Here is a 140,606-nt window from a genome sequence, read left to right as displayed (position 1 = left end):
ATACAAATATTAATGTCAAGAATTTCAATAACGGCCGGGAAACAGACTACATCAGCTACGACATGTCCACGATGGTTCCACGATGGGTACACGACATAAAACAAAAATGTAATTGTACTGTTTTGGGTTTGTCGCAAGTCGGTCGTGCGACAGTTGTACGACAATCGTGAGTTGTTTTGGAAAAAAGTAAAATCACAAAAATACTGAACTCCGACGATAATTCAATCGCAAAATCCCTAATCACATGGCAAAATCAAATGACAAAACACATCAAAAACGAATGGAAAACAACTGTCATATTCCTGACTTGGTACAGGCATTTTTAAATGTGGAAAATGGTGGATTGAACCTGGTTTTATAGCACTAAACCTCTCACTTTTATGACAGTCACATTAAATCCGAACTACTACTATATAAAGAAGGCCTGATGGTTGTGACTTAACATTTTTCAACATATTACCTGGTCGAAATTTGCACTTTTTTTTATAATGACCCACATACCATATGAGACAATATCTAAAAATGTCTAATTTTTGGTATAGGAAAAACAAATATCTTTCGAACCGGTATTTTAATAGCTCAAATTGAAGAACACACACTGAGGATATAGGAACTGTTGTCTATGAGTCAAACAATTGTTAAACGTGGTAATAATTGCAATTTAAAAAATGGTACAAACAAATTCCAGTTCTTTCCTGTTACCAAAGTGAATCAATTTTAAAAAGTTTCTAATGGGAATAAGGAATAAGATAAAGAGGCTATTTTTGGTTTACTTTTACTAGTATATCCTGCATTTAGTTCATTAAATACAAATTATTTATTTTAGCATTTTTAATACAAAAGGTTAAGAAATATACTTAAAAATAGTCCGATATGTCGGTAACATGAAAGAATCTTGAGTAACAAGACAAGTAATAGGACAGTGTTAGTAACAGGAAGGAATTATTTTTTAAAAAAGTGCTTTATTTCATAGTTTAAGAAAAATACATCATTTCAAATTGGTCACAATTGGAGGTTAACAGCAAACAATGCCATTTATCTTTTGAAACTGTATTTGCAAGATAGAAAATCTGCCTAGGTAATGAAAAATTCTAAAATAAATTTCTTTCTGATACCATCTACTACACAAACATTGCACAATGTTATCTATCTGCTGTTATCAAAAGTAAAAAGCCTGTCTTTTCATTCAATATACTTTATATTATGTTGAGCTTTATTTAATATGATATTCATAACTTAAATGAATGAAATGGTTGGCATATAGAAGATTAACTTTTTGATTCATCAGTGAAATTGTCTTTAACATCCTTCCTGTTACTGATTATGGCTTTGCTGTTACTTTTTATTTGGTAAAATGACAGAACGTAACAGAAAGGAATTACACAGTGCGTTTTGTCCTTTTATTCGTAATGTGTGGAAGTTTACTTCCATCTACATATCAATTTAATAAGATACTATAAAAACACATGTACTGTTATACTGACAACGAAATATTCTCAGAAAGTACACAAAAAGGCGATAACAGGAGAGAAAAACAAAATTATTCTTCTCGAATTTCTGATCTTTGGGGCGTTCGGATTTCTCAAACTGGCTGCCAATCGCCTTTACATGTGGAGTCATACATTCAGTAATTGATGCTCTTCTCATTCCATTAATAGAAGTGAAATCTTTGTATTCAAACATTTCCACTGGTGAAAAAAATCAGTGGTAAGAGGAGAGAAATTATCCCTAGCTTGGGACAAAATTTATACGCTCCTTAAAAATGCATAATTTTATCATATACTTAGTTATGATAAAATCAGACCAGTAAGGGACAAGTTTTCTATATGAACTATCATATAATGTGAAAATCGGAAGCCTGTTTACTTAATTTGGTTTTCAGAAAACAAAACAGGACAACATAATTTTTGGGGGTTGAACATTAAAATAATAAAATTTTATTGGAAGAAATATAAGAAAGAGTGTTAAAATGGCAATAGTTGGTGCATTATATACTCTAGTTAATACTGAAACTTAAAATTTTCCAAAAAGATGGTTGAATAAAAAATAATTGCTGGTGAAATAGGGAGCATGGAAATTAGAATTTTTCAGATATTGTCTCATATATAGTAATTTAAAATAATTCACACTAAAGCTGCTTTTTATTTTGCATTTAACCTTTTGTTCAGATACGGTGACACAATGCTTTTCCTCCCTTTTTTTTATTAATTATTTTTTTTTATCATTATCCACATGTTTGTCCAAAGGGTTCCTGTGATCGAGTGAGTTAACCAATCCTAAGGAATGTTTACCACAACTGATATTTTGCGAGTGGAAAAATTTGCCTATGGAATTTCAAAAATATACGCCGTTATCATAGGAACAAAAATAAATGTGAAAAAAAATCTTTTGGGGTTCGATGAATTCTTTGAGAATGCCCAGACTTCAAATCCTGTATACAATGTAGATGCATTTAAAATATTAGTTAAATGATTTTGACAATGTTTGGTATTTCGAATTTCGAATTTCTATATTGCCATGGAAATAACAGCAAAATAGACATGTTGACTGGCATGTGTAGAAGTGGCATTTGACTTTGGAATTTCCAAAATGGCTGCAATAAACATTGGAACAGTAATTTTGTCTCGATCTGTCTTAACATATTCTTGACATTCTAATAATGTCTGAACAGGTCTAGACATATTTTTGACATTCTAAATAATGTTTGAATATGTCTCGACACATTCTTGGCAGTCTTGACACTATCTCAACAGTATAAATTTTGCCTGAAATGTGTGCAGACTTATTCTGCACTGTTTATGACATTCTATTACTGTTATATTTACTGTTTGCAAAACTATGTATTATTCTTGATAATAATGATGTTTTTGTCCCAGGCGCATAACCCTGGCCTCACAACTTTTTAAAACTTTTGGTCCTCGGCGATCTTCAACTTGGTAGTTGTTATGGCTTTCAAACTTTTTACATCTGAGCATAGTTTTGTGTGGACGTAACGCGCGTCTGGTATATAAAAATATTTTTTAAACTGTTGCCTTTGGACGGCTATTATTCGTTTGTTTCTCTGTCCTATATTTTCTACCATTTATCTGTTTATTTATTGTAACCCTGTCGTGTAATGTTGTCATTTTAATGTTATAATTAACACTGCCATTAAAGCGGGAGGTTTGGCATGCCACAAAACCAGGTTCAACCCACTATTTTTTCATAAAATGCCCTGTACCAAGTCAGGAAAAATGGCCATTGTAACACATTGTTACATTATAGTTCGTTTCTGAGTGTTACGTTTCGGTTTTGTGTCTCTGTTGTGTCGTAGTTCTCTTATATTTGATACGTTTCCCTCAGGTTTAGTTTGTAACCCGGATTTTTATTTTCTCTATCGATTTATGAATTTATGAATTTTGAACAGTGATATACTACTGTTGCCTTTATTCATATACTCCTTTTTATTGTGGCTTAATAACTAAATTTTGAAGAATAAAGGATTAATTTGGTATAGTAAGATACCCTTTTGGTGCAACTACGTTGGAATACCCTGAATAATCCCCCATGTAGTTTAATTTTGATTTATTTTTATTAAATGTTTAATTAATTGTTTTCACTTGGAATATAAGTCAAAGTAACTGACAAACATCATTTAGATTTTTCAAATTCATGTATTTGGTTTTGATGTTATATTTGTTATTCTCGTGGGATTTTGTCTGATGCTTTGTCCGTTTCTGTGTGTGTTACATTGTAGTGTTGTGTCGTTGTTCTCCTCTTATGTTTGGTGCGTTTCCCTCAGTTTGAGTTTGTTACCCTGATTTTGTTTTTTTATCCATGGATTTATGAGTTTGAACAGCGGTATACTACTGTTGCCTTTATTTGCCATTCGAAAAACTGCCAGTCAAAGGAGTAGGTCCAGTAAGACCCCTTTTTGGCCCCAAAATATAGCAGTTTTACAAAATTGTTAAAATGTAAACTTTTAGTTATTTACTAATAATAATAATGCTTCTGCTACATAAATATGGGCTGTTTTTGACAATACAATGCACATATATCGGGTAGTAGCACCATTAAGTCATGCTAAATTACTGAAATCTCCACAATTCTAGCATTTTAGTTAAATTTTAGACGGTTTCCGTGTAAAACGAAAGTGGCCGCATTCGTGTTCATCCTTAATATTGAAATGTAAGTTGTATTTGATGATAATACATAACATACTAGTATATAAAGGTTGTGGATGAACACGGATGCGGTCACTTTCATTTTTGACAAAAACCATCTGAAAAGTGACATTTTTGGACATATTTGGTAGATTTTTCATATTTGAGCTTGAATCGGATCGTTTTAATGACTAAATCAGTTTAAATCTGTCACATAAACTAATTCAATTAATTGAAATAGACACTTAAGTGTTTAAAAAGTGGTCAAAATCTTTCGTCAGATGAACCTGAAATTTGAGGCCAAAATCAGTCCTTACCTTTAAAAAAAATCTTTTGAGGTTTGATGATTTGAGAATGCACAGACTTAAAATTCTTTTATTGTATACCATAATGATGCATTAAAACATTTGTTGGAAGATTTTGTCAAAATTTGGATTTTCTATGTTGCCATGGAAACGACAGCAAAATAGTCAAAATTATAAAATGCTCCAAAAGTAATGAAACTTCATAGATATGTTGACTGGCATATGAAGATATATCATATGACTTTTGAATTTCCAAAATGGCTGCTGTTACCATGGAAACAATGCAAAAAAAAATGTAAAAATGCTCCTAAAACCTTAACTACCTTTTAAAATAGTTATCAAAGGTAACAGGATTATGATTTAATACGCCAGACGCGCGTTTCATCTACATAAGACTCATCAGTGACGTTCATTATAGGATTAAACACATTTTTTCTAGAGGTTATTGATGTGTAAACCGGGGCGGTTAACTCACAAACTGAATAAAAGTCCGAAGGACTTTTATGTCAAGTTTGTGAGTTAGAGACCCGGTTTACACATCAATAACCTCTAGAAAAAATGTGTTTAATCCTTATAATTCTTCGGCCAAACATACGCGATTATTAATTTACATTATTACTTTGATGGCTACTACATGTACCATCAGAAGCACAATGGCGTGTCGTAACTAATGAGTACGCCGCCATCTTGACTTTCTATAAAAACTTAAATGTTAGATAAATGCAACAGAATCTAAAATGAACTAGCACCTACCTCAAAAACTTCATTTTAATTAGAAACTATCCGAATTTGAAGCGTACAGGTAACGAAATAATCTTCCGTCTGAAAGTTTTCAATCGTATGACGTCGTGTTTTGCCATGACGTGAGTTCGTCAAATCATTCGTGAAATTTCCCGGAATTTTATTTAAATTTTATTTTTATTCATTTTCGAAGCTTTAGTGCATTTATTTAATTTCTTTTCTTTTGGTTATATATGCATTAGAATATAAACAACTGTTATGCAATTTTTTTATAATCTCAACTTGCAGAGAATCCAAGTATCCCTGCAAGAATGTGTATCGCGCATGAATAGATTACAAAAGTAGTTTCGGAAACATGGTTTATCGAAGTGTAAACCAAGAGAAAAACTCTACTAGACCAATCCAATTCAAGTATTTATAGATATGCAAATGATATAAGAATTATATCAAAATATTTATAAAGCCAAATAAGTACAAAGTTGAAGAGCATTGAGGATCCAAAATTCCAAAAAGTTGTGCCAAGTCCGGCTAAGGTAATCTATGCCTGGGATAAGAAAATCCTTAGTTTTTCGAAATATTCAAAGTTTTGTAAACAGGAAATTTATAAAAATGACTAAGAAGGATTTCCTCAGTTAAAATGGTAGTTTTAGGGCATGTTCTCTATCGTCTAAGGAAATTGAAGAGCATTATATGTTCGCTATCATGCATGTATGTGCATTCACTGTTTAAAACTTCCAACATGGCTGCCGCTTAGTGGCAATGTGGGAAGGGTGGCAATCGCTATTCTTGTTTATACTTCATTTATAATCTATTGTGTAGAGCTCAGAACTGTATACGTGTGCATGTTTGTGTTTCACAATTTTGGGTACTTAATACTCTTCAACTTCCTAATTTATTTCTCCTTTCTAACCATTTGTATTCATGAAACTCGTGTCGGACTTGTACAATTTTGAAGCCGCTTTCCATGATGCATTTATTTGTATGATCTTGTATCAAGTTTTCAATCGAAACCCATCGGACAAAGAACAAGCATTCTGAGAGTATTGCATGGCAATACATAGTCCCCTACCAGTTAATAATTCATTACATTGGAACAAAATGCAAACTTGATCTATAACTTGTCATGGTGTAAAAGAGGGACGAAAGATACCAGAGGGACATCCAAACTCATAAATCGAAAATGAACTGACAACGCCATGGCTAAAATGAAAAAAGACAAACAGAAAACAACTGTTACAGTATACACAGGACACAACATAGAAAACTAAAGATTAAGCAACACGAACCCCATCAAAAACTGGGGGTGATCTCAAGTGCTCCGGCAGGTAAACTATATTAACAAATACCCAGTCAATTTATTCAAGCATGATGAATGTGTGGAAAACTGATTATTTGAGTGAATTTTCTAAGACCAAGGACCATAACTCTGCACAAAATCATCAGACCAGAACAAAATTCAAACTTGATCTGTAACTTGTAATGATAAAACTATATATCAATTATTAAATCAATATATTCAAGCATGACAAAAAAAAGTGTGAACTAATTATTTTAGTGAATAAATGATAAAACTATAATATACCAAATTAAAAATCAATACCTTCAAGTACAGTCAGGATTCTACTTCGTCAAAATTATCTCCCCTTTACCTACCTACCTAAGTCTACCTAAGTGTTTCCAAACGCAGGAGATCAGTTTGCTCCTCTATATTTGGCTCTGGTTCATCGTCACTAACTATACTTGTGATACTTCCGGTGTTAAAGGTGTATTCAGTGTCAAAGTTCTAAATTATTGGGTGTTCTTTTCAATTAATGCTTGTCTAGGCGATTTCCAAAAATCTTTACATTCTTTGCGGTCACTACGATGTCTGGTAGGCTGTTTCATACTTCCACTACTCTGTTAGTAAAGTAGTATTTTCTAATGTCTAGTCTGCTTCTATATTTTACCAATTTCATAGAGATGCCTCTTGTTGTTGAGCTGGTATTACGAGTAAATAGACCTTCTGTCACTTTTGAGTCATAAACACCTGTTGTTATCTTGTATGCTTCTATCATGTCGCCTCTTAACCTTCTAAATTTTAAAGTTGGAATTTTCAGAATTTTTAAGCGCTCTTCCTATGACAAATCTTTAAGGTTTGGTAACATTTTTGTTGCTCTACGTTGGACATTTTCAATTGTTTCGATATCTTTCTTTTTGTGGGGGTTCAATACACTACTAGCATATATTCAAGATGAGGACGTGCTAATGCCTTAAATATAGTAGGCAGACGCTTTTATAATCTAAATATTTAAAAGTTCTTCTAATAATCCCAACTAGTTGGTTTGCTTTGTTGACTTGTGTCTGTATATGTTTATCAAATTTTAGCTTAGAATCTATAGTTACTCCTACATCTTTCTCTGATTGAACTGTTTATAATGTGTGGTTTCGGATCAATCGTATGTCGACTTTTTAGAAGTGCTATCTTGCCCATAATTGGATTTGGTAGAAATTGGAAGTACTTTACATTTGTCCGGATGAAAACGTAATAGCCATTTTTCGCTCCACTTAAACATGGACGTCGCGTACGGTGTTGGTGTTAGTTTTGGTAACGTTATTTTGACGTTATTTTTCATGCATTGTATAAATAACGTCGTACTTTTTTTTTATTTCGTGCAGCTCAATTATACAGCATAATTTATATGAGCGGTTTGCTTGACTTGCTACACATAGAACCGAAATGCAAAAGCGGCACATATTTTTTTTTAAGTACAGTTAAAATAAAACGGAAAAATAATATTCATTTACATTACTATCCCATTGGAGCAAAGATATTTTCTCTTTCTTTTGATTGAAACAGGATATTTAAAAAAAAAGTTTAAACCACTGTCTTTTCTGCTGCTTTTTCTATTAGTTTAAACATATTTATTTATAGTGGATTGGGAAACAAGTTATTACAACTTATATTAATCCGTTTCCACTTTGAGGGTGCGAATGCTTCCTTGTAGCCTTAGCCTGCTCTTTTCGAAATCTAAAAGGGTGACTTTTATGTGCAAGAGATATTGCTCTCTCTTAATAAAACACGGGTCAGTCATTTATCGCCCCCTTCCGACGGACTATCATTGTTTCACAAGACCATCATACTCACAAATGGTGCATGTCAAGGGCTTATTCTTTTATCCGCTTTTGATAATTTCCGAAAATAAAATTTTTATTAGTTGAATCGTTTGTTTCATCGCCTGTATTAAATGGTAAAAGAATCAACAGTTGAAAGCAAATTCAAATTAACCACAATAAAATTAATTTAATAAAATTTGCCAATTTCATATACAAAAAGAAATTTAATCTCAACTATGAACAAGAAAACAGATGGGCGCAGATAATTTTAGCGCAAAACTACTAGGGGACATTTTAGCGCAGACATACGAGCCCATTTTAGCGCAGGATTAATCCGTTCAGCTGTATTTTCGATAGCCCATTTTAGCGAAAACTTTCCTAGTTGAATAATACTAAAACCACGAGCATTAGTTTAATATTAAAGTTGTATGTATATATATGTTCACTTTGGTTCATCATGGAAATAAAAGTAGTTCTATAGTTGTCACTCAGCTATTTACGTTTTTCTTGATACTATCATCAAATTGCAAACAACAACATATATAAAAATACAATGTATAGGCGAATGTGCACCACAATCTAGACAAGATAAAGAGAAAACTCAGTTCCTACTGCAACTTTATCAACAGTATTGTACTGATTGTGCATGGGTTTTCTCTTCCAGATCTCGCGCATGGGTCTTTGTTTTTTTAATGAAAAGTGTGCAAACAAAATAAGTATTGAAACAAATATATAAAGAAAAATGCAAGGATGAACTTGAGGATGTTTTATTAATCCTTGTATGTGCCCATCGAAATTGATAAAGAAGCATGCCAGCATTTTTTTATCCTTTCATGTTCCTATGTCCCTAGAAACACACTATCCATTCTTTCTGATTTGAAAATGTGCAATATAAATTGATCCTTTTTCTATTTTAATCGTTCGTTCTAAGACACCAGGTCCCATGTACTGAATAGAGAACATTCAAACTAGTCCCCCAAACTGCCTCAAATAATAGATAAAAAGGGAGGGAGAGGATTTCAGAAACATTAAACCTGTTAAGAAAGTTTTGAATAAGCATTCAATGACATATTTGTCGCTGGACGTCAGATAAACAATGAATCAATACTAAAAAAAAATGCGCCAATTCGGGTTACGCAATGTTTCAACCAATCTCATTATTATAATTAAATCATACTATTGGTAGAGAAATTCACAATTTGTTAAATCAAATTGACAATTTGTTATTTCTAATTGATAATTTGTTATATCAAATTGATAATCTGTTATCTCAAATTGATAATTTGTTATACCAAATTGATAATCTGTTATATCAAATTCATAATTTTTTTTATCAAATTCATAATCTGTTATATCAAATTCATAATTCGTTATATCAAATTGGAAAAAATTAATTAGCATGGCACGTAAAGGCTTCCGCAATTTTCGACGTTAGGCACTACATGTCAAGTTTTACAGAACGTAACGTCAAAACAAGTAAAAAAGCATGGTGTGACATTATGACTAGACAAAAGTAGTCGCTGACTGTGTCGTTAATACTTCCGACATGTGATCGAAAATGGGTTCAAAAAATCCCTGAACAGTAGATTTTAATGTTATATAGTATTTTTTGTGCTATTATAATTTCAAATTTTCCTCCCTCCAAAACTGTATAACATGACTTATCATACTTGTAACAAAAATGTAAAAAACGGCGTTTTGTGACATTTTGACTAGACAAAAACAAAAAGATCGCGTTTATTTTTTTTTCAATATTTTCTCTTCAAAACTTCGACACAATTTTTTTTCATACACTTAAAAAAAAAGTTTTCACGTTTGAATAAACTGTGTAGAACGCCACATGCGGGGTGTCGGCTATGTTTGACATGGGGTGGCAATTTTGAAGCGACGAAAAAGTAACAAGGTAAGTTCAAGCATCAAAATTTCTTATTTTTAGAAATCTCAGTACCATATAATGTATTGCACGGAAGGAACCGCAACATAATCTATTTCCTGAAAGCAGAATCAGTCGTTTTCAGTGCTCAGTTTTCTCAAACACCTCGTCCTAGTTTTCCGTGTTGCAGATTTTGAGCCTTTATATGCAAATTTCGGTATAAAAAACTACTTTACACAGCTACCCTCCGTATCATTTATATAGAATTATATTCCTCTCATTGACTTATACCAAATACCAGTTTCTTAGTTAAAATTAATTGGTTTTAAAACTGTTATTCATCAAAATATAAAGTGTCGCTCGGGGTGTCAGATTTTGCGTCGCAAGGGGTAGAGTCTTGTCATAAAAAAATACATATTTGCATGTAAATTAGTCTTCATATGATACATTTTATTTCAAACAAATCTACTTTACAATGACAAACCAAGGATTTTTTTATTTGCCTGTTTTTGGTCTTATAATATATGCTTTTGATTTCATTCACATCTACTTTACCATGACAAAATAAGTTTTTTTTTCATTTTGCCTTTTTTTGGTCAATAAATTTATTTGGAATATTTTGAAACAACTTGGCTATTTCTTATCAAAACACCTGCCTTGAGTAAATATTTATTATACACTGGGATACTGTTAGCAATATTTATAATGTCTAACTTTAGCAAACTGTTTTATTGTTCTGCTTTATTGTATTTGTAAATTGTAACTTTATATTGTCATATATGTATATGCACTATGCCCCTTGAGGGTACCTCTTATGGAAATAAAAGATATTCTATTCTATTCTATTCTAAACCATGTGCTTTTGATTTCATTCATAGTAAAAAAAAAATGGCTGAAAATATTTAGTTTTTAAGCTGGTAAACGATTTCTTTTCCTTTTCAGTCACTATATATATCATGGTAAAAAAAAGTCAAGGCTATGGCTCAATAAACCAAAACATGGTGGAAAATCACAAAATACGTTTATGCATTTACATAATGTCTAAACAAACATTAAGGTTTATGTACCCTTCTGTAGCCATTTTTGTACGAATTTTTCAAACCTCAATTGTATCAAAACTAAAGATATAATAAATAATAGAGATAGGCCATTTAGTACATGTTCCAAGGGGAAACTTGATGCAAAGCATTATTTTTTACTGTTTCATTGCATTTGATAGAAAAAGAGGACTTTGTGGCAAATAAATCAAGATTTTTATAGAAAATCCACAGCCTTTAATACAGAAATTTTTGTTATGAAATTTGAAACATAAATTACTCACTTGACTTTCTATGATGTGCTAGTGTTTATTTTTTACAAAAGTTCTAAGTAACCTGTAAATTCCAAAACACCTCGTGCTGAGTCACTAAAGTCGAGCGCACCCTAAAAGGTGTACTTGATTTTGGCAATATTTATACTTGTCTTAACCAATAACTACATTTATAAACTTATTTTAAGGAAATCAATGCTAGCACTTCATGCAATAATCCTATATCTATCAGTCATCAAATTGCAAAATATGCGAGTACAAGGATAAAGGCTGTGGATTTTCTATAAAAATTTTGATTTATTTGCCACAAAGTCCTCTTTTTCTATTAAATGCAATGGAAAAGTAAAAAATAATGCTTTGCATCAAGTTTCCCCTTGGAATATGTACAAAATGGCCTATCTCTATTATTCATTATATCTGTAGTTTTGATACAATTGAAGTTTGAAAAGTTCGTACAAATTTGGCTACAGAAGGGTACATAAACCTTAATCTATTTGGGCGTCGATCAGTTTGTGAAAATAAACTGACACAGTTACTAATAAAAATTATATAAAATCATTTACGATCTTGAATATACATTTGCATGCATTTACGAAATTGAAAAAAAATATCATGGAAAGATTAAAGATTTATATGTTCATAGCATTTAATTAAGTGTATTCCTATTCAACTCAATTTAAATCATTAATGATTTGATCATTAATCGGGTACACCCTTCTTCATTCATACGTATAATTTTCATATTCTTACGTCCATTTGTCAATATTTATGTATTTCAAAGGTATAATATAAAACAAACAACATTACACTTCTATTCATATCCAATTATTTTTCTACTTTGAGGCTTTATTTGCTATGTTTATCATTAAAAATGCACATTATTTAAAAGACTAAAATATGGACCAAGTGACATACCTTGAATTTGTCATCATTACAGTGTAGGTGTGTTTGAATTAAAAAGATATTTTCAGATAGAGATCAATTTATAAGAAAATGTATTCTTTTTTATGACAAGCCTCTACCCCTTGCGACGCAAAATCTGACACCCCGAGCGACACTTTATATTTTGATGAATAACAGTTTTAAAACCAATTAATTTTAACTAAGAAACTGGTAATTGGTATAAGTCAATGAGATGAATACAATTCTATATAAATGATACGGAGGGTAGCAGTGTAAAGTAGTTTTTTATACCGAAATTTGCATATAAAGGCTCAAAATCTGCAACACGGAAAACTAGGGCGAGGTGTTTGAGAAAACTGAGCACTGAAAACGACTGCTTCTGCTTTCAGGAAATAGATAATGTTGCGGTTCCTTCCGTGCAGTACATTATATGGTACTGAGAGATCTAAAAATAAGAAATTTTGATGCTTGAACTTACCTTGTTACTTTTTCGTCGCTTCAAAATTGCCACCCCATGTCAAACATAGCCGACACCCCGCATGTGGCGTTCTACACGGTGAAAATTTCATATCGTAGAAAAGACTGCAACTACCTATTACTTTTCATAAGGTAGCAATAAACAGTTAGGAAAAAATACAAAAATTTGCCCTTATGAATTTTACCATTCCCTTTTCATTGCTTTCTTGCAATATCAAGCTTACTGTTTGTGTCATATATGGGCATATGTATGTAATCAGAATCTTCCATAGATTTTATTTCCAGTATATAAAATGGTAAAATATAATTTCTTTTTGGTGTAACCGTGGCAACAATCTGCATTTATTTGTTATAAAATATTGCAAAAAGGGGGGGAAAGATGTCACATATTTCCCAAAAATTTGACTAAAAGTAGAATTTCAATTGCTTGAAGTAATACCTTTTCTGAAACTGTGTACATATATCATTCAGCAAATCCAATGAAAATCATGTGTCTTTCATCTCATTTTTTTGTAAAATTGCGTCAAAAACTTCGTGTAGAAAAAGAGTGTTTGTAAACAGTACATTAATTTCTGGACCGATGGCCGGTCTAGCTATGAAAATACGGACTGTCAAACAGAAAACAGCCCATAAAACATGTAAAAAATAATCTTGATGCTCTTATAAACCACCTTTGAAGGCTAAATTAGCACTCATCTGTCTAAAAATGAATTTTATTACACAATAACTTTCCTATTTGAAAAATCCACAGGGGCCATAATGCGAAACTAAACTCCTAACTGTGTATTGCTACCTAAGACACTTTACAAATACGCCAAAACGTCAGAAAACTGCGAGTGTGACATTTCAACGGATTTAATAAAATGAACAATTTAGGACATAATTTAAACAATACTTACTAATTGAAGACATAAAAAGTTGTATATTTATTGTATAATTTTGACACAGGAAGGGTGGATATGTAAATTGTGGTTTGGATCTGCAGCATTCGTTCGAATTTTGAAGAGCTCCAAAAAATATGCGAGATTTGGGTTTTGTGACAGAAATACAAATTTCAAAAAATCATTAATTCTGCCACGATCTTTTGAAATGTTGTAACACAACTTTTTTTATTTTTTTTTTTTTATTATATACGGAATAAAAAGATATATCATTTTCGGAATAATCTATTTGAATTACCTTTAAAAATCACTCTTAACTTCGCCCCTATCCATATGTTTTTCCAATTTTCGGCTTGACCACAAAACGAAGTGAAGTTTTCGTCCTGGTCAGACGCGTCCAGTTAACGATGACGTCATAAATAAAACATACACCATTAACACCAAAGACTACTCTTGCTAGGAGTACAACTTTTTTTTAATAAGTTTAAAAATTGACAAGAATAACTTCAAAGCAACGCTGATCATATGTCGCGGTGTTACTTGTCTACACGCTCAAAATCAGTGTTATTAGGGATCATTCGAGTAACAAAATTAATAAAAGTATTGATTTTAAGGCATATTCCATTTCTACTTTTAATTACGCACATTTTGATATATACATTTATATAGTTATCAATTCCGAAACTTCTAACAAATGCAATAAAGGCGAACTGGAAAGCAAAACCCGTATTATCACCAACACCGTACGCGACGTCACTGTATACTATTTATGTCGTTTTGCATTATGGTGTTGTCAATTTCGTTGTTTATAGCTCTATATAGTTTACTATCATCGGCAAACATATACATCAGACTCTGCACATGACGGCAAATCGTTGATAAAGATAACAAATAGAATTGGGCCCAAAACGGATCCTTACGGAATACCACTAGTTACATCATGCCATTTTGAAAAAAAATCCATTAATTTGTACTCTTTGTTGGCGGTCATAAAGAAAGTTCTTGATCCAATTAAATGTTTGTAAGCTCATGCCATATGATCTAAGTTTGTTGATAAGTCGTCTATGCGGGACTTTGTCAAACGCCTTCATAAAATCGGTATAAACTGCATCTATTGACCCACCACTATCTAAAATACTGGTCCAGTGATCTAGGACTTTTAATAGTTATAATGAGGTTGATCTTCCTCCAATAAAACCAAATTGTCTTTCACTAAAAAGGTTATAACGGTTCATATGGTCTACGATTTTCTTTCTTATAAGTTTCTCCATCAGCTTGCATATAATAATACTAGTCAGGCTTAAGGGTCTGTAGTTTGAAGATAGTTTTTTGTCACCTTTCTTAAAGAGAGCTGTAATTTGGCCAATTTTCCAATCTTTAGGTACCGTACCGGTTATGAATGAGCTATTGAAAATCATGGTTAGTGAGGTATCTATAATTATATCAGCCAGTTTAGATAATACTTTTGGATGTAACTGATCTGGTCCTGGTGATTTTGAAGTATTTAAATGTTTAAGAAGTTTGTTGATTTCTTTGGTTTTAATGTTTTCATTGCTAGATTCTTCAATATATGGTATATTTTCAATAAATGTAACATCATTATCGTCCTCTACAGTAAAAACACTAGTGAAAAATTCAGCCAGTACTACCTCATCCTTTTCTGTATCTGTACTTGCAATAAAGATTTTACCATCTCTTTTTACATGAAGTTCTGATACGCCACTTTTAGATTTCGCTTTGCGTTAACATAAAACCAAAAATTTTTACAGTTTGTTTTTGCAGACTCTGCTATAGACTTCTCCCGATTTTTCCTTCTTTAGCAACTATTGTTTTTGCTCTATTTCGAGCTTTTGTATACCCCCTGTAGCTTTCGTTATCTATATTTACGCTAGTTCATTTTCACAATCGTAGAAATGGAAGCCATTGTAGGGATGACTCGCTGCCAATTTTGCTCTTGAAAACCAATAAATCTATCCACATAGCAGAGACAAAGACAAATGTATCTTCTAGCTAATGAGCATCAGTTAATGATCTTGTCTGCATTGATTCAACTTAAAAATATTGTCTGATCGGATGACAGGTGGAATTTTCGAAAATACTTAAACATTTAAAAAAAAATCTAATTAAATATTTCCTGGAAGGGCAGACTAAAAATTTTCAATGGTTGAAGATTATAAATATTATCACACACAAAAAATTATATTTTTTCAAAGATTTGCATTTTCATCGTCCAACTTAAAAGACTGTCGTCAAGTACTTTTAGTAAAAAAAAATAGCTATTCGAACACACCTACTCTTGTTTTGTGATTCATTAGATAGGTATTTCACTTGACCCATAAATTTCATCTTTTCGTACTGTGATTTTTTTACGTTATAAAGTCAACCTGTAGCTTTGATATATAAAAATGATAGAATCTGAAGCGAGATAACATATATCAAATACTCTTGCTTTGTACGTTTTAAAGATAAAATATACAACTCAAAAACGCCCTAACATAAAAAGGTGCACTCGATTTTCTCTTTTCGATACAAATGTTACCCATTTTTTGAAATTTTTTCTTGTCACATAATGGTAGGGAAGACACGAAAATTACTGAACTAATCGATTGATATGTTCTCCATCCATGGTAATTTAAAAAAAAAATTGGAGGTTATGCATTTTCTACAGACAGACAGAATGCAAACCTAAAGCCCCTTATGACTTAAACAGATAACACCTACTTGGCCAAACTGAAAGAAAGAAAATTCAACGATATAAACAAAGACCATTACAAAGAAAACTGAAAAGAGTTTTCAACAAGTAATGTGATTTATATTTAAGATGTATTTCTTTTGATCGAACACAAGAACTTATTTATTCAATTAAGTATGTATTTATACTACTAGTAGGAACAAATTAAGAAGTCTCACATAGTAATGTACTTATAAGTCTTATAACACGTAGGAGATGTAAAAATAAAATGTGAAATGACATAAAACCGAGAAAAGTGAGCAAATGACTAAGTGACATGACCACTAGTTGTGAAATTCTTACTGTTTTCATAGTCCTTATTTGGTGATCCTGAAAATCTAACGGTTTGAATTGTAGCATTAAAATATACAAATGCTGATATCAAAATGTAAGTGTGCAGGTGCTTTCCTCTTTCCTAGTCAATTCAATGCCCAGTAAAATGCGTGTCAACCCCAAGGGTTTGACATCTTTGCTAGCCAAGGGTTACGATCCACTGAAGGGGAAAGTATTGTAACCCTTGGCTAGTGAATATGAAGGTTTGACTGAATCATAGAAATATGAACATTCATTACACTTCTTAACGACTGGCAGTTAAGCCTTTGCTGAAATAGTGCGTCTGTTTCAAAAGAAAATTGCCAGAGACATATAATACAAGACGTGCCTATATAGATAAGACACAGTCATCAAAACTTGAAACTTGGGACATATACACAAAGCCTCTTGTAGAGAGTTATGTGCTATCTGTGAATGGTAAAGGATATGTAGATCTAGATGAATGTGTACTAGGCATGCCAAATTATAAAACTGGTATCTTGGATGGATTTTTACCTCCTATGAAATAAAATGCATGCAAGAAAATGTTATGAAGTTAATTTGCTCTTGAGATATGAACTTGGACTAAAAAAAATGTAGTTGAGAAACATTTTAGACTTCTAAATCAATTTCAATCAGATTTATGCACATGTTTAAATCAAGTGATACTGCTTGTGAACGTGTTCGAAAATGTGTAACTTGAATATGTTTAGTTGTTGTATAGCATCAAAATATTAAAATGACCTTTTGATGCAGTCCAAGTTCCAGCTACTTTTGAATTAAATAAATCTAAGTTCTAGAAATATAAATTATAACCCGAATATATATTGTTTACTATCATGGTAGACCTATTGTGACATTAAAATTTATCATTTGTTGTATATTTTTAGGGAATTGTGTCTATTTAGCCATGAAGGTGGTTATTATATTTTGAAAATTTGTTTGTACCTTGCATAGAAAAGAGGGATGAATGATACCAAAGGGACAGTCAAACTCATAAATCTAAAACAAACTGAAAACGCCATGGCTAAAAATGAAAAAGACAAACAAACAACAGCACACACGACACAACATAGAAAACTAAAGAATAAACATGAACCCCATCAAAAAACTAGGGGTGATCTCAGGTGCTCCAAAAGGGTAAGCAGATCCTGCTCCACATGATATGATTTTGGGTCTGATAACCTTGAATGAATAGACAACTTTCGAGTTTGATGCATTTCCGTCAAAAACTTTGGTTTTAGTGAACATCATTTATACTTTTAGGGGCATCGTCACTTTTGTTCATATGTTGAGAGAGTGGTTGGAAAACTATGATGCTATATTGCACAAATTATTTGGCAAATTGAATTTTTATAATTGACAATCAGCACGGCTGTCATTAAGAAATTGTAATGAAGTACCTACAAAATAAACATTATTTCTAGTTTATCCTCCTCAAAGATGATCACTAAGACGTTTGATGAACGTTAATAGGGCAGGGATATAGAAGATCCCCTCTTTCTGTTAAATGACGTCATAAAGGCACCATAATTGACAAGTTTTTTACGGTGAAGGACAAACTGAAAAGTGGTCTATTAAGAAAGAACTATTGAAAATTGAATGCAAAGATATCCTAGTTTTTACACTATTTCTGTGGCACAAATAAAATAACACAACTTTTAATATTGTATCAAAATGTTTTTGTATAAAAATAACAATACAAAATCTAAGCAAAAAAACATCAACAAGATGACATAAGTTATACAATTCAATAAGTGACTAGAGAAAAAGATTTCATTCATAAAGAATAAGTTTCTGTAAGGCCACACAAAATAAATATCAAGCTCTTTGTAGAATTTCTAAAATAGGACTATATTTTCCATACGAAATTTAAGTTAAAATTTCATTAAAAAAAATTATGTGATAATTCTTAATATGATAATGAGATTTTTTTAAACAATACATTATTACAAGAACTTATTTTTAAACAGAGGAGTGAATGAGAATTTAAAACAATTTTGTTTTTGCTAGAAGATAAAAATTTGATATGTGCAATTTAGAATAAACATGTTTAAATTTATTTGTATCAATAAATCAAAATTACCTTATCAATTTTATATTGAACATAAAAATTATCTAAAGTGTATGAATACAGTAATAATACATTATGCATAAATGGCTGTAATGGGAAGCACTACAAAATCGCAAACATTTAGGAAAGTAATTTTAGAGCTTTACATTATCGTATTTTATCAGGTCGAACTCACGAGTATCTACTGTCAGAATATATTGAGTTTCATTTGCAACAAAAATTTGTTTTAAACAGCTGGAAAAATGTAAGTTTATATAATCAAGATTTGGTAGGTAATTGGCAATAATAACTTTGACAAAATATTTTGTAGCATCTATATTTTTTCTCTGCAATGAATATTGAGACCTATTCCATTTAAAAGCACCAACCACCATACATGGTAAACAAATCTATCAAAATGAAAACAAAACTGCTGATATTTTGTAATCATTATTCTATTTGGATATGTTTTTTTTTTCTCCAAATATTCTGACTTTATATAAATCAAAGCAGATTTTTATAATTTTCAAGTAGTAAATAAGTAAAGAGATGTTTCCAGGCTTCACTAAAATGTGCAATGCTTGCATGCATATTTTCGTTAAAATTGGGAAAATTTGCATTAAATTTTTACAATCAGTGATTACTTTTAAAATATATTGTTTTTTATTTCATTAAGCAAAAAAACTATAAGAGTAACAATTGAAAGAATAAAATAAATATGCCGTCACTGATTAAAAGTCCAAATCTTTATGGTCATTAACAATACTTTGTGGTCAATATTTTTTTAAGGTATTTTAGTGGAAATTTTATGCGATTACACAAAAATTAAATGTTCTAACCATTATTTTAGACTGATGATGAAATATACACAAATAGTGTAACACAGCCTACCAATGATTACCTAGGGCAATTCAAGGGGGGACTTACAGTTTACCTTCACTCGTGATTAACACTGTCAAAATTGAAATAGGCAGGATGAAAAGGTCTGTAGAACATTGGTCATTAATATGGAGTAAACATTTACAATATTTTATATGAATTAGGATTATTACATTTGTTAGGAAGTCAAATACAAATTTAAAGCCAAATATTTAAATTATTTCACAATAATAACAAATCTTCAATTTTCAAGCCACTGCAAAAAGTTTTTTGTAAATCTTGGTTTCCTTATTTCATTTGTGTACACATTTTAACTACAAACCATTCTCTTTCCAATCTATACTTCCATATTTAATTTATTCATGTAAATTTTTTTAAATCATAGCAAAATTTTAAATCATAGCCAACCAAATAAGTATCAGTTTAGCTGCTGATACTTGTAAAAATAGTTTCAGGAATTAAATTATAAAAAAAAATGATTTGCAAACCACCATTCTGTAAATGAAGAAAGAAAAAATCATTTAATTTACTGAAAATGAAATATAGATTCTTACACTGCAACAAGTGTATTACGATATTTCTCCACTCAAGACAGTTAAATTTTATTATTTAAAGCGCGAGGCTTGCCGAGCCCTTTAAATAATAAAATTTAACTGTCGAGAGTGGAGAAATATGATCGTAATACACGAGTTATAGTGTCGGAATCTGTTTCTCTAATGCTTTTTATCGTTCTTTTTCAAAGATTTTCAGAAAATTGTGCTCTTTATATGCGACGTCATCAGGCAAGGTCACCTTTTTTCATGACGTCACAATAGGAAAATTGAGAAGAAAACAAAACATTTTGACGTCATAATCAAATTTCGACTAATCATTTGCCGAGAACAGATTTTTCACTAGTGAGGAGAAATATTTTTCTCACACCGGTCAGGAAATGTGAAAATAGCACAAAAATTAGAGAATTAACTATTTATGCTTTGTTTAGAAAAAATGCCAATATCTGAAAACATCATCAAAATTAAAAGAATTTTGTCCAAAGAGAAAGTTTTATAGAACTCATACATGTATGCATACAAAAGACAAAACTATTTGTACAAAGATAAAAGATAATAAAGCATTTATTTATTCTACAACCCCTTTAAAATGATATGATCATCATATTTTGCACACATTAATAACTAACTTAATGTATCCATGCATAACACACATTATACGACTTAAAATGTATATACATACAAGTGCATAATAATAAAAATCTATATATATTTATACAAAAATATAACAGATATATCTGGATTTCTGATTTTCCAAGATTTTCTTGTAGCATTTTTACCCACATCCAACAGAGAAGTTTCCCTTTGTTCAGGAACATTTTATTGTTTAATTAACTCCCCTTTCAAGGCAAGACAAATTATCTCCCCTTTCAATGCAAGACATTACAACATTTAAAAGATTTGTTCTTAAGCAGAAAAAAAAAATTGTGATTGATTAATTATTGTTTGTCTAATGTTATAAATGTCTACAAAAAGAATTCAAATCTGAAATAAGACATAAACATTTAACATTGCAACCAACAAAATTTCATAATTTCAATGTGTGTATTTACACTTTTACAGCATGTTAAAATAAATATACTCCAAACAGTTTACATAAAATTTCACAAAGTCTAACAGGTGTATTTACAGAATACTAAATTGAATATACCATGAACAGTTGACAAATATTGAAGAATAAAAACATGATCTATTAACATAATCTCAAAGTTTGCTTTGCCAAATAACTGCATAAGTATTATGCATTTCCACTGTTGATCAAACGACAGTGGCTGAATTACAATTTTATTTTTTCTTAATTCACACACTATTTTACATATTAATGAATAAAAAATGTACAAATATTAGCCATGCAATTTATACGTTTATAGTAACCATGATAACAACATGCGTCAACACTTTTTATTATTTCCTATGAATACTATGTGTATAACCACAAATTGATCTCACTGAACATCTAAACTGGAAGCATGCCAGGCAAATAGTTTAATACTGCTTAAGAAATTAATGTTCATACATCATTTATACATTTTACATTAGTCAACAAGCATCACTATATGTATGTATGTACTGAGTGAGAATTTGTGCCAATAAAACACTATACACCATTGACACAATCAGTGGACACAATCAAAGAACTTGAAATATTGGTCAAAAACTTAATGCAGCATATATTTTCAAAAAATCACATCATAATGAACATGCCCACTGAACTTCTTACTTCTATTGATGTGACAAAAGCTTCATAGTTTTTAACTTCTTTAAACTAAACTTGTATGTTGCATTTAATGAAAGATTATGTATTATATATTTATATTTTGTATTCATCCAGAAAATTTAGGATTTTAGAGCTCAACAAAAATATGTTAATGAGAGAAATGAAAATAAATTTATGAAATCAATGTCCTACACAGATAACTTATACCTTCCATAGAAGACAAATTTTTTATATCAATCTATATATATATGTACATTTGTGGACCTAACTACCGAGTACAATCACACTCAAAATCATACCGACCTCATCCAATCAAAATACAATATAAGAGGATGGATCTTTAAACTGTTCCCTCTTTACCATCAGTCTAACATTACAAGACAGGTAACAGGTACCCAGTCTAACATTACAAGACAGGTACCCATTCTAACATTACAAGACAGGTACCCAGTCTAACATTAAAAGACAGGTACATGATTCTACATAAACTAGTACAAACACTGGGGTCACTAGGAAGACGACCTTCACTGAAGGTCATAGCACCATCATATCATTAGCACAAAGGTAAGATGATCACTTCCGCACTTTCTTAGCTGCACTGGGCTGTGACAACGTAACCTGCTGACCTTGTTGTGAATCTGCTGATCCTAACTGTACAAGCTGTAAATGATCAATGACATAATTTAGTATTAATTATCTTCTAAAGATTTTTTAACAGGATAACTCTATCAAGTAAATTGGCACCAACTTTTGTCAACTTTGAAAAAATAATGAACATAAAGCAGGGTATACAACTATTTATGAATAACATAATAACAAAATTATTCTTTTATTGCTGTTGTGATACAATGTTAACAAATTCACCAGCAGAAAAATCTCATATTAAATTAATACAGAAATTGTAGGCGTTTTTATTTTATGGATGGTTTTCTGCAAGAAATCGAAATGTTAATTAAAATACTATAAAGCATTACTTTCTTGAACATTGTTATATAATGGTTAAAAATTTCTTTTCCCGTTTGTGAAGACTTGTTGAAGACTGTATTTATTGGCAATCAAACAAAATCTTTTAATTTTAATAAGAGAAATAAGAATGTGTCCCAAGTACATGTTCAAGGATGTCTGTCCCATCCACACTATCATTTCCTATATTCAGTGGACCGTGAAAATGGGATAAAATCCCTAATTTGGCATTAAAATTAGAAAGATCATATCATAGGAAACATGTTTACTAAGTTTCAAGTTGATTGGACTTCAACTTCATCAAAAACTACCTTGACCAAAAACTTTTAACCTGAAGCGGGACAGACGGACGAACGAACTGACGGACGAACAGACCAGACATAATGCCAATCAATGGAGCATAAAATTATAAGAACATACCTGTGTGGTGCCATTCATTGACACAGGCACCGGTATCGTTATATACTGCTGGCCCCCTGAAATTTATAAAATATTATCAAGGAAGGTCATTACAAAGTTAATATAACAACATTAAATAGTATTAAAATGTTCTTCTTTTAATAAATATGAAGTCAGTTTATAATAAAATTGAACAATATATCAAAACTTTTCAAGTTAATATTTATATTAAGTGTAATAATAAAAGCATACATAAATGATTGAATAAATATATGATCTTTCTTTATTTGTTGTGTCTGAAAAGAGACAGAAATCAAGTATTCATTGACTGTAAATGGTATTTAATCATACATCTTTCTATAAAAGAAAGAATTTTTCTTCATAATTTACTTTAATACAGATTTTAGAGATGTTCGTATGATCATACACATTTGGCTTGATTATTAGACCATGGTAAAGAGAGACAACTCAATGAAGCATCAATGAGTTCATAAAACTCAATTTCATCAAACCTTTTCAAGCATCGCTAAAAAATTAAAAATACTCTACAAATAATTGAGATATTATTTCCGAATTGAATGCATCTTATTGTAATTTTATTGGAGTAAACAGTATTGCTTGATGCACTTTTTGTGTGCAGCGCAGAATTGCTTCATATTAAAAATGTGAGCATGATAAACACTTTTTTACCTTATAAAATTACAAAATGAAGAATTAAATTCTTATTATTTCATTTTGTGCTACAACAAAGAATTTATGAGTTTTTTGGTTTTCCTATGTCCAATCAATACCCACTTATTTACCTTCATTTTGTGATAATGACAATGGCTGAGCAGGCTGTTGGAAGTTAAACACTTGTCGATCTTGTAATGTTGCTGTTGTAGGGGCATAAACTATTCCTTGTGGTGTCTGATACATTACAACACCAGGTGTCATGGCCGTAGCTGAAGGTGTACCTGAAATAATTACAAATACATTGAACATAACTTGTACAATTAAAGCAAGATATGGTTAGATAAAACTCTGATCTATGGATTCATTTATTTCAATGGATTGAGGAAAAATAGTTTTTTTGTTTATATATATATATATAATTTAATTTTGGATGTAACACATCTTCTGATTGGCTGACGTTATTTTGTTATCAGCCCACAGACATAATTTAGTCATGTGACCCTGACGTCATCAATGTTTTTTCATGGTTTTCAACGGTTTAAAATGGAATTTAGAATTAAATTATAAGAAATTACTGTAATATTTTTTGTCTATTCGAAATAACATAAAAAATGTGGTGCACACTGTTAAATAACGCGCTACGCACATTATTCAGTGTGTACCAAATTTTTTATGTTATTTCTTGCAGACGGAAAAAATATTACAGTCATTCCTTAATTGATTTTGTCGATTTGTCAAAGTCTGTATACAAGCCTATAGATAATGTATATTTTGTTGAACAATTAAATTTATGAATGACCTAAACCAACAAATTATGCTTCAAACTTTGTTCACCATATTCACTGTATTTCCTTCAAATTGGTAATGAAGCAATGAGTAATCTATTTTCTTACACTTCTTTCATCTTGAATTTCCACTTTATTGACCATACCACAACTTCACAACCCTTATCAACACAGTGCTAAAATATATAACTTACTCAATGTCTGTAATACATTAGATGACGAAGGTGCTGTTGATGATGAGGATGCTGTTGTAATAGAATGGGATGTGTCCGCAAATGTCTGTTGATGTAAGCTGGTCCCTACATCTGTAAATAAATAAATACACAAATGAACTCAGATGTAAATCAATATCAACAAGGCAGTAAGCTTAATGACAACTTGTACAGTCTTTAAAAAGCAACAGATTTCAGACCCTTACAAGTTACATGTAATTACATGAAAATATATTCCTCATGAAAGCAGTATTAGGAAACTTCTATTACATCATCTTCTGTTTGTTTTTACCTAATATAGAAAAACTCCAATGCATCGTTGTAGTACCATCGTTACAGTATTTGTTATGATCAAGGTAACCCGTTTAATTTCTGTCATACATGTATACATGTTCCTTGTCTTAATATAAACACTTACTTGGTATAGAAACAATCTGATTGGAGTTCGGTAATCTGTATAATGTCTGTCCCTGTTGTTGTAACCCTGTGTGACCATTTTGTTGTTGAATTGGAATCAGAGGTGTCCCTACGAAAAAAAATACAAAATATTATTATAATGGTTTATCAATGCATAAACATCTTGCAAAAGCAAGTGGCAGGTATATACCAAGTATGTGCCATGGTACCTGTACTTTAACACTCAATTTTTATGACATGTATCAAATATAAATATTTTGTTCATAATTATAGTATTTTTCGTCCATGTCTGCATCAGTTTTTTTTCTTCAAAACCTAGCACAAATGAAAGCAGAAAATAACACAAATGAACCAAACATACAATCTAGTTTGACTAAATGTACATTTTCTTTACATCAAAATTGCCTTGTTCAATAGTTGTATCTACCAAACTATCCCACTATTACAGAATGTAATTTTCAAACAAATTATAATCACTCAATTTTATATGGAACTTTATTAAAATTCTGATTACATTGAACATTGTTGAAAAAAAATTTCTGAAATATATTTCGTTTAAAAAAAGGGAGATGTTGTTGTGATGATTGCCAATGAATAAACTATCCACCAAATCTGTGTGTTTTTTATTTGTATGTCGAACAGCCAAAACCCTAACAGCAAGTGAAAGCAAAATATACACAACTTTGGCCTATGGAAAGAGATAAGGGAGATAACTACCTGGCGGAACTAAAACTGTTCCTGGAGGTAAACCAGGAATCTGTACGGCCACATTTGATGGTTTTTGTGAGACCTGTTGAGAAAGTCCTGTGGATGCGACAGTTACTGGGGCGGGTGAGCTAGATGACGTCTGGATTGTCTGAATCACTTCCTGTGCGATGGATTGATGCAAGGGGGACGATTCTGGCTGACTGGAAGTCGTGTACACAGGTTTGTTGTTGTTCTCATTCTAAAAAAATACACAAAAAAAATAAATTAAAATATCTATGATAGATGCTCACACTACTTCAGAATCATAGGGAGAAGTCTTTTACTGGTCTCCCTAGCTTTCAACAAGATTGTTGAAATGTTCAGGCGAGTGAAACCTATATGCAAATAAACATGTATCTATTTAGATTTTAATATTTCTAGAAATATGGAAGTATTTGATAGAAGAAAGCCAAAATAGCCTCTTCATGTACAGGCAATTTCTTTTTATTGTATTACAATAATGTTTTATATGTTCCCTATTGGAATTTTTGAAACAAGCATTCTGGTTTAGTTAAATTACAATTTCTTTTATTGTTTCTTTTTTACATGTCTGAAAAGGCAAAGCAAGACAGTGCCTGTGTGTAAAATCAACTTCTGAGATGTAATTCAATACATTGGTTTAAGTTCTCTCATTCTTTGATTTTCAAATGACAATCTGTTCACAATACCCAAAAAGTGTCAGTTTAAAAAACATGTCTAAAAATTACTGGAGTAAACACAATTAACAAAAGCCTTAACATTCATATTATAAATTATGGATATTGAAACTATAAAATTAAAGAAAAAATAATTTTTAATCACTTGAATAAATGATCATGAAAAAATATATTGATTTTTTTTGTTTCTATGAATATCAACCATCCAACACACTGTGAAGAAGTTGAAGATTTCAGTTAGAGTTGTCTCCCATACACCTTCAAGTATTAAAGGCAGTTGGCCTTTTAAGCAGCTTAAATTGCAATCACAACTAATCTGGTTTTTTTCTGTTTTAATAATTAATTAAATGTATTAAAAATGCAGCTTTGAGATTTAATAAACATGTTAAAGGATTTATAAAAGCTGTATATCCTCAAATATAAACTTTAACCAATAAAATCTATATATATTTTTGTGCATTTGTTTACCCTTATTGGTACCTCCATTTAGCTGAGAATGGTGCCTTATATTCTACATTCCAAGATCTTAACAAAATATGTTTATTTGCAAAGCAGTTACCTTATTTTTTTCCTTACCAATTTGATAAAATTTGCACAAATTTAGTGGGAATAAACTTCAAATGAGTACTTGGTCATAAATTCATTAAACCTACTTAAACAGTAGGCATCCAAATCAAGATTAACATGGCTAAAAGGATGAAATTGTCTATTAGGATGATTGGAATTGATTAGAAACAGATGTTGAGAAAGATAAGGTCTGTATGTAAGAAAATTTGCTATGAATCATTTTCACCTATATATAAACACAGATAAATATTTTGGCAGCTGATGTTTCTATACCATTTCAGATATATTTACAACACATGGTCAAAATATGCCTAAGGCAATCAGCCAAACTTGTAGGGTGTACAGCACACTTATATCTCTAAACTTCTGTCTGTCAAATCAAGTGGAATAATTCCTGCAGTGCTTCTACTACACAAATCACTTAATCTTTTAGTTTTCTCAGGAAAATAGTTTTTACAAAGGTTAACTTCTCATTCATGCAATCATGTTTATGTATATTTTAGAAGAACTTTTAAGCGATAATGTAAAAAGATAATACCATTATGATTTTTTTTATTCTTATTCCATGTAAAACAACATTTCGAAAAAAAATTCTGAATCAATTTTCACAAAAGGAACACAGATACTAATTTGAATTATTTGGTAACAAACCTTTATGAAAGTTGGAAATCAGATGTTTGTGATGTTGTAATTATTTACTAGAAATGCAAAAACTTATTTTGGAACAATTATCAGAAAGTACATTTTGCTCTTTTTTATGGATTGCCATACAAAAAAAAAATGGTTTATTTTGGAGAAATTTTAGATTTTACAATTTTTGAGCTCTTGCTCGAATTGTTCACATTTTACCGAAAATGAGTCTTTAAAATAAATATGCATGGATCATATTTGTCACAATTACAATACAGTCAAACCCGTTCTTCTTGGCAGAGTACTGGGAGGGAATATTGTAAGACATGTGGCTTTTGAATAGCCTGAAATGCAAGCTGAACAAGAAGACGGTTGCCTGACATGAAAGGTTTCTGCCTCGAAGGGGTGACCTCTTATAGCTAGTTTGACTAAAACTAAAAGCTACATAGGTAAATTGAACTGACTGGCATGCTAAAAATGTTGGTTTATATTGGTGAAAAAGGTTGATTTAGGTAAGGATTTCTTTTGCCAGACATATACAAATCCTTCATTTTAGGGAAACGGCATGGGACAACAAAAAAAGAATCAAAAAAATATATCGAATCTATAGTCTTCCTAAATTTTTTTTTAAATTTAACAATTTTAATTTTGCAATTATTTTTAATTTGTAAAGTTAACTATCTAAACATAACTATTTACTTGTTATCCTTTTCAAAACTTTTATCAGTTGTTTCCCTTCTTTAATGCTGATTAAGACGCATTATTCTAGGTTAATAAGGAAAACATATTGATATTACAAATTTTGGAGCATCCTGGCACTTTCTATTTCTGGGAGGAGAGATTCTATGAGTTTCAAGTCAAATATATAGGAATTCTAAATATTTAACTCCAATTAAAATCAAAATGGTAAAAAGATATCACAATGATGATGAAAATAACATACAAAACAGAGCAGTTGACGTCATAGATATTTGTTTATAAAACATAAAGTTAAACTCAAATTTTGACATTCAATAAAATAATAAGACCAAATGATGTAAAAGGTTAATAGCAACTAAAGGTCACAGTAGGATCTTCAAAAATAAGCAAAACCCATTCCACATAGCAAGCTGCATGTATAATAGGCCTAGAAATGAAAAATGTACAATTTGATAAAAAATCTGATATGTACACATAACAATAACCCCCCCCCCCCCCCCCCCAAAAAAAAAAAAAAAAAAACATTACATTTTTTTCCTATTTTGTTGACAACAGAATCATCATAATATATATTCAAATTGTGGTTAATTGAATAACACGCATTTGGCAGATGATGTGATAATTGAAAAAGAAACAAACAAAAAAACATTTCCATAAAATAAATATAAAACATCAAACTTCTTATATGTATCATTTATTAATTCCTGTTTATTCCCCCAGTACTGAAGTTAATTAACTTCTAGAATTTATATGTGTATAAATAAACCCAGAAATCTATTTGGTAAAGCAAGCGCCCCTGCTGTGTAAATGGAATGAGTGAAAGGAAATTTTATCTATAAGTGTCAGAATTGTGTATAATGGCAGTGATTATATCCTGGTAAAAACATCTGGTACCCTGCCAACAGTAGCAGATAAGGAGGGCTCCAGTTACAGCCTGCACCTAATAAGTACATCACTGCCATAAGAGAGCTCCTACTGGGTGATTGATCACACATGTGCCTCTGTATATACATCTGTTTTACTATATCAGAAGCCTTTCTTCTTTGTTCTTTGGCATTTATTTGGAACTGTTATAATCTTTTGAGAATTGGAGGGAAAATTGGGTAAAAAAAAATTTACGCACATGAATTCACAACTGGACAATTAACCTGTTTTTAAATAAAAAAAAAAATATTTTTGTTTTTTTCTCACTTTTTGTCTTTTATTTTTTCAAACATGTACAATGTACATATATCAGATTGTTTTTAGCTGTTTTCATCACACTTCGGCTTGTTAAGAAGTAGTATACTTTTGGACAATATTAGAGATTTTTTTTTTCTTTATTCTACAAAAATGACTTTAGAGTAAAAGTATTTTACACATGTATGAATTAATCTACAAATACACATGTATGAATTATTATAATTAATACCCTGTTCGAGTCAAAATAAATTAGCAATAATCAAACTTTGGAATTATGTACTTATTTCGTAGAGCATTGCTATCTATATATATATGCACATACGTCATGTATGTTGTAACACCTACATTGTACGTTAACGTTTGGCATTTTTTTTGGTTTTTGGTCAGATTTCTGCTAATACGTTATGAAAAGAATCTGACTACAGTGGCGGATTCAGAACTTTTCCCAAGGGGGGCCCACTGACTGACCTAAGGGCGGGGGGGGGGGGGGGGGCTGCTCCAGTCATGCTTCAATGATTCCCTATATAATCAACCAAATTTTTCCCACAAAAAGGGGGGGGCCACCCTGGATCCGCCTATGGACTATAAATTAGCAGTTCTGCCTATATTTCATTTTATGAAGTAAATGCATCAGACTTGGCCAAAATTGTAAAAATCAAAGGAAAAAAAACAAATTAATACATTGTACATGTAGAGATGAAAGGAAAATGTCCCCAACAAAGCATGAAACCCTGTATTGGTCAAATATTGGATAATATTTAAATTAAAAAAAAAACCTAATAAAATTTCCTTTTAACTTTTTTTTATATAGATTTATAGAACTCAATAGATTTCAATAATTATGACAGAAAAACTTTGAAAGAACATAAAAAAAATTAATTGTAATCTGAGACATTGGGCATTACTGGTTGAATTTGATGTATAAAAAGTTCCTTATAAATAAATATCTGAAAGTTGGTTTTACTTTTTGTAACAACACCAAAATTGAAACAAAACAAAAAATGTGTAAAATCTATAAATTTCATAATAAATAGAAAAAAAAAACATGATGTCAAACAAATTTTTTTTTTACTTTTTGCAACTATACAAATATTTACACGATTAATTTTTTTTATGAAAACTAACACAAAAAAAAAGCAAATATGATAAACAAAACTTGATAATTTATATTGATTTCCTGTAGTCATATTTATATTTTTAATACTTCCTAAATATGGTGTGAACATCCTTATACAGTCTGAGTCAACAATTAACACATGTCTATTATCAACTCTCCTTTTGAATCATCCATTGAAAACATATTTTGTTATTTATAATTATTCAAACATTATGATAAATAATATAAGGATATATGACTCAAAAAATTAAATTTTTTAAAGATTAAATAAATTTCCCTTGACATAATGTGTATTTACATTTATTTATCATCTTGTACTGATCAAATGAAAATAAATATTATTTTGATCCAGGAGCGGATCCAGCCATTTGAAAAAGGGGGGGGGGGGGAGTATTGATTGTCAAAAAAGGGGGGTTCCAATCCACGGAACCCTTTTTTTGGACAATCAATGCATTTAAATTGGGAAATATAGATGGAACCCATTGTGATCATATTGTTATTTCAAATATGATCTGGTATTGAGGTAAAAAACTCAAATGGATTAATTTGGCTGAAATTAATATGTAATGGAATCACTGCTATTAGTTTTTTTTTTTAATAACCTCAACCATTGAGAAATTCATTTTTGATATTCTCCTGATGAAATTTCCAACATGTTGTCCATAAGGCCAAACAAATAATATATGTTTCATATTCTTTGAAATAAATAGGGCAGGTATTTAGGGATTTTTTTTTTTTTTTTACATTGACTCTTTGGAAGGGACATTTGGACTTTAACAGCACTTAATGAAAACTGACAAAAAACTTTAGGGTAGTCTATTTTTATGCTTAAAAAATAGGCAGTGTAGTGAAATAGGATAAATCAATAATTTAGCCTAAAGAAGGAGAATGTCCTTGTGTATATGACTATAATAACAGCCTTTTTTATGACTCTTCTTGAGTAATCTACATATTTTTTTTTAATTTTTTTTTTCAGTTAATTTCAAACATGTGTCATTATGAGTTTTTAAATTTTCCAAGAAAAAAATGATCTCTTATAAAAAAAAATTAAAAAATTAAAGCTTGAAAAAAAAATATTTATCAATGTTTATATGGAAAATATTTGGATTTTCTCCAAAGTTGAGATGCATTATGTGTCTCTCAATAATATATATATGTAAAAATAAATGTAAGAGCCCGGTGAGAAAGGTTGGTAGGACAGTGTGAATAATCGTAATTTTGTAATGTTTAATTTTTAATTAAGGGCCCTGTGATTAGAAAAATGAAGAATCCCAATTTAAATTTGAATTGATAGATTGTTACATTATATGTAATGCCTTGTTAGTACATTTGTAAATACATTTCTGATTTTAAATTTTAAGTTCCAACTTTTTTTCCAAACTCCATTTCCAGGTATATTTTAGTGTTGTTCTAATTTTCAATTATGATTAAAAATTCTGACAACTGATGAGAAAAAATATTTGTAAATGTTATCTTTCTTTCGGTTAACCTTTGAAACCTCCTTGATATTAATGTAAGTAAAACCAATAAAATATAAAATTAGAAGATGTGTTATTCATGATTGTCAATAAGATAACTCTCAACAAGATACCAAATTGATACTCCTTTTTAACATACAAGAACATGTAGCTGTCTTCAGTGTAAGTTTTATTATGGTGTCCAGTTCTCTGTATTATTCAATTATAAATTTAATTTTTCCAGTTAATTTTCCAAAATCAATTTCTTGTGGTTTGAGAGTATGCTTTTTTTATATTGTTTTAATTGTTGAATGACATTAATGATATCATTAGACCTGCCTTCCATATCCCTCTTTCTGCAAGATGAAATGTGCATTTGATGGTTTCCCATTTGAATGGTTTTACACTTGTAATTTTTTAGGGGCCTTTATAGCTTGCTGTTTGCGAACCAAGGCCCTGCGTTGAAGACCGTTCTAGGTCCTATAATCATATATGGTTTACTTTACAAATTGTGACTTGGATGGAGAGTTGTCTCATTGGCACTCATTCAACATCTTCTTTTGATCTATGTAGATATCGAAACTTTCAAAACAATTCTTTAAATAGGTCCCAAATTTAATTATTCATCATAAGGAATACTTTTCGTACCTTAAGATTTTCTTCTTCACTAACTGCATATGACAATTCTGTTTCTTCAAATCCAGTAGGATTCATTCTCTGTTCAATGGACATTGGTGCACTATTACTTCCGGGTGGAGGGTCAGGGGAATTCAGACAGGTTTGGATCAATGCTTTACCACTGTCACTTGTAATCATCGGCTGTAACTTTCTTGTTGCAAATGTGTAAACATGTCCTGTTTCACTAGCTACCAGCAACATCACTTGGGTACCAGTTAGGGTGGATAGCTCATAAGCCTAAAAGGGAACATTTGTTCAATACAGATAATGTGTTTCTGATGCACGCTTTGCTTAAAAATTATATTTTAAATGGCATTGTGTACATAATTTACATGTTTCAGTGTTAAAATGAAAATATTCTTATTAAAATTTAATCAAAATAATTTTTCATGAATGAAATTCAGTGATTAACCCTGAAAACGTTTATTTATGAATTAAAAAAACATATATGGGTGTAAACAATAGTTTTATTTTCAGAGTGTATAATCTTAAGAAACACGTGTGAGTTACCTGTTTACTACGTGCACATAGTAAACAAACGTACAAGCATGCAGCCTTACCTTTTTCATTATTCCAGTTTTACGCTTACTGAAAGTTGTGTATCGTCTTAGTTTATTTTCAATGAATTCCATTTTAATTTTAACCCGACCTCTGGTCTTTTTTCCAAGTTGGACGCCAGTGTATGATCCATCTTCGGAATCTGATCCTTGTTCCAAACTTGACGGATCAATGTTTTCGTACACTAGACCACCTGAAGTTGTAATATTTTTCGGTAAAACACCCGTTCCACCTGAAATAGTTGGAAACGCTGGTTGATTAATTGAATGGGAGTTGTTATTCATCATGTCAAACCTTAAACAACAAGTTTTCTTTCTTGTTTTGGCAAAACGTGTTTACTTTAACTCGACTTTCGCAAGAATGGGAGAAATCAGCATCAACTTCCCTTATTCTGTGGATTTGCCATAAACGGATATGGGGTTAAGCGTCCTGATATCAATACACAAAAAATAGTGCAAAATATATAATGTGCAATCGAAATTTTGTATGTTTACATTCTTTATTACATAATATAGGTAGTTACTGTGTGTGAATATAAGTATGCTCCTCGAATTATGAGCATGCAAAACTTAAAACAATAAAGCAACAAAATTGTGTCAAGCGGATTAATTTTGCATTATAATGAGGTTGCCTTGTAAGGTAATGGCAGCCGTTCTAAATATGGTTGTCAAGGCCAAATATGGGAGCCATATTTCCATTTATGGAAAGAAATAAGGATATCAACAAAAATAAATGCAAAACAGCACGTGTTTAATTTTCATGTAAAAGCAAGAAAATTTGTTATTTAATTTTTTCTTTTATAATAACAAGGTGCTTTCAGCGAGGTCCGTATGCAAATTTGCGCATTTAATTGTCATTTATTGTCACCACAAGAAAAAGTCCGCTCTTTAGACTTAGTCTATTGTTTTTTTGATAAATATTTGCCTGTGGCCGTGGCAGATCTACAATGCGGAACCACACTTTCTAAAATAAGCAAATTAACAAATTCTGCATAAAAACTGAAACTACTACAGGGTCTATACAGTGTAGACCCCATAAATACTTTTATTTAAATTTAAATGACCAAATATATATAAAGTGTTATAGATCTTATAGTTAACTGAGACAAACAATGTCGGTGATAATACTTTTTCAAGTATAACGATTTCTTTTCAAAATCGTGGATACGCTCCAATTATTACCAACAAACTGTTGATACTCGAGGTTGCAACTTTTATTGGTTAGAATAAATATCAAGCTCGAGGAATATTAACCCCGATTTACAAATGAGAGGTATTTGTCCCATATTATGCTGGTCGACTGCGGTTCCATATCCTTACAATCATTTATATACTTATATGTTGACCCCTTTTTAGGCTACTTCTTTTCGTTGTTTTTGTTTTTTGTTTTGTTTTGTGTAAAGAAGGTCACTGATATGCATATAGTGATCGGTCTTGTCATAACTATAATTAGTAAAAATCGGCGCAGACTGCGCCGGGCATTCAAGCAAAAGATTAGATAAATACTATAGTATACAGTAGTTGTCGTTTGTTTATGTAATTTATATGTGTTTCTCGTTTCCCGTTTTATTTATAGATTAGACCGTTGTTTTTCCTGTTTGAATGGTTTTACACTAATAATTTTGGGGTCCTTTATAGCTTAATTGTTGTTCGGTGTGATCCAAGGCTCCGTGTTGAAGACCGTGCATTGACCTATAATTGCTTACTTTTATAAATTGTTATTTGGATGGAGAGTTGTCTCATTGGCACTCACACCACATCTTCCTATATCTATATATGTGTTAATGGTAATTAAGTGTTAGAACTTGACCAAAAAGGATATAAGAAATATCAAGGTACTACTTTATGGTAATAGACTTCTGGTACTATTGAAATCATCACTGGAAAACTGAAATTATACCTAAAATCCATAACCCTATGATACTAGAATGTTGATTATACTAATCACATTACTGTTGAAGTTCGAATTGTCACACGAAACGGGATTTCATGCGTTTCTAGTGACGTTTAAGGAAAGAAGTAGACTTCTACATCATGGAAATAATACTTGCTAGCAAAAATAAAATAGCGGAAAAATGGAAGTGATTTAACACCTACACCTAAGACTATAGGAAAAACATTATTTATATTTTTGCTTGTCACTTTGACAGCAATCCTATATACCGTTTTAGAACTACTCTACGCCACTTAAAATCAGAGCATAACGATTTAGAGAAGAGTTCAAAGAGAGATAACTCTATTATCTCAATATAAAGACTTGTATTGATCAGTCGAGTGGTTACAGAGCCAGAGAAACGGGCGAAGAGAGTGTACGTCCCCCTTTGATCTGCCTAAACTATAATTATATCACGTTTCCACGATTTGTAGGATTCAATCAGTTAAGCATTTTATTGTCTAAAAATCTAAATTTTGCGTTATATAATCCGTTTTATGGAACAATATCCCCTTACAAAAAATGTTGGATCCACCCCTGTTAACAAAGACAATTTGCGATTTATAATACGCTATCAACTAATTAACTTATCAAAATTAATGATAGAATCAGATAATTCTATTTTGGATACTGATTTTTTTTTATAAGATATGACACCAGATCAGAGTATCAGTTTTGCTTTGAGAATTAGAAGTTTTCAATTTAAAGACTCGTTGTTTTTAAGATATACGTGTTAATGGTTTTAATAATTTATCTAAAAGGGAAATTTACAAGCTGAATACCGATAACCCAAAATAATATTTCGATTGCTTGGCAAAATTACCAATGTTAAATAGGGACGGGTACGCCTTTTACTTTTCGGTTTTAGCTGAGTCCTTATAGGTTCTCCCTTTATATAAGCAAGACAGTGGGAGATACTGTTGGGTTCTCATATAACTAACTGATCATGAACTCTACTTTTAAGTCACTCAGATATCAGTTTCACGAGTTGGTTGTCTATGTTTTTTCAACATCTTATATCATAAATCGTAAAAAGTTTTAAGGTCCAATATTTTTTTCTTCATTTCACGGAAGAATATTGTAAAGTACTTTTATGTTTATATTCAAAACTAAGGAAGCATATTGTAAAGTACGTTTATGTTTATATTCAAAACAAAGGAAGCATACTGTAAAGTACCTTTATGTTTATATTACAATATTTCTAAACATTTGGATTGTTATACACATAAGAAGACAAAATCTTTTTTTTTCTTTGATTGAAAAAAAAGTACATTTAAACAAATAGTCAAATTTAAAAAGCAAGTGAACCGTTAGTTTTTTTTTATATTCCACAATGGTTTCCATTCGTTCAACATGAATTCTCGATTTCTGCTTGTAGAATGTCTGCCATTTATTAATCCTCAAATGAATTTAAACTTTTACGAATTGTACTGATAGAAGAGATGGGTCTTGAAAATTGGCCAACATGTTGGCTCTGGCGTGGTTATGTCAGTCATTTGACACGGATTTACCTACAGAATATAAATTGCATGCGGCCGAAGCGCTTTTCTGGATTTTTCTTCATCATGACATGCGGTGATGCAAGCCAGCGACAAAGAAAGAGTTGAAAAGTTATATGAATAAAAAAGTATCTAAAACAAATGCAAATCTATCTCTGTTTATCTTAACCTGAGGGATTTGAATCCTACGGCATCTTTATAATTAAAAAAAAAAAAAAAAAAATCATAAACGGACAATTTTAGACAGTCCTCGGTCATGTGTTGTTTCTATAAGATTTATCAATGTTCTTTTAAGTCTGGTGTTAATTTCGTAAGCTACCCGCCGTCGAGTCGACATGATTTCGAGCTTGATGCAATTATTGAACTCAGAAAGTCTTTCAGAAGCAATTTCTTATGGGAGTTTGTTGTTGGAATTCAAAAATAATTTAACACTGAGCTGAGACTACTATAGTAGTCTCAGCACTGAGAAAATGTTTTTATAGTGACTCACTTTTTTGTGTATAACTTTTTACTGCTTTTTGTTAATTTTTGAATTACAAATATGATTCAAAATGTTGAATATTCTGAAAATCATATAGATGGAAATGTAAATTATCTAAATCAAGATTGTCAAGGATTTTTAAAATAGTAAGCAAGATTGCAAAAACGCGGACTCTCTTCAAATTATTTACAAATTATGGTCCGCAATCGAGTTCGTAATTACTTTCATCATTTCCGGTGAAAATAGTGCAGACAGCAAAACACTTTTTCGAACATTACCAATATTTAGCAGTTGGTTGTACGTCGTACATTGATTTATTCAGAGTAAGTATAGTACACACACATATTTACAGTTAATAATTGTTTTTCTGGAACCGTAAATAAATATCCAGCTTTTCAAACGTCTTGTGACAAAAGATGATCATAAGACATGTTTATTTATAAATGTCTGACAGGTATGGTGATCAAAACCTGTCACAAAACGAATGTTGACAAGACAATCTGTTTTACCCATTGTCAACCTATTGTTGTTTACCTGAAAGAAGGAGACGGCTTTGTACTTATATTCCAGTTTAATTTGGTGTACATTAATTACATTAGAAATTTAGAGTAGAGGCATGTCTCTGATTACACTAATATGAGGCAGGCATTACCTGTGAATAGGGATGAAGTCTGTATGATTTTTTAAAAATCAAACATGTTAAAAAGAGAAACGGAAATACTGTAACGTTTCTGATTTTGGTTCTGTTGTTTGGGATTTTAGTTGTGACGTTATTTAAGTTATGACGTCATATTCAATGTAAACAAAGAAACGCTGTCATCAGGTTACGTTTTTTTTTTTATAACAAACAATTTTTAAAAATAATTTAGTATTAAGTTCCTTTCTTAGACTGAAAAATATACATTTTATTCAAAGTCTCATGCAAACAAGACCAGAAACGGAAGTAGATTCTGCGCAGATCCGGAAATTCAAAAACGCGATGAATTGATAGTTACACAACTGTATTTAACTGTTCATATATATGTTACAGTGAATTTGTATAATCAGGGATTATGTAGAATCCCTGATTTTTCAGGGAATATGTAGAATAACTAGAATCATTAGTAATTATATATAATCCCTGAAAATGACCAGTGATTTTACATAATCACTGAACAATTTAATAATTATTCTACAAATTCCCTAATATGATTTCAGGGATTATGAATAATTTAATGATCCTTTGTTTGATAAAAAGAATTAATATAAACAAATTATAATTTTAAGTTTCTTTCATTTTCCTAGATAGATGAAATAATTTTGCTTTTAAACACAGAGGATGATCTAATAGATATAACCAACACAAGGTTTCGAGATATAGTTGAAGACTTCAATTAATAATATTAACATTCCCTTTATAGCGATAGCTTTACATGTATTGTTTGTTTATTAAAAGCCAGCGTCAAATGGATATTCATGCTCTATTTGTAAATCCACAAGCATGTTATTTGTGATACATGTAAAGCAAATGTGAAGAAGATTATGGAACAACAGTTTTGTATGGTTTTTTTTTGTTCAAAGAACAAGAAATTAAAACTGTGAATAATTAGGCATCTAAATGTATAGAAAAACAGGCAGAACTTAGGATTGACAAATAGAACAAAATTTTAGAGGAAGTTTGCATTTATGTATTCTCATAGCAATTCGACAGGATAAAAAAGGAAAGGGAAACCCAAAAAACATAATGACAATTGTTAAAAAAGAGTCTGAAAAAGGATATTGCATGACCACAAAACAATGGTATCTGCCTTGCTCGAACCAGTTCAAGGTTCCCATTTTTAAAAAAAAAAAAAATTTTTTGGGGTGGGGGTGTACCTTCAGATTTTTTTACTGACCTTTTTTATTTCTCTTAGGCGTGTCGTTAAAATCTGATTCGATATGTGCAGGAAAAGGATTTTTAAAATGTGGATATTGTGGTAAAACAGATGTGAAGCATATTATTTTATTATTTTAATATATTGTGTTTAACATTTTAAAATAGTGTGCCTAACTTTTAAAAAAAATTGGGTTTATCATTTTGATATATATTGTGCTTAACATTTTACAATTTTTGTTACTTTATTATGATGTTTTTATGTGATTTTATAGAATAAATTATTTAACTTTTATTCATTTTCTTTATAAATAAAACTATTTCTTTATTTCAGTTATTATGTAGAATCCCTGACGTTTTTTCTAGTGATTATACATAATCCCTGAAAATTTCAAGGATTCTACATTATCACTAAACTAGCCAGTGATTCTACATAATCTCTGAAAATTTCAGGGATTCTACATAATCACTGATTATACAAATTCACTGTAACATATACATGACCCTATTGTAGCATAGCAGTGAACTGTTATCAGTTGACTAGAGCACCAGTCTTAAATGTCCCTTCCCCAGTCCCCACTCCCCACTTTTAATTCTCATGCTCCACACTTTATCATGTTTATTAAGGGGAGTAGGAGAGGTCTAGCACAAATAATTATGACGTCTTGCAAGGCTATTTTAATTTTTTTCTGGGACGCCTAAAAAAGCCTTGCAAGAAGTTATAATTATATAAGGAGAGGTCCTGATCCCAAAATCCCGGTCATATAAAAACATGAAATCCAGAGGTCCTGAATTTAAATGAATTTTAATCCAGACATCCAAAAATTCAAAAAAAGAATTCCAGGATCCCAAAAAGGGTCAATCATGAAATCCTGAGCTTAAAAACACCTGATCCTGGAGTCCCAAATAAAGGTCCTATCCCCCCTCTTTATTTGTTGTTTGCCATGCTTTTAAAATTCATAGATTGAAGTTAAATATGGATACCTGTAATATAGTCCAATTATCTTGTCAGTGGCAAGTAAGCAACCTAATTTTAGTCAGTGGTGTGAACAGTGCCTACAAGAATGATTACATTGACAGTTGATTTCATAAGTTACCTTCTTATGTCTGTATTTGAACAACACCGTGAACATGGAAAACTTTGTACTGAATAGTCATGTAGGCAATGCAATTTAAATGAAAAGTACATAAAAAATAAGTATAATTGCAGATGCTTTTCAGCTACTGAAATGTTTAAATTATCATTTTGAACATGTTGAATCATCAATAGTAATTTTTATACATACAATTATCTTTTTCTGATAAGTGGAATTGTATGTGACCCTATATACCTACATGTAGAGAGTGATTAAAATGCGAAAAATCCCTATACAGTTTAACTGTTGCTTTTCCTCTGTACAAGCCACAAGGATCAAACATTTTTACAGTTTGCACTAATATCTTTTCCAATCACTAGTCCAAAGAACAATAATCTTGATAATTAGACATTTTTCTGATGTGTCTATTAAACATCAACGAACATGTTTTTGCAAAAATAAAATTTTACTTGTCTAGGGCATCAGACAGATTTCAGCATTCAGTGCAGAAAACCTTTGCCAAAAATATTAAACAAGATAATGTCAGAAAAAGAAATTAATAATGATCCAGAGTGTCACCTTCTGAAGAAAACTGTCAAATTATAGTCAATTAGGATTGGAGTTTAAAACTTCTGCAAACATGGCAAAGAGGAGGGTTCTTAGCACTCGACCTTAGTCTTAACATGTACAGCTAGCGATACATATGATCAAATATCTATTTTTTGATTGATTGATTGTTGGTTGCTAAACTTCCCTTATTTTTTGAAAACCACTTTTAACACTAAAATCTCCTGTGTAAGTTAGACTTTTGAATAAATTTCCAATTATGCAACTAGAGGACCAATTAAAAAATATGTGGAATTATCCATATCCCTAGATGGGTGTATTATCTACAACAACAAACACATGCCCATCACTCACTTCCTGAAGACATTATTCTTAAACATGCTTTTCTTCAATTTGCCCTAAAATCCTATGAATTTCAAAATTTAAAATTAAAATGGAAATGGGGGGATGTGTCAAAGAGGCAACAACCCGACAAAAGAGCAGATAGAAAGATTTCATATCGAATGTACTAAATTTGGGGTCTGACGTCCGTGAACTTTTCTCTCTTTGAAATACTATTTGGGAATCACGTAAAAGGATCAATATATGAATCTGTTATTTTTCTCCATTGTTGAAGCATATGATAAAAAGATCATAACATGTAATTTTTCATATGGCATGTTTTATTAGCCCTCGAGTCGCATGCTATATGAAAAATGCCATGTAGTAATCTGATATTATCATACAAATGTACATTTAACACACAAAATTAGTGAATAACAAAATGTACCATGATAACAGGCCCTCATATGTCCCAAAAATGGTCTTATTGAGGATCTATTTTACATATAACTAAAAGTGACATTGTTTTGTAGAAAAACACCTTTTAGCCATTAGACATGTTATGTACACACATATTTAACTTTATAAATACATTGTGTACATGCTTACAACTTGACAGCTACAATTTTATTATGTTCCATTATTATGGTTCTTTTGAAATTCATTTAGATGATTTAGACCTTTTTTATTGAATGTTTTTTTTTTTTACTGTTTCATTATTTGTATTATTGTAATGATTATATATATAGCCAAGAAAAAGCATTGTACCGGTAAACAGTTTATCTCTATTGGAAATAAAAATATAAAAAAAGGAAGATATGTGGTATGATTGACAATGGGACATGTCTCCACAAGAGACCATAATGACACAGAAATTAACAACTATAGGTCACTGTACGCATACCACCTTCAACAATGAGCAAAGCCAATACTGCATAGTCAGTCTATAAAAGATATTATTGAAACTGCATTATCTGATTACAAATCAGCAAGTTAATTGTTCTCTATTGCAAATCAATATAGTAAATCTATATTAGGCCACAATTAAAAATATTTTGGTTTGTCCAAACCCTACCCAAGGTTGAGACAGTGGGTAGGTAGGTAGGCATTTTTTTTTTTTTTTTTTTAAAGAAATTGAAGTATCGGATGTTCGTTAGTCTTCATGCCTATCTGATTAAAAAAAAAATGTCTTCAAATCAGGACAATAAAAGAATTTGAATAGGCAGCTTTTTTGTGGGTAGGTAGGGTTTGGGCAAACAAACCTATTCTTTTTTATGGCCTTATAACATTTAATATAATTTTCATATTGAACATGTTTCCATTTGTGCCATTGCTATGTGTTTAACAATGCCCTTGAAATATTATTTCTGATTATTGATTTGCATGCTTAGTTATATTCCCAAATAAGTCTGGAGGCCGGACAAGTTGTCATTATCTACGTATATTTTTATTTGAAAAGTTAATCTGTTGATGAAATTGCAGACAGTAGAAATGTGGTTGAGCCTACAACCTGTATCGTTTTTGATAAGAATGAAATGTAATTGCTTTGATATTCAATTGTATATTCAAATTAATTTTCAATGATATTAGTAGTAATTTAGTACACTCAGTATAAAATATTCAATGATATTTTTACACCCAGTATAATTGATATGTAGCTCTCTCTCTATATATACATATTCATGTATATAGACAACTGAATATTATAAGATTATCATAATCTTGTGAAGTAGCATCAAAAGTTAAAGGACCTATAGAGAAGGATGTTACTTTGACACATTAAATGTCTAGTCTTTAAAGGTTAATCTTTTATCCATTAAAATCAGTTTTGAGACAGAAAAAATATTGATAAATAAGTTCATTATGTGACTATACATTAATATTTGATTGTAAATTATAATATTGATCTGGCCAACATGGTGATGTGATGAATGAATATTGATCAGTGTGGGGAGGGTGTAGTAATAGCAAATCAATACACTGTTTGTACTAAACTGTATTCTCTTTATTGTGGTCATTTAACATCTCATGGTAAGACATTTATTGCTCAATTTGACATTTATTCACATTTTTAGCAATTTCATATGTACTTGTTTTTTTAAGCTTTGAAGCTGATATTAACTTCATGTAATTCAAATTCTCTAGGCTAATTGTTCTTTTTTGTCTGTATCTTTTTTTCCAATTTCAACAAGTATAGCATACAGTTATGTTTATTGGGTAATTATACCTGTTCTAACAATTGGTGATTAGTTACAGCAGTATTTAGTAGGAGGTTTGACTTCTAGTCTCATTGATTTTCCATTTAGGGTAATGTTTGTATTAATCAACTTTCCAATCAGATTTTCTTGTTAAGAGGTCCTCCAATATTGGTCAGATATATTAGCATTTAAATATAATGGATGTCTGAGTGTCAGTTCTGTGAATTCTTTAACATATGGTAAGAGAATGGTTGCATGTTGAGGCAATATAGCATGGTCTATGATCTTTAGTTTATCAGTGAGGCCGGCAGCTCAATTTTTGAAAAGTTTTTGTTAGATTCTGTTGGCCTGGTCTGATTTTTACAGGCCCGAGAGCAATTTTACCTGCCTGGGCTGCCACTCGGCATGAAGACTGCAATATATTTGATCTATTTTGGCATAGCAAAAATTAAGTTGAAAAAGGTATACTGTATAAGCAATAGATACTGTATACCAGGTTATTTTTGTGTCAGGTTTTGTTTTGCCATAAGTCCATTGAAGGAACAGTTAAATAATTGCTGTATTCATTACACATGTTACACCCATTTCCAGACCGTGTAAAGTGCTTGTGAATGGATCTATTAGAGAAATGCATGCATTGGAGCTTATTGCTTTACATGTTAAAAGGATCAACAATTTTTATCAACTTTGGCATAAAAAAATACCAATTTTAAAAATTGGGATACAGTAGTAGAAAATTATAGTTGCTTTAAAGCAATTGGTGCATCAACACTCAACTCAGCAGACCTTTTAGTCCTCAAAGATGATATTTCTGATGGTGGACTACTACATTGTATTTCTCTAATGTTGGACTAATAGTCCCCAAAGGTTTAATGTCTGCTGTTGTACCACTAGTCCTCAAAGGTTAAAACCTTCTGGTGGTGGACTTCTAGTCCCCATAGTTTCTAGCTTCTGTTAATACCTCTGCTGGTGGACTTCCAGTATAAGATGTTTTAACAGTCTAGTCTTAGTAGTAGATCATAACATTGTGCCTATCATATTCTTGAAAAATTATATTTATCATTTTGAAAAAAAATATTCTTGTACAAGCCTCATGCCCAACTACTTAAAAACATGATATTTGTATTTTCTTTTCAGATGCGTGTCTAGTTAAGAACTCAAGTGAATCACAATGTCTAACGATTCTTTCGAGTTGCCATGTGATGTTCTGACAGGGAGAAACCATTCCACGCCCTACGGCAGGCTCAATGATTTCTGGGATTTATACAATGGTGTACCCTTCAATCTCACTGTCAATGTTGCTGGATTTCTGGTAAGAAAAGATTATAAATGTCCTATGCACCAGTATATTTAAGAATTATGCAAAATCAATGAATTTTTTTAAAACTTTAAGAAAAATCCCAAAAAAGGAAATTTTCAGCTACCTATGTTGAAAAAATAATTGCACTAAGAAAAGAATGCTCTATTTGATTCTCACAATTGTATTTAAAGCTTGTTCAAATAAAATTATGATTGGACCCAGATAACCTTTATAAAACAGCTCCCCTAACAGGGTTGTATAGCCAGTCAAGTTCTTTAAAAACTTCCATCATCACCCCTTCAAAAAACTTGACAGACTGACAATAATAAGTACGAAGTGGAAGTAAAAATTTTAGTTTTTACAACTTAATGAAGTCAAACTTTGCAATAATTCATAAAAAAAATTGAAGTTTTTTGGAATTTACCAGGTAAGGTATATTTATAGCTAGTAGAAAAATCAAAAGCAGCATAAAAGGCAATTACATCAATCAAATTAAAATGATTTCCCCCTGCTTTTTCAGATTCTGTTACTCCTGTTTGCTCTCTTGAGAAAGATTGCCTGGGATTATGGTAGAATTGCTCTCGTCAGTAGAACTGAAGAGAAGTATGAACTACTCCTGTAATGTTGTATCATGTCTGTTATATAGACTATTTTCATATGGCCAACTCTTGACCCCTGAGTATACAATTTGCCACAAAATATCTACTCTGTGGTAGGACATTTTGGTACTCAGCTGTCTTGTAAGAGCAACTTAAAGAAGTAAAATCAGGCTTATGATAGGTGCAATTTGGAGGGAAAATGAGCTTTTTAGCTCACCTGGCATGAAGGGCCAAGTGAGCTTTTCTCATCACTTGGCGTCCGTTATCCGTCGTCGTCTGTCGTCGTCAGTCGTCCGTCGTAAAAAAAATTAGGTTAAATTGTTTATTAGGTCAAGATCTGTAAAGAGCAATAATGTTCAGCAAAGTAAGATTTACAAATAAGTCAACGTGACCAAAATGGTCAGTTGACCCCTTTAGGAGTTATTGCCCTTTGTAGTCAATTTTTAACCATTTTTTCGAAAATCTTAGTAATCCTTTAGAAAAATCTTCTCCTCTGAAACTACTGGGCCAAATTAAACCAAACTCGGCCACAATCATCATTGGGGTATCTAGTTTAAAAAATGTGTCTGGTAACTCAGCCAACCAACCAAGATGGCTGCCATGGCTTAAAATAGAACATAGGGGTAAAATGCAGTTTTTGGCTTATAACTCAAAAACCAAAGCATTTAGAGCAAATCTGACGGGAAGTGAAATTGTTGATCAGGTCAAGATCTATCTGCCCTGGAATTTTCAGATTAATCGGATATCCAGTTGTTAGGTTGCTGCCCCTGAATTTGTAGTTTTAAGGAAATTTTGCTGTTTTTGGCTATTATCTTGAATATTATTATAGATAGAGATAAAATGTAAACAGCAATAATGTTCAGCAAAGTAAGATTTACAAATAAGTCAACATGATAAAAATGGTCAGTTGACCCCTTTAGGAGTTATTGCCCTTTATAGTCAATTTTTAACCATTTTTCGAAAATCTTAATAATCTTTTAGAAAAATCTTCTCCTCTGAAACTATTTAGCCAACTTAAATCAAACTTAGCCACAATCATCATTGGGGTATCTAGTTTAAAAAAATGTGTCTGGTAACTCAGCCAACCTACCAAGATGGCCACCATGGCTAAAAAAAGAACATAGGGGTAAAATGCAGTTTTTGGCTTATAACTCAAAAACCAAAGCATTTAGAGCAAATCTGACAGGAAGTGATATTGTTAATCAGGTCAAGATCTATCTGCCCTGGAATTTTCAGATTAATCGTATTAAGGAAATTTTCAGATTATTAGTATTAAGGAAATTTTTAGTATTAAGGAAATTTTCAGATTATTAGTATTAACCCTTGTCGTGCGGGGGCCGTAATATTACGGCCGTACCCAGAATACCGTTATTTTGGCATCAATGGCGCTCCATACATTTAGAGGTCATCGTAATACCACTTATTTCGTAGTGTATGAACGTTTCCTCAATCTGAAACTATTCATGTCATGTTTCTCACTTTAAATATTCATTTTGAGCTCAAATACGAACTTCAAAATTTGATATCGGACAAAATTGGGTTTTTTGGAGGGGTGGGCTTACCTTCAAGGTCTGAATCACGGAGTTCAGAGGATTGAAACCTTGACAAATACCGTTAACCTAAAGGCACATAACGACTGGTCGTGTCTATTATCAAAATACGCCGAGGAAACGACTACTTCCGGTTGCAAGTCCAGTTAAAGTTCAAAATTGGAAAAATTCCGAAATTTGGTGAATTTTGGTGCAAATGACCTTCTTTACACTGATGAACCCAGATCAGTTTCACTCCGACCTAACAACTGTTGTGATAAAAGTGTTCACTGGTGTCCACGCTACATGTAAACTACAGATGGATGCATCTATTAGCATCTCTCGGACTTACAGGTCGAGAAAAAGAACGAAAAAAGGTCAAAATTGACGCTTTTTGTACCTGAGGACCAACTTTGGGGCAAATTCCCCACAAAAAAATTCCGCCTCCTCACCCCGAGCACCCCACCCCGTGATCACCTATTTTAGATTTATTGTAATCAGTATGCATCAGCATCAGGGTACAGCTCATTTGCATATCATTTGCATTTTTTTGCAAATACTCGAAATTTAGACAATTTCTGAAAACAACTCAGCATGGTAAGGGTTAAGGAAATTATTAGTATTAAGGAAATTTTCAGATTATTAGTATTAAGGAAATTTTGCTGTTTTTGGCTATTATCTTGAATATTATTATAGATAGAGATAAACTGTAAACAGCAATAATGTACAGCAAAGTGAGACCTAAATATAAGTCAACATGACCAAAATGGTCAATTGACCCCCTAAGGAGTTATTACCCTTCATAGTCAATTTTGAACAATTTTCATAAAATTTGTAGATTTTCACTAACATTTTCCACTGATACTACTGGGGCCAAGTTTATTATAGATAGTGATAATTGTAAGCAGCAAGAATGTTTAGGAAAGTAAGATCTACAAACACATCACCATCACCATAACACAAATTTGTAATGAATCCATCTGTGTCCTTTGTTTAATATTCACATATATATATACCAAGGTGAGCGACACAGGCTCTTTAGAGCCTATAGTTATGTTTTCATTGCACAACAAAATGAGTGGAAAAAGTTAATTTTATTGCCAAATTGGACTCATTGTAAGCTTGATTTTATTTATTTTAGTTGCTCTTACTTGACAGAGTGCCAAAAATGTTCTACCACAGATAAGGCAATCCGTTGTGAAGTTAAATTCTCCAGAGTCAAAAGTCGTTAGTTTAAAATTGTCTATTACATGTGCTCAATATTTCATTGTTGTAACGTAATACACGGATAATATTAATTTATATATTTTTTCATTTTAATATGTACATGTATCTTTTTCTGTTCATGACATTTAATAATTAAAAAAAAACACCATTCAATAAAATTGCGATTTCCAAAAAGCGATCCTAATAGACTTGTATTTGAAAAGGTTAATAAAAAATTATGTAAGGATCTGCTTATTTTAACTATGAAATATACGTTGTTAAACAATAAAGTAGAAAATAAACAACACATGTTTTAATTGAGTGTAGTACATTTCCTGTTTTTTTTTCACAGAGTAAGTATTTAAAGCAGTTTGTATATTAAAAAATCACTTGTTTGATAACATCTTACAATTGTTCTTTATAGATAAAGCATATTAAAAAATCTCTTGTTTAAACATACATTTTACGAGCAAGTATTGCAAATGTTACCTGTTTCATTGAAAGATATACATTGAATTTAAATATAGTTGTTAAATGTATTTAATTTAAAAAAATTTTAACACTTGTTCTATGTTAGTTTTGTGGTTTATATTATTTTGTCTGTTGTATTCAGTGAAATTTCCCATCCCTATTTCATATAAATCAAACATATTTTTGACTCTGGCTTTGAATTATATAAAAATTTGAAATGTGGTTATTGTGGATTCATAATTAATATTTTCATAGGTTATTTAGTAACATGTGAAGCAAATATGTACCGTAAAAGTTCAACCAAGCAGAAATTTTCTTTTATGCTTTCATGCAAACTTTTGAAAACCAAGAAATCAAAATTTAACAAATTGATGTTATTTCCTCAGTCAATTAAAATAAGTACCCACGAAAGTAAATGGATCCACTGTATATGGAGTCATCCCCTGAATTCAAAAAACGCTAAGCTTGTTCCCTTCTGCACTGAAAAGAGATCAAAGGGGGATAAACAGTCAAAAGGCAAAAGTTGACTGATTCCCTCCTTATCTTCAACTTAGAGAATCAGTTCAAAGAGAAATTTCACTGAATTTTATGTATAATGTGTGCACAGTATATATTTATGTTGTATTTTTTATTTACCAGGCCTGAGGAAAAGAAGTCCAAAAGCGATTACAATGTGTAGGAATTTTTATTATTTAGTAGTTATTATTTTCTTTATATTATATAGTCAAGTATTTCATTTATATTGAATTATAGTGGAAGGAAACAGTAAGTTTGTTTTACTTGTCCAAAGATTAAAAAAACATAAAAACCATAAAAACTGCTGTTAAACCTAATTATAACAATAATAAACACCTAGCTTATGAGCATGAAATAATTATTAATCAAAACACATGTATAGATATATTGAAATGGCTTGCTAACGGGTAACATTTGGCGGGAAAATTTGTTGACTGGTGTAAAAGTTATTGCAGGCCATTTCCATTGACAAATTCCAATGTTGGGAACTATATTATGTTATAATTCAGCTCACATAAACTTTGGGTTCATTAATTTTTGTTGGAGCCAAACTTGTTGTTTTGAGGGTTCAAAATTTTGTGGTTTAAATAAACCTCATTTGGTACTAAAAGTATTAAAGGCTATTCCATAAAAAATATACAAGGGATCTAGGAAAGGCACTTGGAAATCTCAACTATGTAAGACTATTTTTGACAGTGAAAATGTATTAGAAATTCTCAAATTCTGTCTCAAAGTGCCATTCCTGATTACCATGTAAGTTTTTAAGGAACAGTACTAACTTAATAATTGTACTGCATTGAGTATTCAAATTTGTATCTTCTATCTTACAATGAAATCCACAAAAATTGATATTACACAAATTTTATGAATCCAATGTGCTCACTGCTTTTATAATCCTACCAGGAATTTAAAATACAAAAAGGCATACTTAATTTTCTCTGTTCAAAGCACTGCAATTTCTTAAAAAAAAGTTTAAACATTGTTATGTTAGAAATACAAAATGCTTTGAAACACTTCAACTTCCCAATAAAAGTGCTATTCAGATTAAAATAAAGGTAACATATATACATGTATTTATTTCAAAAATGAATTTTTATTATGTTAATTAGGGCCCCGCCAAAGGCGGATCGCCCTATAGTGATCAGTCTGTCCGTCCGTCCGTCCGTCTGTAACACTTTAACTTTGTGTCCGCTCCATATCTAGAGAACCATTATGATTTCATACTTTATACTTTACATGTTTATTAACCACCACCAGAGGGCGTGTCATGATGTATGTACAACTTCCTAGGTCAAAGGTCAAGGTCAAAAAACTTTGGTTTCAGTTGACAACCCTGTGTCCTGTGGTGAAGATCGTGTCCGCTCTATATCTTGAGAACCGTTATGATTTCAAAGTTTATACTTGACATGTATATGAACCAACACCAGAGGGTGTGTCATAATTTATGAACGACTGCCTAGGGCAAAGTTCAAGGTCAAAAACTTTGGTTTCAGTTGACAACCCCATGTCCTATGGTAAAGATTGTGTCCGCTCTATATCTTGAGAACCGTTATCATTTTAAAGTTTATACCTGAAATGTATATAAACCAATATCAGAGGGTATGTCATAATTTATGTACAACTTCCTAGGTCAAAGGTCAAGGTCAAAAACTTTGGTTTCAGTTGACAACCCCATGTCCTATGGTAAAGATCGTGTCCGCTCTATATCTTGAGAACCGTTATCATTTCAAAGTTTATACTTGACATGTATATAATCCAACACCAAAGGGTGTGTCATAATTTATGTGCAACTTCCTAGGTCAAAGGTCAAGGTCAAAAACTTTGGTTTCAGTTGACAACCCCATGTCCTATGGTAAAGATCGTGTCCGCTCTATATCTTGAGAACCGTTATCATTTCAAAGTTTATACTTGACATGTTTATAAACCAACACCAAAGGGTGTGTCATAATTTATTTACAACTTCCTAGGTCTAAGGTCAAGGTCAAAAACTTTGATTTCAGTTGACAAACCCATGTCCTATGGTAAAGATACAATTTTTTAATGCACATTATTCACAGCGGGGCCCACAGAGATGGCTCCCATCTCAATGATATCTAGTTTTATTAAAACAGGTATCCATTTCTTGACAGATTATTTAAAAAAATATATTTGACCCCTGGTATCCTTTTATATAATGATAAATTGACCATAATTGATACAAGTTCCATTTTTACTGAGTTGACATTTTCTATTGAAGAATTTATGCAAAAATATGCAATCACTAGGACATATAATTGCAAAGCTTCTGTAATAAAGCCATGTACTAAAAATTCAGTTACACTTATCAGGTTTATGCTATAACAGTGTATTAAAATAATTCTGTGCTAAGCCAGAGCTAGTTACTATATTGATTAACTATTGTTTTCACTTTTATATGAAATATGACACTTATTTCGTATGTTATTAGGTACAGCTGTCAAAAGTTATTATTTGTTCAATAAATTTGTCTAATGACGGATGCAAATTGAATCATTTAAAATACAAAGTCAAGGATTATTGCTTTATACTGCCAATTTGATCATTTGACAGATCTTTCATCACTCACCTCTCTTCAAGGTCATTCTAAAATAAACTTATTAATAAAAAATCTGCACATTCATTAAAAAAAAGTATACAATTATATTCATTGTAAATTAATCTTTATGACTGTAGCACACACACTTTGTGAAATTGAAGGAGATTTAAGAACTTAAAGTTAAATATACCTTGAAAGGGGCCAATTACCTGAAAAAAAACTGCTTAAATTTTTATACGCCTGTCAAAATTTTGACGGGACGTATTATGCTATACAAATGTCCGGTGTCCGTCCGTCTGTCCGGCGTAAACATGTCGCACCGTAACTTGAGAACGACTTATCCAAATTTCATGAAACTTATTATAGTTGTTTCTTATGATATTCAAATAATCTGTATTCTTTTTGGTGAATATAAGATTAAAACTTTTTGAGTTACGGCACTTTGTAACTAAAACACGGGGTTTTTTTTTTTTCACATGTCGCACCATATATCAAAAACAATTTTTGATTATTGCTTAAAACTTTACACAATTCTTAGTTTTATTAATCTTAAGATCTGTATACTTTTTGGTGATGATTCAAAATCTCATTTTTGAGTTATTGAGTATTTTGTAAAAAAGGGGGAGGGGGTTTTTACATGTCACACCATATCTCAAAAACAATTTATGATTATTGCTTAAAACTTTACACACTTCTTTGTTATATTAATCTAAACATCTGTATACTTTTTGGTGATGATTCAAAATTTTATTTTTCAGTTATTTAGTATTTTGTAAAAAAGGGGGAGGGTTTTTTTTACATGTCGCGCCGTATCTCAAAAACAATTTATGATTATTGCTTAAAACTTTACACACTTCTTTGTTATATTAATCTTAAGATCTGTATACTTTTTGGTTTTGATTCAAAATTTTATTATAGTGACATTTAGTTTTTTTTGAAGAAAAAAAAGAGGGGGAGGGGTTTCATATGTCCCTCTGTATCTCAAAAACAATATAAAACTTTCACACAAGACGATATCATGCTTAGATATTTATTGTGGAAGCTCTTTAGAATATAAAGAGGTTACATCTCAATGAAATATTCACCAAAACAGTTAAAAAAAAAAGGAAAATAACATTCTTATTAACATGTACTAATTTTAATGATTATATTATTGTAGATGGACCTCACTCTTTTATGGAGATCATGATGAAAAACCAAAGATTGGCTCACAAGAATCTTTGGATACACACATACATCTACATGATACTGTGAGTTGTAAAATAAATATTATTGAAATGATAAGATGCAGGATGTATAAATTAAACAACAACCTGTCTAACCAAAAATGTATCTAGATGGCAATATATGGTATTCAACTAAAGACAAATTGTCTTTACTTTGTCAAGCTTTAACTGTTTTTGGTCAAAATATGTTGGGAACATATGAGAATATTAAGGTGGTACCCAATACTTTCACTAAAATTAATTTGGCTCGTTTAATTTTCATAAAATTTTGTCAAAGTATTTACTTTGAGACTTTAATAAAAATATAAAAATTTTAAATTTTTTGAACCAACTGTTTTGTCAGAAAAATGACACTGGTTATATAGCAATTTGACAAACACCAATTTTGATCATTGAAAAGCTTAATATTCCTTTTACAACACAACGTAATTAAAACGTTAAGCTGACTTTACAGAGTTATCTCCCTGTAGTGTTAGGTACCACCTTAAAGATCTTCAGTCAACAGCAAATATTTTTATGCCTCCGTCCTAGTGAGTGGGCATTACGGTTGACCTTTACTATCTGTATATCCATCCTTTCTTACTTCCATCAGTTCGTACCTACGCATGTACATACACCTGTTTGTTCATCCATCTGTATATTCTTAAATTGGTTTCTGTTCACTAATTTTAGTTTCATTTGACCAAATGTTATGAAATTTATACTCAAAGCTTATTACCACAAAAGACTGATCAAGATTGAATTTGGGTTTCATGACATTTACAATTCTCTAGTTATCGGTATGTTCCCCAACAAAGTTATATGCAAACTGGGGCATCGTCTGTGTCCCATAGCTACTTTCTCCATTTAATGATGTCTAAAATAGTAAGAGACAAGCAAAGCATAGCACTGACAAAGTTTTGTTTTGATTTAGTCACATCAAACTGGTTTAAAAAACGTATTTAATACTCTTTCTATGCAGTATTTGGGTGACTGGGGAATAGAAATATGGTCACTTGGTCTTCTTCCGACCGACAGTAAAACACTTGCCAAAGTGGGGGGGTCCGTTTGGCTGTGTGGGATGTATTAAGTTCGCAGTCACGTCTGGTCAGATTGGGAACGCTAAATCCGATGTCTCGTGTAAAGAGAGTGCCACGCTCTTTGCCCGTTAAGAACCCTTGCAACAACTCTTTGAGGGCCCGTAGGTGGCCTGTTGCAAGGCAAAATTTCGGTCCCTATCCAATATACACTCATTTTCCAGTGGCAGTCCAAATTTTTCCCGACCATCATCCGAAATGGCCTCTACTATGACAAGACCTACCTATTGTATTTATTGTGAACGTGTTCTCGTCCTGAATATGCATGAAATATTTGCCACTGGACGTTAAGCAAACAACAATCAATCAATCAATCAGTATTTGGTGTTTTGTTTAGTGAAACAAGTATCTGAACTTTCTTAGATATTTCACATTCAATTAAAAGGAGAACATCTGAAAACAGTTAAAGACAAAAACATTATATGATTTGAAGTCAGATGATGTCTGATATAATTGATTTATTATAATTTTTTATTTTTTAGCATTTCTTTGCTTGGATTACTGCATACTTTAAAGTCAAGTAAGTGTTGTAAGATTTTTACATGGATATTGAATTTTATCATTCTTAATAATCATATATATCAGGTTTGAAGTATAACTGTGTAAGGCAGAAACAAGGTTTGTCTGCAAAAGACTGATCAGTGATGATTAAAATAAAAAAAATTAGAATGACAAAAAAAAAATACGAAGTTGAAGAGCATTGAGACCCAAAATTTTGAAAGGTTTTGCCAGCTAAGGTAATCTATTCCTGGGGTGAAAAATCCCAAGTGTAACCTGAAGGGTTGACAGATCTGAGGGGTTTAGTAATGGGTTTATCCCAGGAGCTGGTTAGGACAAGGACATTACTAATATTTTATTGTTGTCAACATGTTTCACCATTTAGAGTTGGGTCTTCAGCACAATTTAAAGATAGGAAACATACACTTTTAAAAGTACATAAAATAAGGTTTTTGTGGGGTTACAGAAAGGTTAACAAAGTGATGTGTCACAATAATTGGCTTCACTCTAAAGGATGTATTTCTTCCAATAATGTGCAAATATTGTGAGATGTATGGTTGTTGATGTTTAATATGATTTGAATATACCCACATATTTCTAAAAGTTTTTTCACCATCTATGGTTTTTATAAGACTGCCAAAAATTTTGGATTAATGTTATCATGTCGTCATCTGCATCGTCATCTGAAGACACATTGGTTTCTGGACAATAAGTTTGAGTGAATGGATTTCTATGAAAGATTAAAAAAAGGTTCAATACCACAAAAGGAAAGTTTTTGATTTTGGGGATGATGGTCCCAATAGTTCAGGAATAAGGGGCCCAAAAGGGTCCAAAAACAAGCATTTTTCTTGTTTCAGGATAATAACTTGTGTATATTAAAGTATTTCCATTGCTCTGAAATTGAGTTTTGAGGTTATTGCTCCAAGGGGGTTTTAAAAAGTGTGGGTCGGGTGGGTACCAGATTTCTTTAAGGCATTCATATTTTTTTTCAAAATTTTTCAAATTTCGAATGTTTGAAAAGTTTTGAGAAGAAATATTCATTTGCATAGTATTGCACAAAAGATCTTTGACCACATTTATTTTGTGTCAGAAACCTATATTTTGTCAAAAATTTTGATCACAATCCAAATTCAGACAGTATCAAGCTTGAATATTGTGTCCAAATTTGCCTGTTCAGGGTTTTGACTTCTGCGGTTGTATCAGGCTGCGCTCTGGGAAGCATTTTATTATCACTTTGTAGAAAATTACTTTACTAGTAACTAGAAACTAGGTAATGTTTGAAATGTTGTGATCAATTATTTTATCATTACAGAGATTCAGATATAGCACACAAGAATGGCCGAGATGCTATACAATACCTGACTTTCCAGAGATACCTCATTATATATACAGCTATGATAACTGTGTTGTCTGTGGTAGTTATACTCCCTATAAACTTCCAAGGCGACAATAGTGAGTACTTTTGATTATTTAAAGATTTGACGTTTCCTAAAATGTATGAAGGTTCACCATTTGGAACTCTTGGTTTAATAGTTTCATTGTGAGCAGCAACCCTCTTTTCAGGAATGATGATAGGAAATACATGCCCGGGAAGACTAGGGAGATATATAATCTGTACACTGGCGCTGCAATAAACCTACCTTTTAGAATCTTTTATTTCTTAAACCAAGTCTGATGCCATTAAAATTATTCATAGATTGAATAACATGACCATTTGATTTTGAATAAGTATTATAATATATTTTTGTTTATATTTTAGTTGGTAGTGATAAAGATCTCGGTCATACAACTATTGGCAACTTAGATCCAGAGTAAGTTATCTTGTATTAATGTAAACATAGAATATAATTGAAATCTAGTTACTAGTAATAAATTTGAACATTTGACATTATTTAGGTTATTTTTTTTGTACATAACATGCTTTCCTGCATGACTGAGTGTGGGATGTGTAAGCATGCTCACAAAGGTTCTTTCATTTGTATGCCCCACTTAAAGGCATTATGTTTTTTGGCCTGTGCGTCTGTTCATTCATCCATTCGTTTGAGAGTCTGTTTTTTTGTGCTTTTACTTTATTGTTGCCCTTCTGTCCCGCTTCAGTTAAAGTTTTTGGTCAAGGTAATTTTTGTGAAGTTGGGATCCAATCAACTTGCCACTTAGTACACACCCTTATATGATATTTCTAATTTTAATACCAGATTTAATTTTAATTTTTTATATTTTTTAGCTCTAAGTACTTATGGGTACATGCAATCCTAGCAGTGGTATATTTAATTATCTTGGTGGCTCTAATGAGACATTTCTCTCTCAACCTAGATTTTACAAAAGATGAACAGGTAAGCTTATGTTTTCCAAATAATATAGTATTCTGATAACATCCAGAAAACCAAGGTTATCCAAGCCCAAGATCAAATGTGTGGGGTAAGAAATTTCTTCTCAAATTTCTCTATTAAAAAGAAATATTGTATTTATTTATAAATAGATTAAATTAAAATCTACTTAAGTAGAACCATGGCCATAGTGGGGCGTCTGTTTGACTGTCTTGATGTACAAGTGTTTATTGTTAATTTGTTCTTGTCTGAAAAATGCATGAAATATCCTTTACCTAAAGTTGATTTTTTCCTGAACTAAATAAAAAGTATCTTTTAGTGGACAAACCTTATGTAAATGGATTTGTGATTAGTCAAAATACTTTAATTAGAATGACTTTGAATGTACTGGTGTTGTAAAATATAAATGATTAATATTTACAGGTATCAAAAACATTGATGGTGTCCCATATACCGAGGGATAAATGTTACAAGAACACTATACAACAACACTTTCAGTAAGTTGGTTTTAACTATTTTGCGCCAAAGTAGTTACAAATCTAAAACTGTATTATTTTTCATCTTTAATGAATTTTTTTTTCTTTAAAAAAGTATCAATGCATATCAGTGAACCAATTACCTCAACATTTTCATCATCAAAACCATCATCTGGCGACTGTCGTCTGTCATCGTCTGTCCTTGTCCTTCCAGTGTCAACTATTTCAAACATCTTCTTTTCTGAAACTATTTGAAACCAATTCCAACCAAACTTAAACTGAATGATCCGTAGAGTATCTAGAATAAAGTTTGTGTTTTACTTTTGTTTTGTCAAAAAACATGGCCTCCATGGCTATAAATAGAACATAGGGGTGAAATGCTGTTATTGGCCTTTTTCTAAAAAAAACAAAGCATTTAAAGAAAATCTTACATGGGGCAAAAGTATTCATGAAGTGAATATCTATCATCCCTGGAATTAAGGGTTATTCCCCTGGTATAATAACCCATCTCGGGTTGACCATTTTTATGCAGTTAATCTGCATTATGCGAGCACCCTAGATTTGTGGTCTACCCAATAAATGCTGAAATACTTGCCATTGTTATTATCTAGCTGGCTACTATGTTATATATAACTAATTTAAATACTTTTAATTCTGGATTACAAAAAAAAATGACTAGAAAAACCTTAAAGATCGTCGAATCACCCAAAACTTTTGAAGTTGCACATAGGAAGTAGTGCTCATTAGGAATTCTTATGTAGTTTATTATCGCCTGTGCTTTTGGCTAAGATGTCAAAAAACAATTGTACGAAATATTTAATCGCCGAAAATCTTTTAAGACAAGTAGTTTAGATTTCCCAAATGGCAAAAGTCGTAGGAATATTGTTTGTCGTCAATACGTAGTACAACTACGTCAGTAGTCTATTATATAATAAGTTCAACTATTCATTGTGTTGGCGGGAATTTCAAATTAGAAGACGAAATGCTTTTCTTTTCAATTTGGAAGCAGGGGTTCGCGACCTTCCACTTTCGACTTGGTTACTAGCCACGCCCGACGGGCTTTCGACTCTGAGACAACTATATCACAGTTATAGTAGTCTCAGTTCCACTTGAAAGAAAATAAAAAAATAGCTTTGCAAACCTTTTTGCCAAAGTCTCCAAATAAACGATCTCAAAACTTATTTTAATCATTATTATTCATGACAGATGTCAATTTTGTTCAATCGCTAGCTATATACAGAAAATCGCCAACAAAAAATGTGTTAATACGAGTAAAATCGTATCTGACTCACAAAAACAACATTGGAACACAATGACAATGGCTACCGTGAAAAGACAATTACAATTTCGGATCCGATTCCGGAAGCGGATAAGGGTAATTCCGGGATTTTGGCGAATCCAGGCAGGTGACAAAATACATCTATGCATGGTAAATGAATATAAACACTAGAATTGAAAACCAAAAGATATATTTAAAAGAAAGAAAAAGCAGAAAATATTTTAAACAGAAACTCAAAATTACTTTTGACAAATTTTAATGTCAAAATCCAATACAATGTGACAGCTGGGAACAGTATATCTAACAATATATATGTTCCTTGTCACAGTATAAATTTTCTTTATCAGTGATAAATGTTGATAATGCATGAAAGATGCTTTTAAAGTGTAAGCATATTACTGCAATTTTGGGGTATTTTTTTTCTCAATTTTGAAGGGTCAGTTAAAGTAGCTGGAAGATTCTTACTTTATTTTCACAAATAACTACCTGAATGTAGGCAAATCATATGATATATAGGCGGCGTCCTTTGGGCCACTCTACCCCCTGGCCTCCTGTTTGATAACTTTGAAACGGATGAGATCCCCACCTCTCAACCATATACATTCATGTATGGGACTATATATATAACTAATCAAATGAAATATAAGGGGAGTCCATGGGGTGACCCACCCCCTCCTGTTTGGGAACTTACGAAACGGTCGAGATCCCCACCCCTAAACAATATATATTCATGTATGGGTCAATATAACTAATTAAATGAAATATAGGGGGAGTCCCCCTACCCCCTCCTGTTTGAGAACTTGGGACCAATGAGATCCCCACCCCTAAACCATATATATTCATGTATGGGACAGTATAACAAATCAAATGAAATATAGGGGAAGTCCCTGGGGTCATCCTATCCCTTCCTGATTGAGAACTTGAAAACCCTCGAGATCCCCACCCCTAAACCATATATATTCATGTATGGAACAATATAACAAATCAAATGAAATATAGGGGAAGTCCCTGGGGTCACCCTACCCCTTCCTGTTTGAGAACTTGAAAACCCTTGAGATCCCCACCCCTAAACCATATATATTCATATATTCATGTATGGGACAATATAACAAATCATTTACATTTACTATGGGCAGGTAAGTCAGACCTCACCTTTGATCCTTGTAGTAGTGAACACTTGTCTGATTTGTGTCGAATAACTATTGTAATATAGAACACATACTCAGTTTTCTTTACAGGGAAACCAGTCCATTCATACTATTATATGTTCGTACTAAGTCAACACGTACTACTAACAGTCAACTAAAACCAACGTTAACTACCAACTAGAACAACTACAATCATTGCGAACTTGTACCACTGCAGACTCACCATAAACAATATACATTTATATATTCATTGCTATTGAAACCTTGATAACATATTAATTATTTGCCTTAATAATTAATTCATTAGATAAACATAAATGTACAATATAAGTATGTTTAATGCCACATCAGAGGCGGATTTAGAGGGTTTTTCAGTGGCCCCCCCCTTCCATTTTTGAGAAAAAATTTGGTTGATTATATAGGGAATCACTGAAGCATGACTGGAGCAGGTGCCCTGCTGATTGATATTCACCTCCGTAGCGGGCAATAATTTTATAATATCCTTTGAGAGATATTTGAAAAAGTTGAACCAAAACAATATAGTTTGAAGTTATTGTCCATGGACCGATACAATATATTATATTCTTTGAGAGTTTATTTTTGAAAAAGTTGATAAGAACCAAAACAATATAATTTGAAGTTATTGTCCATGGACCGATACAATATATTATATTCTTTGAGAGTTATTTTTGAAAAAGTTGATAAGACCCAAAACAATATAGTTTGAAATAATTGACTGATAAATTATTATTTTCTTTTAGAGAGGCCTACCCAGAAGTAGTAGTACTAGATATACAGTTTGCCTACAATATTTCTAAGCTGGTTAAACTGGATAAGAAAAGGTATGTGTATATTAATGAAATAAAACTTCTGTCATTCAATGTCCTATCTTGTTAATTAATACTAGTTGTATGTTATTTGTTGTTGATTTTTTCAATCAAATGACATTTTCACATATTGTAAACCAATTTATTTTCTCAACTTTGGTGAGTATAAAAAATTCCCAATATGTAACTTGGTTTTTTTCGTTACTCAACTACATCAAGTAAATTTGTGAATCTCTCAATTAAATTGCAGCAAAATTGCCTAAAAAGAGCTAAACAGGAAATAAAGTATTAGAGAAAATAAATTGGTTAACAGTACATATTGTTCAGAATGGTAACTGATTTTTAACTTTCTTTCAATCTTTTAAGATTAACTTTTTTCTATTTAGGAATTAAAACCAAATATTTCTCATAACTTAAATAATATCTTTGACATTGTAGAAAAATGATGGCAGAGGCCAAGTTTATGTCAGAATTAGAGTATGATGGCACTGGAACTAGGCCTACTCTGAGACCATATGTCTGTGGGAGATGTTTATGTGATTGTTGTGGTTGTGAGAAGGTAAGAAAATAGGAACTATCCAAATTAATATTTTTTTTTCAAAATTATTTCAATTATCTTCCTTATGATTTTTTAGATATGAATCTATTTATCAAATAGGTAATACTGTTATTAGAAAAAAAGAGATGTGACATGTATGTTTCAAAGGGACAGCAACCCAACAAAAACCAAAGAACCAATGTACATGATGTACAGTCTTCAAAGTGAAGATTTGTCAACACAATTGGCCAAACTCTTAATCATTCTCAGTAACACATGGGGTTGATGCGGATGTGCCTTCAGAAAGATTATCTTTTCACAATCAAATCTACAAAATTCAGGTAGTTTTTTTTTTCATTATACTCCTCAGGAAACAGGGTTTATTATTTGGGATGGAGTAAATGAATTACCCTGTCTGTCAGTATGTCATTGTACCTTGTCACTGCAACTCCTCCTATACATGTAGATGAGAGTTTAACAACTTTACACAGTTCTAGAACATAATTACACCTTATGTAAGAATCCTGGGTTTTGATTGGTTGATAGCCAGTGTATTTTTTCATGAATATCATTCTTTTTTAACGCTGCTGGGGTATATGTAAAAAGGATATGCCTTTTTTACCCTCTCTGCCTTGGTATTTGCCAAAAAATATTCTATCCGACTGGACGTTTGTAACGTCACGATCATCAATGCATTTTTAACATTCTCAAGACTGGTATTTTTCGCAAATACCCCTCAAGACCATGCTATATCTGTTCATAATTACCTGATTAAGTGTGCTTATAAGTATAATTACACCTTATGTAAGAATCCTGGGTTTTGATTGGTTGATAGCCTATGTATTTTTCACCAATTTACTGTTTTAAATTAATATCGTTCATTTTTTAACGCCTCCGGGGTATTTGAGAAAAGGATATGCCTTTTTTACCCTCTCTGACGTGGTATTTGCCAAAAAATACTCCATCCGACTGGACGCTTGTAACGTCAAGATCATCAATGCGTTTTTGTAGGTTAACATTCGGTGTAATTAAACAGATATAGCATGTTCTTGAGGGGTATTTGTGAAAAATACCAGTCTTGAGAATGAATTTCCCTCGCCTTACGGCTCATGAAATTTAACATTCTCTCAAATGGTATTTTTCGCAAATACCCCTCCTTAACATGATATATCTGTTCATAATCCAAATCCAAACATGTATCTTTCTATGTTGTGATGTTTCTACTATTTACTGTTTCAGTTAAAGGTGAAGGTTGGTACCTATTAAGCATTTAAACTCACTGCATTTGTCTGCACCTGTCCTTTGTCAGAAACATGATGTTCAGTGGTTGTTTTTTGTTGATGCGATTCATCAGTGTTTCCCATTTCTTGTTTTTATATACCAGTGTGAGTCGAGGCTCCTTGTTGAAACCGTACTTTGACCTATAATGGTTTACTTTTACAAATTGTGACTTGGATGGAGACTTGTCTCAATTGCACTCATACCAATGTTCCTCATATCTATGTTAAACAGGAAACAATCTAAATTAATACATCTAAAAATATTGATAAATGAGTGGAAAAGTATCTTATTTTAGTTTAAAATAGTCAGAACCAAATTGTGAGTGAACTGACTTAAAGATACCACTGCCCACCAATTCTCTTTGTTAATTGAAGAAAGTAAATTTGTCCATCTAGCTGTTTTAGGAGGATAAATTATAAAAATGATTGAAAGAAGAACCTTTGCATGCAGGGATGCTATGGAGCTAATGTATGGCAAGGCACTATTTTCTTTGAATTTTTTTTAATCACTATTACTTAATGTTGCACATTGTTCAGCTGTTTCAAAAACCATGTCTTGATTGGGAAGATATATAACATTCATAGATATTTTGTTTTGTTGAGTGACTTCAGGTACTGGTTCCAGATATGATCTCTTTGTTTGATATCATAGAGACATAAATTTTGAATGTTACCAGTATAAATACATATTGATAGTGAACAAATTGAATTTTGAGGAAGACCCATAGTAAAGGGAGGGGTAGTTCTGATCTTTTAGAAGTTAAAAGCATATAAATGTTGAAAATATGCCACACAGCCCTATGTTTTGACCTTTGAAAAAAATAGAAGTGCATATGAACTTTCCATTCTAGAATAAATTTTTTAAAGAATCTTTATTGTAAACATGGCACAGTTTTAGCCGTAAAAGGAATTTCTATGGGAAATAGCATTGTCTATATTTACAAAAGATGTGGATTTCCAAACTTCTAAAGAGAATGCTTAACTAAATGATATGGTTCAATAATAAAACGCAACTTAAGTTGACAAATCAATATTTAGAAGAAGTGCAATTTCAGAATAAATGGGGATGGAAAAAGGTGTTGGGGTTTGAAATAAACTTTCCCACAATAACATATGATAGATATCTACCTCATGCAAATCAACATCAATACATCTGTTAATCTATATATTCACGTCTTGAAAAAAATGTCAACGGAAAGTCATACCTGCCAACTGTCGCTATTTGTTGGGTATATCCCCCTTGGAGGCTCCCAAATGGAAATTTAGAAAGAGCAAATTTGTCCACATTGTAAACAAAACTGGCTATAGGCTTGTCATAGTATGAAAAAGCCAAAAAACAACATTTAAATATATTTGAAGGCCCTTTGAAAGTTTTGTAGGATTATGAGAGCCATCTTGCACTTAAAACCCTAATGGGCATTTTGGAAAGTTGGCAGGTATGGAAAGTCTGGGACTGTTTGCAAGTTAAATTGTTTATCGAATGTTACAAAATAGAACAAACTTCATCTTTTATTTCATTGTATTTCGTATATGAATGTTCCAAAATCAATCAGTCTAATACATGTACATATTTTGGTACACTTGCATCAGGTCAATTTCTATCTGATACAGCTCATATTAAAATTGTAGGTGTCAGGTGAGTCTTCTGATAAAAACATGCCTTCCAACACCCCCACACTTTATATTTTGGGAAAGCCCTAGTACCAAACACCTGTACCAATTGGAAGATCTCTAATATCCATTCATGTTTCCTTAGTTTCTAAATTTTACACATTTTCTACCTACAGGTTGATGCTATTGATTACTACAAGTACGAGGAGGATGTGCTCATAGCAGAATCTGAAAGTCAGAAAGTTACAGCATACAGGGACCCAGCTGGCATAGCTTTTGTTACCTTTGAAATTGATTATATGGCTGAAAAGTAATTGATAATATTTCAATAGCAAATACCAGAAATAGACAAATGAATCACAATTTCTAATTCTAAATACAATACGTATGAATTGGTAAAAAATCTTTTTCTTCTTATGCCATACTTTCTCTTTGAATATTAACAATGATAAATTGTCCAAACTCCCTTTATTATTCAATTTTTTCCTTTCATCTCTTAAACGCAATATTGATATATGTACATGTATGTATTAATAACTTCACAGCAGTGATGATTTAATCACAAAAGTCAGTTGAATATAATTGAAATCTTATTGTAAAATTTAATTCACCTGTTTTTACGCTACCTATATTTTATGTAATATAAAAAAAAGTAATGTTGTCCTTCAAAAATCTTCTCAAATGTTTTTATTGTAGCTTAAATATTTAAGATTTTGAAATACCTTTAATGATCTCATAAAAATAACTAAATGCAAAATCTAAAATCACTGGAATCACAATTTTGAACTACATATATCCAGGTGTGTTGATAAGTCGTTATCCTAAGGCTATTTTTTTCTTATTTTTTCTGTAAACTAAGCTTTCATTTTTTATTACCATGCATTTTCAAGCTTGGTAACTCATAATTGTTTCTCAGTAACTCAATGTACGACGCTGTCCCATACTGAACCTTCTGACCTTGTTTGTTTACATTCAAATTTCAATGGCGTCAAAATCACGTGATGTCAATTCGTTCTACCCAATCAAATTGCTCTACTGTCAATTAGGGGATTTTTCAGTCGACGGCAATTACGTTATTTCTTTGTTGGATATTGCTTTAAAATAGTTTGGAATAATTTGGGGTTTTATTCAACAGGAAACCTCATTTTTTTGCCATCCCTTTCGACATCAATGGAATTTTGTATGAATATTTACCTACAGTCATGATGGTCAGAATATCGATCTTTTTATAATGAAAAAAAAAAAATTCTATAAAAAATAAATGTAAATTGTTTTTTATTAACCTACTCTATATTCCTGTACAAAATTATGGCATGGACATCGTTTTTTCATATAGTTTTCCTTTCATTTTAGTTGGGCTTTTTTCGCGGGAAAATCCTGAAAGACGTAAGGAGCATGTCATTTTAAAATTCCTAAAAATACGATTTGCTTGACCTGTATTGCCTGCCACAAGACTGATGACGCTGAATGGAATGTACACAAAGCAATGGAGGCCAGAAGTGGGATTTTGTGAAGTTCTAGAATGTTTTTAGACATTCGGAAGTCGGGATTGAAACAGGCATTAGAAAATTGGCATTTTTTAGCAATAATTGAGAACAACAATGAAAACTTACCTTTAGAAATGTTTTTTTATTCAAAAGTGCAGAAAAAACGTATTCTGCACTGTTTTTCTACGCCGGAGGTAGCGTAGTGACGTCAGTGCGTAGTTTCCCCGTGTGTTAAGTTCAAACACAAATACCTAACGAACTGACAAGATGAACGATTTTAGACTACGGTAGGATATATATATGTGTTATCTATCATTACAGAGTTCTGACAGATTTTAAAGCTGCATGTAAAGGTACCCATAATCCTCTACAGTCAAGTTTGTTTACAGAACTATCTGTGGAAGACTGGAGAGTCAAATATGCTCCTTCTCCAGAAAATATTTATTGGTATGTATCATGTGTATTAACACAAAAATTTGTACTTTAGAAAATATTAATAAAAATATATGTTAAAACTGAATGAGTCAAATTAGGTAAGGCCAATTAAAAGTAATTGATAGATTTTCAACCCCGCCCGCCCCTCTGAAATCGTCCCGCCCCGATTTTTTTTATTCTTGAAATATTAAAAATTTCCGGATTTTGTCCATCTCCGTTTCTGGTAACCGTCAAGAATTTTGTTTCCTTCCAAACTTCCTTTTTCAAATTTCGAGCAATTAAAAAAAATTCTGTAGCTCTATGATGACAAAATCGTCTACCGAGAATAGAGATTGATTTCGAGAAGGGCATGAAATAATTGTGTTTCAAGTAAAACGCTGTGTCCAAGATAGCAAATCGCGGCATGACACAAATTTCTGTGATTAGAAAACGTTGATTTTTTAACTGATAAAATGACTTTGTGGACGGAATTTTAGACTGTGAATTATACACAAAGAGCAAGAATTGTGAAACACGTTGGTACAAAAACATCACTGTATAAACAAAATGACACAAGCACGAACTTTTTAGATTTATGACAGTATATTGATTTCAAAAAGTCGGCAAACATACACTTAGATTTACCCATGGCTATTTTTGGGTTGACAATCAGCAAACACCTTCTGTCCCAATACCCTCAATAGAACCATTAAACAACAACTCCTTTTTTGTTAAGTTCATGTTTTACATATTAAATATATTTACATCTATCTATAAGAATCATAAAAGCACCAACCCTATTGTTTTCATAAACGTTTCATTTTATTCTGTACTCGTAATTCTTTAGTTGCATATTTGTTTCATTTAATGGAGACAGGAAGATAAAACGTCGTTTAGAAAGTCACATAAATTTGGTGAAGGTAGTCCAACTGAAGAGAGCATTCTTTTTTGTTTTTGATGTTAAGGTTTCTAAAGCCGCAATTACATGTAGAACAGTGGTTGCCAATCAGAGATTTTTATGCATGTCATGATTTGAAATAAAATGTAAGATTCCTTATACATTTATATATATGATATAAGCTTATTATTACACTTGCATATTTGAAGAACATGTCACAAGAGGGTTTCATAAGAAATAAAAGTTAAAAAATAAAATCCTCCAACCCGCCCCATTTTTATCAAAAATTTGGATGAAAATCTACTAATTAATTTTAGTTGGCCTAATGAAAATATTTTAATTTTGTGTGCCTCAAGTTCTTTTATCACTTATCTTTATAAGGAATGCTCAAACTTATACTGGAATATGTGTAGGACTAAATGACCGAAGGGACCTTAAATTAATATTAAAATTACATCTGAGGTTAATTTTGCCTGAGGGAGCAAGACTCTTGAATTTTTAGTTTTTGTTTTTGTCAATGTAGAATTTCAGAAATGTATGTCAGTACTGATGGTTCAAAATCAGCTCTTCAGAGTGAATGCTTGAAAATGATAATAACTCTTTTAAATTTGATAATTATAGAATAACTTACCAAGAATTTAAATTTTAAAAAAAAGTCTGAGCAGCCCTTTAATTATTTACAAATACAATCATGAAATGCTAAGGAATAATTAATTTGATAATTAACCAAAGATTCATGCTTTTCTTCATTCAAAGCACAAGGTAACCCTCTCACAAAAAAATTGCATTGTCATAAGGAAAAACAACTTGTGAAAATATCCTCATTTACATGAACTTAGATATCATTTTTATTTTACAGGGAAAATCTATCAAAGTCAACCATTGTATGGTGGATCCAAGCTATTACAATCAATATGTTTTTGATTATTTTGTTGTTCTTCTTCACAACACCACTTATTGTCATTAATAATCTTAATGAAATCAACATAAATGTATCGGCAGCTACAGAAAAAATTGTAAGTATTTCTGAAACACCTGGTATATATGGGCATATTTAGTAGTCCTCGTATTCTAAGCAAATAATTATCAAAATAATAAACTTTTGAAAAAGCAAGCAAATAACCTGAATCTTTTTACACACAAAAATAGGTAAACCCTTCTGAAAAAGAATTCTTACATTTAATCTAAATTTGCTTCTCTTTTAAAATGGTTAATTAAGCAAACTTGCCTCAATTTCTGCTCAGAAATTTTGTTTAAAATGAAGATTGTAAAACAGTACAACATGAAATATGATCTCATATTCAGGAGAAAAACAACTTAATGAATTAGAAGATGTGGTAGTATTGCCAATGAGACAAGAGACAAAATGACTCAGAAACTGTAAAAAAATAGAACATTACTATGATGGATTATATAGACAGCTCTCTCACAAGTAAAAAACACTAACTGTGTTAAAAAAAACCCAGCACATTTCATTGCATAAATATAGCACTATAAGCATTTCTTTTGGACAACTATAGACTAATTACTTTACTCAATGTTGACACAAAACTTATGGCATATTCTTTAGCACTCTTAAACCAATACTAACTAAAATCATCCATAGTGACCAAAACGGTTACATAAAAAATAGGTATATAGGTTTCAACATTCATCAAATTCAAGACATAAAAGACCATGCAGAATACTTTAATATTGAAGTAGCATTGCTCTTCATAGATTTTTCCAAGGCCTTTGACTCATTGGAATAGCCATTTATGTATGAAGCACTCAAGAAATTTGGTCTTCCAAATCCTTTTATTAAATGGGTTAAAACTCTGTACAAAGATATAACCGGTTGTATGTTAAACAATGGTTGGGTCTCATCACCCTATAACATTAAACGCGTTATTAGGCAAGGCTGCCCGTTGAGTTCCCTGATTTTTGTTATTGCCGTAGAAATTTTGTCCTTCAGAATAAGACAAGACAACAACATCAAAGGTTTTCAAATTAAGCTAGATACTAAAACACATAGTTTAAAGATTTCTCAATTAGCTGACGACACAACACTTTTTCTAAAATCAAAAGATGAAGTACGTCACACTCTTAATATTATTGAAATCTTTGGAACACTGTCTGGTTTAAAATTAAAAAGATCAAAAACAGAGGGCATTTGGTTAGGAAAATTAAAACATTGTAAAGATAAGTTTGAAAATATAACATGGACTAAAGGACCAATAAAAAGTCTAGGAGTTTATTTTGGAACAGATCGAGCTGAATGTGATAAGCTGAATATTGAAAAAATAATACAGAAATGTGACAAATTAATAAGTAATTGGAAAAAAAGAAATCTTACAATGATAGGTAAAATAACAGTTGTAAAATCTCTTCTTATACCAAACCTTACATATTTAGCTTCAGTCGCAAACCTACCACATTTTATTCAACAGTTTAAAACTCTTATCTACAATTTTATATGGGATGGTAAACAAGAAAAAGTCAAACAAACCACATTAAGCAAAGATACTCTGATGGAGGGCTTAAGATGACAGATATAGACAATTATATAACTGCACTACAAATAGCATGGATCAAAAGACTTACTGCAGATGATTTTGCTAACTGGAAAGTAATTCCGACATTTTACTTCAATAAATTTGGTGCTAATTTCATGCTACTTTACATGAATCCAGACAACATTTATTCAATAAAATCAAAAGTAAAAAATAAACTTAACTTTTGCATTAATACAAAAAAAAAAATAAGATAATATGTTTACAAATAATGGGAACAAAACAGATATACACACACATTAACAGTGGAAATGAAGACACGCCTTCAGGTTTCTTCAAATGGAAACGTGTACTAAATTTAAATTCTTTAATCCCAATTAAATCAATGCTAAACTTTGTATTTACTTATTTAAAAGATAACAGATTAAAAATATTTAAATGGAAATTGCTGCATCATATCCTTCCTTGTAAACAACTGCTTTTTCAATGGAAGATAAAAGAAGACAGTAAATGTGACTTATGTAATGTAACAGAAGATTATAAACATTTTTTTCTAGAATGTCAATACTTTAAAACTTTTTGGGAAAAGATCAAAATACTATTAAATAAGTTAAAATAGGTCATCATATCCTAAACTACAGAAATCTCATTATAGGTTATAAAATCTGTGATATCAATTATTATGATATAAATCTTTTGGTGACACTCATTACATTTTCTATCCACAAGTGCACCCACAGTTCAAATTATAAAACTTCAAATTTTGATGTATATGCCAGTATATGCTCTGTTCAAAAAAGATTTTTTGAACTACTTAAATATTTCGACACTTTCAGGTGGTAAACATGGTAAAATTTTGAAAGAAGTAAGCTTGTACATATGATTATTATTCTTGCATATATGTTATATGCTATATTTATTCAGCAATACATGTGTGTCACCATTATTTAATCTTAAAACCACGTGTTGTGGACTTCGTCATGATCATGATCAGTGATAAAAGATTAAACCCCTACTATCCTTGAAGCATCCTTCATTTAATATATCGCATACTCATAAATAAATAAACTAATGTAATGTACTTCAATTCGCAACCAAGTATGTACACCTACATAACTAATATATATACAAACTGCTTCGCCTGTTAACTTGCCTCCATTGTGTGATCCTTGATCAATAGGTCATGACCAGGTCAACTAGCATATATACAGAGTCAAAGCAGATCACGAATGTATTTTTTTCCGGAAATTAATTTCTGTAGTAATCTGTATACATAATATTGTTACATGTAAATCTAACCATTTATTATTATTATTAATTTACTGAACAATCTCCCTGTTTGTTCAGTAAAACTAACACTACAGGCGTGCCCTGTCAAATGCTGTAGACATGGTATTCATTATAACAGCAATAGTGCAATAAATCAGATTTTAGATAAAAAAAAACAAAAAAACTATAAGCATTTGATAAGAAACGATTTTGCTTATGTTTGTAAAAAAGGGAGACAATTCTCATACATTTTCAATGTAATTGATATACTATATAAACAGAAATATAAGCCTTTTGTGTTCATATTAGAATTTTTGTCTATAGTACAAAATGTTATACTGTAGTTCTTATTCCCCCAAGTTAAAGAACTCAAATTGATATTTTACTTTAAAATGGGGAGTGTGTCAAAGGGATAACCCAACTAAAGAGAAAATTTTCTGAAAATAAAAAAAAGTGCTTCTTTGCAAATCATTGCAGACTGGTTCCAAGGCATTAAAAAGTGTGATGGTATTGTGACTTGTCAGATTTTTATCTTGTTACCCAGCCTAACATTTTTTTTTTAAATCTACCTTAATGTGTTTATCTACTACAAATTAGGGTATATATCACAATTACATGTTATTGTATTGAATATAAAATATTTTTTACTTGACATCCATCAATCAAATATACATTTCAGAGTCCATTTATTGAGCAGTTTGTTCCAACTATTCTCCTATGGACCTTTGCAGCCTTACTTCCTAACATAGTCTATTGGTCTGACCAACTAGTAGGACACTGGACAAGGTAATTATTGCATTATTTTGTCTTTCACAGGGGTCACATAATTATATCCTTTACAACCAAGTACATAGTATTTTATATAGATTTTTTAACATGATTTCTGTAATTATTGCGTTTTGTAATTATTAATATTGCTATGACGATACAGCTTGCAATAGGTGACTTTACCTTACATTTATATGGTCTAATTTTGGTTTTAGCACCCATTTTTTTTAGGGGAATAGAGCTTGCAACAATTTCAATTATAAATGTAGATTGTATTTTTTTACAGTCTTATATGTCAATGACACAACAATTTTTCATCACAATGATTACAATATAAAAAAAAGAACTATTCACAAGCTAGTAGGTTATAACTATAAAGTGAAACATATTGTTTTGGAACCATTTGATAATATCTTCCTAACATTAGAAACTTGCACAGGGTTCTTTTAGCGGCGAAGTATTAAAATTTATCATTGATTCAAATTTAGAGTACCGGTAATAAAAAGAAATCTGGGTACAGGAAATCCCTTTAAAATATTTTTTCTTTGCACTAGACAGGTAATCAGTTTACATAAGTTAAATTACTATGGAAAATTCATTAATACACCTCATTGCCTGGATGATTTTTCTTTCTGACCAACAGTGTCATTTTAATTAACATTCCTATTTCAGAACTGCAGAACACCACAATATAATGGTAAAGTGTTATGTTTTCTATTTTCAGAACTGCAGAACACCACAATATAATGGTAAAGTGTTATGTTTTCCTGTTGTTGATGGTACTAATACTGCCATCACTTGGTTTGACAAGGTAAGTCTTTTAGAATGATGTTTTGTAAAACAAAAGATTGGAAAGTATAGAGCAGTGGCGGATCCAGCCATTTTAAAAAGGGGGGGTTACCAACCCAGGACAAAGGAGGGATTCCAACCATATGTCCCCATGCAAATGGATTGATCGGCCAAAAAAAAAAAGGGGGTTCCAACCTTCGGACCCCCCTGGATTCGCCACTGTAGAGTCACACTACTTAAATTCAGAAGGTAGTCACAGTCACAGAATCAAAATCACACAAAAACAAAGTCTTCCCAACAGTTTTGTAACGCAAGATAACAGAGTAATCTATTGTTGGTAGACCACAAAATATGTCAAATTATCCTGATTTAATATGTAATAAGTATTCTATACTATTAGCAGGTTATTTTACCTTCATATTTTGTTTCCTTTTTGGACATAAGATGATGATGTGTTCCATATTTCCTTTTCATGGGCTTGTAAGATTTGATTAACTGAACAGGTTATGCAAGCATGAGCTTGTAAGATAAAATATAGTTTTTTGATTTCTAATATATTAATCCTATTAAGGAAATACATGGCTTGCTGTAAATTATTACTGATAAACTACAAACTTTTCTTTTCAGTGCTAAAGCCTTATTTCAGTGGTTTGTGATGGATTTAAAGAAAAATTTCAGATGGAAGTATGTTAAGTAAAACTCAATTATAAAAAATTTACCTTGACATTTAGTTTCATGTTTTTTAATGTTAGATTTGTAATTGATCATTTAAAAATACAGAACAGTAAGTTTCAAAGCAGACCTAAATATTTTTTAATTATTTTAATGAGGTTACATGTTTGCTGTGCTCAAGAAGCTGAGGAATCATAAAAATGTGGCTAACAAAACCAATCCAGTAAAAGTTGATAATTTTATTATTGGCACCAGACATATTCAATATAATGAAATAAACACCCTACAATACATGATAAATACAATTATAATTATCTGCCAATATCTGTATTAAAATTCTAAATATAACATTCAACATATACAAACGTATTTACATAACACAATGCACATTAAAACATAGTATTTATATTTTCTCATCTTTTCTTAATCTGTATGAATTATCAAAAGAAAATAACTTTAACTTTACGAAAATGTTCTCCAAACTTTTATCATTAATAATACACACAGTCGATACTCCGGTGAATATGATCAATAAAAACATACGATTGATATTACTGTTATCACTCAATACACATGAAAACTATTTTATCATATGTTTAGTATTAAATACAGTAGTTATGCATATGTGATAAATAGCCTGCTGTTTAATCCATATCGCGCAACTTTGATGTGCACCCTTTATCGCATACCCTTTATCACACCCCTACCCTTTATTGCATACCCTTTATCACACCCCTACTTTTTTTTTTTTTTACATAAAGTCAGTTTTTATTTATGTAAGCTTAAGAAAAATTTTCCTCAAAATAGGTCCATTTGAACGGTCATTCGGGAGTGATGTAATTTATTGAATGACGTCATTGTTTGGTCCGAGACCACAATTGTCGTCCCTTGATTTTCGTTGTTCACAAATATAGTCCCTAGTGTTGACAGTGGGTTACTTGCCATTAATTTTTATACCCCTTCCAAATTTATTTCTCCATGTTTAATGCCTCAAATTGCAAGTAGGGGGTGAAATTACACTGTAAAAAAATTTGGGTCCAGAATTTTAAAGGAAAGTAGTGATTTGGTCCAGCTGAGAAAGGTTTAAAATTAGCACTTCGGAAGCTGTCAAAAGATTTCAAGACGCCCTAAACATAACATTGTCCATATTTTGAGTTAGAGCCGATGAAGTTTTCTATAATTTTGATATAATTTGTCCCAAAAGTAGTACAACACACTGTAAAAGTTTCTTTGAGAAAGCGCAGGTGGGATTTTTTTTATTTTCATTTATGTTCTAAAAGAAATGCACTACAAAATAATTGTGGTCTCGGACCGTTTGGTATGCGACGTCACGAACGTCAAGTTTTCATATTTTTTGGCACACTAAATGCAACTGTAAAAAATACAAAACACACAAAATAATACAATAATAAACAAAAAATTTTTAAAAGAGCACGCAAATTGTAAGGTAACCCAGGTGCTTCGGATAAGTAATTGAGCAGTTCTTTAAGGCTTTTGAAGCAAGACAAAAGTAGAACTGAAGGTAACCCAGTGCTATGGATCAGAAAATAGTTCATATAATATAATACTCTCCTGTTGAAATACAGTCGACTCTCATTATGTCGAAGTCAGCCGGACCAGAGAAATATTTCGAGATACACGTAGTTCGACTCAAACGAACACCGGAAGTTCGACAATCTAAGGGACACAACTCTTGCTTAGCTTGGTAAAGCTAAAATAAATTCGGGTGAATATGGCAAGGGGATCGATATTCTAGTATCAAATCGATGTATTTGTATGTCACAGTCCTTTATTATTATAATGACATTATATGTACTTATTCAATTGTTTCAATTAAAAAAAATCCTATGGCTTTTCCAAGAGAGTAATTTCCAATCGATAGTTTTGTTATTCAGGTTGGTTATAGCTGACAAAATTGTTAATTCTCGGATACAAGAGATTTAAGAAAATTTTGATTTTTATTCATTTTGTTTTATCTCACTCTTTCTTTTCAAAAGAAAATATAACAAGATTTAAGACGCCGTTTGAGTAGTTTTTAGGTGATCATCAAAGGAAGCCATAATCCTCACTTTATACACACCCAAGCTCATTAGTGTAAATCACAATTAATTGTTTTGTAAACATTTTAAATACATTTTCATGAACATTAACAATGTATCACTAATTATTTATCAAAATTCTATAAAAGATAATCTTAGGTAAACACTCATGGAAATAGCATGTCATAAATCAATACAGAGGTCAGTGACCGGAAATTTAATTACACGTGTATTGTCAGATTAACTCTTCAATCCATTTAAATCCCGGAGGTCATGTTTTGACATATGTGTATTAGTTCGAGATAAAAAATTAATTTTTTTTGAATGCTTTGTTAACCTTGGGACCGTAAATTTAGTTCGACTCATCCAATTTCGACTCATCAGGAGTTGAATTACATACTTTTGTATGGAATAAAGTTCGGGACCAGGTGAAAACTTTGACTCATCTGAAATTTCGAGTCAACCGAGTTCGAGACAACGAGAGTTAACTGTATATGATAAAGCGTATAAAAAATGGCAAAATCCGTATCACATGCCCTATCACCCTCGACCAATATCAGCCCTCGGGCCTAAAAGCCCTTGGGCTGATATTGGTGTCTCGGGATGATACGACATATGATACGGATTTTGCCATGTATTATTCTCTATATATATAACTCTACAAGAATATACCTCGTTGTGCAAGTATAATTTGCACACATGTATTAAACTAAGTAAAATATAATTATCTTAGTATTCTCGACAAAAAGGTGTCGGCCATCACTGTATGTAAACAATGAATTATTTCTTCATGCTCATGTTAAACTGTATGTATTTCCTTAATCATAAAATGGTCAAAATGACAATCCTTCTTAATTTGTTAATACTTTTCAATGTAATAAAAATAAAAATAGAACATAGAAAACATTTTCTACACTAACATACACATTTCACCCAAAATATGGAAAAAGTACGCTCACACTAAGATATTATACCTTTATAAATAAACATTAATATACACATACCAAAATTATGGATTTTAGGCTCACTGACAACTCATACTTGTGCGTCATGTGCATTCACTGTTAAAATAAGGAACATGCATGCAATAAAGTGTTAGTTTAACAATAATAGCGAATTCAGCAATACTAGAACTAGTTTGACAAATGCACGCTATATGAACTATATCAAACCGAAAAATACAGAAACTTGACAATAGAAGTTATCCTACACATACCTGATATTTTCAACTATAACAACCACATGACTTTGGACAAATCATCAATACAAAATAACATCCAACCCCGTCAACTTTCAGCAGTGAACTTACTAAATAACTATCTACCCGTAAAACGAAAACAATAATCAGGCGTGCATGACTATCGGGAAATCTACCCGGACTAAACTCATTTGCATAATAATGTAAAGATAATTCACATTATATAAAGAGACCAGTTTCTATACAATAAATTCCAACACTTTAATTAAATGATTCAAAATTATTAAAAGATTTAACTGCTATCTTTTTATTATTTATTTTCTTTCTTTTATTATTTTTGTAGTAATGGTTTCACAATGAATTATTTTGATTTTTTTAGTAACTTTTATTTTTATAAAATAAAACACATATATAAAATTATATTCACAAACATCACAAGACCACTAAAAATGTCACTATTACAAAAAGAGAATTAAAAAAAAATACATGATCTACTATTCGCTGCAAATTTACATTTAGCATGATACTTTTCATTTTGGTAAATTCTGATTGTACTTTGAAATAACTTATTGTCAAGATTGAAGAATTATTAATAAATTGATTTTTGAATACTCTTTCCTGAAAATTTACCTAATATTTTTTAGTGGATATCAATGAATTTTATATCCATTACATTTTGTTCCTACATATTAACTGAAAGTAAAATCTTTTAGATAGATAATAATGTACGAAATAAATCTTTTCTTTGTATTTCAGATGTATATTTCTGTCAGGGAATGGTGCTTTCTTTATAAATTACATCATTACTGCAACTTTCATAGGAACAGCTTTAGAATTGCTGAGATTTTCAGAATTGTTTATGTATGCATTTCATTTGTGTATGACAAGGTCAAATGCTGAGAAAGTGGCAGTCAGAAAGGTATGTATAATTTTGATAAGAAATTTAGGTATGTCATTTGTTACCAATCTCTACAACTATTAAACAAAATGTTGCCCAGAAAGTGGCCTTCTGGACAGTTGTTGTCCATTTGCTTGATGTGTTTGAGCTTTTGATTTTGCAATTTGATTTGGGACTTTCTGTTTTGAATTTTCCTCAGAGTTGAGTATTTTCGTGACCTTACCTTACACAAAATATTTTTCTGTCTGAGAAGGTTTTCTATGCACAAAAATTTAATTTTGATTTCCTTTCATATTTATCGAGAACAATTACAACATTTTATTATAAACTGTATATCTGTTTTACCTAGAATTGTATTGATAAAGGGAAATAACTCTATTGACAATATTTACCAATTTTGACAATGGGTTTGATTATAAAGTTTACCAATAATGTACAGTAAAAGCAATCTTTACCTCCTCAGTACTCACAAGCCATTTGATTAAAGCATTGCCTGGAAAAAAAACCAGTGCAATTGTAAATTAAGAAAGGAAAAGTTTTAAACATAAGCAATGAGCTTAATTGCATTGTGTTTAATCATGCATCTTGTTTGATTTCCTAAAAAGATATACAAACCTAGTTTAAGATTTACAATAAATTGTATATTATACAGATCAATAAAAGAAATATACCACTGAATTATATATGATTTTTGTTCTTTTCAGTCCATGATATGGGAGTTTCAGTTTGGTATTCAGTATGCATGGATGTTATGTGTATTTTGTGTTATAGTTGTATATAGTATACCTTGTCCATTAATTGCACCATTTGGTAAGTACCACTTTAATGGCTAAAAATCATTTTAATGCCTCATTTATGGGCATTATGTTTTCTGGTCTGTGCATCCGTTTGTCCGTCCTTTCGTCCGTCCGTTGTACCGTTCATTCATCCGTCTGTCCTGCTTCAGGTTAAAGTTTTTGTCCAGGAAGTTTTTGATGAAGTAGAAGTCAAATCAACTTGAAACTTAGTAAACATGTACCCTATGATATGCTCTTGCTAATTTTAATTCAAAATTAGACATTTTATCCCATTTTCACGGTCCACTGAACATGGAAAATGATAGTAATTGGGACACATTCTTGTTCTGCTGAAATTTGAAACAAAATTTGTTCTCCTTTCAGACTAGCAATGGTCTTTAAAATATGGAAAAAGCACTGTTGTTTTCTCTTGAAGTATTGAACTATAAGACCAAAGTTTAACATTGATTATTAGCTCACCTGTCCCGAAGGGACAAGTGAGCTTATGCCATCACTTGGCGTCCGTCGTCGTCCGTCGTCTGTCGTCTGCTGTCGTAAACTATTTCAAGAATCTTCTCCTCTGAAACTACTGGGCCAAATACTTTCAAACTTTAACTGAATGTTCCTTAGGGTATCTAATTTATAAATTGTATCCGAAGTTTTGTTCTATCAACAAACATGGTCGCCATTGCTAAAAATAGAACATAGGGGTCAAATGCAGTTTTTGGCTTATAACTCAAAAACCAAAGCATTTAGAGCAAATCTGACATGGGGTCATATTGTTTATCAGGTCAAGATCTATCTGCCCTGAAATTTTCAGATGAATCAGACAACCCGTTGTTGGGTTGCTGCCCCTGAATTGGTAATTTTAAGGAAATTTTGCTGTTTTTGGTTATTATCTTGAATATTATTATAGATAGAGATAAACTGTAAACAGGAATAATGTTCAGCAAAGTAAGATTTACAAATAAGTCAACATGACGGAAATGGTCAGTTGACCCCTTTAGGAGTTATTGCCCTTTATAGTCAATTTTTAACCATTTTTCGTAAATCTTAGTAATCTTTTACAAAAATCTTCTCCTCTGAAACTACTGGGCCAAATACTTCCAAACTTTAATTGAATGTTCCTTAGGGTATCTAGTTTGTAAATTGTATCCGAAGTTATGATCTATCAACAAACATGGTCGCCATTGCTAAAAATAGAACATAGGGGTCAAATGCAGTTTTTGGCTTATAACTCAAAAACCAAAGCATTTAGAGCAAATCTGACATGGGATAATATTGTTTATCAGGTCAAGATCTATCTGCCCTGAAATTTTCAGATGAATCAGACAACCTGTTGTTGGGTTGCTGCCCCTGAATTGATAATTTTAAGGAAATTTTGCTGTTTTTGTTTATTATCTTGAATATAATTATAGATAGAAATAAACTGTAAACAGCAATAATGTTCAGCAAAGTAAGATCTTCAATTAAGTCAATTTGACCAAAATTGTCAATTGACCCCTTAAGGAGTTATTGCCCTTTAAAGACTTTTTTCACAATTTGTTCATCATGTTGACTTACTTTAAAAAAATCTTCTCCTTTGAAACTGCTGTATCAATTTCAGCCAAACTTAGGCTAAATGAGTTTCAGAGTATCTAGTATAAATTTTAAATTTTATTTCCTTGTATGTCAAGAAACATAGCTCCTATGGCTAAAATAGAACATAGGAGAAAGTGATTATTTTTTTTGGCTTTTGAAGAAAATAGGACGATCCAAAAAACATTTAAATAAATTGAAAAGCCAAAATAATCATTGGTGAGAGATTTAACCAAAAGAATTAAGGTGAGCGATTCAGGCTCTTGAGAGCCTCTTGTTCATAATATGATGTTAAAAGTATATTTCAAAGTTCGTTTAGATTTTATATTACAATTTATTTCCATGATCTTTTTTATTGTAATTAAATGTGATTTGAACACTTAAATATTAGGAACTGGAAAATTTCTATTGATGAATTTACTATTATCAAGTGACAGGAATTTGTCATACTGTTATTGACTTTGACATTATCTCTACTTTGATACATGCATGGGTAAAAATTATATTGGTCTGAGATTCAGAACCTGTCTCCTCTGGAAGGGACTTTTCAAATTTTTAATTACAGAGGTCAAGGACCTGTATACCATTCTTTACACTGATGCTTTAAACAAGATCTTTAACCATCTCAAGCAGTACCTTTCACTTTGATATTCACAGTTTTTTTTACCTTTCATACTTAAAGAAAAATAGAACCTGAAGACTCTAACTTTGAAAAGCTGACATTTCAGTTTATATTCTTTTTTTTCAGGTTTGTTGTATATGATATTTAAACATGCAGTAGACCGTTACAATATTTATTTTGCATACAAGAGGTCACGCATCAATAAGTATATTCATCAGACAGCAATCAACTTTGTAGTGGTAGCTGTCATCATGTTACAGTGTAATATTGTCTTCTTCACGATTGTCAGATCAGGTAAGACTTCATTTGATTTCCACCGTTCATGTAAGGATCCCACAAATTTCTGAACTTTGTGGTGCAGATTTAAGAAAAAAAGCAAAAAAAAATTCATGTGAGCAGTGTGTCTGTGGGGAATGACACTTATTTATAATCTATCTGCAAATTAAAAAAATAAATTGTATGTAATTCTTTACCCAGAATATCCCCGACATCTCTCCCAATCACCAAATCGTCTCAGAACTTCTTTGCAAAACTTTCTACAAAATCTCCCTACTAATAAAAAGGAGTTAATCTGTCTGAATGAGATCTGCAAACTCGCCACACTGATAAAAAAGAGTTTTTCAATGTAACCTACACTTGAAATTACAAAGATAAAGAAAGTCATAAAAAAATGCTTACAAAAAACAGAAAAATAAGAAGATTTGATATGATTGCCAATGAGACTTTCAACAAGAGACCAAATGACACTGAAATTAACAACTATATGTCAACATACATACTTCACAATGAGCAAAGCCAATTCCACATAATCAGCTGTTCTTGTTATGTTTTGCTTAGTAAACCTGTTGTTACATTTATTTTCAGAAGGAACAAATGCAGTTTTTGTGTTTTCTCTTGTGTGTTTATTCGTGTCAGTAATTATATTTATTGGCAAGGCATTTTTTGGATGGTTTAAACATCTAGATACTAACAGATATAAGGTAAATACAACTTATAGACAATTATTCTTTCAAATTTTTCTTATTTTAAAAAAATTCTATTCAGCATGATCACTCTTTAACTCACAAAATCTTTCTTAATCTTGTATAGGGTAAAAGGTTTGCACCTTTTTTTGATTTTGTGTAAATGATTTATTCTGAAATTTGATTATACTCTTTATGTATTTTTGCAATTGATCAGATTGATAGAAATGGGATAGTTGTTGAAATAAAAGGAATCGTAAGCAGAACTTTGATAGAAGTAAATCAGAAAATCTTGCAGCAAAAGATAATTACTTGCATATTTTAAATGATTACTGGGGATTCATTTATTTTTTTGGGAACCAATTTTGTGAATTATTACTTCGTAGAGTATTTTGATTCATGGTTTACCTATACCCACTATATCAACGAAAAATTCATATTACTGGTATTCAAAAGAAAAAAGAATTCACAGCAGTTTGGATAAGATTTTTAGGTGATAAAGTTTATTTTACATATCTCACAATAAGTCAGTAGCTTCATACTTTTTCATGGCAAAATGGTACATGTTTACAATTTTAATATGACAGAACAACTGAATTAATGACAGGAAAATTGGTTTTTATCACAGTTATTGTGTTGCAAGTTTTTCTTATGTACTTCTTAAACCATTGGAAAGTCATTTAAGTTCAGCTTTGCTAATTGCAAGAGAAAATTTATGATTTCATTGTTAACAATTTTTTATAATGGCATCTTAAACAGGATGTCAATATTTGTGATTAGTATTAAAAAAATATAATCATGGTATATTGATCATTGAAAAATAAATTATGTAAAAAATATGTATTATTTAAATTTGAAAAAAATTAATATTAGAAACATTTTGTATTAATAAGAGCACTTAAAAGATTTAAGAAAAAGTAAGAGTTCAATACATCAGATGGTGTTAAGATTTTTAAATATACATGTAGTTTTACACAGAATAATGTTAGTATAAACAGTAATTGAAACATAATAAAACCAAATGTGATTACTGTAAATTCAGAAATTGTTGTGTGTATTTTATGCAAATGTTTAACAAATGAATTAAAATTTGAAATTTATTATTGTGAAATCAGAAAACACTGCATACAATAATTCTGCCAAAAATTTAGTGATTGATTATGTTTGTGAAACACATCCTGTTATATTATTTGCAATTATAAAAACATCTTAATATTTTCTGAATTTACAGTACCATTTTTATATGATGAATTAAAGTTATGTATTGTTAGTGCATGTGAATGGCTTTTATTAGGGCCCCGCCGACGGCGGGTCGCCCTATAGTGACCAGTCTGTCCGTCCGTCCGTCTGTCCGTCCGTCTGTCCGTCCGTAACACTTTCGTGTCCGCTCCATATCTAGAGAACCGTTATGATTTCATACTTAATACTTAACATGATTATTAACCAACACCAGAGGGTGTGTCATGTTGTATGTACAACTTCCTAGGTCAAAGGTCCAGGTCAAAAACTTTGGTTTCAGTTGACAACCCCATGTCCTGTGGTGAAGATCGTGTCCGCTCCATATCTAGATAACCATTATGATTTCAAAGTTTATACTTGACATCCATTTTAACAACCACCAGAGGGTGTGTCATGATGTATGTACAACTTCCTAGGTCAAAGGTCAAGGTCAAAAACTTTGGTTTCGAGTTGACAATCCTGTGTCCTGTGGTGAAGATCGTGTCCGCTCCATATCTAGATAATCGTTATGATTTCAAAGTATATACTTGTCATACATTTTAACCACCACCAGAGGGCGTGTCATGATGTATGTACAACTTCCTAGGTCAAAGGTCAACGTCAAAAAAACTTTGGTTTCAGTTGACAACCCTGTGTCCTGTGGTGAAAATTGTGTCCGCTCTATATCTTGAAAACCGTTATGATTTCAAATATTATACTTGACATCTATTTTAACCAACACCAGAGGGTGTGTCATGATATATGTACCACTTCCTAGGTCAAAGGTCTGTCTGTCTGTTGGTCTGTCCATCGCTAACAAATTTGATCCACATTATATTTTGAGAGGACAGCTGTTATTATTTCATACTTTATACCTGACAAACATTTTCAACTTAACATATATATTAACCAACACAAGAGAATGTGTCATAATGTATGCATCCTAGGTCTAAGATCAGTCTGTCGGTCTGTCCATCTGTTCGTTGTTCTTAACAAATTGTGTCCACTCTACCTCTCGAGAACCATTAATATTTCATACTTTATACTTGGTGGGTCATAATATATTGAAGGCATAATTCTAAAAATATGTGACAAATATCAATTGGGCAGCACCTTTAAACATATTGTTCAAACATCAATCCATATATCCAGAAGTCACCTTAGAGTAGTAATCAATGAGTTCACATCATGCAGTCATATCACTATTATACTATGAAAGTAAGATGAGAATATTTATCAGTTTTAACTTAAAATCTTAGATCAAAATCACACATGAGACTATGTAATAACTTCAAATAATGCTTCATATCAGATTATCCATACAACTTATTTACCCCACGTTATTGACAGCGGGGCCCACAGAGATGGCTCCCATCTCAATGATATCTAGTTTTTTATGTGAATGCAGCTTTTCAAAAATTTGTTATTTCATTTTGTTTATTTTTACCTATTAGTTTTTCTGTTGTTTTCCTGTAAGTACATATAATAGAGAATGATGGTGAACTTGGTTAGGTCGCCTATATAAAATATGTAAATAGCTAATGCATGGCAGAAATACTGATCCATATGTCTAAAAATAACTTATTTGTTTATATTGTCAGTTTCATCCTCTGTAAAAGTTTCCTAATGAAAGGGTTAGTAGATAAAGAATATTTCCTAAATTATGATATGTAGGTATTAGCATTGAATTATAATATACAGATATTCATTTCTTGAAGTCACATTTCTTTACTGCACAATTCTGTGGAATACAAAATTCTAGATATCATTTTAATCATTTCTTAGCACTTTAACATGTCAGTCTGGTTTTGTTTGTTTATTCACTTAGAAAGCAGAGTTTTACTGACCCCTGAAAACATTCTTTATGTAATTTTTCATTGCTTTTAATACACTTGCTTAATACTATAGCTTAGGCAATGAGCTAAAATATATTACTAGTTGATCAGTTTGTACAAACAAATTCAAACTGCAATTGGGTAAAAGATTTTAGAAAATTGTTATTGTGGAAGATTTATCTTGTTTAATGGGCTTTGGTTAACAGAAGTGTTTGAAGTCGACAGGTACTTTTAATAACTTGCTAGGTGATCTAATAATACATTATGTATCACCTTTTATCCCTGAAGGATATTATTGACACTGAAAAGGGTTATATTAACTTATGTTTGTCTCAAGTGTATGTTGCATGCTTTAGACATATCTCATGCTGGTTTTGGGGATAATCAGTTCCTAAATATTGCCAACTCAACTCTAGCTTGTTGTAGTTCTTAAGAGACTAAGGTGAAGGGAATATGGAGAAAAGATGGGAAAGAGGAGACTAAGAAGTGGTTGAAGCATTTTTTTTTTTCAGCTTTATTATTGATTGAAGCAAATGAAGAACTTCAAAACTGATACCAATTTTGACTTTCCTGTCAACTGTTATGACAGATTTATCTCTCTTTTAACAAGCAGTTTTTCATAGTTTTTCCATTTTTTTGTGTTGTTTCTTTTAGTAAATATTCATTTATCTAACCTTTTTTTTTTTTTTGCTTTTTACTGTAATTAATTCATTTTAGATAAATTTTAGAAATAAAAAATACACTTCGCAATTGATCTCCTAAGATTGACAACTCTTGAAAAAAAATAATGCATAAAGAAGTGTTAAAAAAAAAAAAAGATAGGAATTGTTGGAACTCAGTAGACATTTATTTAATTGGTTGCAAACTACATGGAAAGATATTGATAATAATTCCACTTCCTTAATTCAACTCTGATCTTACTAACTTACCCCATTACCCATTACAATAAATTAACACATAGAAAGACTTTGTCAATAAAAAAGTAATGAGATGTTGTATGATAACTAATGAGACAGCTATTTACCATGTGATGTAGAAGTAAGCAGCTACAGGTCACTTTACAGTCTTCAATAATGAGCAAAATCCTTACTGTATACTGAGCTATAAAGGATAATAGAACTTAAATGAAATGTTTGCTGAAGTCAATGTTGTTGTAGTTATTATAAATAGCTAGTTTGTATCTTCTTGTGCTTGAAGTCAATCTTTGTTGTTCCATTGTGGTCAATGTGTTTTGTTGCTAGCCATAATCAGAACATATATCATCCAATTGCATAAATATCAGTTGTTAGATGTCTTAGACCATGTAGAATCCTATCCAAGTAGTCTATCTGTGATTTTCCTTGATAAATTTACAGACTAAAAACTGTACAATTTTCCCTTTCTTATTTTCATCTACAACAGTCAGCTGGATTGGATGATGAGGTTGGTAAATAGACTGCTTTTATTGCTGGCTTGCTCAATACTTAGGAATCATGGTTTTCTGAAGTCTGTTTGTCTCTTTCAAATGGGATATTTCTCCTTTCAAACTGGATTTCTTCTACTGTATAGCATGATAATTTATATCACCATTTGTCCATCATTGTATTTTAAGAACTGGTGCAGAACCTGTTCTGCATTTGAATCTATGGGTGTTCAAAAATTTCTATCAATTTGTCCCCAAGATTGCAGTTTAAGATGTATTTATAAACTGCTTTCCTCCCTTAAGAATTGAGATAAGTTATGATAATATATGTTTAAATACTTTTCAGCATTTTTTTTAACGTTTTTTTCAGGACTTTGATAAATATTGCTTAACTATTTTTTATCTTACATACATGTAGATTTTGTCCAGGTTTAAATACTACAGTAAATTAGGAACTCTTTTGATGAGTGAGGTATTTTGATGACATTCCCTTTTGCACAAAATATCATTATGATCCATTACTGCAGTCATTCACATCTTGTTCCAAGATTTGTTACCCAGAATTCTAAATTCCCCCATGATGCAAATCACATTACTTCCTCATAAGGCACAGTGAATTTGGAATTTATCAAATATCATTTTTTTTTTCATGAAGATTTATGCTACAAATTTATGAGAAATATTATCCAGTTAGACCTCTATAATATCAATTTTGATGTGTTGTTGAATCAATAGTAACTGTTGAACACTTTTGTACTGTATAAAAACTTAAAACTTTTGTGAATATTTTCCTTGCACCATGCAGGCGTTTTTTGGGGAATAGGTAAATCATCAGATTTTGCAATTAAACCCATATCCCAATACCACTGTTTATTTATGTTCAAAGAGTAAAAATGAATTAGGACTAAGTCCTAAAATATTTTGATATTTTATAATAAAATAATATTATAATGAAAATGAAAGACTTAGTTTGATTCATTAACCATTGGTTACTTGATACTATGAGTGTTTGTGCCTCTTTTCTTTAAACCAGAACTAATATTCTTATTTTTCAAATTTCTGTTATTTCATTAAAAACCTCTTTATTTACACCATTAGAAATGATTAAATTGAAAATCAGATTGAACTGCAACCAATAACTTTAAGAATTAATAGGGTATATTCATTTATTGAATTCATCTATAAACTTTAATAACACATAATTAGCAACATCAATTTATGGTCTAAGATTGTTATGAAACTGATATTTACTATTTCAGCAATTTGGGGAGAGTGATGGTTTAACAACACCACCAGAGACGAACGATAAGGTATGCTATGTTATAAATAATCTGTAAAAGAAGTATAGTAAGAATTCTCTTATGGGAAATTTTCTGAATTGTGACTAATTACTAGAAATAAAATAAATTATTTTTGTGTCATGTGGGAGTTTTTGATATTTTACAAATGAATAACAAAGCGAAAAAATATATAAATGCATTTACTGTGGATTCATTAATATTCGTTGGATACTAATTTTCGTGGATTTCGTGGTTACAGATGAACCACAAATTTAAATGTTCAACGAATAACAAATTTTCAAAAGGAATGTATGACAACTTTGCCAAAACCACGAATTTAAATATCCACGTATATGCAAGTTTTCCTTAATCCACGAAAATTGGTACCCACGAAAATAAATGAATCTACAGTATCTGATAAAAGGAAAATGATTGATGTAATTAGCTCATTTTATTCAGTTGGTATGGGGTAAAGGAGATGAAATGATTGCCAATAAGAAAACTATTCGCCAGAGTCCAAATGGGTGCATGAAAGCAACAATAGGTTATCACCTAGCCTTCAACTACTGGTTTAAGAAATCAGTTTACTTCATGCACTGCTTTAAATAATTTATCTTCTAATCATATCATAAATGTTATTATATCATTTTCTATGTAATGTATTGTAACAACATTAAATTTAATGACAATAATGTTTTATAGTAGTTATCAAAGGTACCAGGATTATAATTTAATACGCCAGACGCGCGCTTCGTCTACATAAGACTCATCAGTGATGCTCATATCAAAACAGTTAAAAAGCCTTTTATAGACTTAAAAACATTTCTATTAAAAAGGCTGGTGGGAGACATCTACATTATTGTGAACCAATGTCTGTCTGACCATTTGTCAACACTTTGTGTGATAACTCAAATTTTATTTTCCAAATTCCCATGTAATTTTAAGAGCACCTTAAGATTGACGGATAATAGCTGCCTTTGATTTTGATTTTTTGGTCTTAAACAGTTTGAATTAAGGCAATTTTTCACCTATTGTGCACTAACCCATCATGACCAGATTGGTTTCCTAAAAACTTTACATTATTGTTGGGATTGATTAACCCTTTCCTCCATTGAAATTTATGTTTTGCATACTTGATTCACATAGGATTTTTCAACAAAATATTGAAAATATGCTTTGAAGTATAATTAAATGCATTGCCAAAAACAAATATTCTATCAAATAGATTTGAGTCGGATATTCATAAGAATATCCTTTTCATATTTGATACAAATTTTATTAAGTCTGATGCAGACACTTTGTAGTCAAAGCGTTTCAACTAAGGTACTACACAGGCGTCAAAAGTCGTCATTATGGAGGAAAGGGTAGGCGTCAAAAGGCGTCATTATGGAGTAAAGGGGTGGCGTCAAAAGGTGTCATTATGAAGTAAAGGGGTGGCGTCAATAGGCGTAATTATGAAGGAAAGGGGTGGCACCAAAAGGTGTCATTATGGAGGAAAGCGTTAAAGGAAGCTCTTTTTTCATTTTTTTTTCTGTTCCAGAGTTACAGGACTTGAACATGTTTTAAAAACAGTCTGAATTAGGCCAATTTTTCATATTTTAAACATTAACTCCAGTATGCCTGGATTGGATTTCCTAAAAACTTTACATTATTGTTGGGATCGATAAAAGAAAGCTCCTTTTCAATTTCTCAAATCTTCTATTTTCGTCTCCAGAGTTACAGGACTTTTATTGTCAGCTTTAACTTATTTTTTCATATGCTGTATCAAAATGTGAGTTTGCTTGCATTGATTTACTGACAACTTTACATAATTGTTGGTTAGAATTGGGGAACATAATACACCATTTGATTTGAACGAATTCTGATATGTCATTCCAGAGTTATGGGACTTTGACTGTCAGTTAAATGAAAGGTATTTTTTTTAAAAGTCATGCTTATGCTTTGATCAAATTACCATAAATGTAAAACTGTTGTATTGGTTAGCATTGGTTGGGATTGGTGAATATACTCTTGATTTTGCTATTTTCTGGTTTGTCATTCCAGAGTTAAGTGACTTTATAAGTCATCATTTACACAAAAGCTTTTCTACAGAGCACTTGTGGTTACTATTGATAAAATGCATGGTAAATAGCCCATTTTACTTAAGGGAACATTTCAATATGCAATGACAGTTAGCATAATAAGGTTGTTTCATGTTCTCTTGATGCAGCTGTTTATTAAAGTGGTCTTTGATACCTCAATTTTGCTAATGTACTGACAAACCAAATACAAGTCCTTAGAACCTATTCATAACTGCAAGAAAAATTAATTTCATTGTTATAAATCTGAACCCAAACTATAAACAATGAAGTTTGGTTAGGATTCTGATTTGGTTCTGTAGATTTTGTGTCATATTTTGGTGACTTTGGTTTTTTTAATTAGTGCCTTTGGTAATGGACATTGCTGTGATTTTATTTTCTCGATTTTCTATTTTCCCTCTATTGAAAAGTAGGTTCAACTTCATTTTGATGAAGAATTAATATTTGCCAACCATTCGCATAGATTATTTGGTTACCAAGTCAGGGATTTGGCAGTTGTTTTTCACTTTTTCCATTGACTTTCATGCCATTCATGATATTATTGTCAGTTTTTATGAACTTCCCCATTTTGAATTTGCCTTGGTGTTTGGTATTTTTTATTATACATTGTTGTAAACTAATTGTTTACTATACTTCTAATAATGAATATCAATTTATTTTATTTTTTCAGCCATTTATAGCCAGTGTTCTACTAAACAGGAATACTTCAGACGAAAGTGTGCAAGTAACGACCAGTTCTGAACCAGTAGGGGTACAAGGCAAGACAAACTACGGGTCTGTCAATGAAAAACACACCCAGGATCCTTATGAATAATAATTTTGACAGTATGTGAACTTGTACTGTTAAAAGATCAAATTTAACTATGATTTACAATACAGTGCATGGAGTACACTTTCGCTCAGTTTTCTATAAGAGGAAGACATGAATTTAATTCAATAAGAATTGTTTCAATATTGTATTCGTGTATCTGATCATATTGCAATGTTTGTACCTCTGCAATACATCAGTTATATAACCCTGTATACAATTGCCAACCAGATCAAATGGAATATTGTGTGAACTGGAACAGCAATTGTGAATATTTATTTATTCAATAATTGAATGTAGAAACTTTACTAATTGAAATGTCTAGTTCGAATGTACTGACAGGATTGAAGAAAACGTAAGTCAAAGTTATGAAAAATATAATAAATCAATGCAGAAATAGATGAATTGAGGTAAAGAAAAGCTGCAGAAAAAATTTGCATACTTTTGTTGAATAGACTGAAGACTTATTTATTGCTTTAATTTTAAATTATATATAATCAATGCATGCTAACATTCCTTAATTGGCTTGTTGGCAGTACCATTTGTGATATTTACTAGAAGAAAATGATTCTATTTATAAATTTTATATGCACAAGTTTAATTGCACTCATAAGGTAGCTGTTCTGGACATTATTTGTTTGAAGAAAAGGCTTATTAACTTCAGAGTTTTACAGTTAAAAAATTGTATTGTATCCCTTCTGTCACTGTTTTATCTTCTATATTTGATTTCCATTGCAGCAACTAAATTAACTGTAGAAGCTAGGATTTCTGCAAATCAACCCAATCTTTCAGAAACAAACGTCAAATTTCTATCTTTAATGATTATTTTAGTATGAAATATTTCCTAAAACTAATAAAAATAATTATTTTGCCTATTTTCCAAGCTTATCATTTGAGATAGAAAATTAATCGCTAGAAACTAAGGACATGTGCTGTTGTCAATGATAACAGCAACAATGTCATAGACAAAGTAGCAATAAACAGATTATCAATAGTGGTACAAATTCAAGATGCTTCTCTGGCACACCTCTGTAGCTAACAAACAGCCCTTCATTTGGAAAATCATTGATAATTCATAAATTATTCAGGGGACTCCAAAAGAGGGGATGTGTTTATGGGATGGAGTTCAAAATTTTATGAAGTCCATTGTTGATGATCCATGAAACCAAAACTACTGCATAATAGTATTAGTACTTTTTGTTATAATTTGCAAATTCCTAGTCAACAGAACAAAGAAGTTTAATAATGGAGCATAATTCATTTTGAATGACTAAGAAATTTAACCACAAGATGTTATAGTATGGAAGGTGTTACTTAGCTAGTAAATTCATATTCATAACAAATCGTAATTGAAATTTGCTTAAATTTGCAGTGATTTTTATTAGACGCTTTTCATCATGTAGTTCCTAGTTAATAGCAGTGAATCATAATACAATGATAGTATGTTTTACATATAAAACAACAATACATTAAAAAAAATGTTAATTTTTATGATCCTTTCCTGAAAGGCTGAATTTTCATATTGAAAGTGACATCAATTTATATCTAAATTGAATTACATCTCAGACTAAATTTATCTGTTTGATATTTAAGTCTACTCTACATTTTCTTTCAATTCAGAAAGGATAGGCAACATTTCATTTTGCCAAAAAAAAATAAAGAGTTTTTACATTTTTTTCATTTTGAACCAATTTGACCTTCTCCTTTGTGTACTTTTAGCTGTGAATCCTCAAAACCAAAAATAGATTTATATGCATTTTTTTTTAAATTGTATATATGATACATGTCATTGCTCTCAGTATTATCAGCCTTCTTCTCTCCCTTAGCTTATAAGAATTATATTCCTGACATGTAGAATTAAGATTTTAAGAACTCTGCTTTAAGATGTGATAGCTTTACTTTACTCAAGGGAACAAATCATAATGTTGTTTTCCTGTTTATTACTTTTTTGCACTAAATACTTGTAACAAGAATTATAATATATATGCTATAACTTTAATACTGCACTTTAAAGATCAATAGATTGTCTATATAGCTGAGGAGTAAACCAGATTAATTTGTTTTATTATTGTCATATGGAATTTTTTCCTTAAAGATAAATATCTTATTATTATTCTGAAACACAGACAGAGAGACATTTGGTATTGAAAAATTGTTGAATACTCAAGGATATAAGAGGATATTTTGACATATGGTCTGATAAGTAAATATAATTTGCAGTGTTCTGTATATAGATAGTTATTAATCAATAAATAAGAGGTCGTTGGAAGGTTATGAATGTGATCTATAATTCCTTAACATTCCATTTTATAGCTGCGTTTTTCTCATCCTATATTTTATGTTATTGATAAAGACAGGTTCCTTATATGTAAGGCCAAACCAAACCATTTTTTTGTTAATGTATTTTCCCCTGACAATTTTATATGAATTTAAAAAAAAAAAATAATGATTAAGTTTTATGTATTAGGTTCTGAATGACTAAATCATGCTTCATATTTTTTCTTCAAAATGTTTATGAAGCATTAAAAAATGAACCAACACTTTAAGTAGTGAAATTTAGGTAGGAAATCATAAGAATGGAAATTTCATGATGCAAAAAATAAATAACTTCCACATTGGGAAAAACAGTGGACATTTTTTTGAAATACCGACTTTAGACAGTTATTTTTTTTTAACGAAAACTTGCTAGAGTTTACCACACATTATAAGGACATAATTTTTTAATCTAAAAAATATAAGGATTAAGTTTTATGTATTAGGTTCTGAATGACTAAATCATGCTTCATATGTTTTCTTAAAAATGTTTATGAAGCATTAACAAATGAACCAACACTTTAAGTAGTGAAATTTTGGTAGGAAATCATAATAATGGAAATCTCATAATGCAAAAACCAAATAACTTCGACATTCGGAAAAACAGTGGACATTTTTTTGAAATACCGACTTTAGACAGTTATTTTTTTTTAACGAAAACTTGCTAGAGTTTGCCACACATTATAAGGACATAATTATTTAATTAAAAAAAATATAAGGCTCCCTTTATTTTTCAAAACATAATTTGTCCTTGTCTCCTTTGTCTATCAAATTTTTACTTAAAGCACAGATCTCATCACAGCATAGACAAAACTTATCAGTTCTGTTAGAACTAAGGAAAATAAATTATTGGTAAAATGCAGAATGCACCTGAACACCTAGTAATAAAAAATATAGTTTGCCCATATTGACCAATCAGGATTAACCACACTTTTGAGTAGTACCATTAGGACAGTACACTTACTTAGTGCGAAAATGTGTTTGTGATTTAAAACCAGTGTGAGGTTTATACCATTTTAGGAAACCCTTTCACAGTCCTGTAAAAGCTGTAAAAATTTTCAAAAGAAAAATTTGAAATTTTTAATAATGTATCACTAAACAGATTTCAACGAAAACACCTTTTAAAAATGAATTCTAAAGTTTTTGTTTATCAATCGGAAACGTTTTTTGACTTCCAAAGTAAATAGAACTGGAAACTAGTATATGTCCTGAGTAGCCTTCAGATTTCTAAGCTTCTAAATAAAGTAATTGATCTGTCAGTTATCTTGAAATGACCAGATTCATCACTGACATGTTAATGGAACTGACCCTTGAATATCAAGTCTCTTGGTCAGTAAATAATTAAAGTGTGTGTGCAATAACAGTAGTTTTATGGTGGATAATTAAGTTCTTTTTATCTGTCTGGGTTTCCTCTTTTCCTCTTTTGAAATATATCTTATAGTGCATAGAAGTTTTTAGCGTTTTCATGTGATAGAATATATTATTTGCAATAATATGATCAGATTTTTAATTTTTGTTGTACAGTTGAATAAACAAAGTTATTGTAAAAAAAAAGTCAATATAATAAACACTTTTTAACTAAGAAAAGGGTGCAAATTTGATGTGATATTTGAATCAAAATGTATTTTTTTTTACAATTGAATTTATGGATGACAACAAACTTAACTCTTGGGTTGCTATGACCTAGAACGGAATCTTCTACTGTCATGTAATAATCTGATACTAACAAACCTATCCATTTGTGCAAAAGTTTTAAACTGTTTTGTATATATATTTTCCCAGTGAAAAAGTTTCTTCTATTTCTGACTTAGCCAGTTTAAAGAGGTGATATTTTTTCAATCAATCTAGAATGATATACTGGTAATTGTTTTTAGTAAGGAGTATATTCTATCCATTACTGCTAAATTTCTTTTGGAATAATAAGGAAAATCAGGGTGTTTTTATTCAATTTCAGATTAAATCTTACTTAAAATTATAATTTATTTATAGTGTACACTTACATAAGTAATAATATGTAGATATAAGAATTAAGTAGTAATCAAAATATTTGTTGTTAGTAGATATATAAATTATGATTATTTACAAACGTATCATGTTATTCCAAATCATAATTTATCATTGTTTTGTTATTTTTTGTTTTTGTTTATTTACACTCAATAAATGAGTGATGTAAACGTTGCTTCTTTGACAATAAAGTTATGACACCTAAAATTCTGTTTATTTATCAAGCCGTTTCACCTATTGTTTGAGTATTAACATGATGTTAAATCCATCTGTAAATATTCAACCTGTATTGCTTTTTTTAGTTTTTTACAATCAACTTATGTCAATATTAATGCAACAGTATTATATTGGTGTTCAAAAGTCATAAATCGATTGAGAAAAAAAAACACGTTACAAACCATAAACGAAGAAAACATATTAACTATAAGAGGAAAATAAAGGCCCCTTTTGTGTTTGTGCAACAAATATTCAGTCACATTTCCTTTGGCAATATTGATAAGAATGACTTCATACTTGTTAGGCAACATGGCAGTGATAAGTTGTTACATAGTATCGTATATGTCAGAACAATAATGCTTCTGGTACTTTGAACTACTAGAGACGTGGATATGTTATCCTTACCCGTCCGTCTGTCTTTCTGTTCCATGTCTGTTCCATTTTTCATTCCAGCACTTTAAGTTGGAATCCTGCGAATTTTATGAAACTCATACACAATGCTAAGAACCATAAAACGCTGACATAGTGCAAATTTGGGTTGTGATACGGTTATAGTTTTAGAGTTATGCCCATTTTTAACTTGAAAAAGTCCAAAGTTTGTGCCGGTGCATTTTTATGATCACAGACATATTCTTTTAATTGAAATCTATATTACAGGTTGACAATATGAGTATGAAAATATCATGATTTGAACAAGTCTAGCTGAATCAGACTGTTTATCATGTTGCTTGCAAAAAACGCGCGGCAAGTAAATTTGTCAACAACAATATACAATGTATATAACATTTTGAGATGAGCAGTATTTACTTAGTATTTGTCATAACCTCATTAAAACATTAGATAGAAAATCTTTGAAATTATCTGCCAAATTTTTTGAACGTTATACATAACTTAAATCTTTCCATGCCATACCAAAATTAACAAAAACAACTGTGTCACAAAATGTTTGTTTTTTTTCTTTTCTTTTGCTACTACACTTAAAATACATGATATTTTAAATGTCTATTTTAATAATGCATTTTTTTGTCCATCTGCCATCAAACATAACCTTTGCTGTTATACTCAACATTAATGAAAATATTCAGACAATCTGTTAGGGAGAAAAAGCAACATATAGTAAACTGGCAAAATTAAGTAACATGCAAAACTTTCAGAACCCAAAGCAAACGTAACCGCTAAGTTGTTAGTAAAACAAATATCATAAAAATATCTCTAAAAAATCATAAAAATATGGAGACAAATTTTAAAATACTTTGAAAAATGATTAAGTGAACTATTATGGTTGGCTGCATCTATAAGAAAAACCACAGATGCTGAAAATTCATTCATTAAATTAAAATATTGTCTACTACACAAATTTTCAATAAGAAAAAATAACTTTGTTACTTAAGACAGTACATATTACAATTTTGAAATATATGGTCCTAGACCACAATTGCCGTCCTTTGATTTTCGTTGTTCACGAATTAAATACAGCCCCTAGTGTTAACAGTGAGTTACTTGCCATTAATTTTTATACCCCTTTCAAATTTATTTCTCCATGTTTAATGCCTCAAATTGCAAGTAGGGGGTGAAATTACACTGTAAAAAAATTTGGGTCCAGAATTTTAAAGGAAAGTAGTGATTTGGTCCAGCTGAAAAAAGTTAAAAATTAGCACTTCGGAAGCTGTCAAAAGATTTCAAGACGCTCTAAACATAAAATTGTCCATATTTTGATGTTAGAGCCGATGAAGTTTTCTATAATTTTGATATAATTTGTCCCAAAAGTAGTACAACACACTAAAAATTTCATTGAGAAAGCGCAGGTGGTTTTTTTTTTTTAAATTTTCGTTTATGTTCTAAAAGAAATACACTACGAAATAATTGTGGTCTCGGACCATATCGCCACTTATTCTCAAATGAAATGTACATATTTAGTAAAGACATCTACTAAGTCTTCGACGTCGAAATTTTGCTGTTATTGTTCTAAGGTTTTGACAAAATTATGCTATACGACAATCTTTGGTTATTTGTAAGAAACTATTTCAACATATTGAATTATAAGACAGAACTACACATTTCAAGCCTGGTGGGCTGAGTTGGAGGCTTTATAAGTCATTTGGTTGTTTCAATGACATAACAGAGCTTAGACAGTCCAAATTGGATGTCATCTCCTTAATCATTCCTAATAAGATTTAAATGTATATGTCACATCAGCCCTTCATTGTGACACTACTAAAAAAGCTCTGAGAATGCAATTGTCAGGGGATGTCCTCAACATATGACCTTGTTGCTATCTTGGTATAAATGTGTTCTTTCAATTTTAAGTCTTTCATTTAAAGTTAATCACAAAAACTAAATGATAAACATGGGAATTTTTTTTCTGAGAATGAGAAAATCAAAACCAATTTGTACCGTTTAATTTATTTTTGTTGTGAAAGATGCAATATAGATTAAATTTTAATTTTCTGTTGAGCAGTCTTTTACTGAAAGTAATCCATTCATCAGAAACGTTAAATGTTTTAAGGAAAAATCGAATCTAGTCTTGCAGATTCTGCTTTTAATGAATATGACATTTTGATAAACTAATGTTTAATGGAGAGTAATGTTTACGCTATAATTCTAAGACAGTTTTAAGTTATCGGAAGTATTGCAATCAGCAATTCATCGAAGGAAACTTATCTCCTTACAAATTTTGTTTTTAATTCAAACTAAAATAAACTTGCAAGGAAATACATACCGCGCATATATGTATTTATTAAAGTTGAGCATACACGTGTTTTCTATTATGTAAACAATCACACGTGATTGTGTGTCCGCATAGTGGTCATCTATTGGTGTTTATGTTAGATAAACAGGTTTGTGTTTTAAATATATGATATTTCGGATTGGTCAATATTTGTCGCATTGCGTAAATATATTGAGTATGATATTTGTTATGTAAATAGCACGGGATTTTTAAAGCGCGAATAGTTGTCTTGTTTAAGTAATTTAAGATATATGGTCATTCGAAGCTCGTATACCGTTCAGTAAGGCAGCTTAGTTTAGGTAAAGATATGTCCGAACCAGTGCTCGATCTGAATGAAGAAGATTTGTTAAGGGACCCCTTACATGGTCAACCCGAACGTCTTAATGCTTCAAATTCACAAGCTAATCAAAACCGTGACTTAGTAGACACTTTTGGCCTTTTTAAAGACTATTTGGATAAGAAACTTGTTGATTTGAAGTCCGACATTCTGTCAGAACAAGACAATCTATCTAAGAAATTCAGAGATGAGGCTAATATTAAGTTCAAATCAGAAGGGAACCGTATTCAGTTTCGATTTAATGAGAACATTTTGGATGGCCTTAACAAAATCCACAAGGATCTCGTATCTGTTGCTTCTCCCCTTTCTTCTATTACTGGTGATTTGGTATGTAAACTTAAAGAAAGAAACAAACTCATCAGGATCGCTGATAACTCCACTGGGGGATGGGCTACGGTTAGAGAATATGAAAGTAACGATATCGCTGAAAATGATGAGGACGAGAAAAAGATTCGCCAGGCTGAGACTAGAGCCCTCAAAACTATTAAGGAGAAAAAGACCCGCCCTCAGCCGTATTCAGCTAGACCTTCTCCAGCAGTTGGGAGTATCGCTACTGCCACTGCTCCTCCTCCAGCTTACGACTTCAGTCGATATCAACAGCCCTTTCGTAGCAGCACTGCACGGCGTGAGCCGTGCCCCATGGACATCTGTCACTACTGCAAGCAGTATGGTCACTGGAAAAGAAACTGCCCACTCAACTTCAAGTCAGCCACAGCTTCTGCACCCAGTTACCAGCCATCCAAACAGCAATGATACAGTTACTGTTAATGATAAGTATCTAGATATAAGTTTATTATCTTCTAGCTATGAATGCAATAACGATGAACTTGATGAATTTATGTCACAAGTTCAATTTCTTGAAAAATTAGAGTTTTCTGCTAGTCATAACTTTAAAGGTGTTAAAAGCAGGCTTGCAAAACATTACGATTTTTGGGTTAAGATTGGAGCTAATGATTTTGTTTTAGATACAATTAAAAACGGTTATGTAATCCCTTTTTTAGTGCCTCCCCCTAGTATGCACATGAAAAACAATAAATCTGCTGTTACTAACTCAGAATTTGTGGAAAAAGCCGTTTTAGAATTAGTTGATTCTGGATGTGCATATGAAGTTCCCTTTACGCCTTATATTGTTAATCCTTTATCAGTTGCCACCAATAAGTCCGGAAAAAAGAGGTTAATATTGGATCTTTCAATTTTAAATAAATCCGTCAAAAAAGAGAGATTTAAATTTGAAGACTGGAAAACAGCTATACAATTTTTCAAAAAAGGTTCTTATCTGTTTAAGTTCGATTTAAAGTCTGGTTATCATCATTACGACATTTGTCCTCAGCAACAAACGTTTCTTGGTTTTTCCTGGAATAACAAGTATTACTGTTTTTCAGTTTTAGTTTTTGGTCTAGCTTCTAGCCCTTACTTATTTACGAAATGTTTGAGATCTATGGTCAAATATTGGAGACAAAATTCGATTGATATTGTTTTGTATTTAGATGATGGTTTTGGAATGGCTTCGGATTACGAATTATGTCGGAAAGATTCCGATTTTGTCAAAAAATCACTAGAAGAGGCTGGTTTTTTAGTCAATGTAGAAAAATCTGTTTTTGAACCTACCCAAAAGTTAGAATGGTTAGGAATCACTTGGGATTCTGCTCAATTCTGCATTTCTATTCCCGAAAGAAGATTAAATGATTTGTTACAGTCTATAGATGAAATTTTAGACAGATTTTTGTTTTTCTCTGCTAGGCAATTAGCTCAAGTGACTGGTAAGATCATTTCTTTATCACCAGTTCTCGGAAATTTGACTAGATTGATGACAAGATATTGTTACTTGTGCATCGTGCAAAGATTGAGCTGGGATAAATTATTACAAATAGTTTATCCAGCTGAGATTTTGAATGAGCTTAAGTTCTGGAAATCCAATGTGGTTACTTTGAATAAAAAGAAATTGGCTATGTACAGCCCTTCTTCAATAGTAATTTTTTCAGATGCTAGTAATGTAGCCTGTGGGGCTTATACTGTAGAATTGGAAAATAAGATTTTTCATAAAATGTGGAACGAATTAGAAAGATGTAAAAGCTCCACCTGGAGAGAGATGAGAGCAATCGAACAGGCCCTTTTGTCGTTTAGTACTCTATTTATGGGCAAAAGTTTAAAATGGTTTACTGATAACCAAAATTGTGTACGTATAGTACAAGCTGGAAGTATGAAGGAAGATTTACAAAATCTTGCCTATTCTATTTTTTGTATTTGTAAAGAGCATAATATATTAATTGAATTACAATGGATTCCCCGCACATTGAATTCAAAGGCAGATTACATTAGCAAAATGAGTGATCATGAGGATTGGCAAATTTCAAATGAATTTTTTGAATTTTTAGAAAGTTTATGGGGACCTTTTACTGTTGACAGGTTTGCTAGCGTGATGAATAACAAGACAAAAAGGTTTAACTCACTTTTCTGGAATCCGAACGCAGAAGCTGTAGATGCGTTTACACAAAATTGGAATGGAGAAAATAATTGGCTTGTCCCCCCTATTTATTCAGTTATACGCACAATTAAACATCTGATTTACTGTAAGGCTAAAGGGTCTTTAATTGTTCCAAGATGGGTATCTTCGCCATTCTGGTCATATATTTTTAATAAAAACTTGACTTACAAAGCTTATGTTAAAGATGTGCTAGAATTTAAAGAAACGAATAGAATCTATTCAAAAGGAAGTAGTCCGAAGTGTATCTTTGGAACTGAAAAATTTTTATCAACTGTTCTCGCAGTTAGATTAGACGCTAGTCTGTGATATTTCACATGGTCCTGATATCAATTTTGGTATTGCAGAGACATGGTGAATGAGATTTTACGTTGTACATATTACTCAGTGGAGAATGTAAAGATGAAGTATTTTTAGCGACATGGCCCTAGTATCATATGTTGTAGTATGATATTGTAGTAGGCATGGTTGATTGTTTAATGTCATATGCATTTTATTATAATAATTTATATGAATACTTGTTTAATTTTCCTTTATTGGGTAACACATTTTTCAGAAGTTTTCAAAACCAGAAGATGGAATGATATTGATTCTTTTCGTCAGTCTCAATCTCCAGCCATGCAGCTCCTGGTAGACCAGATACCTTCCTTTTGTTTGTCATCTAGAGCAGCTAACACTCAACGACAGTATAGATATGTTTTCAACGCTTTTTGTAAGTGGTGTTTATCTATTAATTTTTCAAACACGTTACCTGCTTCAGTTATTTCTGTCGCATCGTATCTAGTTTATTTGACTAATATTGGTAAATCTACTAGCAGTATAAATGAAGCTTTTTATGCTATAAGTTGGGCTCATAGATTAGCCGGAGTTGAAAATCCGTGTAAATCGGATTTGGTTATTTCTGTGAAGGAAGGATCTTTGAGATCTGTTGGACACATTGTGGTTAAGAAAGAACCTATAACACCAGAAATTTTGTATCAAATCGTTATGCTTTATGGTAACGATAAATCTAATCTGAAAGATGTTAGAATAGCATGTATGTGCCTTATAAGTTTTGCTGGATTTTTGAGGTATTCAGAATTAGCAAATCTGACAAGAAATAATATTGTTTTTCATGATTCGTACATAAGTTTACTGATAGAGAGTAGTAAAACTGATATTTACCGTGAGGGTAGAGATGTACTCATTTCAAAAACGGACAAAATTACATGTCCCGTTAAAATGTTGATGAAATATTTAGATTTAGCAAACATCAAGTCGGACAGTAATGATTTGATTTTTCGTCCTTTATCTTTTTGTAAATCTGTAAATGGTTACAAATTAAGAAATGGTAAGCTTTCTTATACTACTGCAAGAGACATTCTGTTATCTACTTTAACATCTATTGGTTTAGACAAAAAGTATTTTGGTTTGCATAGTTTGAGGTCCGGAGGCGCCACTGCTGCTGCAAATGCGCACGTGGAAGATAGAATCTTCAAAAAACATGGTCGCTGGAAATCAGACCGGGCTAAGGACGGATATGTCAAAGAGAACATCAGTGAACGTCTAACAGTAACTAAAAATTTAGGAATTTAAAAAGCACACAATTGCGCCTTTCTTTGTTTAGTCGAAAATAGCTGCACATGCTGGCGAGCTATTCCTATGTAACAAGTGTTTGTTTTTATTTTATAAATACTTTATATGCGTTTGAGGTGACGAATTAGAATATAAATGTATTTATTAAAGTTGAGCATACACGTGTTTTCTATTATGTAAACAATCACACGTGATTGTGTGTCCGCATAGTGGTCATCTATTGGTGTTTATGTTAGATAAACAGGTTTGTGTTTTAAATATATGATATTTCGGATTGGTCAATATTTGTCGCATTGCGTAAATATATTGAGTATGATATTTGTTATGTAAATAGCACGGGATTTTTAAAGCGCGAATAGTTGTCTTGTTTAAGTAATTTAAGATATATGGTCATTCGAAGCTCGTATACCGTTCAGTAAGGCAGCTTAGTTTAGGTAAAGACCCCCCACCCCCCCTCCCGGATTAAGATGCTTGTACATTTGAAATGTTTTCGTGCATAGATAGAAAGATATTTATTCTATCAGTAGGACATTGTTTGTTCGATTATTAAGATTTATATGTATATATGATTTCTGATTTTGTTTTTCTATTTTGTAGGCTGTCGTGTACTACGCAGCGGTGTGACCGATATCATGACATCGGGACTCAATATTTTGATTTAATAAAATTTAACAGTAAGCTGCACATGCTGGCGAGCTATTCCTATGTAACAAGTGTTTGTTTTTATTTTATAAATACTTTATATGCGTTTGAGGTGACGAATTAGAATATAAATTCATTTGTACTTTGTTCATAGCAGTGTAAACATTTATCCCCAAAACATGAGCACTTAAAACTTTACTTAGATCTGCAACGATATCCTGATGTGCCATTTAAACAGCTTAGGAAGTCTTCAAAATAGGTTACAAATGAGGATAATATGGAATTCATAATATGGAAGTTAATATATTTTTTACGAATTCTGCATACAGTATAATTTATACTTAATAGTTAAAGTAAAATATTGAAATTGGTTTTATTTCATAATTGATGAATACAACACTACAGTTTTACTAATAGACATTTGCGGAAACTAGGACTATACCTAGGACTACACCTTAGACTTACGATTACAGGTGACAAAAACATGTGGTCATCTCAAAATACAAAAACAAACCAACAATACAGATACCAAATAGCAAATGATGTCTTCTATAGGAAAAGAAGATGTAAAAGAGGAACTTAAGATACCAGAGGGACAGTCAATAAATCGAAAATAGACTGACAACGCCATGGCTAAAAATGAAAAAGACAAACAGACCAACAATAGAACATCACGTAAAAATTTCTTGTGTCCAAAGCGCTTTTCTAGATTTACCGTCAGGATCACACAAGGCCGAATATTTGAAGACATTTGAAGAATTTATAAGGACCGAATGTATAGATAGATGTATGATATATATATTATCAGCAGGAGCAAAAGACTTTCACCTCGAAACAGGGTACTTTTAATGCAATGTTTAGTATATGAAAACCAGCAAAAATCTTTTTCAACAGATACTTTAAAAACTGTTTCATTTGAAATCGTAATGTTGATGTTGTTTTTGTTATGCACGATTAAAACTTTGTATGCACAACTGTTGCCTTGCCGACTTAAATAGATTGTGATTTTTTAACAATTTCTTATCGCCTGCTACATTTTGCATTTTTCATTCCTCACAATCTTTTTAATAGATTTGCGTATTAACTTTGTGTTGAAATGAACAACGTCGCAGTGAGAGATTACGGGCTGTTCCGGGAGGTTGGAACACCCTTTTCTTGTCGATCACTGCTTTTGAATAGGGACATATGGTCGGACCCCTCCCCCTCCTCCCGTTGCATCTTGGGTTGGAATCCTTTTGAAAATGGCTGGATCGACCACTGCGTCGTCAGTGCACTCTATATTATAATTCCATGAGAATAGTACCAGTCTCAAAACAGGGGTTAAAGCTCATGTTAAGAGCATACCAGTCCCAACCATGTTCATGGGGGATAATTATCGACACCGCGAAAAAAAACGTCCATACATAATGATTCCCAAGATCTCTAATATAATAATTGCATAAAAGAAAAACAATTTAGAACTTGTTTGTCATTTTTTATTTTTGCTGTTGAAATATAAATAGCAAAGTTTTAACTATTTGAGTACACCTATTCTTACATTTCAACTGAGTCTTTCCGACATAGAGAAGTTCGTTGATAACTTTTTAATTTAAATTTTTTTTATATCGAATAGTTGTGATTTTTTTCTATTGAAGAAACCAAAAACGTAGACAAAATTGTTTGTTTTATTCAGGGAAAATAAAATATTTCAGAAGTATATCGAACGGCAAGTGAAATTTCATGAAAAATACTTAGCTCAAGAACACCCGTCCGCTGTATTCCCTCATTCTCTTTAAGACATAATAAAATATCTTAGGCTAAACATGCTAATAGTATTATGCTCCGTGGTTGATTGCACCTTCCCTAACACAAAGTATTGCTGATTTTTTTAAGCAATTGTTCCAATCTAGCTACTGCAACGGCAATTGCGATATTTTGTGTGTCTCATGTGAAATTTATTTTTAAAATAATATTAGTTCATTCTTGATCATACTACGTACAATTACAGCATTTTCAAACTGGATCACACCGTATACAATAATTAATGTTAACACATTGCTGCAAATATATTAGAAAAAAAATCGTTGTTCAACTACAGGAAAAAACATCACTATCGTTAACTTGTTTTGGATCGACGGTTTATTTTTACACTTTGAGAAAGCCCAAGATTCATATGATACCTGTAAGTGTAATTTTATTCCTAATCGTAGGTGTATGTCAGTTTCCACAAATGTCTAATATTCACTTCTTAATTTTGAATAAGTATATAGATTATACAAATAAAAATTTCACGAATAAAAAAACTATAGTACTTAAAAGTCCGATGTTTTAATAGGATAAATTGAAAAACAAGACTATGATTACTCGAATCAATTCTGTCAGCGTAATATGAAAAAAGTCTAACCATAGTCATGAAAAATAATACTACTGTGGATTCATTTATTTTCGAGGGTACCTCATTTTTTTGGGATTATGGAAAACGTGCATGTTCGTGGATATGTAATTTCGTGAGTATGCCGGAGTCTGCATACAAATAAAGGCAACAGTAGTATACCGCTGTTCGAAATTCATCAATTGATTGAGAAAAAAACAAATCCGGGTTACAAACTTAAACTGAGGGAAACGCATTAAATATAAGAGGAAAACTGCGACACAACAGAAACACAACATTAAAATGTAACACACACAGAAACAACCTATAATACAAGCCTATATATGTTATTCGTTGAACATTTTAATTTCGTGGTTCACCTGTACACTTGAAAACCACGGAAATTGGTATTCATCGAATAATAATAAATCCACAGTATAGAAGATGGTTATAGTTCCATGTAACTAGAATATGAAATATCCTTCCGAATAGCTCACTGAAGAACATTTCATATTCTGATATAAGCAGTGCAAGATACTAAGTAATTACTGTCATTCTCAAAATGATGTATTCATTGTCGGTTGTTGTTAATTGACAAATTTACTTGCAGGTCGTTTTCTTGCAAGCTACATGATAAAAAATCTGATTCAGCATTGTATATTCATATTCATATTGTCATGTGTCATCCTACTATATAGGTATCAAATAAAAGAACAATGTTTCCGAGGACACGAATACCTACACACAAGCTTTGGCCTTTTGAAAGTTAAAAAGGTGCATAATTCCAAAACAGTTAATGAATGAAAACCCAAAATCGAACTGTGTCTTGATGTATGTATTAGTTTCATAAAATTTGCATTTGGTAAACTTAAGTAAGAGTGCAGAAACGAAAATGGAATGGAAGGAGAGAAGGACGGGCGAACGGAAAGACGGGCTGAAACAAAGACAGACAGACGGAAGGATGGAATCACGGGTAACACTTAATGCCCCCATTGCCTACGGCGGAGCCATGCAAATTGAATGAGTTCGATTGTTAGTTGTGCAATTCATCACAAGAGGAAGATTTGTCTTTGCCTTTGGATTTATTTCTGGGTATATGAAAAAGCTTTTGTCATGAGTATGACATTTTCGCCACGCTCGCCATATCATTAAAGGGCGTATTCATGTCCTGACTTAAATTTTAGATTAAATGTTTTAATCACTAAAAAAGATCTAGCAGGATGTTTTATTGGATTTTCTCAAGAACAATAAAAAATAACCCCTATAAACAAAAATGATTTTCAAAGCCGGACTATTCTTTGTTCAAAGGAGAGCAGTTCTATATTTTCGAATTACCTTTAAATTAAATTTTTTTACTAAAGAATACTCCATACTTGTACGTTTATCAGCAAAACAGAATTTTGTTTTGTCTGACAGGCACACGGTTGATATCAAATATATTTGGTCATTATCCGCTTAATATCATATATATCATCTGTCATATATTTCAGTTTTGACCTTGTTATGTAACGCTAACATCAGAGGTATTGATATTTACTACTTTGTTTGTTTCATCGGCAGATCTACAGTCGGAAAATTTGAAATATCAGAACTAAGTGAAATTTTAATTGATATAATAAATGTTCTAGGAGTATAGATAAAGTTACCAATATGTTTGTTTTCTCATTCCTCATTTATGTCAATAAATCCAAGTATTCGGTCATTATCACTGTTGGCTAACTCTTATTTCCATATGACAATATTTGCTCTGTGGAAACCCGGAACTGACTTAAAATATCACGTGAGTATTTGATAAATCTCAACTGATGCATTTTGTATTTTTACTCCAATGATTTCGAATAAAAAAAAATTATTCGAAAATCCGTATTTAAGGTAAGCAAAGTAGGTCGTTCCAGAATATTGAAAGGGTTACACATTTTGCATCGGTAAACATCAACACGTAGTTGTTGAAAGAAATTTAATTTATATATTGACGTTCTGCACAATGCCTTGTGAATACACTTGTGAATGTCTTTTCATAAGGATTATCGCAGCCAGTCTGCTAGCTCCCTCTAAGGGGACAACCATTAGAAATTCTGTGAGGCCAAGATAATTTGATGCAGATACATTTTAAACGTTTTCATCTGTTGCTACGACTGTTTTTTTCCAAATTTAAAAGTTATTTTCACGTTTGTACACAATTTTTTCTTGCATTTTTAGTTGCAGGATATTAAATTTTCATTATCATGTCTTGGCTTAAATTATTCATTTACAAGCTTATCATGGCCACGAATATCGTTTTTTTAATTCCCATTCCTCAGAAAATCAAATGATTGTTCCCTAAATCAAGCACTGCCCAAGGATGATACATTCGTATGTGCAACTACAATTTAAATCCTTATTGATAACATTTAACGATTTACTGTGTTCTGTGTTTTATAAATATCTTTAACTGTTTAACACGTCATATTCAACCAGGAAGTAAATAAATTAATTGACAGGTAGCCATATTGTCTCTGTGATGGCGAAATCGACATGGACAGCCCAATCTCCAATTTCCTGTCAACTTTGCGATACTGATGTTGTCATTAAATGGAAATGTACGGATTGTGACTTGTTGTTGTGTGATAACTGTAAAGTAAACGTCCATTCTCGATTCAAGTCGTCGGAGAAACACAGAGTGGTGTCCACTGGAGACATTGGTAACGATATAACTGATCAGCTCAAAGCCCTTCACATTTCAGAAGTAATATCCTCCGTGTTTAACACTTATCAAACAGAATTACCAAGCATCCATGGTATGGTCAGCTGCGATGACGATGTTGTCTTTTTGTTATCCTCCCGTAGTATTCAAAATTGCGATTTCATTAAAGCAAAATTACGAAAGGACTCCGTAAAAGTACTACAAGAGTTCGATATTGACTGTCAGGACTTTTCAGTGAATCGAGAGAGTGAAATAATTTTTGCACCATCCCCACGATCAGAGTTAAAAGCTTTATCATCAACCAGCGTGGTCAGAACTGTTTTGAAAGCCTCTCCAATGATGATTTTAGCCATTCATATTAACAACCACGGTGAACTTCTACTTGGTATAAGAGAACAGGGGCCAAAGTTTCCGGTGACAGATTTTTGCACAAGACAAGTAATTCGACTAAATACAGATTACCAACGTAAAGCAACTTATGAATACGATGACGCAGGAAGAAAGTTGTTCAGTTATGCCTATCGTATTGAAAGTGATTCGGATAATAACATTTATGTATTAGATCTTACAAGCGACAACGATGATGAACATGCTGGACGAATAGTTGGTTTAGATATGAACGGAAGAAGAAAATTTATATACAAGGGATATTCAATTCTCAATACACCAGATACTCCTTTTGACCCTCGTGACATTGCTATGACACCGAAAAATGTTTTATTAATAACAGAGATGAATAATCACGCCATACATGCTTTAACTGAAAAAGGAGAAATATGTGGACTTCAATTAACAAAAAATCTGGGAATAATTTATCCATATAGTTTATCACTTGATTCTGAGGGTTTCTTACTGATTGGATGCTCACAGAATAAGAATGAAAACACACGACAAGCAAAACTGCATGCTGTCAAAATATCTATGTGAAACATTTCTATATAGAATTTACAATTTTTCCTGATTAAAAAATGTACATGTAGTCAGGCATGGGGTAATCGTAATCAGTAATCGTAATCAGCTGTAATCGATTACATTTTGCAGTGTAATCCTATGTAATCAGTAATCATGCCATTTCTGATTACAAGTAATCGTAATGTAATCGATTACATGGCAAAAAACAGGTGTAATCATGATTACTTTTCGATTACTTTTCGATTACATTCATATGATTACTTGCTGATTAAAAATCTTGTATATATATATGAAAATAGTTTTTGATAGACAAGATGAAAATAAGAAAATGTAAAGCTTGAATGAAAAATCATGAAACTAGTAATCACAATGATGGGACCTTGTTCAATGTGATCATCTATATAACAAATCTGTATAACCAAGTGTTTTATTTTGTTAACAGTTTACAAAAGGAAATTTACTCTCCAATATTTCTTTGTGAGATTGAGCTTTTATGATACAAGAATATGCCTTGAAAGCATTTGTTTTCCTTGATTGAAAACGTCTGATATTAACTCCAATTTCATATCAGTTTACCCAATATTTTTACATAAATACATTGAAATTCAAATGCAGAAAACATTTAGTTCATATTTGATTTTGATGGTCGGCATAAATATGTAAGCCCACTTAATTCAAAATGGAAGTTAAAACCAGGTTTCATTTATTGACAAAATTGAATAAATTTTATTTTCCATAAATTCGTGTATAAAATGTGCTTTCTTATTTTTATTCTTTATTAACTTAAAGCCATAAGGCTCACCAGTATAAACAAGTACAAGTACAGTGTATACATATGGCATAATATTGCAAACAATATGCATAGTCAACAATAGGTGACATCAGAAGTTTCATCAATACAATAAACTATTTCTTAATATAAAGAGAAATGTATAATCTTTCCTAAGTTACAAAACTGTTTTGTGTTTTCACCTGACAATAATTCTATTAATTTCAATTAGATCAAGTATTAAAAATTTTCAAACAAATAATGACAATCAACCACTTTTAACTTTACTGATATTGTTATTAAGACAATAAAATTTTAATACCCAAGCCCACCTATTGTTTGTTTTAAAAAAATGAAAGTAGGGATTAGCACCTGTAAAAACATTAATGGATGTGTCAATTAGTCCCAACAGACAATAAAACTATACTTAATTAATTTTTCCTTATTTTCAGTTTTTGTCGAGCCTGCAACTTTTGTTGCAGAAAGCTCGACATAGGGATAGTGATCCGGCGGCGGCGGCTACGGCGGCGGCGGCGGCGGCGGCGGCGGTGTTAGCTCACTTCTTAAAAGCTTTATATTTTAGAAGGTGGAAGACCTGGATGCTTCATACTTTGTATATAGATGCTTCATGTTACAAAGTTTCTGTCAGTCACATGTCCAATGTCCTTGACCTCATTTTCATGGTTCAGTGACCACTTGAAAAAAAAGTTCAGATTTTTTGTAATGTTGAATTCTCTCTTATTATAAGTAATAGGATAACTATATTTGATATGTGCGTACCTTGCAAGGTCCTCATGTCTGTCAGACAGTTTTCACTTGACCTCGACCTCATTTCATGGATCAGTGAACAAGGTTAAGTTTTGGTGGTCAAGTCCATATCTCAGATACTATAAGCAATAGGGCTAGTATATTCGGTGTATGGAAGGACTGTAAGGTGTACATGCCCAACTGGCAGGTGTCATCTGACCTTGACCTCATTTTCATGGTTCAGTGGTTATAGTTAAATTTTTGTGTTTTGGTCTGTTTTTCTCATACTATATGCAATAGGTCTACTATATTTGTTGTATGGAATGATTGTAAGGTGTACATATCTAGCGGGCAGATGTCATGTGACCCTGACCTCATTTTCATGGTTCAGTGGTCAAAGTTAAGTTTTTGAGTTTTGGTCTTTTTATCTAATACTATATGCCATAGGTCAACTATATTTGGTGTATGGAAATATTTTATGATCTTTATGTCAGTCACGCAGGTTTTATTTGACCCTGACCTCATTTTCACGGTTCATTGCACAGTGTTAAGTTTTTGTGTTTTGGTCTATTTTTCTTAAACTATAAGTAATGAGTCAACTATATATGTTGTATAGAAGCATTGTTAGCTGAACATGTCTGCCTGGCATGTTTCATCTGACCTTGACCTCATTTTCAAGGTTCATTGGTCTTTGTTTAGTTATCTTGGTTAATGTTAAGTTTATGTGACAGTTGTAATAAAGCTTAGCTTTACACCTAGGACTATCAACATAATATCAATGATTAGTATAGAAGGCGAGACATTTCAGCGTGTGCACTCTTGTTTTTTGTTAATTAGGCAGTTGGTTACAATTTGTAGTTAAAAATAAAGTTATATCTTTTACATAGAGAAAGGACACTTGTCTACATGTAGCTATTTTATCAAATTACACATGTTACACTGTAACTGTAACTGTCTTGTCTATAAATTCTTTTAAAAAGATGAATATATTAAGGCTTTTAAAAAAAATCACCAAAATAAACTTTATTGTGAGGATAAAAAGTTATAAAAAAAACTTTGATATAGCAATATACAATGTAATCATAAGTAATCTAAAGTAATCATGATTACAATAAAGAAAAGTAATCTAATGTAATCGATTACATATGAAATAGGGTGTAATTGTAATGTAATCGATTACATTTTATTAGCAAAGTAATTGTAATTTAACCGATTACATTATAAAGTAATCGACCCCATCCCTGCATGTAGTACTAGCATAAAATGAAAAGAAAAAAGGCTTTTGAATTCTAATTCTCATTCTCTAATGTAAAGATCAGGGATGGGGTAATTGAAAATGTAATGGTAATTAAGTGTAATGCATTACAATTTTCCATGTAATTGAATGTAATGTGTAATTGAGCATTTTTCAATTACATGTAATGGTAATTTAATTAATTACAATGAAAAAAGCATGTAATGCTCAATTACTTTTGAATTACATTTCAATTACATGTACTCTTATGGTGTTAATGATACAGATTTATTTTCAATAATATAAATTGAAAAATTATATTTATTTTCAAATCTTGATATCACATACTTTTTAAATATATGAAGTCTGTATTATTATTCTAAAGTTTTTATTTAACCTACAGATCTTTAACTAAATAGATTGATAAGTAACTAAACACCTTGTTAATATAAACAAAAACAAAACAAAATGGTTCATTCCCTCTATTCCCACTTTTTATAAATCTGGTAAGAAAAGGTAAAATTTCATGTGGGAATACTGTGGATTCACTTATTTTCGTGGGTACCAATTTTCGTGGATTAAGGAAAACTTATATATTCGTTGATTTTTAATTTCGTGGTTTTCGTCAAATATTGCATACAAGCCAATAGGAAATCTTGCATTCGTTGAACATTTAATTTCGTGGTTCACCTTTACCCACGAAGTCCACGAAATTTGGTATCCAACGAATAATAATGAATCCACAGTAGAAGGAAAACTTGTGCAAACACAGGATTATACTGTACAAACATTTTTTAATCAACTGTTAATTGACCAGTTTTTTATTTTTATTAGAACAGGAAATAAGTTATTTTTGCATCTGTTTAAAATCTGTTGTTGTTTTTTTTAAACAAGATAAATAATGAAGTAAAGTTAACAGTTTTCACCCATTATTTTATATCTTTGATTATTGGTCCAAGTAATTATATTTTAAAGTATACTTTTATTCCACATCTTAAGCCAACAGGAATCACCAAAAGCATTAAATTATCGTTTATTTAAAGTTACTTTGGAGTTTGAGAAATATTTATTTTGGATGACCTGCAGATATCCTTATTTCTTAAATTTGTAACTTTGAACATGAAATCTCCAATAGAAACTGGAAGATGGCAAAACATAGAAAGAGAAAACAGAAAATGTGTATTGTGTAATTCAGAAGCCATTGGTGATGAATATCATTACATTTTTAATTGTTCAGCTTTTGATAATTGTAGAAAACAATGTATTGCATTTCACAATAGAAATTGAACAAACACATTGAAGTTTTATAACTTAATGATCACGAATTCCCCAAAATGTACAGAACTGAACGAACTTTGTAAACTTATTAAGGAGATCAATAACAAATTGAACTTTTCTGGGTGAACAATTTTGAATGCCTCTATCTACTTTCATACATTATTTATTGATGTAATTGTATTGAAATATGTATAATTATCTCTATACCTTTCTGTAATTTGGTTTGTGAGAATAAAGATATATATATATATATAAGATTATACTTGGTTATAATATTATTTATATCATGATTTATTAATAAAGCAGACAATTTTTTAAAGTTACAAATTCAAAAATTTAAAAATAAATCTGACTCCAATCTATTTATCATAATTTTTCTTCATTTTTAAGTACAAATTCAAAAGTTTAAAAATAAAACTAACTCCAATCTATTTATCATAATTTTTCTCTATTTTTAAGTATCAATTTGATGAAAAAAGAAACATATTACAAATAAACAAGGTATTATACCTAAACAGTGTACCAAATATGTTATGCTTTAAAAAAAAATACGGGTAAATATTAGGTGAAATTCTAATTAACCCTGATTGTTATAAAAACAAATTATTTATCAAAACATCTATTGTTATTTGCAAGTGGGAATAGAAGGAATAGTATTTTTAAAAAGTGGGAATAGGAGGAAGACACCAACAAAATGTGTGAAAAATCTTTCTCAGACAATTCATTTAGAATTTAAAATCACTGTACACAATCATTTTGTCAAATTCATAGACACAAAAAGGATTATGAAAATAAAAATAAACCGCTGTAAAAACAAACAGCAATTAATCAGATTAAAATGCCCTTTTTATATTTTAATATTTAGACATTATTTACGTTGTTTCTACTAAAATTATTTTCAATATTGTAACAAGCATACTTTCTTAAAATATTTTCATAGTAAAAAAAGAAAAAATTGATTTATTTATAATTTCTTAATTTATATTATGTTTAATTTAAATGACTTCATTTCTGAGATGTCAAAATACCCCTTAATGTATTGGCAAGTTAATAGGAACAATTTCCATCTCCTATCAACACATTTTTTTTTATCATGGAAGTATATTAATTCCATGTTCTAATAAAGCAATATCTGCCACATTAGCTCCTATCAAAAGACTATTTAGAATTGCTGTCAAAGTGTTCAGACCAGGGGGTTGTAGACTATATGAAAAAAACCCATTAAAATTACAAATGATCATCAAATGCAACCCTTACTATGCTAACATGAATAGTTTACACATGCGTTATATATACATGTATATATAATATTGTTAAAAAATATTATGATGAAATGTAATGTGTAATTTAATTAATTACTTTAGTAAGGTAATTGTAATTTAATTAATTACATTTCAAAAACAGTGTAATGTGTAATTGATGTAATTGATCATTTTTGCAATGTAATGTGTAATTCAATTAATTACATTCCAATGTAATTGACCCCAAGTCTGGTAAAGATTCCATTGCGACGTCACTTCTTTTATTAATATCATATTTTTTTTCGTTCCCTGAAATTCACTTGGCAAATTTAGACATACTCATCCACGGTTTATCTAGTTTAGAAATGTGTAACAGAATCCCGCCTGTCAACTAATATGGCAGGCATGGCTTAAATAAAACACGGAAATATTTAGTATGTTAAGGCCGATCTTATTTCAAAATTCGTCAAAACTGTATTGCCTTCAATAAGTTATTTTACCAATTTTTAAAACAAATGAATGAATTAAAAAGTATTCAAAATATTTGGTTTAAGTATATGAAAAACCACAATTATTTGCAATGTATCATGCTATTCCAAATCATAATTTGTCTTTGTTATAGTAATTTTGTTTTAGATCATATACATTTTATAAATATGTAATGTTAAAAATTCTCTTTGACATTAAAATTATGGCCCATCAACTTCTTTAGTTTTAGTCAAACAATTACACTTATTGATTGATCAATACGTGTTTCAATCACGGCTGGTAATGAACACACGCAGAACATTTGGTTCTGCAATGGAAACCGTGAGAGGATCTTCCAGTTGTGCTTTAGTGGAGTAATTGTCACCGCTTCAAAAGATGTGTACATTTCTAAATCGCAATTTTCTTATTTAACTCAATAAATATTGCAAATCGGAGAATGCTATGATGTGGTGAATATTTTAACGAAGAGATACATGTATTATTTACTGCTGTACGTGGAGTTAAACTCCTACAAAATCAGTTGCCCCAAGAGAAATGGCCTAAAAAGTGATATTTTAATTTTGAAATGGTTCTATTTACACACCTACAAGTTCAAATTTACTTTTTTTTCGGTCAATGGATATGAATGACGTTTTGAGTGGTGTGTACGTTGTCCGGTGTTGATAGACATCTTAATAAATCTAAAAAACCCATATTTTCAGTATGCCATTAGGGAGCTACCATTTGATGTTTATGGGGGTCCAGCCTTTTTTTTTTTTTAGTTTATTCTGACTTTTTTTTTACCTAAGTTGTCGTCCTGACTTTTTTTTTTGCAAATGTCTCATTCTGCCTTTTTTTTACTCAAAACTCCTGTCCTGCCTATTTTTTTCAAATTTCATCCTAGCCCCCCCCCCCCCTAAAAATCAAATGGTAGCTCCCTTAGTGAGGGGTTCGGTTCTGATTGAGGACATCGTGAATGCGTGAGGGGACGTGAAATCATATCTTTGCATCCAAGCTATGAGCCTTTGAAAGTTGCCTAAATGTGGTTAGATTGTTCATGAAAAGCACATTTGTGTGCATAAAGAAAAATTATGCGAGAGAATTTTGAAATACAAAAAAATCACTAAGTTTTCTTTTTATGAATGAACAGTCTAACAAATAAATTGCAAATGTGTCTCCAAATTCGTGGATTTGGGCAAATAATCGGTCTAGTTTTATTAATTAATATTGTAATTTTCGTTGTTATTAATGAATGTTATATCAGTATTAGAAATCTAATCTTGAACTCTTTCTAGAGTCTCTCCAATTTTTGGGATTGTTTTTTAGACATTCAAATGTGACGTTACTTTGTGCGTTGATGGCTTTGGCTAACTCGACTGTGAATTTTTGTGTGCTGGCTTTATGTATCCGTTTTTGGGAAAAGACGGCTTCAAGCCGTCAATTCCCTAATGGGGTTAGCCAGAGTATCATTCTCTCACGTCAATCATTTTGTTTTGATAGTTTGGAAACCCCTTAAAATGTCATACTGAAATTGATGACAAGGAGAACAGATTGACTTAAAATACATTTTTTACACATTTCCCTTCTGTTTCTCGTGAAATAATCGTATATTGAGCTTTACCTTACACTATATACGTTTCTTTTACAGTCCGGAAAAATCAGTATTACGAAATATTCTAAATATATCTAACCTAGTGACGTCATTGTTGGAATGCCACACAGGGATATCCTTTATTCATTATAAAAATCATTCACAGTATTTGTATACTAATTTAAAATCCGTATTTGTAAAATGTAAACCTAATGACATGAATGATGTTTGCTGTAGTGTAGATCATTCACACACCAACATGCAATGCTTTAATCTGAGGCTATAATCTGATAATTTGTAGGTCAACTTTCGCGGTGAACAATGTCAATGGGGATACATGAGATTGGGGAGAGAAACGACAGTTTTCATTGTTTCTGTAAAGTTCTGTTTTTAGAATCTTCCTCCAATTCAGGAGCACCTCCATTGATGAGTAATTATACACTAAAATCAAAGTAAATGTTTCTGAACACTTTTAAAAAATGTGACATTTAGTATATAAGTGGTCTTCTATATAAAAAAAAAATTGTGTTCCAACATAATTATTGAAATGGTAAAAAATAAAATAAAAAAAAATTAAATGTTCCTTTTTGTAGTTTATACCTATTGAGATTGGGGAGAGTAACTACAGTTTTCATTCTTTATGTAAAGTTATGTTTTAGAATCTTTCTCCAATTAAGGAGCACCTCAATTGACGAGTAATTACCCACTAAAATGAAAGTTAATGTATCTGAACACTAAAAATGTCACATTAAGTATATATATGATAATTATACATCAATTAAAAAAATAATTTTGCGTACCAACATAATTATTGTAGTGGTCATTATTTTTTTCATTTTTTTTTTTAAATATTGCTTTTTGTAGTTTAAAGCTATTTATTCATGAATTTTACAGATATATCAAAAGGTGGGATCTGGAAACAAACTTCACACAGCTTATATCAATCATATTTGATTTAATAAGTACATGTATCCCTGTCATGAAAGTTGTAACTGTGAAATTTATCAATGGAAAATTAAAACTGAATAGATTTTTCAGTCATCACTTTCTTGAGAATACTGTCACAAAAAATTGAGAATGGTCTTAGCCTGCCGTTCAGTTGTACATAATTAAAATTCTAAAATATATTGTAGTAGTTGTTAAATTCAATTGAATTTTAGATAATTAACTCCCAACTTTCATCAAATGTTTTGATTTAGAAGGTGCAGATCTCATTGGTCCAAATTGACTCTATGATGAATTCTTGACTTAGGAAATGAAATAACAATACACAACAATTAGTTTCATTATTGTTAGCCTTTCTATATGTTTTAGCTGTTCTTTTGCTCATTCTTTGTATGTAGACTATTAAAAGACACCCCCTAAAAATTGAAAAAATGACCGTCTTTTCCCTCAGAGCTCTTCAGCTCTTTGATTATTCTGTAATAAGTCACCACTTCGATTTTATCATGACTTTTTTGTATATCTATTATAAAGTCATTTCATATAAAATTACTGGTTGCAAAAGTAAGAATTATTCTAAATAATAAGGATTTTCTTATCCCAGACAGAAAGCCCTAACTTTTAAGAACTTTTTGTCCTCATTGTACGTAACAATGTTTGGCTTTCGAAGTTATTTCATTTGAGCGTCACTGATTAATCTTGTGTGGACGAAACGCGCGTCTGGGTAAATTTGTTTAAACCTGGTACCTTTTGTTAGCTATTATTAGTGTGTTTCTCTTTCCTATATGTTCTCTCATTTATTAGCTCACCTGGCCCTAATGGCCAAGTGAGCTTTTCTCATCACGTGGCATCCGTCGTCCGTCGTCGTTAACTTTTACAAAAATCTTCTCCTCTGAAACAACTGGGCCAAATTTAACCAACCTTGGCCACAATCATCATTGGGGTATCTGGTTTAAAAAATGTGTCCGGTGACCCGGCCAACCAACCAAGATGGCCGCCATGGCTAAAAATAGAACATAGGGGGTAAAATGCAGTTTTTGGCTTATAACTCATAAACCAAAGCATTTTTGACCCTTTTAGGAGTAATTGCCCTTTATAGTCAATTTTTAACCATTTTTCGTAAATCTTAGTAATCTTTTAGAAAAATCTTCTCCTCTGAAATTACTTGGCAAAATTAAACCAAACTTGGCCAGAATCACCATTGGGTTATCTAGTTTAAAAAATGTGTGGCGTGACTCGGCTAACCGACCAAGATGGCCGCCATGGCTAAAAATAGAACATAGGGGTAAAATGCAGTTTTTGGCTTATAACTCAAAAACTAAAGCATTTAGAGCAAATCTGACAGGAGATGAAATTGTTTATTAGGTGAAGAGGTGTCTGCCCTAAAATTTTAAGATGAATCGGATAATTGATTGTTAGGTTGCTGCCCCTGAATTGGTAATTTTAAGGAAATTTTACAGTTTTTTTGTTATTATTATGAATATTATTATAGTTAGAGATAAACTGTAAACAGCAATAATGTACAGCAAAGTAAGACCTAAAAATAAGTCAACGTGACCAAAATGCTCAATTGACCCCCTAAGGAGTTATTGCCCTTTACAGTAAATTTTTAACAATTTTCATAAAATTTGTAAATTTTCACTAGCATTTTTACTGAAACTACTGGGCCAAGTTCATTAAAGATAGAGATAATTGTAAGCAGCAAGAATGTTTAGTAAAGTATGATCTACAAACACATCACAATCACCAAAACATAATTTTGTCATGTGTCCTTTGTTCAATATTCACATACACCAAGGTGAGCGACACAGGCTCTTTAGAGCCTCTAGTTTTATTATGTCGTAGTCCTCCTCTTATATTTGATGTGTTTCCCCTCAGTTTTTGTTTGTAACCCGGATTTGTATTTTTCTCAATCGATTTATGAAATTCGAACAGGGGTTTACTACTGTTGCCTTTATTGGAGACATATTTGCAATTTATTGGTTTGACTGTTTATTCATATACAGAAAACTTGGTGATTTATTGTATAAATCAAAATGTTTAAACAAATATTAAATTTGTGTTTTCATAATTAATTGTTAGGCAGTTAAGCTGCCTTATGCGAGCACCCTAAATTTGTGTTCTACCCAATAAATGCTGAAATATGTGCCATTGTTATTATCTAGCTGGATGTTATGTTATTCATAACTAATTGGACAGTTTTTTCATACTTTTAATTCTTGATTACAAAAAATATGATCAGAAAAACCTTAAATGATCGTCGATTTATCCAAAAGTTTTGAAGTTGCACATAGGAAGTAGGGCACATTAGGAATCTTTATGTAGTTTATTATCCCCCGAGATTTTGGCTAAGCTGTCAAAGAACAAATGTATGAAATGTTTAATCGCCGAAAATTTCTAAAGACAAGTAGTTTAGATTTCCCAAATGGCAAAAGTCGTAGGAATATTGTTTGTCATCAATACGTAGTCAACTACGTCAGTAGTCTTAAAATAAGTTCCACTGTTCATGCTGTTGGCGGCAATTTTAAATTATAAGACATTTTTGTATCTTTTCAATTTGGAGGCAGGGGTTCAATTAGCGGTTGTCCGAGGTCTACGAACTTCCACTTTTGCGGAGTTTCGACTTGGTTACTAGCTACGCTCGACATGCACGACTTGAGAGGAAATACAAAAATAAGTTTGCAAACCTTTTTACCAAAGTCTCCTAATAAACGATCTCAAAACTTGTTTTTATCATTATTATTCACGACAGCGATGTTCATTTTGTTCAACCGCTAGCTTTATACAGAAAATCGCCGACAAATAATATAATGTGTAAATTCGAGTAAAATCAAAAACAACATTGAAAACAAAATGGCTGACTTCTTCTTTCGTAAATCCCTCCAATATTGGAGCACTTGAAAATAAATCCAATATCTATAATACATGAGAAGAAAATGCTAATATCGGATCCGATTCTGGAAGCGGATATGGGTAGTTCCGGGTTTTGGCGATCTAACTTTTAAAAAATTCAGACAGATGACAAAATACATCTTTGCATGGTAAATAAAAATATAAACACTAGAATTGAAAACCAAAAGATATAAAAGAATGAAAAAACAGAAAATATTATGTACTGAAAATGTGAGAAACGTACAACTAAATACAATGATGATGAAGTAGAGCAGAATATAATGGTGTAACAGTGCCAGCGTTCTGAAGATCCATAAAGGTATCCATAGGAAACTCAAAATTTACTTTTTGACAAATTTTAATGTCAAAATCCAATACAATGTGAGTCTTTGTGACAGCTGGGAACAGTATATCTAACAATATATATGGTCCTGGTGACAGTATAAATTTTCTTTATCAGTAATAAATGTTGGTAAAGCAAGTTAGATGCTTTTAGAGTGTAAACATATTACTAAATGGGTATTTTTTTTCTCAATTTTGATGGGTCAGTTAAAATAGCTGGAAGTTTCTTATTTTACACATATAGTGCAACTAGATTATATGATACCTGAATGTAAGCAAATAATATGTATGTGGAGTCCTTTGGGGGCACTCTACCCCCTCCTGTTTGATAACTTTGAAACGGATGAGATCCCCACCTCTCAACCATATACATCCATGTATGGGACTATATAACTATTCAAATGAAATATAGGTGAAGTCCCTAGGGTCACCCACCACCTTCTGCTTCAGAACTTGGAAACAGTCGAGACCCTCACTCCTCATCCATATTTATTCATGTATGGGAAAATATAACCAATCAAATGAAATACAGGGGAGTCCCTGGGGTCACCCCACCACTCCTGTTTGGGAAATTTGAAACAGTCGAGATCCCCACCCCTAAACCATATATATTCATGTATGGGACAATATAATAAATCAAATGGAATATAAGGGAGTCCCTGTGGGTCATCCCACCCCTCCTGTTTGAGAACTTGGAAACGGTCGAGATCCCCACCCCTAGACCATATATATTCATGTATGGGACAATATAACAAATCATATGAAAGATAGGTGGAGTTCGTGGGACCACTCTACCCCTTCCTGTTTGAGAATTTGAAAACGGTTGAGATCCCCTCCATAAACCATATATATTCATGTGTTGCACAATATGACAAATCAAATGAATTATAGGGGGAGTCCCTAGGGTCACTGCACCCTCATGTTTGAGAACTTGGAAACAGTCGAGATCCTCACCACGTAACCATATATACTCATGTATGGGACTAAATAACAAATCAAATAAAATATAGTGGAAGTCCCTGCGGTCACCCAACCCCTCCTGTTGTTTGAGAACTTGGAAACAGTCGAGATCCTAACCTTAAATTAAACCATATATTTTCATGTATGGGACAAAAGAACAAATCAAATGAAATATAGGGAGAGTCCTAAGGGTCACTACTCAGTCCTGTTTGATAACTTGGAAACAGATGAGATCCCCACTCTTCAACCATATAAATTATATACTCATGTATTGGACAATATAACAAATCAAATGAAATATAGGGGAAGTCACTGGGGTCCCCCCACCCCTAAACCATATATATTCCAGACATGGGGTAATTGTAATTGTAATCGTTAATCAGCTGTTATTGATTACAATTTTTCAAGTAATCATTGTAATCATTAATCAGCCAAAAATCTGATTACATGTAATTTAATTTAATCAATAACTTTTCAAAATACCCTGTAATCCTGATTACTTTTTGATTACATTCTGATTACAATGAATGTTTTTTTTACTGTTTATGGTCAAGAAATGAACCTTTTTATTATTTTTATTTAATAAATATATAACATATTCAGACAGCTTGGTCTACTTTTTAAAGCATGAGTTGATTGATTTGTATACTTTAGTAAAAAATAAACTGTTACAGTATTGAAAAGTCATCATTAGCTTAAGAAGAGACATACAAATACATTTATATGTCTTTCACCTTAGTAAGAGATATTGTACATTTATTGACAATTTAAAGATGTACATGCATATGTATTAATTTGATAATAATTGTTATATTCTAGTTATACTTTTTTAACCCTGAATTATAATCTTTTGTTAATATTGTGACTGTTTGCAACTTTGAATTGACAGGTAGGAAACCAATTAAGGTTTGTTTTTATTACAATTACCAATTGAGTATAGCTGTAGGACAATAAATATGATAAAAGATTAACAAGACATTTGAAAATTTCTGTAATTAGCACAAACTAAATCAAAAGTTGGAAGAAAATCTTGTTTAAATTGATTTAACAATTCTATTAAAATTTTACAAAGATTTTTACTGGTAACTTTATATCCATCTTTTAACTTCCATAAACTGCACCTTGAAATACATCTAAAGTCTGGAAGAGGATAGAAGACAAACAGAAAACTCTTTGTAAAGCTATATTCAATTAAGTCAAAATAATTCAGAGATCAATAATGATAAAGTGTAAGAGGTTATAACTTGTGACACAATGTTCATGCATATATGTAATGAACTTTTGTGGTTTATTAAAAAGATGAAGTTTAATTTTATCATTTTATAATATATCATATATTTCCTTTCTAAAAATGCTATAGTTTATTCATTCACATCATTCAAAATGTGTTTTCTTTTGTAAATTCATTGTAATCAGATGTAATCTTAATTACTTTGCCAATGTAATCATTTATTTAATCAGACACTTTCAGAAATGATGTAATCATTAATTTAATTTAATCGTAAAAATTACAAAGTAATTGTAATTTAATCAATTACATTGAAAGTAATCGGACCCATCTCTGATATATTCATGTATGGGACAATATAAAAAATCAAATGAAAAATAGGGGTAGTCCCTAAGGTCCCCCACAACCTCTTGTGTGTGTTTTGAAAACTTGTAAAAGATTAAGAAACCAACTCCTAAACCATATTCATTCCTGTTTGTCATTTCAAAAAGATTGAATGACATACAAGGTCAATCTCATAGGCTTCACATATGCATATCACTTTGCTAGACCTAACACCTGTCATTTTATTCCAAACTTAGACATCATGGACTTGGGTTGAAGGTGGGAGTCATTACATTTACTATGGACAGGTCAGTAAGACCTTACTATTGATCTCTGTAGTAGTAAACATTTGTCTGATTTGTGTCTCATAACTTGTGTACTGTAGAACACAAACTCAGTTTTCTTTCCAGGGAAGCAAGTCCACTCATACTTTTACAAGCTATTATTAAAGTCAACTTGAAATACTAACAGTCAACTAATACGAACAATTACGATCAACTAGAAGAACTGCAATCATTGCGAATTTGTACCACTGCTGACTCGAGACTCATGACCATGAAAAAAAAATATACTTGATATATACGTTGCTATTGAAAACCTTGATAAAATATGAATTTTTTGCCTTAATGATTAATTCATTAAATGAACATAAATGTACAATCATATATGAATGTTTAATGTTTGTTCTTTTAAATCTTAAAAAAAAAATGAAGCAACATTGCCACAGTTTTCATAATTATGTTTGTCTTGGTTTTTGGTTAACTGCCTACAGTGCTTACAGCGCTTTGATTTAAAGTAAGCAATTAAAGGGGAGATAACTCTTTTGGTAAAAAAGATATATACAGGGCTGATATGAAATTTATTTACTTTTATTTGTGGCAAGACACAAATCGTTGACACATTTTTTCTTTTTATTTTTCGTAAAACATAATATAAAACCTATATTCCCACAATTTTGTCCAAAATTCGATCTCATACTTTTTTAAGTACAAAAATGTGTTTTTCATGAACAATCTAACCACATTTAGACAACTTTCAAAGACTCATAGTTTGGATGCAAATACATGATTTCCCGTCCCCTCACGCATTCACGATGTTCTCAATCAGAACCGATCCCCTCTCGCATGACATACTGAAAATATGAGGTTTTTAGAATTATTCATATGTCTATCAACACCGGACATCGTACACATCGCCTAAAACGACATTCATACCCATTGACCGAAAAAAAAAGTAAATTTGAACTTGTAGGTCTGTACATAGAACCATTTCAAAAATAAGATGTCACTTTTTTAGGCCATTTCTCGTGGGACAACTGATTTTGTAGGGAGTTCAACTCCACGTACAGCAGTAAATGGTACATGAATCTCTCCGTTGAAGTATTCACTGCATCATAGCATTCTCCGATTTGCAATACTTTGATCAGTTGAATAAGAAAATTGCGATTTAGAAATGTATATACCTTTTGAAGCGGTGAAAATTACTCCATTCAAGCACAACCGGAAAATCCTCTCACGGTTTTTATTGCAGAACCAATTGTTCTGCGTGTGTAGATTACCAGCCGTGTCAATGAACGTGTTAATATTATACCCAAATTGTCATTTTGAGATCAACTATAACCACATATTGGTTAACTTTTTTTGATACAATATACATTGCCATAGAATTAAAGAAATATCAAGATCACTCAGATCAAAATCAATATACCTCAGATACTAAAGATACCAAAACGATATTCAAACTCACAGGCATAGAATACATGGAAAACACCAAGGCAAAATAACCAAAATTACAAATAACAGTACACAAACTGAATATATTAAACGAAAGACTGAGTATCTAGAACCCCACTAAAAGAATGCATTATGTAAAGGTGCTTTTAAAGGAAAGCAGATTCTGTTATAAACAGATATGTTTATAACAAGTCTAGCATGCAATTGCAGACTTTTGGGCATGTAGCTTGTAAAAAAACACTCCGTAGAAGTGTGTCAACAACAATCTACCAAGTAAACAATACGTTGAAGCCAACCAGTTTTACTTATACGCGTTCAATGCTGAGAGCACCACTTGTCAATGTATATGTGTAACAACGGCATAAAAGACCACACTATTGAGACAAAAGAATCAGTTGTCTCAACGATCTCCACAAAAGCCAGTCTGCAACATTTTATAAATTTACATCAATGTCTAGTCTCAACCTTTGAATATAGCTCTTCAACGGTTTCGGTATACTTATACATCTTCGGATTTCAAATGTTTGGCTTTGAGCGTTCCTAATGAAGGTAGATCCAGAAAAGCGCTTCGGACGCAAAAAATTATTAAACGTGTTGTTTTCAATTTTTTGTTATCATTTGGGTTGATCTGTGTTTTAAAAAAAAATGATCCGAACCCTTATTATGATCATGTTCAGTTTAAGTCTCATTAATTCCTAATTCTACAACTTTCTTAAACTGACAAGATCTTTCTGATCAACCAACAATGGAAACTAGGCCACTTTTTGAAAGGGATACACGTCTGATATTGATCCCATATCACCAATAAACAGCGCCAACACTTTATTTAGTTTCAAAAAAAAAAAGGGGAGAATAACGGAAACAACCGATTTCTACTAAACGTATGTAATATATGTTTTTGATATATGGTACTTATGAATGATGTTTGAATATCAAAAAGAAGATGTGGTATAATTGCCAATGAGACAACTCTCCACAAGAGACCAAAATGACACAGAAGTTTAAAACAATTATAGGTCATCGTACGGCCTTCAACAATGAGCAAAGCCCATATCATATAGTCAGCCATAAAAGGCCCCGAAATGGCAATGTAAAACAATTCAAACGAGAAAACTAACGGCCTTATTTATATGAAAAATGAACGAAAAACAAATATGTAACACATAAACAAACGGAAACTGAATTACGGGCTCTTAACTTGGGACAGGCACATACATACATAATGTGGAGGGGTTAAACATGTTAGCGGTATCCCAACCCTCCCCACTGGGACAGTGGTATAACAGTACAACATATAAGAACGAACTATAAAAATCAGTTAAAAAAGGCTAAACTCATCAGATGGACAAAAATACAAGTGGACGTAACCGGGTACTTGTACATCCCAACAACAAAAATACACTAGGAACAGATCTGAGAGAACTCGCAGTTAAATGACAGCTCGTTCAAAGCCTATAACAACTAAAAAAAAAAAGAATGCATCTAAGACTAAATTATCAATCTGTACACATCCAACATGGATTCAGTGTAAAGACGTAATAAACAGTCAGAGAAAAACATGACCTTGTGCAAAGCCAAGATAAGATGTCGACAGATTGTAGATCCATGAATGTGTATATGTATATAACATACTAGTAACATTTAGTAGCTTTTAATTTACTGATAACAAAATCAATATTTATACCAAGAAAAACAATATTCAAAGATTTTAATACAGTGTTGAATTGGTAACCTTTAAGAATAAGTTTATTTAAAGGAGTCCTTACAAAATTTAATTTTACATCCGCCCTTGATCGTGACACTACAGAAAAAGCTATTTAGTGCAATTGTCACGGGATATCCTCAAGATATAACTTTGTTTTTATCTCAGTCATTTGGTTTTGTTAGTGTTTCAATTACAAATGATCACAACATTTAGTGATAAAAATGGAATTAATTTCTCGGAGAATGAAAAGAAAACGAACAGCAGTTATATATCACAGCCAAATTGTACTATTTGAATTAAATTTATTGTGAACGATGCATTTAAGATTAAAATTTCGATTTTCAGTTGAGCTGTCTTTTACTGAAAATAAACTCCTCCATCAGAATGATGAAATTCTATAGTAGGTGGTCTTGCAGAAACTGCTGTTAATGAGTTTGACATTTTGATAGTGTAAAATTAAATGGATAGAAATGTTAACGCGATAATTCTCAAGAAATTATAAAAAGTATTGGAAGTATTGCTATCAGTAATTCCACGATGAAACCTAAAAATATAATCAACTTGCGAGGAAATACCATGCATAGTCATTTGTACTTTGTTAAGTCTTACTGTAAACATTTCATTTTTTTTCAGAACATGACGTCAATAAACAATATCTGTAATATCAGCTTTTGAATCAATAAAGGAAGTTCTTAAGTAGATTTACATATGAAGATCTCATATAAAGCATGATACATTTTACATTTTTACCTGTTTTACATTCAATGAAATGCAAACATGGTAATTGAGTGAAATTATAAAATGTTTTATATCATCTTTAATCATTGCACTCTTAACATATTTACTAATATTCATATTTAAGTATTAATATGTTTAAAGAAGGAAATGTGATATGAGTGACAATGAGTCAAATTTCAATCCATGTCACAATGTGTAAACAGTTTACAATTATACGTCAAAGTACGGTCTTCAACACGGAGCCTTAGCTCACAGCGGACAGCAAGCTATAAAGGGACCAAAATGATTAGTGTAAAACAATTCAAACAAAAACCAATGGTCTAATCTATATCAAATAAAATAAAAACACTAATGAACCATATCAACAAGCGACAATCATTAAACAACAGGTTTAACCGAGGTTCATAACTTACGAACTACGGCTTAACGTTTTAAGAGGCGCAAACTGTCACCGTAAGTACATAAATATTACATATTAAATACCAGTAGATATACGGTTTGAATTATACGTTGTGCTGGTAAGGCAATGGTCCAAGTAAAAGGATTGTGCGTTCAAAAACATGTTTTGGCTAGCCACAAATCAGGTTCAACCAACCATTTTTTCTTAAAAATGTTCTGTACCAAGTCAGGAAAATGGCCATTGTTATATTATAGTTCGTTTCTGTGTGTTGCATTTAGTGTTGTGTTTCTGTTGTGTCGTTGTTCTCCTCTTATATTTGATGTGTTTCCTACAGTTTTAGTTTGTAACCCGGATTTGTTTTTTTCTCAATCGAATGATGAATTTCAAACACCGGTATTTGTTGTTGTAATAGATTGCTACATAAAATATAACAACTTTTGTTACCAAAAGATAGCATGACATGATATGATGACCCTTACTACTACACTTATAGTCAAGTTACAGTAAATGGGCTATGTCACAGATTTCAGTAAAATTTTGCAAACAACTCTGGTTCGATGAACTTTAACTGAGAATCGAAAACAAAATTGACATATTACTTATGATCTCTTACAAAACGGGTATACATATCTATAGAAAGCAAATCAAATTGGCAAAAAGCCTTCTAAAATTTGTCTTAGAATCATAAAATTTCTAATTCTACTATCAGTTAAAAACAGACGGCTTTCTTGTTTTATTTTGTTGTACATTTTATTTGCACAATGTTGATATCAATTTGGAGTTCATCCGATCAGTAGCTTAGTTGAAGAATTGAATTAGCTACTCTAAGTTATTAAGAAGTATTAATATTTACTCCCTTATCTGTCGTTTTAATTTAAAACAAATTCAAATCAGCCCAGTAGTTTTGAGTCCTCAGTGCTCTTCAACTTTGTACCTGTTTGGCTTGTTAACTGTTTTGATATGAGCGTCACTGATGAGTCTTATGTAGACAAGACGCGCGTCTGGCGTATTAAATTATAATCCTGGTACCTTTGATAACTATTTGAAACTCTTACTCTGATTGATATAATATGAAAAAATTGCTTTATACGTTTTGCCTATTTTCAAGCAATGTTAATACACCAAAATAGTACTTACTTTACAACTACTGACAAACTCTGTGTTTCTGAGTATATCGTTTGCTCCGTAGCTGCCCAGAACTGACTACTAAATGTAAGGTGATTTTTTTTAGAACCCGAATTGAGGAGGTACCAAAATTAGGTGGATCCAGGATAATAAATGATGCCTTTGTGAATTGGTTAACATAATGAAATTTTCAGAAAGGGTTACACTGAAATGTCAGCAAGATAGTGTCAGTCTACACGATTCATTATGTGTGTTTTATAATGAAGTTTTTTTTTGGGGGGGGGGGGGGGGGGGCAGGGGTCGCAATTGGTCTGGTAAGTTAAATGAGGACCATCAATTGTTTATTTTGTTGGTTTTTTCTCCCTTTTTTTAGTCATGATTTTTTGCAGATTGACATTTCATTTTCTTCTGCAGATGCGCTTGGTTCTATTTTTTGGCTAAAATACAATTGTACTTATTATATTGCATTTTTTGTTGCACAATTATTATTTGTATCCTTGGTCAGAATTATTTATTTCAGGTATATACATTTTCAAAATCTCTGTCTCCTCCCCTTCTCCAGGAAATCGAATGTTGTTCCCTACCCACATCAAGCACTACCCATAGATTACACATTTGCATATTCAAAAAACCGTGTAAATACATAATTCGTGTTCGATAACATTTAACCCCTGCTTTTTAAATACATCTTCAACGCGTCATGTTCAAAATAAATGAATATTTGATTTTGACAATTAATCCGGATTTGATGTGGTCTTGACAGTTTTAAAAAATATTTAAAACAAAATCTGTATTGACAAGAATTTGAACATTGGAATATTTATTTGTATTTATTTTATGGAAAACCCTTTACGTACTATAACCTCGGCAAACAGAAGTAATTGTACGGTATGACGTCACAAAGTAGAATTTATTGTACTGCCTGACTCCTCCACTTGAACGTCTTTACAATTTGTAGAACATAATTAATATTTAAATAGGTACACATGAAACCACGACACAAGGATGTAAATAAATTGACTTACAGGTAGACATATTGTCAAGTGATGACGGAATCCACACAGACGGCCCAATCTCCAATGTCCTGTCAACTGTCGAACTTTAGTTGTAATAATAATGTTGTCATAATTAAATGGAAATGTACCGATTGTGAATGATTATTGTTGTATGATAACTGTAAAATAAACATTCATTCTAGATTTAAATCGTCGGATAAACACAGAGTTGTGTCCATCTGAGACATTGGTAATGATATAACAGATCACCTTAAAGCTCTAGACATTTCAGAGGTAATATCCCATGTTTTTAACACATACCAGACAGAGTTACCATGCATACATAAAACTATTTGCAGGGATGACGATGATGTATTTTTGTTATCGTCCATTGATACTCAAAATTGCCATTTAATTTAGGCAAAATTACGAAAGAACTCAATAAAAGTATTACAAAAGTTCGATATTGAGTGTCAGGACTTTGCAGTGGGTCGAAATAATGCTATAATCTTTGCACCATTTCCTAGATCAGAGTTGCACGCTGAATCATCAACTGGCGATTTAAGAACTATTTTGAAAGCTTCTCCATATATTATTTTGGCAATTCATATGAACAAACAAGGTGAACTTCTACTTGGTCTAAGAGAACAGGGGCCTAAATATCCAGTGACAGATTTTTGCACAAGACAAGTGGTTATTCTTGATACCGATAATCAACTTTAACAACATATGCATATGATGACTCAGGAAAAAAGTTATTTAGTTATGCTGTTTTAATTGAAAGTGACTCAGATCATAACATTTATGTAGTAGATATCATTAGCGACAACACAAATGGACGAATAGTTGGCTTGGATATCAATGGAAGAAAAAAAGTTTATATACCAAGGATATAACATTCTCAATACACATGAAACGCCCTTTACACCTACGGGCATCGCTGTGACATCAACGAATATTGTATTAATAGCAGATGGAGAAAACCACGCAATTCATGCTTTAACTCAAAAAGGGGAAATATGTGGACTACAAAAAACTGAAAATCTGGGAATACGATTTCTATACAGTTTATCATTTGATTCGGAGGATTTCTTATTGATTGGATGCTCTAGATAGAGGTAATACGGAAATCGAACAGCACGCAAAAAAAAACGCTGTAAATATTTATATATAGAATTATGTTCATTCTGATTTAAACTTTTATAATTCTTATATGATTTGCATATTAGGCAATACGTGTATATATTGGTAGAGAGGGCTTCCGATAGTAGTTCTTGATGTTATTTATTTTTCGTTAGACGACGTTGTTGATCAAACTACATTTTGTAACCAATGTACACAAACCGGCAGTGACGTTGAAAATACTTATTTACATCTCGTTCATCGTTAAATAAAAATAATAAGCACAAAACATGCATTTAAATGATAATAAGATGCTTATGTAGTTTATCTTTTATCAGATAGAGATTTCTTGGAGTACATGTTTTGTTGTGGCTTTAACCAACAAATATATTCATATGCTAGGCCAATTCATTGAAACAACTGTATAATATACGTGTCATATAGGTGAGGAGTGGATAAATACACGTCGTTGTCAATATAACTGAATTTTAAGCGACAAAAATACAAGTGAGAGGTTTTAGCTAGGTTTTGTCCACCATTTTCTACATAAGAAGAAATGCCCGTACCATGTCAGGAATATGGCAGTTGTTATCCATTCGTCTGATGTGTTTAAGCTTTTTATGCACACATATTTTTCATTCCATCTATTGACATTATTTAACGGTGGTGCATATTCAGGATTTTAAAATGGGACATTCAATATCATGAATATGTCAAGAACTTCTAGTGCACTTAACATTAACTTTTGTACATTAGTAAAAATCACTTTCTCTATCACGTGCTAGTGCTGTATTTGATAACAATATAAGGTTTTAAGATATATAACAGAATATCTGTTATTTAATCAAACCGTATCTCCTTTAGAACTATTCGTATGCCAACTACTAAAAAAAATCAATCATTTATATTAATACTTCAATACACTTTCAGTATCACTCGCTCGCTCAAGAAAATTAAAATAGAGGTACTTGTTACTAAAGTAGTCGTACACACCTTGTTCATTCCGTTTTTCTGTGAGAAATGGTATTTTTTTCTATTTTTTTAAGATGTTGTATATCGTACACGTATGATACTTATCTTAAGCGCTTTCCGTGAAATGACCCTCATCAGGTTCGGTTGCCAAGACCAAAACTTTTGTTAGAGAATACATTCAATGTCATTGTCATCATTAATAAATGAATGCGAGTTTTCTGTAAATATAATAGAGAAAGCGGATCAAACCAAAACAATGTGTGTTCCTCTATTAGAAAAATGGTAGGTATGCAGATTTCTTTTTATGGAGATTACCTGAAAATTTTGTACTCTACCAAAAGTGTTGACAAAACTTTAGGGTACGACTTTTGAAACATACAAAATATTGTTAGAAAGGAAATGCTAAACACAGGTTTTTCTATCTCTCACTAAGTAAAAGATAGTAACTTACTATAGTATTTGAATAATTTAAGTCTAAATCAAGTCCTTAGTTTTTATGTCGATGAGTATTTAACAGAAGTACTAATTCACCCAAAAAGAGACCGTTTTCAATAATAGGCAATCTTGTTTTCAAAATAAATATCCCTAGCAAAAAATGCTTACAGCCCTTTTAATGTATGTAACTAGCATTTGTGTAATTATAAAACCATGCAGCATTTGTGTAAACTGTGAAACATTTGTGTACACATTGATTCTAATGAAGTTTTATTTAGAAAATCATTCAATCGCACTAAATATTGCATGTTTCACTTTGAATAATGTGTGATCCAAAGCTCATCTATAATTGATTATCTTAAGTTCAGTAACAAACATTTCATGCAAATTGAGGAACAGAAGAAATTATGTAATAAGAATAAACAGTTATACCTTATATACAGTAGGTCTCATACGAACACTTTAGGAGTTATGTTAGTTACCTTTTATATGGATACAATCAGTTCGGCTTACTCAGAAAATGGTGTCACCAGAGTCCACACCCTTCCCCCAAATGATTTCTGCATACGTCTTCAATTTATGTCTCGAAAGACGGAGTCAAAAAGCGAAACATAGGTAAGCTGTTTCTCATGTCGGCGACGGCGGCGGCGGCGTCGTCAACAATGTATTAGTTTGTAATTAGGTCTTGTTTGTGGGGAATCACAAGTTGTATGTTATTCATATTTGGTATGTTGTTACATAAGCATTGGCACGTCTCATTTCCATGGATATTATTTGGCCCTGTCCCTTCAGTCATGGCCTTTTGACTTTGAAAATTTTGCTTTTATTTTCGATATATGAGTTTGAATGTCCCTCTGGTATCTTTCGTCCCTCTTTTGCTTATCTTACATGTATAATTAAGTTTATGAGGAACCATTAGTGGTAGGTAAATGATATTTGGTATGCAGTTGTATAAGCATTGGAATATCTTATTTCCATGGACATTGTTTGGCTCCGCCCCCTTAGTCAAGTCATATTGACATTGAAAATTTTGTTTTGTTAACCGGCATGTATTAGTTTGTGATTAGGTCAGTTCAAGGGGAACCATTAGTGATAGGCCAAAGTTGATTGGTATTCAGTTGTATAAGCTTTAGCACATCTCATTTCCATGCAGAATATTTGGCCTTGTCCCTCAGTCATGGTCTATTGATTTTGAAACTTTTGCTTAGTTTACATATATTATATAAAAAAGAAGATGTGGTATGATTGCCAATGAGACAACTATCAACAAAAAGACCAAAATGACACAGACATTAACAACTATAGGTCACCGTACGGCCTTCAACAATGAGCAAAGCCCATACCGCATAGTCAGCTATAAAAGGCCCCGATAAGAAAATGTAAAAAAATTCAAACGAGAAAACTAACGTCCTTATTCATGTAAAAAAATGAACGAAAAACAAATATGTAACACATAAACAAACGACAAACACTGAATTACAGGCTCCGGACTTGGGACAGGCACATACATAAATAATGTGGCGGGGTTAAACATGTTAGCGGGATCCCAACCCTATCCCTAACCTGGGACAGTAGTATAACAGTACAACATAAGAACGAACTATAAAAATCAATTGAAAAAGGCTTAATTCATCAGATGGACAAAAATACAAGTGGACGTGGCCCAGTACTTATTCATCCCGACACAAAAAGACACAATGATCAGATCTGAGAGTACTCGCAGTTATCTGAAAGCTAGTTCAAAGCCAGTAACAACTAATAAAAAAATCATGCAACTAAGACTAAACTATCAATCCGTACACATCCAACATCCAATGGATTTAGTGTAAAGACGTCATAAACAGCCAAAGAAAAATATGACCTTGTGCTAAAACGACATCAAAATGATTTTTGTTTACATTTTAATTCACAGTTTCTATCAAAGTGAGAAAAATAACTATTTTAACGTGGCATTATCATCAAGTCACTGTTGAGGTAAAAGCCATAGGGAAAGACCCTATTTATACAGACCATTAAATAATTTCGTACATGACAAGTGAATTCATGTTTAAATAAAAATGTACTAATTGTAAACTAATACTTTATATCACTCTGTAGTTAACATCCAACCTCAATTCAAGTCATAAAAACAAAATGTTATTACTGATTAAATCAGTAGGGACATATCAGGCTGTTTTGAACCTTGCCAATATCTTAGTGATATCTTCTGTTTTTAAAACACATCAAACTGTCTTGACAAATATCCATTAGATAATTAGCAAGTATTGGTATACTGTCTCCTCGTCACTTTCTTGTTATAGCCTTAAAGTATTGCACTTACAATGGAGATGCAAGATTTTGTGAATTTAAAGCATGGGTTAGTTTTGTCTCTTCCAAAGTATAAGAGTTAAATGCATCATTATAAAGCATCCAAGAATTCAATCAAAATTTACGTCACGGATATAAAAAAAAAAAAAAATAAAAATAAAAAAACAAATATCGATTTTTGAATAATATCTTATAATATAAGAAGATGTAGTATCCTGTTTGCTTCGTGTTTTAGAATTTTAAAAATTATTTATAAAATTATCTTAAATCAACGATTTTTTTTTTTGGCAACCTTGACTGCGAATGAGGGTCCTGCACGATTTCTTTATAATATTTTTGATAATTCACTCAATTCTAAAGAAGGAAAAAGACCAGAGTAGATTGACAGCACGTTAAAGCTGCAGTTAATGTAAAGTTGTATGAATGAGAGCAAGACCACCTACAGTAAGGAAGACTAAGTTGACATATTTGTTTTCTTTAATAAAGGAATAAAAGGAAGGGGTGGTTCATGTCCAAGTGTTTGTGATGAAAACTACAAAAGTTTGATAAAATACTTCTTCCAACAGCAAATATAAAAAATAAGATATCCTGTAAATATCCTAGAATACCAGATCCCCAAAGAATCAGTCAGCAGCATGTTTGAATGTTGAAACAAGACTTTTATTTACTAGATACACAGCGCATGCATGAAGTTATATGAAAATTATCAGCATTCTTTGAATAACACTTTCTTCTTTAAATATAATACGAAAAAATAATATTGAATCATTGCTCTGGTAGCAAGAAACAAGGTAAACTGAAACCCTGTCCATTCTTAAATACTTGCCGCTGGACGTAAAGCAATGGACAATCAATCATGCAGGCAATCATTACTATATATTCAAATCTTTTTTTCTATAAAGGACGTCTAAAAGTATTAGACAATTTCAGGAACACGGCTATAAGCTTGGTCGATTGATGTTTGTGACAGTCGTGTCAACAGGTGGATGATTGGGGGAAAATTAGAGGGTGTTCAATATTTTTTCATCTTATTAGTTGTCATCTTAATCTATTATACACTAGAATCCAAAGACGTCTTAATAATACGAAACCCCACATTTGTTTCCTTCTTCTCCTTATATTGATAGTTAATTTAAGAGGTAGCTAGCAGCTAGTTTGCAAGAAAATTCAGTAACATTGGGCGAGATCAGTTAGTAAAAAGGCAGCATTTGTTCAATCTAATTGAAATATAGATCTCTGATTTCTTTATACTAGCTACATTTATATTTTAATTAGAGTGTGGTTTGTGTACATTTTTACTAATATAAAGCATTTGGCAGTAATAAACGGACATAAACAAATAATTTAATTTACGATGAGACACGGAGGTCATAATCAGCAAAAATTTAAAGGGCAGGAACTGTAAATGTACACATCTATTAGACTTTCTTAGGCAGCAACCATTTGATTTTCTGGGGGGGGGCTATGGTTTTTTTTGGAAAAAAAAGTTTGTTTCCAGTTTTTGGAGAAAAAAATAATTTGTTTTTGATTCGTAGAAAAAAAATTTGTTTGTTTCACCCTCAGCTGCCACTATTAGTCCAAATAATTATGACGTCTTGAAAGGCTATTATAATTTTTTTCTTTGACGCCTTACATCGACGATGTAAGGCGTCAAAGAAAAAAATTATAATAGTCTTTCAAGATGTCAAAATTATTTGGACTACTGCCACTATATGTAATGCTAAAATTGAAAGAAAAAAATTGTTTTCGACTTGTCGCGAAAAAAAATAGATTGTTTTTCGCCAGAGGCGAAAAAAAAAGTTTGTACAGAAAAAAAAACCATAGCCCCCCCCCCCCCCCCCCCCAGAAAATCAAATAGTTGCTGCCTTAGTCTCAGTTATTGTTCTTACTGCAAATTTCAATTATCTTCCCTTGATTTATAAAGGTAGACAATATTGTTTACAAATACTTTGAAAAGGTCAAAATATAGGGACATACAATAATTTTACAGAGTCGTAGGGTGAGAAGTACAGGTAATTATGTTTAATTTATGTTATAATTTTCTATATGAAAGCGTACTAGCTACCAAATACATTTCAACCGAATTGATTAAAATCTCAAAGTTTGTAGATAGCGTACACAAAGTGCTATATTATATATATATATACAATTGTAAACGTATATTTGTTCCGTCGCAGGAAATTTTGTTTTAAACAATGTCATAATATCGGTTCCTGTTGGAACAAATATTATAATACGGAATATTTCTTCCAATTAAAAATTATATAATAAATAATAAACGAAACTGTAAAATTATAAACTTTATAGGTAACCGGTCGCAATCTCTGTGACCATCGGCATCGACATGACCTTGGAAGATTGCCAACAGGCATTTGACCCCTTTATAAATAGAAAAAATAAATATGAATAGCGCGTACTATGTTTTATATTGTCGATGTTCGGAATCGGGAACACCCTGTCCAACTCTCGTTTATAGGTAAGATATAGATCTATATATACTGACTTATGTATACATACGTGTTATGTGCTTAATAAATCAAAGCATTTATAATGGTTGTCCTTTTTCGTTCACAACTTTCGATATAATAAATATCGTTGATGTCAATTCCTAGAAGCTCAATGGTGTTTACCTCAGTTTATTCACTCGCTTCGAATGTTCCTATTCAATTTTATCCGTCATATTTGTGATACTACTTTCTACACTTTCTGAGTCATAGATATGTCAGTAAACAAATGATTCCGCTCGCCACAAAATAACGTTTTACGTTGAGGCGGAGGCAAACCAAAATCAATATACATGATCCCAAAAATCTACATGATATTGAACTATAATGAAATACAAATTATATAGGCAATTTGTACTGCAACCATGAAATGTGTGTGTGTGTGTGTTTTTTTCTGATGTGATACATGATCATTGACCATATTAATCACTGATGTGTCTTATATAGACAAAACTCGCGCATGGCGAACCAAATTATAAATCTGAATTATTTGGTCTATTTACATATTTTTTTTAGGTGAAAAGTGTTTCCGTATATATTTACCTTGCCTCATAGGAATTCTAACTTGAAGTATCTTTACATCGCATAAGTTGGGTTTATCCAAAATATTTAGTTCTGAGTGTTGTAGTGTAAAAAAATAACCATGCATATGTTTTGATTGTAAAATCTATTTGTACTTGGCACTAAAGAGGATGGAAAGGATCAGAAACCCTCGCATTTTTAACCTTATGTTTCTTTTAGCCACGTACATGTTTTTATTCCTGATTTAGTTCAAGGATGTTCCCTGCGTGCTTTACTATAACAAAAATTAAGACACTTCGCTCAAGATAACGACAGCTTTAGTTTGCAGTAATTCTTTTAAGAAATCATTGATATTTGCAGATTGTAATAACCATGTCGGACAAGAATCAGTCGGTTAAAAAGACATTGGAAGAAAACAAAAGTCGAGCTAATAAGCAGTTTGCCGCCACAGCTGTATTCCTTGCTGTATTTTATGCTTTGAGCAAATCTTTACCATTAGACACGACACAGCTCACATCACCAACAGAACGCCTGACATATACAATAAGATGGCTATTCCTATCTTCAACAACAATCATGTTTGCTATGTTTGGAGTGTTGAATGTTCGCGGGAATACAGACGCCATTGATCCATTAAATGGTGGATCAGAAAATTTGGTAGAACTTCCGAACAGAATTCTTCGGAATACAACAGAGCAATTCATTCTTCATGCATCTGCCGTTTTGACCCTCTCGACGTTTATGGACGAAAACAGTATGAGAAATATTCCACTTCTGGTCATATTGTTTATCATTGGAAGATTGTTTTATGCCATTGGATTTAGTTCTGCACCTATGAACAGAGCTTTTGGATTTAGCATTACATTCATACCTACGTTTGCAACCTATGCGTATTGTGCTTACCGTGTCGTATCGTCATTTTTATTATAATACGAACATGGCAATTTCTCTTGCTTTTTTTTAACCATTAAATGTCACTAGATCGTCTTCATATTATAGCATTGTAGCTTTGAGTCTTACATATCCCATAATAGGTTTAGTCTAATAAATATGCTTACCAGACATACCTTTGTGTTTTTTAATATTTGCCCATACAGTACAAATTGTCAAACCTTTTTTAAAATTTTTTTTTAACAGTGAGCAGTTACAAAAATAGCTAAAACGACTCTGTACTCAATTTTATTGATTGTGTTATCATCACTGTTTCACTGGTTCTAAACGAAAAGGTACAAGAAAAAAAAAAAAAACTACGATCTTGTTTGAGAATGTCATGGAATAGATTTTCCTTTCAATTTGATTTAAACACATTTATTTATTATGGATTGGGAAACAAGATATTACAACTTATATCAATCCCTTTCCAATTTGCGGGTACGAGTGCTGTCTTGTAGCGGTATGAGCCTTCTATTTTTTTTTTAATTCAACAAGTGTGTCTTTTACATGCAAGATATCACTTGACACGGGTTAGCCGTTTTTCGTTCCCTTCCGACAAACAATAGTATTTTGTCAAGACCAATCTCACAAATGGTGTCCAGGGAGACTCTCTCTTTTATTGATAATGTATTTGTAATCCGATGCGGTCACCACTACACGACGACTCTCTCTCTTATTGTTAAAGTTGTAAATGGAAGAAATATTCTGAAACATTATTTTCCACTGGAAAAATAATACAGTGAATATTTGTAACTGACGAAATAAAGAGATATAACAACAGAAAAAAGATATAAAGCATAGTTTATATCAAATCGCGAGAGAGCTTCTGCTAAGTGAACACATGAAAAGGAATCCGTCCTTCTTAATTATAGGCGATGACATAAAAATAAAAGCCTCTTTCTGTTTGTTTTTACACATTCATGACAGAAAAACGAAACAACGAAACAAGAACACTAAGCAAATAAAAGTATTTTACTTATACGTGTATAATATCACTCCCAGTTTTCTGTGTGCATTGGTCTCTCATGAAGATAGCCGACCGTGCAAGGGCTGTATAGCCAGTCAAGGTCGTTAAAAACTTCCATTTGTCTCATGAAGAGTTGCCTTATTGACAATCATACCACATCTTCTAATGTTTATAAAATATACAATAAAATATTTCTTAAAATAATAATGCACGTTTTGAACTCCGTATCTTCCAATGTCTACTCAGAGTATAAAATAGTGAGTACGGGATCATGATTGTGTGACTGCTTTTTCCTTTATTAATTGCATTTTCTGCATTAAATCTTTGAAAACTGATTTAAACCGATTATCGTATAGTTAAAGTTGGAGTTATACGATTTAACTAGTAAATAAAGTAGACCCATTTATCTTATTAAACAAATACTGTAAGGTCAAAACCTGGAACGAGATAAATATCCTTTTAAATCATATTGACCTTCGAAAGAAACGAGTTGAATTTAGTGTGAGTTTGTTATCATGTATAAAATAGAAATGTATGTAACTATGTACTGTTTACAGTAATGCAAATATTGTACCAGTACACATTTTTGTTTAGGAACCAGGTGAAGCTGTGGTGACCCTGTTTTCTGCTCTTTGGTCAGGTTGTTGTGTGTTTGACACATTCCCAATTTCCATTCTCGATTTTATATCTTAAATTATTAGCATGGTTTGAATTAATAAATATAAGTATGTTTATTATTTTCAAAATTCACTGGAACCTCTTCAAAATTCAAATAGAAATAGATTAAGATAAAAAATATATTGCAACTTGGAGTAGACGCAGGTACACTAAATTGCATCTGTTACTAGAGAAAATGTAGTAAACAAATACACTTTTTTTACAAAGACAAATTCTACAACCATACATCCATAAAGGCGTTAAGACACGAACGCGGAAGATTCAAATCTTATAATTTAGGGAGAAGGGGGAGGGGGAGGGGAAGAGGTTGCCGTGACGTCTTGTGTTAAATCGGCCGAAGTCTAAAGATACTAGAATGAAATATTGATAACAGAAACTGTGATATAACGCTAGTCTATATATAAAGGTATATTTACAGTAAACAAGGAGGTATGTAATTATTCCTTATTTGGTCCTTTAATAGTGCAGTAATTCACGAATTTACTAAGAACCTTTTTAATATTGCTGGAAGTATAGGGGGAGGGTTAAGAAATTAAAAAAAAAAACATGTTTAACACCGCCGCATTTTTGCGCCTGTTCGGAACTTCCAAGTCCGGAGCCTCTGGCCTTTGTTAGTCTTGTATGATTTTTAATTTTAGTTTCTTGTGTATAATTTCGTGTTCAGTATGACGTCCTTTATCACTGAACTAGTATACATATTTGTTTAGGGGCCAGCTGAACGACTCCTCCGGGTGAGAAGTTTCTCGCTGCATCGAAGACCAATTTGTTGACTTCGGTTGCTCCTATGCTCGGGTTATTGTTTCTTTGACACATTCCTCACCTCCATTCTCATTTTTTGGACTAAAAATTAGCATCAATCTTTTGCTATTTTTCTGGATTTTACTGGTTTGAAATGATCGACACATCGAAAAATTTACAAAATCTTTTTTTCAACACGACATTATAAAAATGGTAGTTTGATGCTAAATATAAACAAAGAAGATGTGGTATGATAGTCAATGAGACAACTCTCCACAAGAAACCAAAATGACACAGAAATTAACAACTATAGGTCACCGTACGGCCTTCAATAATGAGCAAAACCCATACCGCACAGTCAGCTTGAAAAGGCCCCGAAATGACAATGTAAAACAATTTAAACGAGAAAACTAACGGCCTTATTTATATAAAAAAAAAATGAACGAAAAACAAATACGTAACCAAAACAAACGGCAACCACAGAAGCAAACTAGTATTACTTGAAAAAAATATATCGCTATATAAGTCTTTTTTTATTTCCAGTCTGCTAAACCATGTCGGACAAGAAAGTGTCATCTAAAAGACCATATGGGGAAAATATCAATAAGACAATGATACAATTTGCCGCCACTGCCGTATTCCTTGCTGTGTTTTATGCATTGGAAAATTCGATACCATTAGACACGTCACAGCTTACGTCACCAATAGATCGTCTGACTTATACAATAAGATGGCTGTTCCTATCTTCAACAACAATCATGTTTGCTATGTTTGGAGTGTTGAATGTTCGAGGGAATACAGACGCCATTGATCCATTGAATGGTGGATCAGAAAATTTGGTAGAACTTCCGAACCGAATTCTTAGAAATACAACAGAACAATTCATTATTCACGC

At 31.5% G+C, this 140,606-nt stretch overlaps 3 protein-coding genes and 2 long non-coding RNA genes across 15 annotated transcripts in view; 4 read left to right on the top strand and 1 right to left on the bottom strand.

Moving 5' to 3' along the window:
* Window positions 1-22,205: 22,205 nt before the first annotated feature.
* LOC143068980 (serum response factor-like) lies at window positions 22,206-34,124 on the bottom strand. The gene is made up of 8 exons (XM_076243399.1): window positions 33,712-34,124; window positions 33,122-33,388; window positions 26,136-26,364; window positions 25,420-25,527; window positions 24,984-25,094; window positions 24,133-24,285; window positions 23,351-23,406; window positions 22,206-22,627 (listed from the first exon to the last, which is right to left on the bottom strand). The coding sequence occupies exons 1-8, from the start codon at window positions 33,994-33,996 to the stop codon at window positions 22,541-22,543; spliced, it is 1,296 nt and encodes a 431-aa protein (XP_076099514.1). The 5' UTR covers window positions 33,997-34,124; the 3' UTR covers window positions 22,206-22,540.
* A 3,725-nt stretch (window positions 34,125-37,849) lies between these two features.
* LOC143068979 (osmosensitive cation channel TMEM63C-like) lies at window positions 37,850-89,678 on the top strand. 11 transcript variants are annotated; one of them, XR_012976287.1, is made up of 24 exons: window positions 37,850-37,944; window positions 44,773-44,947; window positions 45,456-45,538; window positions 52,970-53,060; window positions 54,595-54,632; window positions 55,923-56,062; window positions 56,370-56,421; window positions 56,835-56,943; window positions 57,361-57,434; window positions 60,602-60,682; window positions 61,106-61,226; window positions 64,273-64,406; window positions 65,905-66,030; window positions 67,755-67,911; window positions 71,336-71,442; window positions 72,149-72,235; window positions 72,841-72,897; window positions 76,879-77,041; window positions 77,725-77,830; window positions 80,123-80,290; window positions 80,861-80,976; window positions 83,778-83,810; window positions 86,673-86,723; window positions 89,442-89,515. XR_012976287.1 is itself a non-coding variant. In XM_076243389.1 (24 exons), the coding sequence occupies exons 2-24, from the start codon at window positions 44,807-44,809 to the stop codon at window positions 89,583-89,585; spliced, it is 2,400 nt and encodes a 799-aa protein (XP_076099504.1). In that variant the 5' UTR covers window positions 37,850-37,944; window positions 44,773-44,806; the 3' UTR covers window positions 89,586-89,678. The 11 variants fall into 11 exon arrangements, 9 of the variants coding, with proteins under 9 accessions (XP_076099504.1, XP_076099510.1, XP_076099511.1 ...); XM_076243389.1 differs by lacking the exon at window positions 83,778-83,810 and adding an exon at window positions 85,832-85,885 and having other exon boundaries at window positions 89,442-89,678; XM_076243395.1 differs by lacking the exon at window positions 83,778-83,810 and adding an exon at window positions 85,413-85,433 and having other exon boundaries at window positions 89,442-89,678.
* A 10,467-nt stretch (window positions 89,679-100,145) lies between these two features.
* LOC143068978 (integrase/recombinase xerD homolog) lies at window positions 100,146-101,685 on the top strand. The gene has a single exon (XM_076243388.1). It carries the CDS (start codon window positions 100,146-100,148, stop codon window positions 101,232-101,234), a length of 1,089 nt encoding a protein of 362 aa, XP_076099503.1. The 3' UTR covers window positions 101,235-101,685.
* Window positions 101,686-135,276: 33,591 nt separating this feature from the next.
* On the top strand, window positions 135,277-137,459 carry LOC143068975 (uncharacterized). Its single transcript, XR_012976285.1, has 2 exons — window positions 135,277-135,381; window positions 136,756-137,459. It is a non-coding gene; the product is annotated as an uncharacterized LOC143068975 (long non-coding RNA).
* Window positions 137,460-138,876: 1,417 nt separating this feature from the next.
* LOC143068977 (uncharacterized) overlaps window positions 138,877-140,606 on the top strand; it is a 2,142-nt gene continuing 412 nt past the window's right edge. The window contains exons 1-2 of the long non-coding RNA XR_012976286.1: window positions 138,877-139,402; window positions 140,255-140,606. The exon at window positions 140,255-140,606 is cut by the window's right edge and continues 412 nt beyond it. This is a non-coding gene — a long non-coding RNA (uncharacterized LOC143068977). The remainder of the gene's footprint in view (window positions 139,403-140,254) is intronic.

Source organism: Mytilus galloprovincialis, chromosome 3, assembly GCF_965363235.1.
Source record: "Mytilus galloprovincialis chromosome 3, xbMytGall1.hap1.1, whole genome shotgun sequence".
Taxonomy (NCBI): Eukaryota; Metazoa; Mollusca; class Bivalvia; order Mytilida; family Mytilidae; genus Mytilus; species Mytilus galloprovincialis.
This window is presented reverse-complemented; position numbering and strand designations above follow the sequence as displayed.

Bases quoted from the DNA above. Each gene is read 5' to 3' on its own strand.
- LOC143068980 (XM_076243399.1), bottom strand. From the start codon at position 33,996: ATGATGAATAACAACTCCCATTCAATTAATCAACCAGCGTTTCCAACT. The intron at 26,365-33,121 runs GTACGAAAAGTA...GTATTTTTTTAG, and splicing joins GTGAAGAAGAAAATCTTAAG to AATGAGAACAACAACAAACC. The intron at 22,628-23,350 runs GTATGTTCTTAT...GATCATTTACAG, and splicing joins CAATGAATGGCACCACACAG to CTTGTACAGTTAGGATCAGC.
- LOC143068979 (XM_076243389.1), top strand. From the start codon at position 44,807: ATGTCTAACGATTCTTTCGAGTTGCCATGTGATGTTCTGACAGGGAGA. The intron at 80,977-85,831 runs GTAAATACAACT...ACATACATGTAG, and splicing joins TAGATACTAACAGATATAAG to ATTTTGTCCAGGTTTAAATA. The intron at 85,886-86,672 runs GTATTTTGATGA...TTACTATTTCAG, and splicing joins GAACTCTTTTGATGAGTGAG to CAATTTGGGGAGAGTGATGG.
- LOC143068978 (XM_076243388.1), top strand. From the start codon at position 100,146: ATGCATTTTATTATAATAATTTATATGAATACTTGTTTAATTTTCCTT.